A 143,782-nucleotide genomic window follows, 5' to 3' on the forward strand; every position below is an offset into this window, starting at 1 on the left:
GATCTTGAAATAACCGGACTGCCTGTCAGAGCAAAGTCCAACTCTCTTTAAGGGAAGGCAACAAAATGCAGATGCGCAACAAGGTAAGATTTACGCTGACCAGCATATCATTAAAAATGACCAAAGACGCCATGAAGCAAGAAATGGTGACCTATAACCAGAAGACAAATTAGTCCATAGCCACAGAGAATAAGAAACTACATTCTTAGGTGTATTCTTGTCTCTTATCCAAATGTTCCTTCTCATAATCAGCAACTGATTTTACCCCCGTGAGATCACTCCTGTTTATACACCATCTGATGTGCTTGACAGCTAATTAACTAAATATTTACAAAAAAGAAAACCTTCAGAGACCATCTGACAGCTTCTGCCACGGAAGAGCCAACGGCTGGGCTTGCTTGGATGACAGAAAGAAAAGCTGCACGTGAGAAAAATAAATACTAGACGAATTCCTTCCAGGGAGGGGAGGTGCCCAGCTCCGTTTCAGTTTCTCTGCGATTTGTAAAACTGTCTCCCATCCCCACTTCCCCATGCCCACGCCTAATGTAAGTCCACAGCAATGAGAAAGAGCCCACACGGCAACTATTGGCAGGCTCCCAGGAGGGGAAAGTGGGGACGTGCAAAAGGGAGACTATTTGGATGGCGCCTTGTTTTCTCTGTTACTTTCGGGGGAATTATGCCAAGGAAATTCGTGAGTGGCCCAACATTCAATAGCTACAATTTTCCAAAGAGCTGCCTCTCACAGGCTGCCGAAAGTGGCAGTCCCCAGTGTCTACAGAATACTGTGTGCCAAGTGCAGGTGGGAGAAGGGAAATTGCCATCTGGGCTTCAAGTGGTAGTTTAAGGAACTTAGATGTTGCTCTGTTTCGTACAAAATGTAATCCATTCCAATTTAAGCCTTTGTTTTAAATGTCACCCCCTGCTGCTCCCCTTCCGCCCCCAAGGCTCTAGATGTATAGATGTGTGAGTGAAAGCAAGTCTCTAACCCTAAGAAGGATGCTCACCGACTTAGAGGGCCATGCAACAGCTCCAAGCGTCCTTATGGTACACGTACCTCCAGGAGTTCAAGTGCCTTCTGCCAGGCCTCTTACTCAAGTCCTGTTGGTGGTAGCAGCATCCTGGCCACAAGGACCGTGCGCAGTTGGTGACAGAGAGACTTTGTAACCGTCTCACTAGGTTCTGAAAGCCCACCCCACCCCCCACCCCCGGAGCTGACAGCAAAGGGCTCATTAGAAAGGCCATTCAGGTTGTGTTCTAGATAAGGAGGGGCAGGGCCTGTGATTTAACTTTTCCCTACTAGGCATTATTTCCTGTGGGGTTTTTAAAGGGACGTCAGGGCCCCCTCGTTACTGCAAAGTGTTACTTGGTGTGTGTTTCGCTGTCGCTGCCACAGCTGTTTCCTCCTCTGAACTCTGCATGAGCCCGAGTTATTTGTTCCCGCCTGGCTCCAGCTTCTTTCCCGCATTCCAGTAAGATCGCCTCTAAATTTCCAACCATCCCCTGTGAACCCTAGATTCTCCATAGTTAGTCTGACACGCTCCCCAGTGTGTGTATTCCCTTGGCAACACACCCTGAAGATGCCGGGTCTCTGCTTGCACGTCTCCCAACGGGGAACTCACAGCCTCACTCAAAAGCCAATTTCTCTATTAAGAAAATTCTTAAAATTGTCCTGCCTGGTGTGGCTCAGTTGGAGCATCATTCCGTGAACTGAAGGGTCGGAAGGGTTGCGGGTTAGGTCCCTTGTTGGGACGCATATGAGAAGGCAACCAGTCGATGTTTCTTTCTCTTATTGCTGTCTCTCTGTCTTTCTCTCTCCTTCTCTCTCTCTCTGTCTTTCTCTCTCCTTCTCTCTCTCTCTCTCTCTCTCTCTCTCTCTCTCTCTCTCTCTCTCTCTCTCTGTCTCTCTCAAAGGTCCTTGTGGGAGGAGGATAAAATAAAATTTAAACAGGAAGTTCTTAAAATTGAACGTAAGTCTCCTACTTATTGGCTCTAGTTCTTCTTTCTACCACGTGAGAAACAAGTCTTGCAAAAAAAAAAAATTCCAAATGACGGCTCTGGGTCATACTCTGCTCCGACCCCTAAACCAATCCCTATACCCATCAACCCCCAGTGCCCTCCCCTCCAGCCGGTGACGCTGCAGTAGAATTCTGACCCTGTCGGGTTCTTTTTCTTTTCCTTTTTTTTTTTTTTTCCTGCTTATTTTGGTCTTTCCCTCCATTCTTTCCTCCTTCCGCTCCTTCCTTTCTTCCTTCCTTCTCTCCCTCTCTCCCTCCTTCCCTCCTTCCACTCTCTCCCACAATACCTTTGGAAGTACTAGAGTCAGATTTGCTCCTAACAGGAGTACGCCTTTGCTCCGTTAAAATAGAATCTTGGACCCTATTGACCTAAGAAATCATGGTGAACGTCTGCTCTGGGGTCTCACCTTTTCTCTAGCATCGCTGTCAACCAGGCCCAGGTCTCAGCTTTTCAGTTCACTCTACATCTTCAGAACACAAAACAGAGCTGAGAGTCAGGACAATGACTAACCCCATTAAGATGACAAACCTTTTGATCCCATGTACCAGCTGACAGAGGGAAAGGAGGGCTTTTGGCAAGTGCCCTAAGCTTCCCCGTGATCACTCCCTGAGAAGACAAGGCCTCTGGGTGCCACCGAGCTCAGTGATGCTCTCACCCACTAAGATGTTAGGCTTCTCTTTCCCTAAACACAGACGGAGATCCTGGAAACTCCCCACCTGCCTGCAGGGAGATATGTCATTCACTGTGATAGCCTTTCGTGAAAAACTAACCTCACAGTGGTAAAAATAATTTACAAATGGTATTGAATGTGTTTTATTATTGCTTGTGATTATTGATGGTGCATTAATCTACTTTCTTCTTATCTCTATGGGAAACAAACCACAGAGACTACATTTTCCCCCACAGATTACATCAGAGTAAGAGCAGATTTCTATGTGTATTTATTTATCTTTCTACACATATCTGGAGGACGTGGACTGCCACAATGCTACCTTTTCCAAAAGGACCTAATGGGGAGCCGTAACAGGATGAAACTGTGGCTCTGAGCCGTCAGATAGAAACGGCAGATGCCGCCCAGCTGCGTGCACCACTCAGGCCGTGGAATTCAAACCAGCGTGTGGCGGTGATTTGCATTCACCCTGCATCACTCAACAGAGAAAACACTGCTCCAATGAGGGGGGTAGTTCAGTCACACAAAGTTCCGCTCTACAGGTTCCAAGTGTCAGCTGGACAAAGGCAGTGCCATCGCTGGCTCGAGGGTGGAAGATGACCGAGGGAGGGGACCAGGCGCAAACGAAACTCATAAAAGAAACGCAAGGCTCGGACAGACCCCCGCCGAGGGAAAGGAGGCCGTGGGACGGGAGGCAGCGGGCCTGCTGTGACTCAGGGCTTGGACTCACTGGCCCTTGCTGAAGGCAGTGCCAGTCTGTTTGGCTGCAGGGGAGGCCACATGAAACTAAACCCCACTAGGAAAGAAAGGCATTCTTGGCTCAGATCAAGTGAAAAGCCAGAGGTCGGGCTGGGTTTGGGCAGAGCCAGTCCAGAGGCCCAGATGGTTGCATCCGTTCCATTCGGTCCATCTCGCAGCTCTGATTTCCTCTGTGTCAGCTCCTCCTACACGCAGATGTCCATAGTCTGCTGGTAACACGGCTGTCGTTACGCCAGGTCCAATTCCATCCTCACAGCAACCCCAGTGAAAAGAGGGCTTCTCTTCTTCATCGGTGCCCACAGATGTTCTGCCGTTGAGTCTCGGCAGCTCTGACTGATCTGCTCTGGACCAATCACTAAGGTCAGAGGGATGCGATATTCTGATTGGCCAGGCTGGATCACCTTCTTCACTTCTCACCCCTTAGATCAGAAAAAAAAATGAGTAGTTCCCCCTAAAAGTGGAATGCTATCAAGGGGAAAGGGTGCAAGACACAAAACAAAAGTAAGAGGCCACCTCAAGACCACACCTGATTGAAGGGATTGTGGCAGAGTTTGTGGATGGCAAGGGACTCCCAAACACAAGACCGAGTGTGGCTTCTGCCACATATTCTGGGGCTTCTGTAACTGACCAGGACTCTGCTCTTTCCTGCCATTATTTTGACCAGGACCATTGTTGAAGAACAAGGGCTCCTAACTGGGTCTTGTCCGAGGATAAAAGCACACGATTATCCAGGACAGTCAGAAATAAATCTGTCCTCATCAGCAGCCTGTCAGATATTTTGAGAACCGATAACATATAAAATACATAATCATTGCCTTTCTTTATTCTTCATAGCTTGTATGTTACCATGTTCCCTTTAGGGACTGTTAATATGAAATCATGTTATGATTCATGCCTAACGATGGAAGTTTCTAGTGGGAACTTGGGAAGTCATAGGCATTTCTTTATTATTTTCTGCTTTATTAGAATGGCCAAAGATCATCATTTCTACGTTTGTTAACTACGCTGATCCCTCTCCCAAGGGTTCTCTTACTCTTACTGTTAAACAGCTGGGAGAGAGTGTTCTGAAAGTCATTTAAGAGGCCACAGAACGGCAATATCTTCTCTCCAGAATCTGTCAGTCACACCTACTGACTCATAGTCCTTCCCTCTCTGAGCAGAAGCTCTTTTGAGACTAGTCCCCACCATATGGCGATTTCAACTGATAAAAGAATCTGGAGTGATGTTTTCAAAGCAAAGAGGTCTTGTGACTCTCAGGTGGCAGGTCAGTGTCAAGTGGAAGAGACCAGGCGTGGCGACTGGGCCTGTAGAGCCCTAGAGTCCTGGCTGCCACTGCGAAGGTGTCACTGTAACCGCCACACTCCGCTTCATGACTGCCCACTCCATGTCTAATCTCGCCATTCGCTCCACAGAAGCCCAATTACAGATGTGAAGGCATAAATGAGGAGGAGAGAGAACATAAATCTTTCTGGTCAGACTCCTAAGCTTTCATATTCATTGTCTCAAATGAGCCTGAAAAAACAAACAAATAAAAAACAGTATGTGTCACCCCAAAATACGACACCGAAGGCAGTTAAGAAAAAGTAGATTCCTCCCTCCCAAAAAGCTCTGCTGGCCCCCTACTTGCCTAAAAGCCGGGCATAAATTTACAAAGGTGCCCCTCCCCCTCTATCAGGAAGGACAGAAGTTGATCACTGGAGACAATTCTAGACCCTTATCAGTCTGGAGACAGTACCAGGGACATCTACACAGAACTTGACTAACTAGCCTTTACCCACCATCACGTTCCCCCAATTTGCACCCCTGGAAGCCTGAAATTGCTTTTGTTTTTCTTGTCATTTCTCTGCACATTTGTCGTTCTTGGTCGAAGATGCTACACGGGCCTGAACTCTAAGCCACCTCTCTGAGTTCCTCCCTTCTGGGTATTCCCGCGTGTTACATATGTGAGACATGTGGTGATAAACTTGGTTTTCTCTCGCTAATCTGTGTTTTGCTATAGAGCCCCAGCCGAGAACCTAGAAGGGCGAACATGAAGGTCTTTTTCATCCCGCACAAGCCTGGTAACCACCGTGTGAGTTAAGCAGGGCAGGTGTCATTGTCGTTGTATAGATGAGAAAACAAGGGTTGCTCAAGACTGTCTCGGATCCACCACCTCGCAGTGCTGATGAATCCATCCCAGAGGGCCTGAAGGGTGTGGAGGGCTGTCTGTGTAGCGCCATCTTCAACTCTAGGCCTGTTAGAAGCCAATGTCCCTTTCCCTCCCAAGCAACAGAAATGTAAGGCCGCCAAAGGCTACTTTACATGCAGCAGAGACTCAAGTTCAGGCAAGCGAAAGGCTTTGTTAAGATGTCAGCACTCTCCAGCACATTCTTTTCCGGAAGACAGATGAGCCAGCTTCTTTGTGTCACTATCTTCTCCACTTCTATTCTTCTTTCCAGTTAACTTGTCATGATAGTCACTTGCTCTTTGGGGTGGGTTTTATTTTTTTTACTGGCAGGCTGAGTGTTTCCGAGGAGGGAAGCTGTGTCTGTGACCTGCGCCAGGAGTTGCTGCATGAATACAACCCAGACCCTGCCCTAATTCTCCTCGACATGACTCGGATTTTGGCTGGTCTTCTGTGAACCCCAGCTCTTCCTCTAAAAAATGTTAAGACATGCCCTGGCGGGTGTGGCTCAGTGGCGTGAGCACTGGTCTGCAAACCAAAAAGTCGCTGGTTCAATTCCCAGTCAGGGCACATGACTGGATTGTGGGCCAAGTCCTGGTTGGGGGCACACAATAGACAACCAGTTGATGTATCTCTTGTGCATGGATGTTTCTTTCCCTCTCTTTCTCCCTCCCTTCTCCTATCTCTAAAAGTAAATAAATAAAATCTTAAAGAAAAACTGGACTTCATTGTTTAAAAAATGTTAAGACAACACATTGTCAGTCTAATTTGTTACTGTGGCTTTTGGCCGTTGTCAGTTAAAAGCGGAGAAGTGACCCATGTGAGAGACGCGTGTCTGTGGGATTTAGGACAAAACTTCGGAGGTCGTCTACGTCAAAGCTTCATGGTGAGTGATCACTCATAGTGCCGTTCTCCAGTATTAGTCAGCAAGAAATAGCAACCCTAAAAGGCCACGCATCTCTGGGACTTGTCGGGTGCCTTACTCATGCACTGATTTAATTCTCATAGTAACTAATCTCTCAGGTAAATACTGTTCTGATCATCACGTGTCAGATGAACAAACTGAGAGTCAGAGGAGGCAGGAAACGTGCCCAAAGCCACACGCTAGAGCCGGAATATAAACCTGTGGTACTGATCTGTGTTTAGTGAAGATCTGAGTGGTTCTAGAGCTGTTACTCTCACCTCTTCTGCTATATTTTTTCAACCAAAACACGGGACTAAGCTATACAGGGAGTAAGGGACAATATTCTGAAGAGCAAAAACGTCACCTGTTTGTACAACACCCACACCTGCCATCAAAGTCTGGGGGAAATGTGAAAATTACAGACTTAAGTAGGCAAGATACATCATGTTACATTATTTTCTTTAAATCAAATTCACTTTGACTGAGTCCCCGCCCCAATCCCAATGACCATGCAAGGAATTCAGGCTCAGTGAATTGGGGGCCTGTCCTTACCCATCATCATGGAAAGGCTCTGGGCTCTTATAAGAAGGGGACGTTTTGGGGGGCCATGGTTGCCCGAGATTGCCAGTCCACTCACAGCCCAAACCCACATGGCTCCTCAGCTACAGAGTCTGCTGCCTTCCTGCCCCTCTTATATCCATCAATCCTTGTTGAGGTTGGGGGCTCCAAGGTGGGAGGAGGGTCCGTCCTCTCCAGGCAAACCACACAACCAAACGTCCTCCCTCCAACGTGACGCAGCTGGACCTCCCCAACCCCACCCACCACCCCAGTTCTCCGTCCCCTCCCAGTGTGACCTCCGTGAGCGCAGGAATGTTGTCTGTCTTGTGCCCAGGTATCTGGTCAATGCCTAAGCCAGAGCGTGACACACAGACTTGCGCTCCTTCTGCCCCTCCCAGCCCCAGCAGGCCCTCCTGCCCGCCTCCCCTAACCCCATCCCAACAGTAACCTCAGGCCTGGGGAGAGGAAGAGCCCTGAGAACAGGACAGCAAAACTTCTCACTCTTTTCTATTTTCCATCAGCAGCGGAGACGGAACCTAAACCAACCTCTCAATGAACGATCCTGCCCTTCATGAACGGCCAGTGAGTGTTCGGTACGACATACCCATCTTTTAGCGGAAGGGGGAAGAAACACAAGAGTGAAGGTACTTGTAATGACTTCACAGGTCTTCCTTACCGAGATGACAAAGTGTGAGAGGGTCCTCTCTAGTCCCAGGATAATGAGATAGCATCACACACTGGAAGCGATCACTCACTCTCTGCATCGGCTTTCAACTGCAGGGGAGAGCGATGGAGCTCCGCGACTCACCGAACTCATTAGCGCGGCGCAGGCGGCCAGGCGGCGAGACCAGGGAGACGGGGAGAGATGCGCAGAGAGACAGGCACACCGAGAAGCAGAGCCACGCTGGCTGGGGACAGAAAGGAGCGCTGAAATCACAGACCCACGGCAATACACAGCAATGGCATTCTGAGGGACAGAGAGAAGGACCCGCTCTAAAGGACCTACGCATTAAACGTTCTTTCCATCATTCCCCAAACTTAACTGATTTCGCATTAAAGCAGTAGCTACACCACGTAGGCACCCAGGGGGGAATGATTTCATTTCATGGGCTGGGTTATTGCAAACCTGCTTCAAGGCTCAGCCACGGTGAGAAGTCACATACTGTGTCTGCGGTGCAATCCTCCGCCTGTCTCCTTCCCTAGCAGCTCCTCACCCACACCCGGTGTTTGGAATCTGCACCCTCGGGGCCCTCCGGGTTGGTTTAGAAGCTACCCTGGCCTCTCCTTCCCTGGCCTTTCCGGCAAAGGCCTCCGGGCCGGCAGGCGTGATTTAATCAGCGGCCCGCAGCTCTGCTGTGCAGGAGACCTCTTCGAAAGGCCTTTGTAAATTACATTGTAATAAACTCTATCACAGGAGAACAGGTTGGGGCACTTGCTTTATAAATTAGTTTGATGGTCAATACCTGAGGTTCAGAAAAGAAGGCTTTTGCTGAGTTGGTTGGGGTGCTTTGTTTAATGCAGCCAACGCCTGCCAGGGACCCGGGTTTGGGGGTTCTGTTGCTATTGGCGTCTCTGCCCACGTGAAATCACTGAGAACGCTCTGGGGTCCTTCCAGACCCAGCACTGCATCTCCTGTAAGAGGAGAAGGATGGTGGGCTTTCTATTCCTCAGGAAGATCCCCAGGGGGCCAGGAGGCCCCGACTATGACATGGGGCCAAGTCGGGAATTCTCTAGCCGGGAACCTGACCGTGGTGAGCCAGCCTTACAGGGAGAACGGTGAGGAAGAATGATGACCCCGAATACGAAGTCAGCAGCGCACCCACGGCCCCGGGTCCCCGCTGTGAATGAGAAGCAGGGCAGAAAGGGGAGAGAAGCACTCACTGGCTAGGGCTGCAGTAACGAGGTGCCACGGAGTTGGTGCACGAAACAACGGAAACACCTGTCTCACAGTTGGGGGGCTAGAAGTCCGAGACCGGGGTACGAGCAGGGGTGGTTCCTTCAGAGGGCTCCCCGGGGAGGGTCTGTTTCAGGCCTGCGTCCTCGCCGTCGATGGCCGTCTTCACGTGCTCTTCCCTCGGTGAATGCCCGTCTCCAAAGGGACCCCTCTCCTCAGCGACACCAGTCACACTGACTAGGGCCCCCCCTAATGACTTCACGTTCATTGGTTGCCTCCGTAAAGACCGTCTCCCAATAAGGTCACATTCTGAGCTACCCGGGGTCAGGACTTGAAAATATAAATTTGAAGCGGCACAGCTCGACCCGTAAGGATTTATGAACACTGTAACGGTGACGTGAAGGAGCCTAACAGGAAAATATGAGAGAGAAACGTGTGTGTGTGTAGAGAGGAGTGGAGGAACGTTGTGAGCGGGGGCTTGCGGAGGGGCATCTGATCTGGGACCTGAAGGGAGAGCCAGAGCCAGGCCGGACGCGCCGAGGCATCGCTGGCAGGCACACAGGGCGCGTGGGCTCAGGAGCAAGGATCTGCGGAGCTGGTGTGAGCAACAGAGAGGAGGCCCCACGTGCAAAGGGGGGCGGGGCCCGGAGGAGACCCGCAATGAGGCGGGGAGTCTAGTGGGCAGATCTCAGAAAAGGCAGAAGTAGAAAACAGGAGGGCACATCCTGTGTGATTGCATTTCTATGACATTTTAGAAAAGGTTAAACTTGAACACCAGATGAAAAGAGGGAATGGAAAGCGGAGGAGCCAAAGGAAACTTCTAGAACGAGGAACCAGTTCTGTATCCCGAGTGGCGGTGGCTGCCCCACTACATACAGTGATCAAAACTCAATGCGGGGGGCACTTGAAATGGTGACGTGCCTTCGATGTCAACAAGGGCTTAATGAAAAAGGGACCCACGCACGTACTTCGGGCTGCGTGGAACGTGGGTTAGGAAGCGGAGGTGGACGTGGTGATGGGAGGCACTGCGTTTGGGGTGCGACGAGGTGGCCATGGCACGGGTGGGAGGAGGGAGGTGTGTTTTGCAGGCAGGACCACGAAGACTGACTGAGGCACCAGACGGGGGGATCCTGGGGAGAGACGCCCTCGGGGGGACGCCTAGGGTTCTGGCCTCAGCAGGTGAGCCGAGCGTGGCCCCGCAGCGCACAACGTGCTGACTGTCGAATTTCAACCAAAAGGAAAACACTGTCATGTCTGAGACCGCTCCCTCCCCGGGCAGAGGGCCCCCAAGGAACAGCCTCCTCTCCATGCAGTCCCTCGGGGACGAAGGGGGCAGAGCATGGGCTCCCAGCCACAGGGGTCTGAGGATCTCCTGGGCGGGTGTTCACAGCCTCACGGCGCTCCCTTCCCAGAATGTAACTCAGGAGCTCTGGGCACAGGAGCCACTCATCAGAGGAACAAGAAAGCCACCCCGTGCCCATGGGAGGGGGAACCTGAGGGCTGGGAGAAAGGGAAGAGCGGCCCATCCCACCATGACCCACAGTTGAACCTGGCATTAGACACAGGCTCCGTCTTCACTTGAAGCTCCAGGACCGGGGGAGCTTTGAGCCCGGATGCCTCTCTGCACGAGTCTCAACACCTGGGTCACTTCCCCGTGGCAAGGGCCCAGGTCGCCTACTGAGGACACACAGGCTCCCGGTGGGGGGGCTCCGGGGTCCTTCAGGAGGTGGGCTCTGACCCACGGGGGCCACCGAGTGGGGCCCCGAGTTTGAGGCTGCAGCACAGCCTGCCTCCCCTCCCCGGGCCTCGGCTACGAGACCCACGCACGACCCAACGACTCTGGCTTCCCTGGACGGCCAACACCACATCCTCCAGGCGGGGGGCTTTATTAAGTTTCACAACCATGAAAACACAGGGAGGTGGCGTTCACAGCAAACACTCCAGACAGAAGAACCGACCCAGCCGCCCCCACCCCCTGCAGCCCCCCTCCACGTGTCTCCCAGAGATGGTTCCTGCATCCTTCCTCTGAGAGTTCAAGGAAGTGGGAAGTGGACATTTAGAGGCAACATGGAAGCAGAAGGGGAACCGTGAGAAACAGCACGTGGGAAACACATTACAGAAAACCCCTTCGACTGTGAGATGCTGTCGGGGCGGAAGCGCGTGTCCCGGGCTCAACGTCCATCCTCCGGGGGGGGCCAGTCATACGGGGCCCTCGCTGATGCCCTCCAGAGGCAGGGTGGGCGCGGCGTCGGCGGGGGAGCTCTCCTCTTTCTTCAGCGAGGTGGCCACGCGGAGACTGACGTAGGGTTTGTGACAAGCTGTGTTGGCCAGGGGCGGGTAGTGCTGTCTGTAGCAAATGTAGGCAAAAATGAGGCCGATGACTCCGCCCACCAAAGAATCTAGGCAAGAAAGAGCAAACACGGGAGAAATGCGTTAGGAGTCATTCCAAGGTGGCCAGGAAGCACTTCTCCCATCTGCTCCAGCGACCGGCTTGCTTGCTGGGCCCCTGGCAGATGGAAGGAAAGAGAACCCACGCCGGAGGGACAAAGCGTGCTGGCCTCTGCAAACTCTTCTAGAACTTAAGCATCCCTCTGAAACGTGCCCTGGATCCCTTCTTCTCTCTGTCTCTTTACTGAGCACCTGGGCTCAGGTTTGCATTCCTGGTTGTTAAAAGCACGTCTACATTTTGGAAAAGGCGTCCAGCCACCTCTGTGGGATCTAACCCCCTTGGAGGGCCCTGACTTCTTTTTCTTTAGCAAGTTCCTGCGGGAGTCCTGCAATGTGGCTGCCGCGCCACGGAGATGCAGCGGGCACGCCGGGCTCCGCCAGGGGAAGGTGATTTCCCAGGGAAGGCATGAACCCTGGGAGCCACCAAGTGAATGAAACATTTTATGATACACCAGGACTGGCAAGCCCAACGGACCACGGGTGGGAGAGGCCTGGTCCCCCCAACGAGCTGCAGATCTCAGGCCGGAGGCTGCAAGGGGGACAGACGAGGCAGGAGGGGCCTGTGCAGGTGGAATAGGCCCCCCCACATGGCACAGCCCCTCGCAGGGAGGGCATTCAGCTGGCGTCTGATAGAGACCGCGCAGGCGCGGCACACGCAACAATCCTCAGTGTGCGTGTGTGCGTTCATGTGTGCCCACGTGCCCACACTTCTATGTCTATGGATTATTCTTGCCCAAAAGATCTGGACATGATGGAATTCTTCCCCTAAAGAAACTCTGAACTCTTTTGGGAAGGTCACCGTCATGCTGAATTGTCTTTCTCCATGTGGGGGTTTCCGGTTCCACATTTATCATGTTAGATCACACACACTCATAGACAGGAAGCCCCTGCCCCATGTTACAGAAGACACTCAGGCTCGGAGAGGCCAGCGGAGCTCTGCACAGACATGCCCCTCGTCAACGACCATGGACTTGAACTCTGGTGCCCTGGTTCTGCACCTGAGCTGCTCAGTGGGGCTGGGCTTGATTCCCGCCTGGCAGCTTCATCCCAGGCTTTGTGTGTCCAGCTTTCAGAAGGTAGCGGGCCGTGGCTAAGTCCGTCCACCTGGGTTCCCTTAACGCATCCATGCTCAGGGCGTTAAGTCTCCAAACACTTCCCCGTAAGCAACACACCGTACTGACCTCGGTTTAAGTCACAGGCTGATTCTCCTGGGTCTCCTGCAGGGGATTTGGTGGTGGGGGTGTCAAGGAAGTGCATCTTTCAAGAAAACAAACTGTTTAATGCTTAGATATTTGCACCTCACTTCTCATTCTTGTTTGTTTTGTTTTTTTAATTTTTGAGTCTGTTATAGGCAGCCTGGCTCCACCTAGCTATATCGGGTTAATTTTTGAGGAAAGGGACAATATTTTGGTATTTTATCATCTTCTGAAGGACTGCTCTACTGTCAGCATTTTTACTAGGCTAACAGTAAAAAAAAGTTAGAAAGTTCTGTAACGAAGAGCTTTACTCCCTTTTAAATAAATTAAGTAATTTACTGCGTACAATGTTACTTACATACAGTGGCAAAACAGGTAAAGAACACAGGCATTTCTGTGATGGCGGCATGAAGGCCCACTGTGTGCCCAGTCGCTGCTCTGGCAGGAGGAAGGTGGACACAGCAGCTCAGGATGGTTTTTTTTCCAAAGTGCAAATAAACGAGGTCATCCTCCTGACCAAAATCCTTCCCGCCGCTCTCAGGGAGCTGACCAAGCCCCCGGGGCCTTCCGGGCCGTACACCTGATGCTGCCGACCCTCCCGGCCATTGGCACCCTCTCCCCGTCCTAGGGCCACTGTCTTCCCTTCCGCTTCTCAAATGTGCCTGTGTTCCCCCTCTCCCTCCTCTTCCTCCTAGCGCCGTTTCAATCCTGGGGATCCCTTCCTTTCCCTCGCTCCCCTATTCCATTTCCACCATCTTTCCGAGCCCCACTCAGCATCGCCGTGCGGCAAGGCCGTCCCTGGGCTCCAGACTAGACCGAGTCTCCCATCATTGTCCCCTTCACCCCCACATGCAGGCAGAACGGAAAATAACGACACACTGTGATTGTTCAGTGTTTAACGCTGGACTCTAAGCCCCACGAGTGCAGGGCTGTGTCCGTCCTGTTGGCGGGGGATACCCGGACCTCTGGGACCACGCGGTGTTCATGCAGAACGAGCTCGGCCGAGGGACGTGGATGCATGAGTGTGTGCACAGTAACCGGCAGCTGACGCGTGTGTGTCCTCGCATGGGCCCCTCCCGCCTGCCTCGGCCGCCGTTTCCCCATCAGTAACGTGAGCGCATCAGGCAGCTGCGTGGACAGTGAGAGGTCTCCCCGTGCGCATTGCAGGGACATGATCCCCAGGGTCAGCCTCCTGAGACCCAGCGTTCACATTATTTGGAAGCTCAGCCAAGGGCATATCCTTTGTTGGGAGCAAACCTCACTCAGAAACTGACGTCGTTCTAACTGGCCAAAGGAGCGGACTGAATAACTGCGGCTCCTTTCCTCTCTACAGCGGCTCGAACACAGCAAGACTGTGTGGCCTCCGTCTGGAAGAAAGGGAGGAAGACATACCGGCGCCTGCTTGGCCTGAAGGGAAGACCACCTGAGAGACAACAGTGAAACCCCAAAGCGCACCTCGGCTCCCAGCACAGGCACCTGAGGCTGCAGGGAAGGGAGCCATTTTCCTCTACCCTTCCAGGTTCTTTCAATGGGTCTAATGATTAAGTCAACATGATAGATTCATAAGAGAAAATGACCAAACTTCATTACACATACAGGAAACCGACATCCATGAGTTAGAGACTCCACATACATGACAGGTTCAGACACAGGAAGGTAAAATGATGTATATATGACACCCTGAGTTAAGGAGGAGGGAAGGCACCCTGGACTTCCCAGTGGAGGAGGGCAATTCACAGATGATGAAGAGCGGACAATCAGTAATTAGGTGTTTACCCTGCCTTATAGATAAGAGACAAGTTAATGAGGCCGTTCTTCTAAAGACTGTGCCACAGAGAAGGTCACAAAATAAAACCTGAAAATATAGACTCTGCAGTGCCCACCCATCCCAGTTCTTCTTATTCTGTTCCTTTCCTAAACCACAGGGAGCTTTCTAGCCTTTCCCCATCCTTCGCCTCACATAGCCACTCACCAGTCTGGAGTTCTGATCTCCTTAGAACGGCCAAACTTCACGGCACTTTAAATAAACCTCTAATGAACTTACAAAACAGTTGTCACCCAGGCAATGGAAAAACAGTAGGTACCGTGCATTCCTGAGCAGGGTCACAAGGCGTAACTAATGTGATCGAACCAAGTTCCACACACGGAGATGCTCTGCGGGTAGCCTGTGGCCAGCAGCCTGGGATGTACACCACAGCTTCCATCTAGCTGACAGTCTCAGAGCTGCACTGTGGTTCTGTTTTTCCTCCACCCACGGGGAACAGCCCCGTGGGGTGTTAAGTTTGTTAACATTTGAAATGACCCACAGCATCCCCATTTGCGCCACTGACTACTGAACAGAGCAAGCAGCGAAAACGACAAATAATGCCATTCGACTTCTTACTTTCTGTGGCATGGCATTTCACCAGGTGCATCACTGACCAAGACATCAGATCATCGCCAAGGACACGCGCCCCAGCATTACTGAGGAGGCAGCAGGCAAGGGAGTTCTATCCCAGTGGGTGTGGTTTTCCCGTTTGATGGCATGAGTGAAACGTGGTGACTCGGGTCCCGCCAGTTTTCAGAAGCAGCCAGGGCAATGGACGGTCTAGCTGAGCTGCCCTCTCAGCAAAGTCACTCGGGGCTTTGTTGATTGCAAAGGCGGTAACCAAGATCCAAATAACCACTTCATCATGGGGGAGATGGCCCTTGAGGGCCTTAAGGGGGCCATTGCTACTGACGAACCCACACTCACAGCCTGCACACGCCAGCCCTACAGGGGGAGCAGGCGTGACCAGGGCACTTGAGACGTGGGGGCAGGGAGCACCCCCCGCCTTCCAGGCAGAGGGAGGAGGAGGGCTGGCAAACCTGAGAAACTGAAGGAAGGCCCATCTCTCACCGGAGGAGTGGTGTCTACAGTTGTGTCGGACATAAGCTGACCAGGCTCCTGGTGTGGGTCAGAGAAGGTCTTCCATGTCCCAGCAGGGCTCTGTTGAACCTCAGCATGACCCATGGGCTCTCTGGGCTACCGTCTGTGTATCTTTTTTAACCCCACGCCTGCCACTCAGTGCTGACCCGCCTCACCCTGCCCCCTCCACTGCCTCGCTCATCTTTGTTTCTCTGGGGCCCAGCAGCTGTTATTCAGTAAACGTCGGGTCACCGAGATGCACCGAACAACATTTACCAGATGCCCTAAAGAATCACCACCAGCAGCCACGAAAGGCAGCATCTCGTGTGATCCCAGGTACGTGCAATGCCCAGAACAGGTGAATCCAGAGAGAAAGAAAGTAGACCAGTCATTGCCCGACGCTGGGGAAGGAAGAGTATGAGTTTCTTTTGGGGGTGATAAAAATGTTCTGGAATTAGACAGGGGTCATGTTTGTACAACTCTGAATATACTAAAGACACCACTGAAGGGTACACTTTAAAAGGGAGGATTTCTTAGCTATCTATGATATCTCAATAAAACTATTAAGAGGGGTTGGAAGAATCAATACCAGTTGGGTTTCAATGGTGGTACAGAAGCCTAGACTTTGAATCAGGCAACCTGGATTTGAATTTTTACCTGTCAAATGGGCCTGACCCCACACCCTTATCATGAGGTTAAAGGACACGAAAGGCTCTTGCGGTGTCTGGCATACAGAGGTGCTGGCTGCGCTCATCTGTTCTGGCGCAAGCAAACAGACATGTTTCTGAAGATGTGCTGTCAAGTTCCAGGAGGAACACATCCTTCCCTGTCACCATGGCAACATCCAACATCACTGAGCTGGCTGACTAGGGACTTTGTACAATTTGGGTTCCATGACCCAAGATACCAGGGTAAAAACAACTCTGGCAAATTCGACAACCTCATGTGATGGTTGATGTTCTTTTTATTCCATTCCTAGTAAACCTTCCCGTTTCTGTGACTCTGAGTTTCTTTAAAAGAACTTACATGGCACAGGGCAGACACGATCCACCTGGCAAACTGTAAGCTGGAAGGCAGCTAACCACGTCTGTCTTCAATACCGTGCCTCCAACAGAAAGCATGCCTAGCACACGGGCACAGGAAGATGGATGGATGGATGGATGCATGCATGAATCAATGAATGTTTAAAGTATAATTCTGGTTCATTTCAGAAGGGGAAGAACTTGCAGAGAATAAGGTTAATTTTTGTAGAACCGTTATACTGTAAAGAAAAATCAATACCAGTAAAAAAGGAACATGATTCATGCATTCATTCAACACACATTTATTAGGCACTGCTGTGAGTTGAATTGTGTCCCGCCCCCCCCACCAAAGGTATGTTGACATGCTCACCCCCAGTAGCTCAGAATGTGACCTTACTTCGTCTTGGAGTCTGTACAGAGGTCATCAGGGTAAAATGAGATCATCAGGGTGGGCTGTGACCTGCCTTGACTCGTGTCCTTGTAAAAAGGGGACATTTGGATACAGGAACAGACACACACACAGAGAAGATGGCGCAAAAACACGAGGTAAACGCTGTGTGAAGATGGAGGCGGGGGTTGGAGCTATGCTGCCAGAAGCCAAGGGACCTTTGGGGCCACTGGGAGCTGGAAGAGGCCCCCAGAACCATGAGGCAATTTCTACGGCTCTGAGCCACTCCGTTTGTGGAACTTGGTCACAGCAGTCCTAGGAATGGGAGTCACAGGGGGCCTTGGCAGAGGAGTGGCACACACTGGCTCACGATTTACAGGCTCACTCTCGCTGCAGTGTGAGAGGCAGAGGGGGAAGGAGGGCGGCGGGCAGGGAGGTCTCTATCGCAATAGTGCAGGCAAGAAATAATGGTGGTCTGGGCCGGAGAGGGAAGAGGAAGTTGGATTCTGGGAGTACTTCAAACGCAGAGCCAGTAAGAGAAACCAGAGAAAATCCTGGACGCCGTGGGGAGGATGACCTGGGCTAAAACGAAGCAAGGCCGTCGGTGGGACTCAGGAGCGGCCAGATAAGACACAGAGGAAGCAGCCTGAGATGCCGGCTGTTTACTGGAGATGAATACGCAGTCGAGAAACTAGATACACTTCGCAAGAGCATTATGTAAGAGGTGCTTCCGATTAGGCACAGTTGCTCAAATTGAAAGCAAAATGGAGTCATAAAAGGCTCCTGATGTCGACTAAAGGCTACAGGCAGAGAGCCTCAGGGTTTGCTGCTGCCTGCAGGATCCCACGTGCATTCCCATCGTGATGGATGGCCCCTGCCCGCGGTCACTGGGCCGCTCAGGCCACCGAAGAAAAGCAACCACGTATTTATCTCAGTCGCCAGCCGGCCTCAAAGGCCCAGCCACATGGCTGTCAAAGGCCTCAGTGGCTGTCCCCTCTCCACACTGGAAGCCTGGAGGCCTCCTTGATGACTCTCCTAATGACTGTGTTGAATGAATATGATTTCCCACACCTTGAACATGGCTGCTTCTTAACATATAACAAGGGGAGGAGAGATAAGAGTGTAGAGATTGTGCAGTTCATGGGTTTTCAACCTCAGGGGCAGACATTTGGGCCTGAATAAGGGGGAGGTGCCACCTTGTACACTAGGGGATGTCTCGCAGCACCCCTGGCCTCTACCCATGAGATACGTAGTGACCTCCACTCCCAACTGTGAAAACCAAAACGATGTCTCCGGACATTGCTAAGTGTCCCCTGGGAGGTACAGTCCCCCCACCCCAGTTGACCACTGGTAGAGGCAGTGACAGGTGGCCTCTTAAAAGGGGAATTCAGGTAAAACGGCTCAGCAGCTGATGCAGCTACATGTTATCTGGAACGTAATCCAAGTCATTGATAAAAGCAGATGTCTTCTCAGCGCCCCGACCACGCATCCGCCTGGCCGGACCATGCAGCAGCCTCTCCCCGCTGCACCCTCCGCCCCTCCGCTCCCCAGGAAAGTGGAAGGCAGAGACTGCAGGGTGGAGTGAGGCCAGGGAGAGAGCAGGGGACGCTGGGAGGGGCAGGGAGAAGCAGGAGGTCCCAGAGAGGCTGGGGAGAAGGTGCCCCCAGCTAGGAGTCCCCCTCACCTGGCCTCAGCTGCTGTCTCACCACCCCTAGAGCAAACACTTAGGAAGGGGTGAGAGGAAGGCGGTCCTGCAGGCACTGGGGCCACGGAGACAGGACAAGGGAGGAGGGGAGCAGTGCCCGGGGGCAGAGCAGGAAGGAAGGGAAGGTGCAGGCCACAGACTCATCGTGGAAGGCACTCGTCCTGGGGAGCCGGATCTGGGCACATTACATTCAGTTCGTTTGCTTCAAGTCGACCCAGTGAAGCTCCTCACCAGTGCCTGGAGACCGCACCGGAAATAACATAATGTAGACTCCTGGCTCAGGGTCACCTGAGCACCGTGATCTGAGGATTGCCCTTTAGGAAAGACAGCCTAAACCCCGTGCTCCTGGAAGCCACATGTCCTGCGGACGCCACCTGTGTCTCTGCTTCCCGTCTGCTGTGGCAGCCGCGACAGCTGATCTGCAGAGGGACATGGCTCGGCTTGGTTTTATTCCAAGAGCAAGCCCCTCCCTCGTTTGGTTATTTCTGACTGATGACGTATCGTAAGCTGCCCCCACCTTGCAGCGGCTGCTAAGAAACATCACTGGCATTGATCCCTGGGCTGAACATCTCCTTCGGAAACACATCCATGGTGAGAAACATGTCCTTGTGGGATGGGTCTGAGATGTGAAAGGAGCCGTAAAACCATCCGGCACCGAGTCAGAGGACTGCGGCGAGTGGTCCAGCAGGGAGGTCACATTGCGGCCCAAGGCCAAGGGCCCGCCATCCCAGCAGGACTTGAGCAGCCTCTTGGGCATAAAGGAGGAAAAACTGCAATTGTGTCCCCGGCAGGGGCGGCGTTAAGGCCAGACCTCACTTCAACAGGCACATTTTCATTAAAATGACGTCCCCTCTGTCACTCCAGCCTGCTCTGGTTTCTGACAACGGGCGCCGACTTCTCCCCAGAGAGGTGCCTTTCCGCACCCACCCCTGCAGGAGCCCATCAGGTACTCACCTTGCCAGTGATGCTTGTAGTCGCACATGCGGGACAGGGCGATCATCATGGCGCAGTACAGGGGCAAGATGGCGGCGCAGAGCCTCCAGCTCTTCCCCCGCCCGCTCTCAGTAAAGCAGTGCAGCTTGCCAGCCAAGTAGAACGTCGTGAAGCCGAGGCCGGAGAAGGCAACTGCCAAAGGGAAACAGCAGGTGTTACTCTGGCCAGTTGGCACGTGGCAGGGGCGCAGAGCATCCTGAGCACCCTGTGTCCCATCACGCACACCCCGGGGCACAGGGCCACGTTGGCACCAGACACCAGCTAGGCAATCTGTCTGTGCTTTTGCTAGAACTTTCAACCAGGAGGATGACCTTCCAGGTTCGCATGTGATCAAAATCTATCCTATTCCATCCATCCATCCATCCATCATTCATTCATTCATTCATCCAACGATAAAATAATGGGTATCTGCCATGTGCTAGACAGGCACTATCTTATTTCAGGTGTGGGCAATAAAATGATACACCAGATGCTGTGTCTAGTCTCAAGGGGTTCACAGTCACGGTCAGGTTGAAGGACAAGGCCATGCTAATAGATGATTTTAATATAACGTGTTGAGTTCTATAAGGAAAGAAGGATACACAGAACAAAAGACTGGGACAACTCAGATGTGAGGGGCAAGGGAAAGAAAGGGATTTTGGGCTTGGTAGCATTCACTCAGATGGGGCCAGCACATGCTGCGGAGGGGCGGGACTGACGGGGAAGTCAGTCATGTCAAATTCCTTGTTTTCCCCCTTAGAATTTACGGTTATTGATTTTCACTATTCAACGATAACTTTCAGCTGTGCTAAATCCATTGTCAAAAGTATGGAGTTGGGTGTAGCATAGATAAACCCCAAGCTTTTCATCCAGGCAGGACTGAAACCGAGTGGGGACTCAGTGAGATTTCAGGCGGGTCTTCCGTGGGCTCGGAACAACGGTCCTCAGCCCTGGCGACACAGGGAGTCGTTTTTAAAACATGGAAGCTTTAAAAAATGCCTCTAGCTGGGCCCCATTGCTAGACATTCTGTCTGTCCTGGTCTGCGGGTCTGGAGTGGCCCCGGTGTGTGTGCACCTGTGTGTACATGTCTGCATGGGTGTGTATGAACTCCAACGGCATCCAGGATTGAGCTTAGATACTTTTATTGAAGGCAGGAGCTCCTGCCTTCTCTGGACACCGGCCAATCAAAACTTTCCTCTTGATTAGAAAAAAACTGCCGAGGGGCGCAGCTCCGAGGTAAACAGCTCACAAAGTGACTTGGTAAAATGCAACTAAAAAGGGAGTCCCTCGGTACGAACGCAAGCTTATAACAAAGAAGGGCTTTTTCAGCAATCAAATTAAGGCAACCGAGGGGTGTTTTTTCTTTTTAAAACCATATTAAACCAGATTTATTGCAAGAATAAAAATAAAGCACTTAAATATTTCTAAATAATAATGAGCGCTCGAATAAACAGCAAAGCAGTGCCAGCGCAGATTGAATATTCTGGTTAAAGTGAGCGTATGCATTGCGCAGGCCTGCTGCGGATCACTGGCCATGATGAAGGGTACGAAATGATATCTCCAAAGTGGCCCCATCGGGCCAGCATCCTAGCCAGCACAGCGGGGTCTTAATCTCCAGCCCTCACCCACTTTCCTGTGTCCCTTCCGTTCACGGACACTCTCCCTTGAAGCGTCAGAGTTGGGGGGCTGGGGGGGCTGGACAGTTGGCTCTGGTGGGTCCTAGCCTCATCCCGAGCTCTTATGGGACGAGGAATGGACTTCACACAACTCAGGCAGCTTAGCAAGTCTATCCACCTAACTATACAAATGGGGGGGCCAGGAAAAAACTGCCCTGGGCCTCGACAGGGTGGCAGATGAGACTCCCCACGATTTCAGAGGGGAAGCAGCCCTGGAGGCTGCCAAACTGGCATCTCTTGGGAAAAGAAACAGAAAAAAAAAAAAAATCGGTGAGTGACGGGTGGATGTGGAGGGGAAATGTGTGTGTGTCCCTGTAATAACGACGCTTCCGAGACTTTCAGAGGCTGAGTCCCTCCGCCAGCACCGCCCGAGGCTCCAGGCACACTCAGGAGAGGGACCAGAACAGGCTGTGGACAACCTCGAAGGCCGAGCCCTGGGGCAGGCGGCTTGAGGCCTGACCCTCGATCACCTCCCTGTGCACCAGGGGCTGGAACGGACCCAGCTCTGGCAGCAGAGGGTGCGGCTCATTGTCTGCAGAGCAGGCAACACGTGTTCCCTCGCACGTGGTGGGGCCCATACCGCATCCCTCCCGAGCGCTGCAGCATCTGCTTGTGCAAAAAGGAGGCGGGATTCAAAGGCATTTGCAAAGGCCAAGTTCAACAGCCTAGACTCTGCGGGCTTCCGCCAGCAGCTGGTCTTCAACACATTCCAGTGGGCCTTTGGCAGTACTTTTAAAGCAGAACTACGGGCCCCTTTTTTTCTAGGCGACATGACAGGTCCCACTTTAGTGATCAACATGCTTGTCACTTTCTCATTGGCTTTATATAGTTACTGAACCTTTGGCAAAGGCCCTCTAAGGCACTTCTTCCTGACCCAGGAGGCAGGCTGGGGAACAGGGGAGCTTGGCATTCCTGCTTTTCCAAATACTGCCCGAAAGAGAATCAGGCTCGGCCAAACCACACCGAATGCAGAGGATCCCAGCATTCTGTCACGTCCTCCCGGAGACGGGGGCGGGGCGCTGAGACCAAGCATGATCTCCCGCGAGCCTCCCAGCTCTAAGGTCCGGGACCCATCAAGGCTCAGACTCAGAGTCAACGGGGAGAAAAAGAAACAGGAAGGTGTTTTGTTGTTGCCGTTTGTTTTAAAGAAACGTTTTCCTACTCTAGCCAAACAACACTGTGTTCTCTTCTCAAAGAAACATACACTTGAGACGCTGAGGGGCTGTAAAACCTGCTGTGCTGGTGGGAACAAGGGAGACGGTCAGGTCACCCGAGCGCCTGGCTCTCCCTGCGCAGCCCCTGCCTGCAGCGGAATCAGAACAGAACTCTGCACTCGCGGGCGTCGGCGGGCGCTGAGCACCTTCGGAGATGAGGATTATAATAAAGGGTGAATGAGTTCACGTCTCGGTTACATTATTAATGACAAAAATATAATCAGAACCCTCCCCAGCCGGGGTGAGAGGGTGCAGACCGTCTCCCCGTCCCGGGGTTCAGAACTTGCTGATTTGCGCTCCGAAGTTCGTGACACACAGACACGGAAACAGCCACCCCCACACCCCCACAGCGATCCTGCTTTCAGCCGGGAGCAGGTTTTCTTGGCTGGAAGCAGCTGATTGTAAATATTTATGTGTTGATCTGGCTGTGAAAAGCAAAGATGCTCTCGGAGCCTCTCAACTGCAAGCAAACGAAGCGGGCGGTTTCCCCACTCTGTTTCTGCCACCGTCAGCGATCACTGGGCTGTTGTCTAGGAGGGCAGAGAGGCAAAGCCTCGCACGACAAGTCGCGGGCCCAGGGAGGGATGCAGGCGCCCTGTGGCCAGGGCTGTTGGCTGACCTGGTCACCCTGAGGGGGCAGCACTGATTCTTCTCTCAGGCTCCACAGATGAATGGCCAAAGGTCTCCAACGCTCCCCTCACAGAAAAGGTCTATTGACTGAGCCAGCTTAGAGGTGACAATGTGGTTTGCCTTTCTCCCCATTTGACTTTTAATTTTATTGATTTATTGATTGATCTTTAAAGAGAGTGGAAAGGAAAGGGATAGAGGGAGGGAGAGAGAGAGAGAGACATCGATTTGTTGGTCCACTTATTCACGCATTCATTGGCTGATTCCTGTATGTGTCCTGACTGGGAATCAAACCCACAACCTTGGCTATAGGTACAAGGCTCTAACCGACTGAGCAACCCAACCAGGGCCCCCATTTGACTTTAAACCAAGCGGAAGACGTTTGCATCCCAAGGAATGCAAGAAAAAAAAGCTTTAAAAACAAATGAGATAATAATCAGGGGACAGACACTACTTTGGTGTTGCATTTTTCATTTTCGCTAATTATAATAAATTTCCCCAGACAAACAGATCGTTCCTGGCACTGAAGATGGAATCAGGCCCCGATAAGATCGTCTGCTACGACCCCGGAGTTGTGAGACGAACTGAGACCCCGCTGCCGGTCAGAGGCGGAGTGAGGGACGGGCGCGTGCCCCTGCGGCACAGCTGAGTCCCCTGGGTGCGTGTCCTGACCCCACCATTCCTCTCCGTGTCACCCAGGGCAAGGTGCTTAACTTCGGAAGCCCGGGCTTGCTGTCTGTAAAACCGACGCACGCTGCTGCCCAACACAGTGACTGGGAGAACCAGTGACCGAGTCCACGATACACCAGACAACATGCTTGGCACACGTTAGGCCCGCAGCGACAGTCCCTTTCCCCGGCCCCCTGCTTCCTCCACGGATGCTCTTGCTCAGCCCCCGCCGCCCTCCCCAGGGAACCGGAGGACGTGCAGGGGACACGCAGCAGGTGCACACGCAGAGATAAAGGCCGGAGCTCCGGGGCGCCAGGACGGCTCCGTGACCACGAAGGAGTCTGTGCCTGTCGCCGTGATATGGCCGCCTTCTGGAGCAGTGACGGGCACATCGCCGGCGCTCGGTGCGCACAAGCAGATGAATGGACCAAGGAATCAAAGGAACAGCGGGATCACAGGCAACCTGGACCGGAGGATGGGCGCTCTCGGTGCTCGGAGGAGACAGGGTGAGCAGCGTCCCCTTCCGCCTCGGTAATTTTCAGTCTTCCTGCCTCCGTTCCAACGTCCCTTCCTCAGGGGCCCCCCCGGCCCCCGTGGCCGGCGGCACAGGCCCTCCCCGCACTCTGTCCCCGTCCCCCACAGCACCGAGCGCTCCGCCTTCTAGTTGCGTGGTCGCTGCGCAGCCGCCTCCGTCCTCCAGGAGTCAGGGCTGTGTCCCCTGGGCCTGCGCTCAGCAGGTGCTCGGAAAATGTACACGGCCAAGGAGGACACATTCGGCCGGTGGCCTGATCATCAGGGAGGGTTTCCCAAAGGAAGAAAGCGGGGTGAGCCCGATGGAGGAGCGGGAGAGTCGGGTGTGAAAGGAAGGACACAGGCGGGGACGGGCGTGTGGGAGGGAGGTGAGCGGGAGCCCACCCTCAGTTCTTGCAGACCATGTCCTGCCATCCTACCCTCCAGGCATGTGCAGAGTCTCTCTCTCTCCCTCTCTCTCTCTCTCTGAATCTCTCTCCATAACTCCTTCTCCCCTGCCCCCTCGCTTACTCACGCAGGCACACGCGCACGCGCACACACACACACACACACACACACACGTCCCTGGATTTCCTCCAAGGATGACCGGGAATCCTCCTGGACACTTCAGAACAGGAGTCCCTCCACTCTCTAGGGACTGGCAGTCACAGCCAGGCACCTGGGCTAGACTCCAGGGAACAGCGTGAGATTCCCAGATAAGGGGAAGCAATGAGACATCCCAAGGGCCTGAAGGACGGACCGGCAGAGTGACACTCAATGAACCAGAAGAGAAGGGAAGGGGCAGCCGGGCCGAGGTGAGCGGGTGCCGGGCGTGCTCCGCCAGGAGGGGGACCACTGGAAGGTCGGGTGCGGAAGCTTTCGTAACCTGGCCTCACGTCACTCCCAGAACAACACAGGGACACAGGCATTAGGCCCGTGTTAGGGATGAGAAATAGAGGCTCCAATAGGTCAAGTTATGTACTGAAGGTCAGTGCAGCCCTTAAAAACTGAATTATTTCTAAATAGAGCAAAAAACAAGTCACAGATTACCTTGGCCAAAGTGCAGTTACAGCACCGCCCATCGTCTGCCTGTTCTTACAGCCCTGCAGGTGTGTGCCCGTTAGAGGCACCACTGAATCCCAGGACCCAGCACACTGCCATGCAAGGGGCGCCACCAAACATGGGGACTGAATAAATACAATTATCAGTGGACTCCACTCCTGCGACAGGCCAAGGTCCTTGGGCACAGGGAGACACATTCGGCCATGGAAGGTCATGCCCGCCGTCCCCCGTTTTAGACGGGGTGATACTTAAGCGACCCGCGGCAGGTGTGGTTTCCATCTCACGATGAAAAGGACGGCACCAACCCAACGACCTCAGAATTAGACTGAAAGGAGAAGTCAGAGGCAGGAAATGCGAGCAGGAAAAAAACAGACTATAAACTCCTTATGGAATGCCCGTTAGCATCTTCAAAGAGGATTTTGTTCTGAAAAAAAAAACAAAAGCAAAAACAAAAGCAAAAATGCCACCAGCCTACTCGGGCACAATGCACAGAAGGTGCTGAGGAAGCATGAGGGACAGGGGAGAGCGTGGCTGTCGGGGAACAAGGTGGCAGCCCTGTCCACCCCTGCGGCACCGATCCTGGGAGCGGGCAAGGCACCCCAGAGGCGGAGTAACGATGTCTTTTTAAAATAATTTATTTATTTGTTTGTTTGTTTTTAGAGAGAGGGAAAGGAGAAAGAGAGGGAGAGAAACATCACTGTGTGGTTGCCTCTCACTCACGCCCCCAACTGGGGACCTGACATGCAACCGAGTCATGTGCCCTGACTGGGAATCGAACCGGCGACACTTGGCTCGCAGGCCGACGCTCAATCCACTGACCGCAGCAGCCAGGGCTGGGAGTAAGGATTTTTAAATGACAGAAGCCGCTCTGTCCCCCGCCCCATCTGCCCCACACTGCTCCGTGAAAAATCCTTACTAGGAGTTGTCAGTGTTTCTCCTCGCCCTAGAGAGAGCGACCACTGTCACCAAGAACGGGAAGCAGTCTAACCTCCAGGGCCGCCTTCGCTCTTTCCTGCCTTGATGATAGGCCACGATGAGCTGCAACGTAAATACAAGACCAAGCCTTCGAAGGGGAGAGGCTGCTTTGTTCCACGGTTCCATTAGGGCAGCCGATAAAAGCCAGAGCGAGATGAAATAACGAGAACATTTTTAGGAAAAATAATTGCATTTTACATCCACAGGCCTTAGCCGATCAGAAGGTGGATGGCAGGATGCGAACGGCGAAGCACACATCTGAGGAACAACTAAAAAGACAGGAGCTGTTTATTGGCCCCGTGTGCTCATCGGATTAGCCTGTCCTTGGGGTGCAGGGACCCCAGAAACCCCGAAGCCTTCATGACTGCTGCTGCCCAGCAAGCTCCTAAGGAAGAGGCCCCGACTTCGCCTGCCTTCTGTGGGACATTATTTCACCACCTGCGCTTTGATCTGCTAGGGCAAAGCCACCCCTCCCGCCCGCCCCTAGCAGCCTGGACCCGGGACTTCAGCTCGCGCAGGAAGGGAGGGTGTGATGTAACAGAAAACAGACTGGTCCCTGCCCCCAGCTCCTTATGATTTCCTAAATGAGGTGCACCTTTTATTCTAACAAGGTGGCTACAGGTGGGCTCCGGCACGGGCGCTGAATGCAGGCCAGGCGCCGGGAGACCAAGTCATGATTAGGGGCTTCTGGGATGCTCAGCTCTGTCCCCATTCTCCAGACAGGGGAGAGGGGACAGCAGCTGAAAACATCCTCCCAACTGATGCCCAGGGGAGAAAGCCTCCATAAAAACCCCAGCAGCACGCGCGTTAGAGGCTTCTATCGTGGCAAGCGCATCGGCACGCTGGGAGGAGGGTGCTGCGCCCCTGCTCCCCACGAACAGAGCGCCTCACTGGGGCCCCTCCCAGACACGGCTGTACGCATCTCCTTGTCTGGCCGTTCACTGGTATCCTTCGTCACATCCCCGAACCAAGAGGTAAATGTAAGTGTCCTCCTGAGTCCTGCGGGCCGCTCTAGCACATGAATCAAACCCCAGGAGAGAGTGATGGGACCCCCAGATTTACAGCTGATCGGTCAGAAGCGCCAGTGACGACGTGGACTTGGGACTGAGCGCTGAAGTGTGGGGGCCCGTCTGGTGGGACTGAGACCGTAGCCTGTGGGGCTGGACACCCGTGCCAGGCAGGGAGGGTCAGCGCCGGGTTAAACTGGGGGGCGGCCGGCTGGTGTCGCGGAGAATTGCTTGGCGTGGGAACACCCCACCCCTGGTGTCCGAAGTGTGAGTGAGCGCAGTGTGAGAGAAAGGGAGAAACCCTGGAAGACAGGCTGGGCTTTCCACGCGGATCATAAGCAGGCCGGCTATCAATGAGACCCGCCACCCCTGAGGTGTCTGGCTCACGTGCTGACCAGCGGGCGTGATGGCTGCTGACCACATGGCCCAGCCCCTCCTCCCAGTACTGCGCACGCGGGACAGGCGAACCCACGCTGCCTCCACACCTGAGCTAGGTGAGGCCAGTCATTGGTGTGGGTACTGAAAAACCCACACAAAACCAACGGTGAAGGGCAGGAAACTGCAGTTCAAATCAATGATTTGGAAACATAAGGAAGAAAAACACAGCCAACCAGTGCAGAACGAGGAAGCAAGAATTGAAAAAAATGAGGAAAACTTCCCAAATTTTGTGAAGGAGATGGACATACAGGTCCGGGAAGCATGGAGGGTCTCGGGCGAGCTGGACCCAGAGGGGACCACACCAGGACGCATCATGATTGAGATGCCAAAGGTGAGAGAGAAAGACAGAGTCCTGGGGGCAGCAAGAGAGAGGCGGAGAGTTGCCCACAGGGGGGTGCCTATAGGACTATCAGCTGACTTCTCAGAGAGCACTTTGCAGGCAAGAAGGGACTGGCAAGCAGTATTCAATGTGATGAAAGGCAACCTGCAACCAGGATTCCTCTACCCAGCAAAGCTATCATTTGGACTGGAAGGGCAGATGAAGTGCTTCCCAGACAAGGTAAAGCTAAAGGAGTTTATCATCACCAAGCCATTATTATATGAAATGTCAAAGGGACTTACTTAAGAAAAAGAAGATCAAAACTATGAACACTAAAATGACAACAAACTCACAACTATCAACAACTGAATCTAAGAAATAAAACAAAATCCAACTAAGCAAACCAGAACAGGAACAGAATCATAGGTGTGGGGATCATTTGGAAGGTTATCAGCTGGGAGAGGGAAGGGGGAGAAATGGGGAAATGGTGCAGGGACTAAGAAGCATAATTGGTTGGTACAAAACAAACAGGGGGAAGTTAAGAATAATATAGGAAAGGGTGAAGCCAAAGAACTTACATGCACGACCGATGGACATGAAAACTAAGGGGGGTGGGATTGGTGGAGGGAAGGGGGGTACTGGATAGAGGGGAGCAAAGGGAAGAACAAAATTGGGACTGCTGTAACAATATGATCAATGAAATATACTTAAAAAAAAAAAAAAAAAAACACTACAGTACCCTGATCGGTGTGGCTCAGTGGGTTGGGCATCATGCCGCAAAGCGAAAGGTCACAGGTTGCAGGTTTGGTCCCCAGTCAAGGCACATAGGAGAGGCAACTGATGGATGTTTCTCTCTCTCGCATCAATATTTCTCTCCTTCTCCTTCTCCCTCCTTTTCCCTCTCTCTAAAAATAAATAAAATCTTTAAAAACTGGCAGCACCCCTAGTTTCAGGACTGAAGCCCCAAGTGTCTGGGCAGCTCATGAGATAGCTTCCCAACCAAGCTGTCCCCAGTTCCCGGGTCCCCTGACAACACACTCCCAACACCAAAGACCATCCCTGCTCGCCTCTCACTCACAGCCCCAAGGTGACCAACCACAGCCAGGACAAGAGCCTCCCTTGTTTGACCCGTGCCAAGTCTCCCTGTGACACACACCTTCCAAATTCAATAAAATATTTGTCGTACATATAAGAGTTGTGGACTTTCTTTTAGGCAGGAGGGCCATTTAAATTTGGGAAAGCAAACATGGCATTTTCATCTCCTGTGACCTCGGCAGACACTGGTAATTGATCAAGGGATCTTTTATCAAGAAAGTCAAGTCTTGGGCTCAGAATCTTCCTCAAGACAGTGTCTAAGTAGTGACTTGCCCCCCACACCTGCTGGCCTCTTTTAAACCTTCACATCTGACAGAGCACAAAACCGGACTAACTCTCCCGGGCGTTGGAAGATATGGGCTCCAGGTCAGGGGCTGCCCCTGCCAGCGGTCTCACCTATTTGCCAGCTGGGGACGATACCTGCCTCATCCAACTCTCACAGAACATGCTATTCATAAAAACATTTTGTAAACAAATATCTGACATACAAATGAAAGGTGCTGGTGAAGCTGAGGAAACGGGTAACTAGAAACACTGAATGCTGAGGCTGGTCTTGAACCGAGATCTATCTGCTTCGAAGCCCAAGTTGAGTCCTCTTCTCCAGCACAGAGACACCTGCCCGTTACCCAACCCGGGATTTTATATCCAGCAGCGCAGCCGGCTATGTGTCCCAACTGAAATAACGCTGGGTGAAATGCAGAAACAAGCAAACAGTCGTGAACAAGTCACTGAGTCAACACAAAGAGAAGAATTCCTGAAGGCGAAGTCTCCCAAAACGAGGGGCAAGCAGGGTCTTGGGTGCCGGGAAACTGCAAAGCCAGGTGGTGCCCTGCGTGCATCTGCGGAAACCTGCTGACCTTGAACTTCCGCGTTGATGTCTCCATGGGGCACAGAGGCGAAGGGACTAAGTCTCAGGTGTGTCCAAGGTGGAGAACGCGACGGGAGACACTGGACAAACCTTAGATTCTACAGGCTGAACAACAGTAAGTAGGAGCCCGGACTGGCGTGACTCGGTTGGAGCACTGTCCCGTAAACCGACAGACTGCGGGTTCGGTCCCCGGTCAGGGCGCGTATGAAAGGCAATCTATCGATGTTTCTCTCTCACATCCATGTTTCTCTCCCTCTCTCTCTCCTTCCCTTTCCCTCTCTCTAAAAATAAATAAGTAAATAATCTGTATTTTAAAGAGTAAGTAGGAAAGAAAGCCTGATCTTTTGAAGGAAACAGCAAGGGACCTTGCCTGTCTCCATTTCTGAGCTGTGTAACTACAAAGCAGCTCTCATAGGCTTTTGCTGTCCAATTCATGCTTTTCCTGTGGTCCCCAAAAACCTTAAGAAGAGAGTTAATTTGGGGGTGGCCCTAGAGTAGGCAGTGCTCCCCAGATAACTGGCAGAACCCTCATTAGAGGAATTAAACTTCAACCCAGACATCAAAATATTCCCTGAAATAAAGTTCTAGGAAAAAGCAAAACACCCAGAGTAAGAAAAGTCTAACACAAAAGCCTTCAGGGCACACATAGGAAAATCTGATTTATAACCCCTGTAGATATTATAAGGCACAGTATATAAAATTATTACTTGCAATAGGTTTAAGGAAACCATAGGGAAGCATAAAAAGGAAGATAAAGAACAAGCATTATTAAAAAATAATGAAGCATATTTTTTAAAAGACCAAAGTAGAATTTCTATAAATAAAAATAGAGTAATTGAACTCAGAAACTCAATTGATAGATTAAGTAGTATGTGAGGCGAAACTCAATCGAGAATTAGGGTTGCAACATGACAGATCAATAAAGCAGAGAGACAGACAGAGATAAATAGGTAGATATGAAAATGTTGAAGGAGAGGTTAAGTGATGGAGATAATACGGTGAGAAGGTCTAGCAAATGTCTAACTGGAGTTTTAAATTAGAGGAGAAAATAATAGAAAAAATGGGGAAGAAGCAATATTCAAAGAGATAACGGCTGAGGATTTCTCAGAATCTTGAAGCACACTAACCTGAGACTCAGAATGCTCAATAAATCTCATAAAATATATGTAACAGGGAATCCACACTCAGACACATAACAGTAAAACTTTATGGCACAAGTCCCGGCTGCTGTGGCTCAGGGGACTGAGAGCCAGCCTGCAAACCAAAGAGTCGCTGGTTCGATTCCCAGTCAGGTCACGTGCCTGGGCTGCGGGCCAGGCTCCCAGTGAGGGGCGTGCGAGAGGCAACCATACACTGATGTTTCTCTCCCTCTTTCTCCCTCCCTTCCCCTCTCTCTAAAAATAAATAAGTAAAATCTTTTAAAAAACATTAAAAAAAAACCAAAAACTTCATGACACAGAAGAAAAGGCAAGATGCTAGCAGCGGCCAGAAAGGCAGAACAGCATACCAAAGAAGGAGCAGCAATAAGACTTCCAACTGACTTACAAACCACCCAAAACCAGATGCTAAAAAATAGCAATATAATAGCTTCAGAGTTCAGAGAGACAGTAACTGTCAAATTAGAATTCCAAATTCAATAAAGCTGTCTTCCAAGACTGAGGTCAGCTGAAGAGCATTTAGAAAAATCTAAAACATAAAGCAATGGCCACAAATGTATACTCAGGCAGAAGGCGGAGAGGCTGCAGCAGAAAAGGGCATATAAGCCGAGGTCCGGGCATGTGCTGATGGTTTTACTGGGGAGGAAGCAGACGAATCAGGCTAAAATTAAAACACTACACAAAAGTAAACTTACCAGGTAAATTTTTACCAGAGCTAGCGTATTTGATGGCTTTTTACTGCTCAGAACAAAAAAGATATTAACTTTAAGTCCAACAATTTTAAAATGTACACACACCCAATCCAGCAGAATATATACTTGGGTGTTAATGCAGCAGGAATATAAAATTCTTTTTAAAAAGTTTACTTCTCTGTATATCTTAACTTTTGACAGTATGCATATACTGCTTCTGTCATAATGAAACAATTATTAAAATAAATAAATGAATACATAAATGAAACAATGAATACACACATGGTGGGAGGCAAAAATAAATAAAGATAATAAAAAAGACACACACAGAGGGGAAGGAATGCTTTCTGCACATACAACCAGCAAAGACCTAATAGCCAGAATTTTCCTTAAAACCCTGTAAGTCAATGAAATAAAAGCAGACAATCTAATTGAAAAATAGGCAAAGATAGGAACAGTGATGTTCTATAAAGAGGAAATCTAAATTCCATTAAATTTATGAGAAGATGGCCCTGCTCATTAGTCATCAGGAAGATACGCATCACAGCCGCCAGGAGCCACCGACATGCCTCCAAGTCCAACGAAAACTAAATTGCTGAGAGGCCAAGAGATGGCGAGGCCGTGGGCAATGGGAACCCTCATGACTTGCTGGTGACGCTGTCAAAACGCTCAGCATTATTTCTTAAAGATGAAGATGAGCAAATGCCCCAGAAATCTTACCGCCAGGAACACATCTGAGAATTATTTTTACAACGTTGATAATTGGCGCAAACTGGACATGACCCAAGGATCTATAAAACACTATTAGGATGTTTTTTTAAATGGGTTGTATAGTCATCCCTTAGAAAACCACACAGGAATGAAAATTAGTAAACTCCTGCTACATAAAAAATAAAAAATCAATAAAAAATCTCAAAAACAATGGTGAACAAAAATAGAAAATTATAAAAATACATTCTGCATGACTCCACTTACGTAAAGTTCCAAAAGAGACAAAAGTAAGCAATATATTGTTTAGGAACGTGTGTATGTGTGTGTGTGTGTGTGTAAGACTACCTAGAAAAACAAAGAAATTATTTTTAAAATTTTAAGATAATGGCCACTGTAGGAGACAGAACCATAAGACAGCAGGAGGGTTACACTGGATTTCCAAGAGTGTAGTTAAATTCTATTTCTCAATCCAAGTGGTAGGTACATGAGGGTGTTTTCTAGTGTTATTATTTAACATTTATTGTTGTTATCTAAAAGTAATAATATTACATAAACCATACAATGTTTTATGTATGATTCTGTACATACATTTTTACTCTTAGCTCATTATCCCTATAAAGCAACAGCAAGGTACTTAACACACTGCGTACGGGTGGCGAGAATTCTCGTCATTTCTAAAGGCATTTAAATACCCCGGTACGCAGCGTGTTAAGAAAATTACATGGTCCAGGAGCAAATGTAGAATTGCAGCCAATCATCAAACTGTCTGCTCTATAACAGGGACTATTCATTCGGTGATCAAGCAATTCAGATCACTTAAAAAAGGAACAAGTTCAAGTCCCCCAACCCTGTTCTCCTTTCGCTGCAAAAGCTTCACACGAAAAGCTCTGTGATCACAGGGCCGTACACGCCAAGGCTAAGTGCACCAGCTCAGGCCACAGACCGGTGCACACAAAGCGCTGCATTTGGTTTTAGGATGTCCTAAGTATCATGATCATGGAGCCTTTAAATAGCATTTTTCATGACGACAGTGATTTGTTTAACCAGAAAAACAGAAGCGATGCTCCTTGAGAAAAAAACAACAAAGGCAGGCTACGGAACATCACCTCATTATTCAAGTGCAATGAACTCCAACTAATACTTAATTACAAGAGGCATTTGGAGGCTCCGAGTAGCAGGAAACGTGGCATTCTCCCAAGGCACTTGATTGATTTCTCAGACTACAAAATTCAAGCCGCTGAGAATTCTGAAAACATTGATTTAGCAAGAGAGAGATGAGGGAGCTCTCAAAGCCTGGAATGGGAATAAATACCAAATAAACGAACCTGGCCTGGTTGCTGTTACGGATCTTAGACACCAGGACGTATTTCAAGCTTCATTGCTCTTTCAGTTTTCTGATGTAGCCATTCCTTCAGGGTGAAAAGACAGACCTCATTCCTCTTTCTCCTAGTCGCTGCAACACAGGCCCACGCCTCCATGCCACGGTTTAGGGTATTCTGCACGGTTTGTTCCGGCTTAGACGTAGGCTAAGCCAGGACCTGGATGATTTATTTCCTTTGAAAATTATTAGCAATGAAACAGGCCCCACAAACATGAACATAAACACCCCTGTTACAAAGTTTTCAACCATCAAGTGGACGTTTCTTCACACCATCTTGATCCAAACAGAAGATAGATATTTATGCAAAGTAGCAAGTAGGTGCCTGTGCTGAAGTCCTAGCTTCCCTACTGACAAGCTGTGACCGTGGGCAAGACACTGAACCCTGCAGGTCTCACCTGCAAAATGGGATTAGTAAGAATATCTCCTCATAGCGGTTTCCTGAGGATTAAGTAAGACAATGCATGTAGACTATTTGGTGCCTGCCCAGAATATAGTAGATGCTCAATAAACGTTAGCTATATATGGTCAGTACAAAGCCTCTGTGCTTGATTCAATATACTCCACAGGAGACTGAACCTTCCATGTCCCTTCTATTACAAACGGTGGGCTAAAATTATATACTCATGTCCACAGCACGTAACATCCTGCTCGTGGGATCTGAATACACTCTGCATCCACAAACAGATGCTTGCCAGAAATAGTTTATCCGTTCCACTCCCACTGATTTCCAGCAGGAGGAAGACAATAGTTACTCTCCAGGGCACTAAGAGTCCATCCCCGTGTGATCAAAAACTACCTCCAGGAATTTTTGCAAATGTGAGGATCGCAGGAAAGGTGCCAGAAGCCTCATGCCAGGGAAATACCTTGAATTGTTAAAACGAAAAGAAAAAGGCTTAAAGAAAAAAATCAAAACTCTGGAAATTCAAGACTGAAACAGATAACATTAGTTTCTGGCAATATTCACAGAACGGGATGTCTGATCTGGTAGCACTCACGTTGTCCTGAGGCAGGGAGGTGACAGAGGGTGAGTCATGCCAGCCACTCGTCTGCAGAAGCAATTGATCCGGGGCATAATCACGCCTACAGTCAGAGCCAGTTACTCTCCGAGAAAAATCCCTCCTCTACTGTCTTGACTTCCTGACTAGACCAGAATTCCTTGAGGACAGAGGCTGTCATATTCACCTGAGTAACCTCAACACTTAATTCAGTGCCTGGAACCCAGGAGGCAATCGATAAAATCTGTTGGCTGAATAAATGAGATGTCAGATAACCTGCTCACGGTCACTGCTAGAAGTGGGAGATGCATTCATTCATTCATTCATTCATTCAAGTAAGCTGGCACAAAGCGAGTAGGACTTCCCCAGTCCCATAGCCTCTCTGCCTTGCACAAGGGCACTCCCGGGGGGTCTTAGTTTTAGGAGGGCATTTGCCGAAGCCACGCCTGAGAACTTGACCTGACTGAGGAAGAGAAGGCTGGCTGTTCTGGAGCTCTGGTAGCTGACTGAATAACTAAACTAAAAAAAGCGCCCAATGCCAAGCTGACCAGCAGCTCCTGGCGTTACGTCTGCCCACAATCTTCCTGGGTGACTGGGGTGAAAGAGGCTGAAAATGAGGAACCAAATAAAGTCCTTGGGATGCTGACAAAAAGCCCAAGTTCTTTCTAACTAAGCAGTTTCTCATGCCCTGGGCGCCATGCAAGGAAAACGCCAAACGTGCTTCTAGCCCGTTGGGGCCAGCCCACCATTTGGAAGCTTCTCCATCATTCAGGTGCAAGGAAAATATATTTCAATCTATCTACGGGAGTAAAAGTTCGTCCATGGAGCCAGGCTTTCTCTTTCCTTCCCTAGAGGCAAAAACAAGGCTTTGCTCTTTGGGATCTGCTTGTCCTGGTGTTTGGGGTTTGCTTCTCCCTTATTTGTGTATTCTCCTATCCCTTCCAGCCCCACTTCCCAAATTCTAGGTTCACTTTAACTTACAGCTTCTGGGAGATGATCAGCGTTCCCAAAACTCCCTACAGGTAGGTTCAGGGCCAAGCAAGGCCCAGAGTGGGCAGGCAGAGCCAGCTGCCATGGATCCAGGGGTGGGTAGGTGCTGGGGACTCCCAGGGGAATGGCCAAGTCTGGGGCGAAACTCGGGCCACAGCACTGGGCCTCTGAGACCATCTCGTCACCTCTGCGTGAGTCTCCGGAAGTCTCAGACAACCGCAGGTCCCAGGTTCATAAAATCCCGGTCCCTCTCAGGGACGGGCAATCTCAACGGACAGCGGAAGTTACTTAAAGTGGATCCACTCAAAACAGAGAGCAACATTGCCTATCAAATAGTGATAATACGTTCTCATTGAGATTCCAGCTGAAAACTTAAACTTATGAAAATAAATTCCCTTTATCTTATATTTAGCACAATATGGCTTGTAACTGCAACTGAGCTGATTTTTAGAATAAAGAATCAATCAAGTGTGATTGTCTTGGACATCATTTTGAGACGTGTGCTGCAGCACACCCCCGCCCCTCAACACGGCCACGAGGACCTTTCTGTTTCACGGAAATATCAGTAGCATTCTCCAGTTTTCCTTGATTACATCTCCTAGTCCTTTGGTATTCAGGTCAGTCTGTCCCGAAGCAACTCTGCTGGCCTCGACCTGGGATGCGCTCCTTTTCCGTGGTTAGCTGGTCCGTCAGGTCTGCAGCATCGCCTCCAGTGACGTCATGAAATCCTGCTTCGTCCTCAAAACGTGCGGTCCATCACCAACTTGCAATGTGCTGGCTCTGTCCTGTGACATCGCAGCGAGAGCTGAGCAAGGATGACAGACGCCCGCCCAGGCCTGCGATGGAGGCCTGAGGGCAGGTTAATTTCAGAGGTGATCGGTTCAATGACTATATATTGATCTGAGCTTCCTTGGGCCGTCTCCTAACTGCAGAGAAACACATAACAATAACTCAGGTGTGAAGAACCCCAACGTCCACACCCCGCTCCGATGCAGCAGAACTCTGCCTGCTGGGTATCAGTCAGCAGGACAAGGTCAGTGGTGACGTCCCTGCTCTCTGCGTGGCCGCTTTCAGAGCCTCTTCCTGCACCGATTCCATCAGCTCCGGTCCTTGTCACCCAGGCAGCAACTTGAAGAGATGGGGAGACCAGCACAGCTGATATGCCTTTCCGATCACTGAGCAAACCTACAATTGGGGTGACGTGAGGCTCAGGGGTTCTGCCAGGCCAAAGGAGGCGGGGTCAGTCAATTCCATTTTTTGTTGTTGTTTCTTTGTTTGCTTTTTAGTGAAAAAGCAGCTGCAGTAGCAGCCGCTTGTCAATTCACTCAAAATGGTCCGTCTGGCCCACCAGCCAGATTGCTTTCCTGGGAATTTAGCGCAGAAGTGGGTGCACTGGGAGCCCAAGAAACGATAAGGTTCTAGACACTTCCTAAAACACTCGTAGATGGCCCACGACGACAGAAGGAGACGGAAGATGTCAAAGCCCCGCAGTCCAATCAGGTTCCAGTCCCCTACCCGGAGGAGAGGCCGTGATGGATTGCTCTGACTCTGGCTTCCGCACTCCCTCCACTACATAAAGAAGCTGCGATTCAGTGAAAGAGCCCTGGCTCTAGGCAGCAAAACACTGAGCTAAGCGGTGGTTTCTGGATTAGTATTTGAATTGGTGGGCATCAGCCACTCTACTGAGGGCCTGAATGGAGCTCAGAGGCGGAGGAAGGGAGAATCGGCCCTCCCTCTGCCTGAGAGCTTGAGCTGCAATGCTGGCCTTCTGCCCTCGGACCAGGACTCGGCCATCAGCACTCCTGGTTCTCAGGCCTTTGAGCCTGGACTGGGATTTATTTATACCAGCAGCTCCCCCAGGTCCGCAGTCTGCAGCCAGCAGATCATGCAACTTCTCGGGCACCATAATCGGGTGAATTATTTATTACAGTTCCGCCTAATAAATCTCATTATACGTACACCATTGGTCCCATTTCTCAGGAGAACCCTGACTTCTGCAGAGAGAAAACGCAGACTGGCTCAAGCATGGCTTGGGGAAATGCGCAGGTTAGAATTCCCAGTGAATTATTAAAGACATTGCTAAGTTACTGTGAGCGATGCAGATTCCTACACGCTCCAGCCTATGCCGCAGAGGAGCCTTTGGAGCTTCTGGTGCCATCCCAGGTGACAGAATTGAAGAGGAAGACAGCACAGCGTGCATCTAGGGGTCAGGGAAGGTGACCCAGGTCAGCGTTTCATTCCCAGGAAGGACTGAAATGAAAAGATGGAGGGACAGGCCACCCTGCGTCGCACCGACCTCTGCGCTGCTCTGCCTCTTCCAGGGCAGCGTGAGGGGCCAAGACACCATCCCAGGGACACAGGTCCAGCTTGTTCCCCTTGGGAACTGGCAGCTGTGAGGGAGCCGGGCTACCGCAGCGGGGTCCATCCGCAGGCAAAGACAGTGCTCCCTGGAAAGGAAGGGTCTAAAGGGTGTTGGTGCTAAAGGTTGACTCTAGTACGCAGTGACATTACTCATGCAGCTGTGGCAGGCAGGTCTCAGGTACTAGAGGGTCCCGTGGGCCCCCCTTACCCACCTTGGTGGCCCAGCCCAGCCACCCACGCTGCGCAGTGTCCCGCGATGGCTGCAAGCTGTCAACACAACAGCGTCCCTAATGCCCGTCCACCTCGCACACGGTCGCTATGACTGATGCTCCTCGGAGCAGCCTCTCCGAAGAAAAAGCGCACAGACTGCCTCTGGGAGAAGGGACACTCCACCCACGGGAGTGTCACCAGCACAGGGAGGGGTCTTGGAAGCCTTTGGAAAACGAGGTCAGTGTCATCCGGCAGCCAGGCGCGGGACTGCTGCACATGCCGAGGAAGAGAAGGCAGGGTCACCGACGGTCACCTGGCAGTGGTGGCTGCGGCGGTGGCCACCGCAGGGGAAGCTGGGAGCGGCTCACGTCTCAGCAGCCAAGGGCGAGCCCTGGCTGGACGCGGGAAAGGAGCTGAGCGCACTTCACCGGGTCGCTTTTCCCACGGTTTCCCCGGTTCCCTGTCTCGGGTCAAAGCACTCCCACAGCACCCTCTTTTCTGGGGCCGGTGGCCAGCACCTCTGTGATGGCTTCACGCTGCCACGCCCGTGCTATTCAAATCCCGTCTCTCATACACAGACGGAAGGGAGCCCCGTACATGGCGGTCCCCAGGCGCCTCCGTCCCAGCTGTACCCAGAGGTCCCCTTTGTGTCTCTAGCAATCACCTGCATAAAGTATGTTACCCGCTTAGAGACCCGACTGTTAATTCTGCTCTTCGGCTCTCACCGCCATCCCGTGGGCAATCGCTGGAGGAGAGAGCGGGAAATGACTTCCAGCCCAAGGTCAGGCTGGGGCTCCGGCAGTTTGTGTCTGGACCCACGCTGGCCGACACAGTGGCTGACCTCACTCGGGGACCTTCGCCAACGTTCTTGGCCTCCCCGCGTCTAAGCCGGAGGCTGGCAGGCAAGAGCGCCATGCTGAGCTCTTGAACGTGGCCAAGCCCAGAGGCCGAGTCAAGAGAGGGCTCGGTGACGCATACGCTGGCATTCGGAACGATCTAAATGGCACGCCGTGATTCTTAAATGGACAGCAAGCTGTGCCTAGAAAATACATATCTTCAGTTCTTTTACTTTTCCTTTGGGAAAAAAGAAACTGGAAGACACTATCTAGATCTGCTCTTAGAATCAAATTACTACTGTGAAAAGCAACACAACACAGAAGGAACATGTTGACTGACTACGCCACGCAGCCCTCACGGCAAAGCACACGCCAGGAAGGAAACGACGAGGATGGAACAGTCAGACGCATCCCTTTCCTTAGGGAACGAAACTTGAGAGGCACATCTGCAGCCTGCTCTCCTGCTGAGTTAGAAACAAACACAGCCAGATAGACGCCCACCTCTTCCAGCAGACACCTGTCCATCAAACAGAGGCCTGTCTCACAGGTTTCCGCCCTTGCTCTCTGTCTGCCCCAGGGGACAGCGCCCAGGCTTTTCCGATCAGAGTTCACGGTGGAATGGCACTAAATTACCTCATTTAATTTCCCACGCTGCCGTCACTTGGAAGATGGGGGTCAGTTAGCACTCCTGTTTCCAGATGAGAAAATTGAGGTACAAAGTCAGGACGCGCCTTGCCTGAGATCGCATCATTACTAAGTAACCGAGCCAGGCCAAACTCAGGTCTGCCTGTGTCTGAAAAGAATTCTCCTTTCACAGGCCCCGGCTGCTGTGGCTTAGTGGATTGAGCGTCGGCCTGCAAACCAAGTGTCGCTGGTTCGATTCCCAGTCAGGGCACATGACTCGGTTGCACGTCAGGTCCCCAGTTGGGGGCGTGAGTGAGAGGCAACCACACGGTGATGTTTCTCTCCCTCTCTTTCTCCTTTCCCCTCTCTCTACAAATAAATAAACAAACAAACAAATAAATAAATTAGAAAAAAAAATTCTCCTTTCACTATCGTATCAGTATAGGTAGGTTCTTGGACGAAAACTAATTTTAATTATATAGGGCAATCTAATGATTATAAAAGCAAATATATCCTATTTAGTCCCCTGCTAGGTCTTCGAGTGGCATTCTTGGGACATCCAACAATTTGCAGGCATGACTATATGGAGAAAGGAGAAATAAATGAGCGCTCATGGCCGTCAGGCCGGAACTCCACAAGCCATGGAAGGGCCTGCGTGCCCCGGCCCTCCGCTCCCCACCCACCACGGCGGAGGGGCAGGTGCGCCCGGGGCTCTTCCGGTCAGAAACGCTCTCGCCCCCTCTGCCCGGTCTTGGCTCCATTTCCTTCAGAATTAATTGTCCCAGATGCCTCCGATTATGCACGAGACACCACTTAATTATTACATATTATACATGTTTGCTGCAGTCCATGTCAAAATTGTAACTAAACGGCCATTGGAGTAATTATTTGTTCCTGTCCACTGCTGTCCCTCAGAGCTGCCAAGAGCACCCGCTGCCCAAGGGCGGCCCGCCGACGAGGAAGGCTGCCCTCCGTACCCCGTGCCCCGTACCTGGGCTGCAGGGCTGGGGGAGGGGAGCCCGTTCCCACGGGGCCTAAGCGCTGCACCAGCTCGCGGTGGCCCTGCCCTGCAAACGCTGCCAGGACAGGCCACGCCCGTGTCACTCGCCCGTCTGCTCCTGCACCACGCCCAGAGAACCGTGGTGAATAAATGACCGAATCGCTAAAGAAACGAGCAAATGAATGCTTCTTAAAGCCCCCACGGAGGACCGGGAATCCCACCCACGACGCCGTGCAAAGCAAAGGCCGACTGTGAAACACGAGGCAACAGCTCGCTGGTCTCAGCTCTCAGCCGTCCCAGCAGCTGAAGCCTCGTCACAGCCGCAGACGACCCCTCGGGTCCCAGGACGGGGCCGCGGAGACACGGACTCTCTCCAGAGGCAGCTAGTGCCGGCCCGCTTCTCTTCTCTTCCGGAGAGAATATTTGTGAAAGAAAATAAATGGAATCTGGTTTTATTTGTCAGGTGTGGTAAATAATACTCAAGTCAATATAAGTGACCATTTGACCAAAAGGACGTATTAGCAAAGGACAAAAAGTAGGAGCCATATTTTTTCCAAGGTTACTAATCACCGTGGGATCTGAGAGACTTGGCTGGAGCCAAACCCCACCGAGCGTCTAGTTGGTACATGAACTATAAAGAAAGCAGGGGCTTTCCTTTCCTTTGACTGCCTGCCTCCCTCTCTCCCTCCCTCCTCCCCTCTCTCCCTCTCTCCTTCCTTCTCCCTCCTTCCTTTCCTTCCTTCCTTTCTCCCTTCTTTTCTTTTGGATGAAAAAGTGTACAGTTTCTCATGACCCAGAAAACTGAAGAAGATAATCCTATGAGACCCACCTGTGGCCTGAAACTGAATTCGTTTATTGGTAGAAATAAGCATAAAGAGGCCCCCACAGAACTTTTCACTTCTCAAAATGTCTACTTATTTTTTTAAAAGATTCAAAGAACGTTACAGCTCTGGAATCAAGAAGCTAGTCTGTCTCTCTTCCTTCAAGTCCCCAGTCCCCATGTCCCACCCAGGCTTCCAGGAAGGACGGACCCTAACTCACAGTGTCACCTTGGTCTTTCTGGTCATCGGCAGGATTCCCCAGCTCTGCCAGAGGAGGTGGAGAGGGAACCCAGCACGCACGAAGCACCTACTATGTGCCTGGCACACTGCAAGGGGCTTTGCACCTTGGATCCCTTTCAATTCTCAATCTCTGTCAAACAGCATCTTTGCTTTGGTAGGTATTGTTAAAACCTCTTATAAAGCTGAAGAAACCGAGGCTCGAAGAGACCACAGAATTCTATAACTCAAAGTGAGTCATGAAGCTCTATCCCATCCATATCCCTTCGTCTTCTAAAAGGCGAAGAGAAGACTGAGCGAGCAAGAGTCTGCCATTAGATGACCCTGCTGATCAGCAGGAGAGCTGACCACCCTGTCCTGACAGCTCAGGTCTCTCTCTTACTCTAAGCCCAGGAAGATGGTCTGAGACACCAGCATCAATGGTGAATTTGAGGTCCTGATCACACAGGGACGGCATAACTGTAGCTTTAGTTACGTCTTTACTCAATGATGCTCAGGAATCAATGAGTGCAATCAATATTTGGGGAAGGGCGCTGAGAATGAGTCATGCACTGCGCTGGGCACGCGGAACACGCTGTCCTAGGACAGTCAAGGTTCCTGTCGTCACGGAGCAGAGGGCTCAAGGCAGAAGCAGACGGAAAACCAGCCAGCATGTAAAGATGATCACAGACTCAACTGAGAGCCACGGCGAGAATCACACAGGAGGAAAATGCAGGCCATTCACGACGGCTTCTTTAAGGAGGCCCTATTGAGGCTGAAACTCAGGGAATGAGCAGGATGAGCCACCGCCATGTGCTAGTTTGGGTTCCCTCAGGATGAGACCCTGACATGGATTCAAGTGCAAGTCATCGATCAGGACAATGATCCCAGGAAAGACCAGCAGGTCTGAGATGCAGATGACATCAGCAAGTTACCACTGTGGGCAGCAGGAGCTCGATCCCGCTGGGGAGCTTCAGGAGACAGGATGAAATACATAGCTCAGATTTGCCCCACCTAAGGGACAAGGGAGCTGGGCACTTATACACCAACCCCTCCCGCCCTTAACTATTGGCTGCGGCTGCAGTAGGGGACAGGGTAAGGGTTCATTCATGACACAGTAACTGCTGAGGGAACATGGACGGGGTTCTGCCAGGATGTGAGAAGTATGGGAGAAGGGCAAGTTCAAAGGCCAGGGAAGAGAAAGAAAAGAATAAGACTATCTCATCTTGTGAGAGCTGTCAAGAGTTGGCTCTGAAATCAAGAGCTGGGGTTCTGGCTTCAGCCTGCGAGCCAAGTGTCGCTGGTTCGATTCCCAGTCAGGGCACATGACTAGGCTGCACGTCAGGTCCCCAGTTGGGGGCGGAAGTGAGCGGCAACCACACTGATGTTTCTCTCCCTGTCTTTAAAAATAAACAAACAAACAAATACGTTTTTTAAAAAAGAGTTGGGGTTCTAGAGTCACATGATCTGGGAATAAATGCCAGCTCTGCGACATGCTGGCTGTGTGACATTGGGGCAAATTATTAATCTCCCTAAGCCTCAGTTTCCTCATGTGGATGAGAGGACTAGTAACAGTACTGACCCCATAGGTGTGTGGAGGGTTAAGTAGGATAAATCCTTTAAAGCCATTAACACAGACCTTGACTCATTTTCAGTGTTAGCCATTGGCATGATAGTCAAAAAGACAGGGTGCCTGGAATGCTGGAAGCAAGGGGGTGGGGGGCAGGGACAGGAGGCTGACGAGGCGGCAGGGGTCAGAGCAGGCGAGGCTTGAAGACTGTGCTGAAGAGACTGGACTGGCTCTCCTTTAGGTGTGCTGAAAGCCACGGCAGACTTGTGAGCTGTGGAGGGAGCTGACAGCATCCTTCTAGAACGTCAGACTCTTCAGAAGCTGGAAGAGCTCTCTCTGCTTCTGCATCCCCAGCGCCAGATCCACTGCTGGCGTAAGAGGAAGGTGCTATTTAGCACTAATTGGCAGACTCCAGAAGCTGATGGGAGGAAAGAAGCATCGGTCTGAACCGTCCAAAGACCACACAGACTTGGCTGTGGACGATCTGTTTCATTCTCCTTCAGCAGGTTTCACTTCCTAATTAAGTTGGCTCCAGCTAACGTTAAAATGACTTTGCATTTTCCAAGCAGAGGCCAAGAGAGGCAGGAGAGGGGGGCCCTCACCCACTGGGAGGCATCAGGAAGCAGGCCTGGGATGAAACGGTCGCTGTGGAGACCCCAATGGGAATAACTTGTGTATGCTCGTGGGTTCTGTCCCGAAGGGGAAAGAGAAACCACACTGGCTCTCAGACGTGCACACCAGAGAAAACTCAGCAAACACAGAGGAAGGGCCTCGTGGTCCTGAACCCAAAGGGCCACGTTTCTATGGCAGCACCCAGCTTGAGGACGGGCGCCTGCCTCAGGACCCGGACGACTGCCGCAGAGAAGGGTCTCGGGAAAACACTGTTGGCTCGTGAGTGATAGATGGATTGATTTTTCTACTTCCTTCCACCCATAAATCAATCCATTCATCTCCGTATCCCAGAAGATGTCTATTACAGAGGACATGTGGTCATCTGAATTTTTATTTTTAGAACACACGTAATACCTTGAATGATCTTTGGGCTGCAATTGGAAGGCTGAGTTAAAAGTCAATTTGCAACAACATGGATGGAACTAGAGAGAATTATGCTTAGCGAAAGAAGCCAGGCGACGAAAGAAAAATACCTTATGCTGTCACAGGAGACTAATGAGCAACACAAACAAATGAGCAAACTGAACAAGAAACAGAGTAACAGTTATCAGGCGGGAGGGGGGAGGGAGGGAGGGAGGTAAGTAGGGGAAGGGTTTAGCCAAGGAACTAATATAAATGACCCACGAACATGGACAACAGGGTTGGGATGGACCGTGGGAGAAGGGGTGGGCTGGGTGAGGGGTAGCAATGAGGGAAAAAGTGGGACAATTGTAACAGAAAAACAATAAAAATAAAAAAAGAAACTAAAGAAAAAAAATCAATGGTTTGAAACAGCAGTAAAAGGAACCCACAAAAATAGCTCTCTCTCTAACATCTCCTTTACTGCTCAAGTACATTCTACCACCAAGGAGCAAGAATAAGATCTGTTATGAAAATGTTTCACAGTTGTTCAGCTCATGGACTTTGCATCCACAAGAAGTCATTACGTGAAATAGGAACAGATGAAGTGATGAGCAGAAAGTGTTTCATAATGACAGAAGGGCCAAAATATCAAGAATACCTAACAATTATAAGCATGCATGAGCCGATAAACAGTTTCTTCTAATGTTAGACACATGCCTAATGTTTCAGCCAGCGATGACACTCACAGATATTCAGCCCAGGTAAGGGACAACAGAGTCCTCACAAAGAACTGAACACAAATATTCACAGCGGCTTTACTAACAATTGAAAAAACTGGGAACATTCCAGATGTTTCTCAAAAGGAGAAGAGATAAGCAATTTGTGGAATATTTATTACCATGAAATACACTTCAGCAATAAAGAGAAATCACTGATACACGTGGTCTGTCCGGAAAAAGTCCAGCCATTATTAATATAATAACGGTTTGCGGGACATCGATACAACCTGGCAGCCAAGGTGAGGGGACTGGAGTGCGCATGTATGAACAGTGATGACATCACTGTACTGGTCAGTGGGGGCAGTAGATGCCGTTGAGTGAGCATGTGCACTGTGTGGCCGTCGCATTCAAAATGAGTGAACCATTAGAGCAATGAATCTGCATCATATTTTGCATTAAGCTTGAACTTTGCTCTGCGGAAACTATTCAGATGACTCAGAGGCCGCCGCTGTGGGCACCTGGTGACGGGCAGCTTCATCACGACAACACGCCCACTCACGCATCACATCTCGTGCAGCTTTTGGCGAAACATCCAATCACCCAGGTGACTCAGCCCCCCTACAGCCCAGATTTGGTGCCCTGCGACTTCTGGCTTCTCCCAAAACTAAATCACCTTTGAAAGGGAAGAGATATCAGATCATCGATGAGATTCAGGAAAATATGATGGGGCAGCTGATGGTGACTGGGAGAACTGTGTGAAGTCCCAAGGTGCCTGCTTGGAAGGGGACTGAGGCATCACTGTCCTGTGTATCGTGTTTCTTGTATCTTCTTCAATAAATATCTTGATTTTTCATATTACATGGATGGATAGTTTGCGGACAAACCTTGTTTACTTGTAACAACAGAAAACTTTTAAGACTGCTAAACTGAATAGAAGCTGCTAGACACACACACACACACACACACACACACACACACACACACACACACCCCACTGTAAATCTAAAGTTAAAGGAAAAAAACCCTGTACAGTGGCTGTCTTAAGGGGATGAAGACAGACTGGAAATAGCCATTAAGGGACTTTCTGGGGCTACACTGGGGTAAGAATAGGGGTTACATGGTGTTCTCTGTGTGTCAGGACTAAGTGATTTACGCAGTTTGTCGTACATCTTACCTTAAAGTGTTAAAATAATTTTTTAAAAACTCACCATCGTTATTGAATGTTGGTAGGAAATGAAGAAAACTAGGGAGCCAGAGCGGCAGCTGTTGTATCTGGAGCATGTATATTTGTTAGATTTCTGTCTAAATTTTTTATAATAAAAAGTTCAGAAAGATAGAAATAAAAAGGTACTAGACTTTAATTATAACCTTTAATCCCAGCCTGATTTTTCTCCCCACAGAAATCAAATAGCCAAGTCTTTGAGGAAGAGTATTTTGATTAATTAAACAGAATTCATTTCTAAAAATATTCTGTTTATTCAGACCAGGAACTTGGAGAGTTGGATGAATTTAATACATAAGTGATCGATTTCTCCCATATATTTCTCAATCCATAGTTAGAACCTACTTAGATTTGTTCAGAAAAAGTGAACTCCCAGATATTATGTTTGAAAAGACCCTTCGGTGTATGCACTCCATTTGTAAGGACTCTGTCATCAAAGAGACACCAAGGAAGGACAAGAACCTTCTAACAGATGGTACCTCTGCAACGAAGGTATTTCTGATTTTAAAATCATAGCAAAGCCCTGGCTGCTGTGACTCAGTGGATTGAGCATCGGCCTGTGATTCAAGTGTCGCAGGTTCGATCCCCAGTCAGGGCACATGACTCGGTTGCACGTCAGGTCCCCAGTTGGGGGCGCGAGTGAGAGGTGACCACACAGTGATGTTTCTCTCCCTCTCTTTCTCCTTTCCCCTCTACATAAATAAATAAATAAATAAATAAATAAATAAATAGTTTTTAAAAAAATCACAGCAAAGGCAGGAACAACGGGATAATGGCTACGTCTCTGTGTCAGCTTGGCTAGGCCATGGTGCTCAGCTCTTCGGTCAGAACCAGTCTAGACGTTGCTGCAAAGGGGCATTTCAGACAGGATGAGGATTTACTCTCAGTTGGCTTTAAGTAAAGGAACTCGCCCTGCATACAGTGGGCGGGCCTCGTCCAATCAGCAGAATGCCTTAAGAGCAAAGACGGAGCTTTCCCAAATAAAGAATCCCACCTCCAGACTGCATGCAACCCAGAAAGCCTGCTTGAGTTCCCAGCCTGCTGGCCTGCGCCGAAGACTTCGGACTTAGGACCGCAACATCAACCCCTAATCTGAGTTTCCTGCCTTACTGGCCTGACCCTACAGATGTCCGATTTGCCAGACCCCATAATCATGGGATGCAATGCTTTAAAATAACTCTCCCTTCCATCCCCACCCCCCCCCTCTACACACACATCCTATCGGCTCTGTCCCTCTGGAGAACTCTGACTTTGCCAACAGGAAGATACATTCTCTCTCAAATGGAAGAACCTTAACTCCAAATCGCAACACAGGAAGACGATAAGCAAATGGCAGAGCGACACTGACTCACAGAGACAGGGAAGGAGCGTGTGCCGTGTCTGCAAAGCATGGTGCTGGGGGGCGGGGTGGGGACCACCCTCCTCCAGGTGGGACCCTGCACAGCTTTGAACGGGAGGCACCAGGTACTGCAGGGGACAGGAAACAGGGAGGTGGGTGCAAAGCCCCTGTAAAGGTCAGTTCTGCTCTCCAGGTCACCACCCCAACCAGCAAATAGGAACCCAGGCCTCCCTACCTCTTGAAGAACACAGGAGGTTTAACACGAGGCCCTGGACCTGGGAAAAGCGGGCCAGCAGGGAACAGGGCTGCAAAACCGAAAGCAGGGGGAGTTAGGGACAGTCTGCAAAGTGATCCGTGCGCACCCACGCCCCTCCTGCAAGGCTCCCAGAATGCCAGGCTCACGGACACCGGCGGGAGCCTGGGGGGCTCCTCCTGTGGAATCTAATAGCCTCAAGGTAAGGGGCAGATGCTGAGGCTCAGAGCCAGCCCGTGAGAGCCGGGGTAACCCCACGCATCCCACAGTGAAGCCCAATGAGTGAGCGCTGCCCAGTCAGCTGCAGCGGTTCCACCTTAAATAAGAACGGACAGCGGCGGGTCCCCAGGTAAGCAATGAAAGGCAGACGCAAATAAACAGAAGGTGGGGGGCTGAGGGAGCCTGCAAACAAAGAGAGGAAAGAGACAGTGCACCCATGAAAACAAGAACAGCGTGATTTTTTAAAAATCAGAGTTCAGGAAAGAGCTGTTGGAAATTAAAAATATAAAAATCAGTCGGTGTCCTCAGTGGGTTGCAGCAGCATCTGGTACACTGAAAAGTCGCAGGTTTGATTCCCGATCAGGGCACACGCCTAGGTTGTGGGTTCGATCCCCGGACGGGGCGTGTACAGGAGGCAACCGATCAATATTTCTCTCTCACATTGAGGGTTTTTCTCTCTCTCTAAAAATGTGTGTGTGTGTGTGTGTGTGTGTGTGTGTGTGTGTGTGTGTAAATCATAATAAAATTTAAGGGAAGGGTTGGTAAATAAAATTTTTTCAGTGTCCTGGAGAGATGAAAAACAAACAAACAAATGAAGTAGACAATGGGAAATAAAAAGATACGATCCATCCAGGAGATTCAACGTCTATCTAACACAGGATCCAGAGAAAAGAAACAGAATACAGGGGGAAGGAACACAAAGCTCCACATTTAAAGGGCCCACTGGGCGGCCAGAACAACACAGGCAAAGAACCCCAGAAAAAGGCCCAGCACTGGGGAACGTCAGAGGACCAGAGGTAGAGAAAGGATCCTAGGAGGCCCCACAGAGAGGAGGAGGACAGCACAAAGGAAAGGCGTCCCAGCAGGCTTCTCGCAAATGCTCGGAAAACTAGAATCCTGCTCAGACACGATTTGCAACCTAGAAATCTATACCCAGCTAAAGAATGAAGACGCTTCAGACGTAAACATCTCAAAACATACAGCTCAATGTGCTCTCCTGGGAAATAACGGAAGAAAGGGTTTGTCTTCCTGGAGGCTGTCCCCTGCCCCCTCACTGGAAGTCTCAGCTCCCCAACCCCAGAGCACAGTTAAAGCGCCTGGTATCTGTCCTTTCCCTAAAGAAGACGAGGACCATGCCTGACTCACCCCAAGTGATAGCCAGTGTGCACAAAACAGTAAGTACTCGAGTTTATCACTTAAAATAGCGGTTCTCAACCCTTGGGGCGCGACCCCTTTGGGGGTCGAACGACCCTTTCACAGGGGTCGCCTAAGACCATCGGAAAACACATATATAATTACATACTGTTATTGTGATTCATCACTATGCTTTAGTTATGTTCAGTTTGTAACAATGAAAATCCATCCTACATAGCAGATATTTACATGACGATTCATAACAGTAGCCAAATGACAGTTATGAAGTAGCAACGCAAATAATGTTATGGTTGGGGGTCGCCACAGCATGAGGAGCTGTGTTAAAGGGTCGCGGCATTAGGGAGGTTGGGAACCACTGCCTTAAAAGATATATCCCACAAGGACTGATTATCCTACAAATGTCCAATCTTTATACTGCAATGGAGTTGTTTTAAAAGGAAACAGCTACATGCACAACTTAAGTGCATTGGTCTTGCTTTAGACCTGCTTTTTGTTTATCACAGCAGTTTTAGGGGACATCTCCGGACCCCAGACTACACGACCCCTCACCCCGCCTGCGGCTGCCGTGTGTCAGGCTGAAGCCACGCCCTGTTTTGATCAGCCCTTCACACCCCACAGGGGCCAGAAGGCCAGCCCGCTGACAAGGCTCACAAAAAACATCCCGCCCTGTGCTCTCCCCGTATAAAAGCAGCCCCTTCTCTCCTGGAAAGGCGGAGCCCTGACCACCCCGCTTCCTGATTTTCCCAAGACACGCGCTGCGTCTCAATGGTCCTCGGAGCGACTCTGTTCTTACATCAGTTCACAGCAGAACGAAGGAGGTACAGGGCTGGCCCACACACCTGCTGCTCCCACACCTGCCTCCCGCTGTCAACACCCCCACCCCCGTTTGCTACAACTGACAGACCCACTCTGACACATCATGGTCACCCAGAGTCCGTAGTTTAACTTAGGGTTCACTCGTGGTGGTGTATGCGATCTACGGGGTTCGACAAACATACAGAGACATGTGTCCATCATTATAGGACCACAGAGAGTATCTTCACTTCCCTAAACCTCTGTGCTCCATCTATTCACCACCCCCCAACTCCAACCCCCAAAGTAATGCTTTTTAATACTATGTGTTTGGAACACGGGCCACCCGCTTTCCGTTCTGCGGGCCATGTCTCTTTCGCTACTCAACTCTGTTCTTATCAAGCGAGCACCTCCATCGGCCACATGTAAACAGATGGGCGTCTCTCGGCTCCAATAAAACTTTATTTATAAAAACAAGCAGCCAGCGAGTCTGGCCCACGTGCTGCTGCTTGCCAACCCGTGGGCAACAGGGCCATTCCCACCATTTTTACAGGAAAGAAATTCCTTAAGAGCCCAACTGGCATTGATAATTCATGATTTTCTATCTTCCGTTCTCAAATCTATCCTTTTTTTGGAAGGGGAACATGCAAATGCTGAAATTATGCAATGAAAGATAAATCCCTTTTCACAGCTACACGACATTTCCCCACTTTAAATCCCAAGCGTCCCAAAAACTGTCTGAAGGAAATCCCTCGTGCTCTGAAACTGTGGTCTCTGCTTCTGCAGTCAAGGGTGACGCAGGCCACCTGACCGAGCCAGTCCCATGAGACGGCCACCACGGGGACAGCTGTTCGTGGATAGTTGGCCAAGCGTCCAGGGGAGCGCAGTTGAACTGCTTATGATAGATTAAGAACTAGATCTCTTGTTTCAAAAACAAATCACTGTTCGATCTTAAGGTCAAAGGAAACCAGCTGCTCTCCCGCGTGCTGTGTGGACATCAGGGACCCTCCAGGCCCCAGTTCGCTGTAAGCAGAGCAAAAGCAAGCCTGTGTGTGCCCAGCACGGGGAGTCTGTCTCCCGAGACCCCTCGTCCAGAACGGCTGTGGCCACTCACTCAGATACAGCCTGCAAAACCGATTTACCGGAGGGAGAAAGAGTGTGTATATCAGAGTGAGAGTCCACAGAGGTCACCCCCCTGAGGCCCACTGCCTCCTCGGAGGGAGAGTCACACCAGCCACCAGGCTTCCTGTTAACGCTCTGTTAGAATCCAGAAAACATTTCCTGCAAGGCAATCACTGACCTGTCATAAAAAAATAAAAATAAAAAAAAACAGAGCAGAAGAAAATACCACCATCAAAGCCTAGAGAAGAGACAGGATATGGTGTTTGCCAAGCAGTAACAATCTGTAATATTTTAAGTAGCATCTTAAGCAAAAGATAGTAGTAGCCTCTGTCAAAAAGCTTGTCTAGCATGGACGGGACACTGGCCATGCATTGACAAGGCAGCTGGCGGGCAGCCCTAACAGGAAAAGCTTTTGGTATGCAAGGAGGCTGTGCATGGAAAATTAATATTGGGGGGGGGGGCTGCCCCTCTAATCTCTGCAGTCCAGCAGCCTTCCAGCTTGAGCTGTCCACGGGAGAGCTATCTCCTTCCCAAGTTCAAATGCAGCAGCGGCACGAAACTGTGCCGCAGTACTCGGTCGACCACTCGAAAGCCAGGCTAAGGTTTTCCCAGAGGGTTGCACTTCATGCTGCTCTGAGTGTTGGAAGCCTCTGAAAGCTCAGCACCAAGTCTTTAGGAGGCCAGCACGCGCCCTAAAACAACAGAGGCCTTGAGCGACCCCCCCCAAGGACAGAGATGGAGAGCCGGTGTGAACCGGACCAAGTGAGCTCCATTCCCAGGCCCTCTAGCCGACGCCAGCGCTGGAAGCCCTGAGGATAAGGACGTGGCCATGTCTCAGTGCAGCGGGCACTGCTCCCGCTGGCTGCCTCTCGGCCCTCAACAGTCTCCCACAAACTAGAGGAGAAAAGGAGTTCTTTACTGAAATGAACATGGACTGTAAATACTTCATCGTACTTCATCACCAAATGCCCAAGATACTGTCACATTAGAGGCTGGCGTGAGGATCCACTAAGTGTCCTTGGACACGTTACTGAGTCTGTCTGAGCCTCACTGTCCCTGTGTATAAAATGGGGACACCCCGACCTGGCAGGGCTGCTGTGTAGGTTAAGGGCCATCCCCACTCAGAGCACCTGGCACCTGGATATTGTTGACAGGCTCTGGCTTCCAAAGGCCCTGAGCAAAATGCCCAACAACCACTGGGCAGGGAAGGGCTTCTAGCTTCTATTCCTTGATTGAGCCACTAGCAGGGTTTGTCTTAGGTACTTAGGAAAAAAAAAACACACACACACACACAGAGAAGGGATTAAGGTAACACACTTGCCAAGGGTAAACATGACCAGTCTTAGGGAATCAAGGTTTCGGATCATGACATTAGCCTGACCTTTCCCACAGTCCCCTGTGGGGGTAGTTCTCCCCCCATCACCCCAGAGTCACCAACACACACATACAGTCTGCCGCAGCCTGTGAACTCCCCGGCACACACGATGCAGCTTATTTACTCTGGTGTCCCCAGCGCCCAGCACCGAAGTCCTTTAATAAGCATTGATGGAATGCCTGAGCCAGGATACGCTGGAAACCTCAGCCCTGGTAATAAACAGGAACATGGATAACTACCGTTTATTGAAAACGCCCTGCTAAGTACTTCACATGCGATGAGCAGATTAAATAAGATAATGCACTATAACATTTAGGTGCAGCACCTATCCAGAAATGTCGGCGGTCCTCGTGACTTATTCTAATGCTCAGCCCGCCAGTACTGGGTGCATGGCCATTCCCATCTTCCCCAGCAGGACCTGAGTCACAGAGAGAAGAGTCAGGGCGCTAACACCTGGCAGAGCCAGGAATCGCCACACATCAAAGACCGTGTTCTCTCTGTGACACCACGCTGCGCCTCATCCATGTTATTTAGCCTTGGCCTGAAGGCTGGTCCCCGCCTCAATATCTGTAATCAGATTATACTTACTGTGCGTAGGTATGTATGTATGCATTTATATGCCATCTATTGGCACACGCAGACACACACACACACACACACACACAGAGCACCTTCACTGAAGGAATAAACTACAGTGAACACTGAGCTAACAGGCAGAAGGTCCCAGCAAGCATGGTTAATTTCCAGGCAAGGTCAAGTTCCTGAATCATATGGACACAGGGTGATGTGTCACCTGTTACACCCTCCTGAGCTCGCCAAGCCAGCACACCCAATGCTTTGTACACACCAGCGCCTCATTCAGACTTGTCCCTTCCAGCTGAAGATCCTGTTTGTACGCCGGTGACCCTACAGTGGGGAAAGGCGAGCTGTGCCCGGCACTCCTGGCCGACATCTGTCCCTCGCCCTGAGCCCCCGAGGAAGCAGGCCAGGGGACCGCAGCTCCCAGCAGGGCACTTACAGGAGGAGTGGATGCTGGGGAAGCTTTTGCGGCCCTCAGACACCAGGTCGGGGTCGCCCGTGCAGTGCATTTCCGAGTTCATCACTCCATCTGGAAAGCAGCGGTAAAAGAAATCGGGGCGAGGTCTACAAAAGACACCATGACATTTTCAATATAAAACGCTGCCGTCACAAACGAGCCCCGCGCCGACCCCCACCGCTCCCTGTCGTCCCCAGCTCCTTCTGCCACCGGCCCCTGAGCGCCCCACCGCACCGAGAGTCCCGGGGAAAGCTTAGCCTCCTGGCACTCCTGCTCTGCCACTGACTCGTTTTCTGACCTGGGGAAGGTCGTGTCTGCACACCGGTAAAAGGGGAAGGTCGATGCCTACCCAAAGGTGAGGGCCTGAGGGTTAACGACCTACAGCAGAACCTGAGCTCAGCTGGCGAGGTCGCAGGTAGCGCCTGCCTCTGCCTCGGGCCCTGCTGGGCAGAGGCTGCTTCCAGGATCCGAGACTCCAGGCTGCTCTGCCCCTTTATCTTGGATTCGGACGGCCAGGTGGCCACCCAGTGATCTGGGAGAGACCTGACGGGGGGTGGGGGTGGGGTCACGCCTCCAGCCACAGTCATGGCTACACTGAGTACTTGCTGGGGACCGGACACAGCTAAGCACGGCACACGTGCTCTGAGGCAGACCCCGGGACGTGTTTCCTTTTACACGTACAAAAATGAAGGCTACAGAAGCTTACACCGCTGTCCAAGGTCACACACAACCTGTAAGTGGTAAAGAGCAGCTCTGGACACCCATGGCTGGATTCCTGCACCTCCATACCTCACCCTGCTTTTCTGCCTCATTCAGGTGAGGACTTTCACATCGGTGTGTGATGGCCGATGGCCGATCACGCCTCATCAGTTCAACTCCTTTTTGCTGAAGGCCCGGCCCCGTTAAGGCGCAGCCACTGCTGCAGATGTAGGGCCCCTTTTCTGCACAAATATTGGGTCACAGTTCCCACATGCTGGCTCTCTAGTCCCCTCAGCTCTGGGATCTAGGCCTAATAATAATCTGTCGATAACGTATCAATAATCAATTTCAGTAATCTATCCAAGATGCAAGGGTAAGTTATTCACCTACTGAACCAAAACCTCAGCGCAGACAAGGCCTGAGAATCAGCATTTTATCGGGGCCCCCAGCAGCTCTAAGCATGGACTGCGGGAGAACTCCGCAGCACCAGGTCATGAACTGCCCGATCTGTGTCCTTCTTCCGCCCCCTTGGTCCTGAGAGGGGAGGCAACCTGCCCAAGGCCAGCACCTGGCCAGGGCCCGAGTCAGGTCTCAAGGTCAGGTCTTTGTTCTCCTCTGCAGAGGGCAGCTCACTCCCAGAGCAGTCGGGGGAGAAGGCAAGATAAACGGAGAACAGAACTCACTTCCCAGGAGGGTAAGAGAAATGTGCCAAAGCCGACACTCAAATGCCAATCCATGCTTCTTATCCTGAAAAGGATAAGCAACCTTATTTAACGTGGGGGTGGGGGCAACACTGACAAGTGAGTGGGCATCTGATGAGGGAGGCCCTGGGTCACAGGATGGATGGGAAAGGCCAGCAGCTGGGCTTGACCCGCAAGGAAGTATAGTCAGTGAATCCTTCTCTACTCTTCATCTCCTGCTTTCTGAAACAGTGACTTCAAAATTCTAAGAGGAAATAAAAAGATCTGTGCTGAGGACAAAAGCCCCAGAAGGACAACAATCTAAGGAAACATCAGAAGCACTTCAAACTGTCCCATGCAGTGTCCTGCGGCCGAGGTTTCTACACAGGGGACCTTGTGCGTCTAAGTCAGCGATGGTTTCCTTTTGGAACTTACCTTCCCACTATTAACTTAATCGTGTTGGTGCAGACTCCATTCAAAGCCAGAGCCAAGGACACCGCTACAAAACAAAACCAACAGACAGAAAAGTAACCAGCTGGCTCACGCAGCAAAATCATCACCCGCTTCATCATACTACTATTTAATTTATGACCGTAGAACCAGGAGCCAATACTTTTAAACACTGAAGGAAGTCTGGGTGGCCATAGAGTCAACTATAAGTAGGGAGGGACTTTGGAGAGTGACTCATTAAATTCCAAGTCCCTCTGACATGAAATGTCTCTCTCTTCCTTGACTGAAATTTTCAACATTGGAGAGGAGGCCACCCACCATCATGCTCTGGCCCTATAGGAGCTGATTTAACACGGCTGCATGTGGGATGTCTTTTGCTGGGAGCAAGAAACACGGACTTTCTAACTGTCGTCCGACAACCTTCTTAGAGCTCAGAGCTGCTGCTGGAACCCTTCTGCAAACTGGGACGTGCTCATTTGGCGATTATCTCTGCTGACCCATCACCTGCCAACGGCAGGTCGCCGTTCCTGAGAAGGTGCGGAGCCCCTGGACCTTGCTGGGTTTTGAGAAGATCGGCCCCAGTGGCGCTTTTTGCCACATAAAAACCACGGGAACTTCCAGAACACAGTACTTTAAAATATACAGCCTGGGGCTTTCTGCAAGCACCTCGGAAGGACTTTGATGGATGGAATACCGATCATTGTAAAGGTGCGAGTGGCGTGTGTCACTGAGCTGCCACTGCACCGAAAGCAAGTCAGCACGATGGAAGGTCAGATGCCGGGCACACGCCGTTGAGAACCTGTAGGTGCCCGCTCCATCGCTGTGCTGACAAAGCTGGGAGCTGCCACTCCCCTTTGGCGAATACTAATGATTCGATACCAGCTGCGATTTATGCAGGGAAATAGCAGCGTCGGGGACATTTGGGGGGAAAGAGCTGCCTAGAGCAATTCACGGTCATTGAGGGAGATGGCTGTGTCATTCTGCAAGTGGGAAGCGCTGTGGAGTGACCAGCACGGTCACCAGGGGCACCGGCCACAGACACGGGGAGAAAACCTACCTGCTTTCTCAAAACAGATTTTTATTCAGTCTCTTGGGGTGACATTGGGTAATAAAATCACATACGTTTCAGGTGTATGATTTTATAATACATCACCGGTATATCATACTGTGTGTGCACCGCCAAGAGTCAAGGCTCCTTCTGTCACCGTGTAAGGCTCCTTTACCCCCCTTACCCTCTGGTGATCACCACACTGTTGTCTGTGTCTAGGATTTTTATTATGTTTTTTGCTTAATCCTTTCACCCAGTTCACCCAGGCCCCCAGCCTTTATGCCTTCCCCTCTGACAGCTGTCAGCCTGTTCCCTGTATCTACGAGTCTGTTCCTATTTTGTTGGTTTGTTTTGTCCATTACATTCCACATACAAGTGACGTCACATAATATCTGTCTTTCTCTGGCTGGCTTATTTCACGTGGCCTAACACCCTCTAGGTCCATCCATGCTGTTGCAAAAGGTAAGACTTCCTTCTTTTTTCTGGCTGAGTAGTAGATCCCCTCACCCCTGTTCAAATGGCTACCATCAATAAATCTACAAATCACACCTGTTGGAATGGCTACCACCGATAAATCTACGAACAACAGGGGCTGGTGAGGATGTGGAGAAACGGGAACCTTCATGCACTGTTGGTGGGAATGCAGACTAGTGCAGCGAGTGTGGGAAACAGGATGGAGCTTCCTCAAAAATATTTTAAAACTATGACCCAGTGATCCCACTTCTGGGATTATTTCCTAAGGATCCCAAAACACTGATTGAAAAGAACACATGCACCCCTCTGCTCACAGCAGCGTTATCTGCCATCGCCAGGATCTATCTGGAAGCAGCCCAGGTGCCCCTCAGCAGGTGAGTGAATAAGAAAAGCAGTGGTGCGTTTACACAATGGAAAACCAACCTGCTTTTAACAGGTCGTGGGAAGCAGGGAGAACGGGAGGGACCGTTCAGATTTGTCAAGAGGAAACATATCACCAAGTATGCGATGGGGAACACTGCCCTATCTCTGCATGGTGGCGAAGGGAGACGGGCCACCGGGGCGCTGTGAGTCAGCAGCCTGGCACCACCATGTAAGCCCCAGGCACACCCCTGGGCGTAAACATCAAAACCAAGAGTGTGGGACTCGGAGAAAGCCTCTGATTACACTCTGCACGCGCTGACCCCTCCTTCCTAAAATGCTGGCCTCCCGTCTCTCTCACAGACTCGGAGCCCCGCTGAGAGGCCTCCTTCGCAGAGGAGAGGGTGGATTCCCTGGGCTGCCTTCGCTGCTGTGTCCTCCCGGAGCCATGACAATGAGCAGGCTGTGAGTCAGCCCAGACACGACTGGGGTCTTCCCCATGAGGGCCGGCCCAGCGGGCTCACTGCTGTTTCCCAGCGGGATCACACTTCTTATGCTGGTCCTACCGTGGCCTTTAGCAGAGGAAAGGTCTCCGGGAACCACCATCACTAGCTGATCTTCCAGTGCCCTTGGGAGCTCCAGCACCGCTCCATCATCGGGGACACCACATCCACCGCCCCCTCTGCACGAGCTGGGCCCCTTGAGGCACCACGGAGCCCTTTGAGAAGATCCCAGTAGCTCGGCTAGAAAACGTGGGCACGTGACATACCCACCAACAGCTGGCAGCTTCGCTCTCTGATCCAAAAGGAGACAGAGAGGAGTGGGGGTCTGGAGTGACAATACTGAGAGTGGTCGGCATTCTGGAAGTAAACTGAACCAATTACTATTTCCATCTGAAGAGCACAGCTCCCGAGGCATCAGTATGGGGCCGCTCACGGATGCCGGAGAGGAGGCTGGGCGGAGTTCAGATGCATGAAAGGCTGGCCAAGCAGGACATGAACGACCCCAATCAGGGGGTGCTTGCTGACTGATCATGACCCCGTGGGTCTGGTTCATAAGCGCTGTGTTTACCGCATCCCAGAGCGCTGCGGCTTGAGGGAGGCTGGAAAGACAAACCAGACTGTGTCTGGTAATAAAATTCAGAGCCGTGTGTCGAGTGAGCTGGCCTGCAAGTGGCCTATGCTGAGGACACTATTGCTTAATAAGCATGCCAGTGGCCCAGAGGACTTCAGTCGCGACTTTGGCTGCTGCTGGGATTCAGCACCTTCCTTCCACAGCAGGGTTCTCTGTTACACAGACCTGGCTGTTCCCCGCCTGCCTCCCGTAGAGCCTGATGGTTGCACGGGCCGAGCCCCGCTTCTCCTGCCCAACAGCAGGTGCACAGAGGTGCCCGCTGTGGACACGCCGCTAAGGGGTGCTCGGGGTGTCCAGGTCTGCAGAGATGCCTGGGCCGAGAAGGGGCTGAGCGCTAAGTCCCCCTGGCTGAGAAAGCCCTGACTTCCAGGTAACAGGGGAAAAGCTTTAGCTCGTTTTCTGTCCTTGCATTTTATTTTATTTGTGTGCGTGTGTCCTTGCTTCTTAAAGATCATCGCTCTACCCCCTATTTCTAAGGCTTCCTAAACGAAGGGATTTTTGTTTAATGGGCACAATGGGAGGCTCTTGGTCATTTCTGCGGGACAGGCTCTCGCTCATCTAGGCAAACGGAACATCCAGAAGCTCCACCTTCTCTGTGCGTGTGCAGGAGGCAGGGTATGCGGTGCCCTTGGGAGATGTTACCCAAGGGAGATTTCGTTGAGAATGAACAAGTCGAGAGAAAGCAGTGGTGAGCCACTTACAGCTGTAACAGCAGCCAGACTTCAAAGGCCGGCGGTCAGTTACCAGGCCACCTGAGAGTGCTCCCCACAGGACATTCGGGGACCACGGTGCTCTCTGCCCAAACACGGCCCGAGCTGCCGCAGCCATGTGGGGGGGATGGGGGGGCGCTGATGCCCCTGTTGGAAAAACTGGCCTTTCTGCCACCGGCTGAGGAGACTGGGACCGTGAGGTCACCGGACCCTGAGATCACAGATGGGCAGCATGGGGCACTCTCCTGGCCTGAGGGAGGCCACTTACAGGCTGGCCGGAGACTCGTGGCTTCTGGGTCGGGGCTTGAGACATGAGTGGAGGCAGAGTCTCTGCGTGGAAAGGCTGACCCATGGGCTGCCGTGGGACTTGGAGGGGTGGGCGATGGAGCTGAATAGGCATGTGTGCAGGGGCAGGAGTGCCCACCACGGCCAAGCCTCATGCCAACCAGAGGTGCAGGCAGCAGAAAGGATGTCAGACAGGAGAAAGGGGCAGAAAGTGTGCTCACGGGGAAGACACATCACAAAGAGCAGCGGCCGTGAGCTGAGGGGGAGTCTCCACCCTCACTGCGCGGCTCCCTCACTCCCGTCCCCACGAGGCTCCTCTGTCCCTCTCCCCCTGTTCTTGGATGTCTCTGAGGTGGCTTGTATAGCCCTGTATCTGAGCGCATCTGAGAGGGATTCTGTTCTTCACCACTAGACAGAGCCTAACCGGCGTCTGGTTGTATAAGGAATGGTTCCTGTCCTGCCTCAGAGCAGAAAGCCCCTAACGCTCTGTGTACGTGGCCTTCACCCTCAACCTCACACCCTTTCCAAGAAAAACAGGGCCATACTTGGCTACATTTTCATTTCCTCAAAGCCCAATAATTCACAAATGTATCCTTTAGTGAGGAATCGCCTGTTTTCAGATTTACTACCTGACTGAACGTTGAGTCCATATAACATACCAACGGCAAAATCTGTGTGAGCATTTGGGTACCTTTTATGTGTGATGTCAAAAAACAAACACAATTCAGTTTTCCTAATAATCAGAAAGCTGAAACCCTGGCCAGGGGAAGTTTATTTGGGTTGCTAAGTAAGCCAACTAGTTTTGGTCTTCTCTTAAAATGGTCATTTACTCAGCGTTTGGTTAATGCACAGATCAGAAACCGATCCGAAGCCCACAAATGTCACACAGGGGTCACACGTAGCTATGGCTCAGCCTGGGGAGAATTTATAACAACGCCGTTATAATGGCAAAGCCTGTAGCTTTCCTGCCACAGTCGCAACCGCCTAACGGCCAAGATGTCCCTACGCTGAAGATGAGTTTATGGAGCTGGTTTCTCATTTCTGCTTTACGTCCCACCTGCTTCTACCCATCTCTGCCTCCAGCCGATGGCAATCGGTCGGGGGCTGTGTGGCGGCTGGTTTCTCCCCTGCCTACGCAGTGGGCGCACGGATGTGAGACAGGACCGTCCGTGGTGACAGCGTTTCAGGTTTGCTTTCCCGTCCGGCCAAGAGCTACCCAGCGTCTGTGCCCAAGCAGCACAGATCCCCGCCAGGGGCGCGGACACCGACATTCAGCACCAAGGACAGCGACCGCAGCAGCTGCAGAAGTTGCCACTTCTGACCTGTGCCTGGGAGCTCCCGCGGGCTGTGGAGCATCTCGTCTTGTTGCTCCCAAGCTTAATTTGACTGAGAGAAACATCAGCTGGGTGCAGCTGAGATTTTTTAAACCGAGTGATCTCTATGTCAGTCCATCCCCGTCCCCTAAGACAGGAACTGTGGATACTCTACCTAAGAAGGCTTCCTTGATTTCCGTCTTGTCTGTCCGCCGGATAATTTTCACCACACAAATAACAGCCAGGGGCGTGAGGAAAGAAATCGCCTGGAAGAAATAACACATAATCCCTGATGAGGACGGCGGCTGGCCATCGGAGAGCTGATTGATCATTAGTTCCCGTTAGCTTCATTTAAACTCACTAGTCGAATGCTCTTACTGAGCACTCGCGACCTCAAACAAAGAAGGAGGATTTATTTCTATACTTAGAGATGCCACGGACTTGAAAAATTGGAGGTCTGATTGCAGGTTTTAATTGATTTGCAATTCCTGGGAGCCATGTTTAAAGTGGTGGCCGCTGAAACAGAAAAGAATAGTCTATCGTCGTGATGACTCATTTTTGCCAGGAAGCCCCGTCACGTCCTTCCTGGCAGAAGGGTGGAAGAGCCCCTGGCCCAGCCCCCACCCCCAGCTCTGGGGCGACACAGGAGCATGTGGGACATGCTTCCAGTCAATCAATCAGCTCATTCCCTCTTGGTGCTCCTTTGCTGAATATTCATTTCTTCGGCAAAGCAGAGAGCAGTCTGTTTGCATGAGGTTTCTCTTCCGCCTTTCCTCCACCCCCTTTGCTTCCCAGACCCAAAGCACACAGAAGCGCAAAGACTGCTTAATGAACCGAGCAGGTAGGATTCAGATGCAAGCAAGCCACGCATCACAGAGCCAGCCACGAGGCAGGACCCACGCTCAGGTCCCATCAGGTACTGGGCTCTCACGCCTCGTCATGGCTCCGTGACCCTCTCTGCCAGGCTGGGAACGCAGTGTGCCTGAGGACACACACCTGGTGAGGAGAAGGCAGGCATTGGAGACCAGGTCTTCTGCCTCCCGTACCTGGTCGTTATTCAGCATCCTATAATTAGGAAGCTGTCTGTGACATTCCAACAACCAAGAAAAAGACATTTATGTGCCTTCCTTAGGATAATAACATCTCAGGATAACAGCGCTATCAGGAGGAGCTGAAGAGCTCACAAACCCACCGCTGGCCCCACAGCCGGGAGTGGGAGGGCTGGAGACGTGATTAACTATCGATCCCTACCACTCACACTTCCAGAGGTCTCCGCCTGTGTCCGCATGCAGCGTCCCTTTGGGGAGAGGGGCCTCCTCGTGGGACTGAAGCACAGCTACAGCTGCTTTTGTGAGAACAGAACTCGTCCATCTGAACACACGCTCCATAGTTACTACAGCCAGACCACCAGAGCTCCCAGCATCTTGGGGACCCCACTCTGGGACTAGTCTTCGGGGACAGTTCATGAGACACGAGAAGCCCTCTCTTCATCCCCTGGTTTCTTTCTGACCACAGTGATCATAAAGAGCTTGATGAGCTTCCCTCTCAGCTGTGGCCCTGAGAGACCTGGTTGTTTAACCATCAAACAAGAAAGTCTTGTCCCACGGAGCGTCCTCGGAAGGAGGCGGCGGGGGGCTAAGAGCAGCTGCAGGAACAGAGACTCTGAGCAAAGGCAACAAGCAGAGGACGTGCCCAGCGGTGACTGGACAGGAAACGCCCACTCACTCAGAGATCCCGTAAGTCTGGCCACGGCTCCACACGCGCCCGCATGGCCCTCGCGCCTGGACAAACAGCGGGGCTGTGACCATGCCGATTCCCCCAGGTGTGCCTTCGGGACGTGTCTGAAAACCTGCGTCTCAAAGAGCAGTGACTCCGGTGACTGAGAACACCTGCCTCCGGGTCTTGACTCGCACCACATTCAAGGCCGAAGTGACGTTTAAACAGGGATGACGGAAGCCCATGCTTACTTAATTCCAAAGGCACGGTCAAGGTCAAGGACATCCTGAGCCCCGTGTTTCCTCTCACTGGAGGCACCGCAGGATGGGCCACCGCTGGGGAACAGAGACGGCGACTCGATGGTGGTAACCAGCACCGCGCCGGCCCCACCGACAATCAAGCCTCACAGACGAGAACACAGAACTACAGGACACCCTACGGGTTGGATGGAAATAAACCCCCAGGAAAGACACGAGTTGGGAAGACCTTCCCAAAGAGGCTCCCAAATCTGAGTGGGAGCGCGCCAACCAAATAAGAGCTGAGGGCACCCGCCAGGAGCCCCCCTGCTCAAGGCCTCGGAGTGGGAGCCGGAAACGGCACGTGGGCTGCCCGGTGGCTCCGGGCTCGTGGCTTAATGGCCCCGGGGGCTCAGCACCCTGCCTGCCTCGCTCCCCTGCTCCCAACTGGGCCCCCCCACTCCCCCAATCAGACTGCACTTAACTTAACCGCTGCTGGAGCCAGTGCCGCACACCCTGGACAGCCAGACCCCCGCTTTGTGAGCTTCGCTGCCAAGGGGACGCAGCCGTCAGACACAGGGCCACGGCACCCAGCACGTGTGACCGAACGTGTGACCGCACGCGGCCTTTCCCTCCTCCGCTCCTCCGAACGGCACCGGGGTCTGGTCTCAGTTCCTCTTCCCGGAAACACATCTGCCTTCCCCCGGGGCAGCGCTGTCCTCGGGTCAGGACAGGTAAGGGGCATATCCACATTTATCGTCTGCCCCCTTTCTTACAACTACTTTTTCAACTTAAAGTTGGAATTCGTTAGGAAAACAACTTCTTCCTGGGCCCAAAGCAGCCCGGCCCCGAGTAAGAGAGGAATCAAGAGCGAATGAGCACCCCGCTTGCACTCAGCAAACCAGACTGAATTAAACCCCGTGCAGCACCCCACTTCCACCGCTGCAACCAAGGCCTTCAGAAAGGCTGGGGGGGGGGGGGCAGAGGGAGATGGGCACCGAGACGCGGGGTGGGGGCGGCTGCTTCTGCCTCCGAACAGAGGTGACCTTGGAGGACGGACACAGGCCGGCAACATTTGCCTGCTGCTTGCCTTCTCAGGTGAATGTTTCCGTGGCTGTAAAATGAAAGTTCGGAAGTCCTGGGAGCGAGCGCAGAGTAAAGAGACGGTGAACAACTAGAGCTTCTGAAATGGGACCTGAGAGGGACCAGAACAAGGGACTGCGGCCAGTCACTGCTGCGGGGCGCAGGGGACGTGCTGAACGCCCTCTGCCTGACCACTCCCCATGGGCGGCGAGTCCCGCGCCGCTAAGTGCACACACTCACGTCAGGTAAAGGCTCCCGCGCCCTCAGACCTCGCTAAGGGCCACGGTCTCGTCTAGCACTTCAGGCTGCCTGACTCCTTCAATCCTCACAGCAACTCCATGAAGCAGGCTCCTTACTTCATGGATAGGAAACGAAGGCACAGAGAGGTCAAGCCACCTGCTGAAAGTCACACAGCTAATAAGTGCTCACCCTGGGATCTGCACCCCGACAGAATCGAGCTCGGCGCTTCTAATCATAGTGTTACCCACGTTCTCACTGCAGAAAGTTAGAAGCATTAATAAAACACGGTGCCTGCCTTTTCTCCGGGGTGGGGGAGGAAGTACGGGTGCTCCTCTCCCACACGGGACACCTCCCAGAACAGTGAGTGGCAGCGGTCACGGATTAAGAACCTACTATGTGTTAGGGGCTTTCCTCACACTTGTCTAAGCTTCTCACTACTCTGCAAACATCACTGAACGGAAACATTTCCCTCCTTGTACAGATAACGAGACCAGAGCTCCGAGAGCTCAGTGGACGGACAAGGACAGGCAGCTACAGGGATCAGGATGCCCCCCACGTGGGCCGCCACGCTGCCGGGGTTGGAGACCTGAACTGCAGAGATCACCTTAGCCCAACAGCCCACCTTACAGATGGGGAAACTGAGGCTGAGGTCAATCTTTTAGTAAAGAACACTTAATAAATTACTAGTTAATGGTCCTACAAAGCACCCACATGCCAAGATAATACATATAAATCATCAAGCAGGATCTGGTACATGGCTGGTTTTATACGAGGCTATTCCCCAGGCTGGGAGCAGAGCCCTACAGAGAAAAGTGTGGGGGGCAAATTCCAATTAAGGAGAGCGGGGTTCAAGCCCCACGTCTGACATGGATCCACTCTGTGACCTTGAGCGAGTCACTTAATGTCTTCACCTTTGAGTCTCAGTTTGCTCATCTATACAATGGGTATAATAATATCTACAGAAAATGTTTTTGCTAGCATTTACATGCACTACCAGTTATGGGATGTTTCTTCTGTGCCACACACAGAGAATTGTTGTAAGTCTTGAGTAGATTTTTTCCTAAAGCCACAGAGAGAAAGTGGGGAACCCCTATCATTCTTCGATTTCATACTTGAGTCTTGCTGTTCTTCAAGGGCTTTCCTGTGGTTTGATGCTCTCAACAATGGGGGGCGGGGATATTGTTAAAGACCCTTTTACAGATAAGGAAACCGAGGCACCAAGAAGATAGGTGATCTTCCCGATGCGGAGCTAGTCAGCGGCAAAGATGGGAGTCAACCAGAGGCAGTTCATGCTGGAGCCCACGCCCACGGCCCGCCCACGTAGTCCAGCAGAGAGTCAGCACCCAGTCCATACTGGTTGTGGGCCACCTTGTCATTCTTCCCAGGAAGACTGCCAGCAAATGTCCCAAGCCAGTAAAGGGGTCCTAGGGTCCTGTGACCAGGCATGTGCGAAGAAAGTGTTCTAAGCTCCAGTCCCCCTGTGGCCTTGAGTCTGAGGAGAGGGGCCACCTTTAAGTGCAGGAAGGACGTCCGGGACAGGCAGAGGCCAAACCACTCGGGAACTTGTCTTCGTCCAATGTTTCCAGCAAGGGCCCTGCCTTGTGCATCCCCCAAGGAAACCCACAGAAGAAGGGCTGTCACTGCCCCCCGAAAGTGGGCCCCACCGACCCCCGTATGCTGACACAGGGCAGTGGGCTGCCAGGAGTCTTCTGGGAACCAGTGAAGCATGAAGCAGCCTGTCTGACGGGGGAGGGGCAGGAGTCGGCCAGACGACTTGAACAACCAAAGGGGTCAAAGCAGAATAGCCTGATATTAGGGTGTCAGGTGGAAACGAGCTTCCCACTGGGGTTCCTCCGCACCAGACAGAACGAGGGGCCCCATGGGCCCTAATTTCTGGCATGTGACAGAAAGCTGTGCTGCAAAGTGCTCAGAAGGACAGCCCAGGACATGCAGACACCTGGGAAAGGCCCTGCTGCGGGTAAACAGGTGCCACCGTCACAGAGAAAAGAGCTGTCTGAGACTCTTCAGAGTCTAAAAATTAAACTGTCACGGGCCGGCTTTGTCTCGTTCCCTTCCCTCCTCCCTCACAATGACTTTATTTCTGTCTTCCTCAGAAGCATCCTATTCCAGAAGAGGAAACTCTGTTATCAAAGCAACACAATCATCAATAACACTCTACAAAAACAAGTCTCCTGGATGAGTCATGGCCCAAGCCAGGGGAGACAAGGGCAAAGGTCTCGGGCAGACGTTTTCAAGCCAAGGAAAGGAACTGGGGACACCCGTCCTTCCTCCATTTCATACTTGAGCCTCGCCTGCTCTCCTGTGTGTGACCCTCTCCTCACCACCTCTGGTGCCACCTGAGCCCCCGAAGAGACGTCCCAGCTGCATGGCTCCAGCAGGGTCCGCGCTGTGGCAGCCGGCGTCCTGACCCCGGTCCAGCCACTGACAAGTGTACAACCTCGGACACGTTGCTCAGTCTCACCACAGGTCCACTGTCTCCACTGAAATTGTGGGGTAACAAAGGTATGACCTCAAGGACCCTGAGAAAGATGATCTGAGATGCTCTTTAAAGCGACAGGCACCGTCCCTGTCCTCAAGAGATGCTGGCTGTTGTTGTGATGATGATGGTGATGATGAAACTCCCTAAAAGGTTGCCTGAGCCTCTCCTCCGGCCCTTTTCCAGGTTCTTCTTTGCTTTCAAGGAGGCTGCAGGGTCCCCAAGGGGAGACCCCACGTCTGGCTTCACTTCCCATCACTTGTCGCTCCGATGGCTTCCCTACCCAGAGCAGGCTCCGGAAGCGTTCCCTGAATGTCCAAAGATGCAGAGTGCACTAAAACAACCCCCAAAATACCAGCCGAGTCCTCCTTCACTGAAAAGTAGGTTTTCTAAGCTGCTCCCATAAGCCCCACGAGCTCAGGAAGGAGCCACAAACTCTTTAGAATAAGAGAGCAGCCGACGGCTTGGGAACGTCCCAGAAATGTTAAGTCAGACTCGTCGTCGTCGGCAGCCGTCCGTCTCGAGAGACGATGGCGTAGCTTCCTGAGAGTCTATCTGCACCGCCGAGAATGGCTGTGCAGTCCGATTCGGGAGTGACAATCCCTGCCGCACTTGGTACAGGTGAAGGCAGATGGCCGTTGTTGCTGCTGTTGACGCTGCTTCCGCCTCGATCTTTTCTGGACCGCCTCCTCGTTGCGCGCAGCCTCTGCCCCTGACGTACCTTGCCTGACCGCGAGCCTCCAGGCTAGGCGGTCGTCTGCTTGAACTTCCCATGTGTTGAGATTGATGGAGCATTGTGTCATGTCCTTTTTGCAGATGTCTTTGAACCGCAGTTTTGGGCGCCCTGTCATCCTCTTGCCTTCTGCTAGCTCGCCGTAGAGGAGGTCTTTGGGGATACGGCCTGCATCCATTCTTTTGACATGGCCGAGCCACCTGAGGCGTCTCTCGCTAAGAACTGCATGCAAACTGCTCATATTGGCTCGCTTCAGCACCTCGGTGTTGGGGACCTTATCCTGCCAGGCGACATGCAGGACGCGTCGCAGGCACCTCATGTGGAAGCTGTTGAGTTTCCTTTCGTGCCTTGCGTAGGTGGTCCACGTCTCGCTGCCATAGAGGAGAGTGCTGAGTACGCAGGCTTGGTAGATGCGCAGTCTGGTTTTCTCAGTGAGGCTGGAATTGTTCCACGCTCGCCGGTTCAGTCTGGCCATAACTGTGGCTGCCCTGGCGATTCTCCGGTTGACCTCCAAGTCGACTGACAGAGAGCTCGAGATGGTGGACCCGAGGTAAGTGAAGTCGTTGACAACCTCCAGGGTGTATCCGTCGATGGTGATGCATGGGGGAGTCCCCGTGCCTTGAGCCATAACATTCGTCTTCGTCAGGCTGATGGCTAGTCCGAACTCCTTGCATGCGTGGGAAAGGCAAGTGACTAGCTGCTGGAGTCCCTCTTCGGAGTGTGATGTCAAAGCTGCGTCGTCGGCGAAGAGCATCTCACGGATGAGCACCTCTTTGACTTTGGTCTTGGCTCGTAGACGGGCCAGGTTGTAGAGCTTGCCATCGGATCTGGTGTGAATGAAGACACCCTCGCTGCAGTCCTTAAAGGCGTATTGGAGGAGCATGGAGAAGAAGATTCCGAACAGCGTAGGCGCGAGGACGCAGCCCTGCTTTACTCCGCTGCTGACTGGGAAGGCCTCAGAGGTTGCGCCGTTGTAGGACACCGTGCTGTGCATGTTGTCGTGAAAGGACATGACCACAGCAAGCAGATGTGGTGGACAGCCAATCTTCCGTAGCAAGCTGAAGAGTCCGCTTCGACTGACCAGATCAAACGCCTTCGTAAGGTCGATAAAGGCGAGGTAGAGTGGTTTATGCTGCTCGTGACACTTCTCCTGCAGCTGGCGTAGGGAGAAGATCATGTCCACTGTTGAGCGGCCAGCTCTGAAGCCACACTGGGACTCTGGGTAGACGCGGGAAGCAAGGGTCTGCAGGCGGGCAAGAGCGACCCGGGCGAATACTTTGCCGACGACGCTGAGGAGAGAGATGCCCCGGTAGTTGTTGCAGTCGCTGCGGTCTCCTTTGTTCTTGTACATGGTGATAATGTTGGCGTCTCTCATATCCTGGGGGATGTAACCCTCCTTCCAGCAGCGACAGAGTAGATGGTGGAGCGGCTGTAGCAGGACTGGTTTCCCGCTCTTTAGGATTTCTGGAGGGATTCCGTCGCTTCCTGGTGCTTTCCCGCAAGCAAGGCGGTCGATGGCTTTGCCGAGCTCTGCCGCAGTAGGTGGGGTGTCTAGCTCCTCCATGACTGGTAGGTCTGGGATGGCGTTAAGAGCAGTGTCTGTTACGGTGTTCTTCGTTGCGTACAGCTCGAGGTAGTGCTCGGTCCACCGCCGCATTTGCTGTTCCTGGTCAGTGATGACCTCACCTGTCTTGGACTTAAGGGGGGCGATCTTGGAGGGGATTGGGCCTGTTGCCTTCTTGATACCCTCATACATTCCTCGTGCGTTGCCTATATCGGCGGCTTCCTGGATGCTTCTGCACAGGTTTAGCCAATAGGTGTTGGCACAGTGGCGGGCGGTCTTCTGGACTTTGTTCCTGGCAGCCCGTAGAGCTTGAAGTGTACTGGGAGTGGGCGTGACCTTGTAAGCCAGTAGGGCCTTCCTCTTAGCCTCGATCACGGGTTCCATTTCTTCCCAGTGAGCCTCGTACCAGTCAGCGTTCTTCCGCTCTTTCTTCCCGTAAACAATAATGGCGGAGTTGTATATGGCGTCGCGGAGACGTGGCCAATTGGATTCGATAATGTCATCTGGCGCCACTCCCTCGCCGAGTGCATCTTCCATCTTGTTGATGAATTGCTGGGTCTTAACTGGGTTGCTGGCACAACTGGTGTTGATGCGTGGGCGACCCTTCATCTTGGAGTGGTGCAACCTCTTCGGCATTATGCGCACCTTGCTTACCACGAGGGCATGGTCCGTGTCGCAGTCTGCACTGTGGTAGCTGCGGGTGAGGAGGGTGCTGCCAATATCTGTTCTTCTGGTGATGACGAGGTCAAGCTGGTGCCAGTGGCGGGAGCGGGGGTGCCTCCATGACACCTGGTGGATCTCTTTGCACTTGAAGAATGTGTTTGTCACGCACAGGCCGTGGTGACACAAAAGCTCAAGCAGTCGCTGACCATTCTCATTGATCTTTCCTCTCCCAAAGTTTCCAAGGCAGGTGGGCCAGGCCATGTGGTCGGCTCCTACTCTTGCGTTGAAGTCTCCAAGGAGATAGAGAGCGTTACTTCTGGGGATCTTGGATAATGCTTCGTCCAGTGCATGGTAGAACTGTTCTTTCTCTTCGGTGGTGGCGCAGAGGGTTGGGGCATACGCGCTAAGAATGCTGACTGGGCCGAAAGTTGTTGACAATCGGAGGGTAAGTAATCTCTCTGTGCCTCCTGTGGGTGGCTCTATGGAGTTAACAAGCGTGTTCTTCACAGCGAACCCAACACCGTGCTGTCTTGGTTGGTCCGGAGACTTCCCTTGCCAGTAGAAGGTGTAGTTGGTTTCTCTGATAGTTCCGTTGTCGGCCAACCGGGTCTCCTGTAGAGCCGCAATGTCGATGTTTAGTCGTGCCAGTTCCCTATCGATGACAGCGGTTTTCCTGGCACCCTTGATCCACGGAAGGTCTGCAGTAAGTCCGGGGCACATGGTCCTGATGTTCCAGCTAGCGAGGCGAAGAGCCGGAGGCTTCTTTCTTGTTGTTTGCTTGGAATTAACTGGTGCGGGTGTTTTGTGGCCCACTTTTCGAGAGGCGCCTCTCTGATCCCCACGCACCCAGTGGGGCAGGCGAGCCATGGCGAGACGGTAGCTGTCCAGTGAGGTGCGATGACCTCTCCCACCGTCAGAGGAGACCCCTGGCGCTCGTTTCCTTCGCCAATCGGATGAGCTTATAACCGGTATCTGTCTCCTCCCGTGTTGAGTCGACATCTTGCGATGACGCTGGAGTGTCCTCTCAAGTGAAACTGAAGCTACAGAGCCTGGGCAGGGTGATATGGAGGGTCTGCTGTTGCCCATGCAGCAGACCCCCCCTCTCTTCGCAGCTGAAGGGTCCAAGGGAAAGACAAAGTCAATACAGCTTGGCTTCAGGTGCGCCGCAGGAGTTGCCGGTGTTGACTACAATGTCAAACCGCCTTAGGGACTCCGGCTCCGGATTTTCTGTCGGGGTTTACTCCCTTAGCCTTTCCCCTGAAGAGGTATGCCGCAAGGCAGCGGAGGTTTTTTGGAGTCAGAGTTTTCCTTCTCTGATTTTAGAGATGTCCTTCCTCTTTCCTCCTTTACAGTCTTGAGGGCAGCATTTACAGGCTAAAATAGAAAACTGGCAGTGTAACCTTCTAAGCAGATACTTCTAAGTCAGACTCAGGCCGTGTGAAAAGAATGCTCAGCCTATCTCTCTGGTCAACAGGAAGCCAGAGTCATCAAGGGAAGCAAACTCAAGGAATCCAAGGTCCAGCCACAACCAACTTTCTTCTTGACGGACACGGTCACCTTAGCGGATGGTACCAAAGACAGAAAATACGAGCTGGGGGCTTCCTGGTGATGGTGTTGCCATTTGCTCTGCACTTAACTGAACCCCCTAGCCATTATCTGGTAACATTTTTTGTGACATTTGACCTAGTGGCTCCTCTAAAACACACACACACACACACACACAGATAACACATGCCAGAAACACTGATTTTCCAGAATGAAACATCAAGATTAATAGCAGCCGCCTTTAAGAATATTTTTGTTAGAAGTTTGTCTTTAGATTAAAACATTCCAACTGAAAGTACAAGAGACCCCCGGATTGTTTTATCATTCATTATTGATTCAAATAATGAAATTTGAGCTTTCTAGGGAAATCAAACTATTTTTAAAAAACAGTAAAAATATATGGTCTATTACATTTTTTCCATGAACACCTGAGGTTTTGAAAAATCCAACGCAAATGATGCCTTACAGTAAACTCTTCATAAAACCCAGGAAAACGAATCTAACGTAGGTGGTGACAGAATCTTTTTCATCTTTGTGTTACAGGTATGGTAAGTGTATCTCCCGCTTTCCTTGTGTTATGACAGAATCCCACTAACTCCTGTGACTAAAGGAATGACATTCATCCACTACTCTGAAGGCAACCAGAGGCTGAGCTTTGTTCCTTACACGTTAGTGGGTATGAATCAGTGTCCGTGGCGGACCCCCTCTGTCCTACGGAGAACCGCGGCGCTGAATAGCTCCTTGGCGGCCTCTCCCCGACACTGCCGACATGCAAATGTGCTCCATCCTCTGCGCAGCTGCGCCCAGAACACTGGCCACGTTCGCATCTAGACTTCAAACCAGGCCACTGTTCACGGAAGCCTAGGACACGACCACAAATGTCTCATGTGACCCCCTATGAACATTCATCTCCAAAGTGCGTTTCACGGCACATGAAATGTAAAATCTTTGAAGAACACGGTTGGGGGTACATGATGAAGAGAAGCCCCCCCCATTAAAACCGTGGGGGAAGCCAGTTATAGACCCACACTGGTTCCTTTATTTCCAGGATTTGTAGAAGATCTGAGTTAGAGCCCACACGGAAAACATCTTGTTTCAATACTCACGTGAGAGGTACTCACAACCACTCAACTTTTTCAATTTCCCTGAGATTTACGAAAGTCCGGTTTATTTTCCAACAGAAAAGCTGGGATGATTCAACACACAATTAAAATGATACTTGAGTGCTCATATAGTGTTCTGGACCTTTGGGGGTGTCTGTAGACACAGAGATCTTCCCAGTTATTGCTAATTAACCAGAGCTCCTCCTCCATACAAGCGGAGGGGTTTCTTTCAAAATGCAAAAATATTTCTTGTGTGCTCCATGAACACTTTGGAACACGCACTTCAGTTTCCAGAGGCATGAAACGCAAAGGCTGGCTCCGCGCATGGATTATAACTGGCCCTTTCTTTCTTGCGGGTACTGTGACTGGGGCCACTTACTTGAATTTACCGCGGGAATCAGCCAGGCCACGTATTCACGAAGATTTTCGTGAGGAGGACTTTTATTTCCAACAAGGTGGAGCACCTCCACATTACTATCGTCACGGAAGAGCCTGTCTTAACAAGAACCTGCCAAACAGGTAGACCGGGCATAGCGGTCCTGTAGAGCCCCCTGCGCGTCCACCAGACCTCACACCACGAGACCTTTTCCTTTGGGGACTTCTCAAGAATGACATTTGTGCTAGAAAACCTGAAACCATTGATGAATGACGACGAGCCATTGAAAGAGAACGTGCCCAAACACCAAATGACATGATCTTTGATACTTGTGATTCCATTGCCTCGTGCTGCCAGCGATGTCTAGACCAGAATGGTCATCAGTTGGAAAACAGCTGCTCAGTATAAAGAAGTACATTCATGTCGTTTACTGTGAACATTGAAAGGGAACAGTATGCTAATAAATACAGACTTTGTAATCATTAAAATTGTGGATACATTGTTTTACGACACCCCCTTATGTCCTCTGCTACAGAAGGGCCTGGTGGCAACTGCCCAGGACTCATGACCGTCAGCAGGGAGTCCTGAGTGCAGCTCCCAACCTGCAAGGCGGCCCGTGGCGGAGAGCCGGGCTCAGAGCTGGCGGCCTGGGTGTGTCCCGGGCTCTGCCGCTCCCCAGCTCCGTGGCTTCGGGCCCGTTCCTTACCTCTCCGAATGCAGTTCCGCGCGCCGTCGTCAGAAGGGGTCAAATAGAGCAGAAAGGAAAACGCAGCTGCTCTGCGCTCGGGAGGCCGGCGAGCGGTCCCCGAAACCGTGGTACTTACGAACATGAGGCGGGTGGGCAGGCTGTCCGACCGCACCAGGGGGTTCTTGTACAACCAGATCTCCTCCGGCTGGATGACTCTCTGGAACGGATCCAAAAACTCTGTGAAACTGAAGCAAAATGGAAAGAGACACATGAGGCCTGAGCACTGGGCGGTCACGCTTAGTTCCTGGGAAGGCCGTCCCCGCCCAGCCCAGGGGGAGGGCCCCCCTCTGGGGAACAGGAGGGGGTGACAGCTGCCTGCTGGTGGGTCTCAGCCAGGTCCAACTGGGAGCTGGCACAATCTTCTGCCGCCACCTGCCAGCGAGGACCCGCTCTGGGCATGTGGGACGAGCCGGGAAGGCCACACACAGAGCGCCTCAGGACTTGGGGCTCCAAAGCGGCCTGGGGGCTGAAGTCAGGACGGTGGCCCAGACGGGTGCCAGGCGAGGCCCCAGCAGGCCTCTGGGAACAAAAGGGACTTGTGTTGGGGCAGAGGTGAGCGAGCAGCGGGCACCACCGGGAAGGACGTGGCGGGGTTCTCCCCTCCATGTTACCCTGAGGGCGCCCTGCCACCCTCTAGGCCACCAGCAGGGGCAGAGTGACAAAAAAGCGTCCAGAAAAGACAGGTTAGGAAAGGAGACTCAGAAGAGAGAAAGAAGGAAGGAGGGAAGGAGGGAAGGAGGGAAGGAGAGAGGGAGGGAGGGAGGGAGGGAGGAAGCATTCTGGGGCTGCTGTCAAGAAACCCAACAGCTTTGCCCTGACCAGTATGGCTCAGCTGGTTGGGCATCGTCCCTCAAAGTTTAAGGTCACAGGTTCAATTCCCGGTAAGGGCACGTGCCTGGGTTGCAGGTTTGGTTCTGGATCAGGGCACGTGCGGGAGGCAACTGATCGATGTTTCTCTCTCACATGGATGTTTCTCTCCCTCTCTCTCTCCCTCCCTCCCTCTCTCTCTAAAAATATATATTTTTTAAAAACCAAACAGCTTTAAGCATCCATCTCGTCATCTCTTCACACATGGCTGGCTGCCTTTGCCAGCTCTCGGCCCGCAGGCCCCCGCCCCGCGCTACGTCCCGTTCGGTACCAGGTGACTGAGGCTCAGAATGGGTGTCCCGAGAGAAGCAGGCACAAGCTGAATGGCCTTCTGACCAAGCTGCAGACGTCTTCTGGGGTCACTGGGTCACACACAAGTCCTCGTAAAGTAAGCCCAGCCTCAAGAGGCCAGAATGGATTCCACCCCTCGGCAGGGATGTGACAAAGTGCCATCAAAGAAACGCGGGGAAGATGACAGAGATGGCAGTGGCCACCTTTCAAATACAGCCTGCCACCTGCGGGCTCCCACAGTCCCATAACACCCGCTTCAGAGGCCCCCAGAACGTGGGTTCCCATTTCCCCGCCACCCCGCTGGCCACAGCACCCAGGACCGGGCCCTCCGCGGAGCACCGCCCGTCCTCACCGTCCTGGTCTCCCAGGTGCTACCGTCCTCACGGTCCCTCACCCCACCCCATGCAGCTGCAGCGAGGACACGTCTCTCAAGCAAATTATATCCCCTGGGAACAGCAATACCAAGAAAGACAGATGCCCCCTCTCCAGCCACACTTCAGCCACCGGCCTCTGACCCAGAGAATCCAGAGGGCAGGGCAGCTACTCAGAGGACGTGGGCCTCAAAGAGCAAATGGGGCAGAAGTGGGGGAAAGGAAAGCTCTGGAGACACTAAAGGGTGTTCCCAAGGGAGGCCTGGCCGCATCCCTCCGCGAGCCCTTTGTACGTGGTTTGGAAACCAAGAAATGGAAACCCTCCTGCTCCCCAGGGCTCACCACGCACTGAGGACGCCCCAGCAGGGTTAGAGCGATGCTTCCCAAGCATCATCGTGCCCAGGAACCACGTGGGCGTCGTGTGCCTACAGGCAGAGCCGGTCCAGGGAGGAGCCTGGGGGCTGGCGTCTCCCCTGAGCTCCCCGGTGCTGCTGCTGCTGCTGCTGCTGACCCGGGAATCAAACCTGGAGTCCCAGGGGGCCAGGTCATCGGCACCCCCTGGGAGGGCGCTCGTTACAAACGCAGAATCTTGGATCAGCCCAGATCTGCTGACTCAGAGTCTTCCTGTTTAACAAGCTCCCCAGGGGCTTGGAGAACAGAACACTCCAGAAATCCGCTGTTTCCCGACCGTGGTCCTTTAGGAACTGAGTTGTGCCATTTCGCCTTATCCTCCCCCCACCTGGGCTGCGCGCTGTCTTCAGACTTTGTAAACCAATCGTTTTATTCTACGAGAGACTTCATGTCGCTGCTTAATTACAGAATCAGCATTCCCTCCAGAAACAGCTGGTAAACGTCAAAATAAATACAACGAAAACCAAAGAGCGCTGCTACATTCTACCCTGACGCTGTGGCCTCTGACAGGGAGCTGTGAGGACGGAGGGAGAAGTGGGTGGGGGAGCCTTAGGCGGGTCACCTCGTGACGTCCCTAAAATCATCTCCACCACCACTTACGTTAGGGAAGGAGACAGAAAACAAGATGAAAAACAAAAATGACAACTCAAAAGCACAGCGATACTGCCCTGGCCGGGCGGCTTGGTGGTTGGAGCGTCGTCCCATGCACCTAAAGGCTGCAGGTGCAACCCCTGGGCAGGGCACTTACCCAGGTTGTGGGTTCAATCCCCAGTCGGGCTGTGTACAAGAGGCAACCAGATTTCCTCCCTCCCATCGATGTTCCTCTGTCCCCCACCTCCAACTCCCTTCTCTTTAAAATCAATAAACATATCCAAGGGTGAGGTTTCTTTTTTTTTTTTTTAAAGCACAGCAATCTGGGGCCATTGGTGTAGAACAAAACTGTCCCTCCCATCTTAGTAAGTCCCAGTAGAACAGCTGACATCCCTGAGTTTTTAAGAAAAGGCGGAAGGACGTGTAACAAGTCTATGACCACTGGGAGGTGCAGAAGGCCATTTAGCTTACTTCTGTTTCCAATACACGCAGTGCAGGTAAGAACATCTTCATGCCCAAAGCGGGTGTGACAGATTCACCAACACAAGCTTTTCGTTCTCTGGGGAGGAGCGTAAAACCAGTCCTGGCCGTGAGTGCTGGCTTCTCCCCATCTCCGCAAAGACGCGTGAGGAAACGGAGAGCCGGCGTGATGACCTACGTAACTCAGGGCTCTTGGGGCTCCAGTGACATGGGCCGCTGCCCTCGGTTGTCCCTTCCGGGTCAGGTGTGCTGAAGAGTGGTGACGCCTCCTAAGCCTTCATCAGGCTCGATGACCGAACTAAACAGAAAGGGAGGCGCTCCGTGAGGAGGAGGCAGAGGACTCTGACAGGGGCCCCATCGTACACCACGTGCGAAAAACCCATTAAGGACCTGCATGTAATACCTGAAACCAAAAACTAAACAGAAGAAAACAGGTGCGGGCCAGCCGGGCCTCAGTCCTGGCCAGGCTCGGCAGATGGGACGCCGATGGCAAGGGGAACAAAAACCCCACTGAGCAAAGGGGACCACGTCAAACTAAAAAGCTCCTGCACAGCAAAGGAATCCATCCACGGGATGAAAAGGGAGAAGATGCTTGCGAAGTGATATCTCCAATAAGGGGTTCATATCCAAAATACAATAGATAAGGAACTCACACAACGTAACAACAGAAAAAAAATCTGATTATAAAATAGGCAGAAGATCTAAATAGACATTTTTCCAAGGAATAAATACGGGAGGCCAATAGGCACATGAAAAGATGTTACATATCCCTAATTATTAGGGGAATGCAAACCAAAGTGACAATGGGATAACGTCTCACACCTGTCAGAATGGCTGCAGCGGTCCCTCTCTGTATCGCGGTTCACTTATCGCGGCCTCACTGTGTCGCGGGATTTTTAAATATTATATTTAGTTATTTACCACGGATTTTTTGCTATATCACGGGGTTTTGCGGTACTGTATACGTATGTTGTTAAAGTGACGTAGGTTTAAGGGTATAGAATATGTTTAAGAACGTAAGTAGTGTCTATAAAAGTGTGGAAAAGGTTAATAAGGGACTGGGAACGGTTTATAAGTGAGTGGGAAGGGTTTATAAAGCCTTAAAATATACATAAATACTAAAATAAATGTAAGGTTCCTACTTCGGGATTTTCACCTATCGCGGGGGGTCTAGAACGTAATACCCGTGATAAGTGAGGGAACGCCGTATTACCAAAAAGACAAGAACCAGGTGTTGGAGAGGATGTGGGGCTCCTCAAACCCTGCTGGTGGGATGGTACATTGGTGCGGCCACTTTGGAAAACAGCATGGAGGTTCCATAACGTAGATAAAATGGAACGCCACTCAGCCATAAAAAAGATGAAATATTACCATTTGCAACAACATGGATGGACCTTGAGGGTCGTATGCTAAGTGAAATATGTCAGATGAAAAAAGACAAAAACATATGATTTCACTCACGGACTAAAGAACAAAACAGAAACAAGCAAAGGAAACCAAGTGGAAACAGTCACAGACACAGACCACAGATCAGTGGTCATCAGCGGGGAAGGGGCGGGGAGAGCGTGAGCCGGGCCACGGGGGCCACTGCGTGGCGAGGGACGGAGGCTGGGCTTCGGCGGTGAGCGCGCTACGGTGCACAGATACCGAATGACAAATGTCGTTCACCCGAAACGTATAGAATGCTGTTAACTAACGTCGCCTCAACTCAAAAAATCAAAAAAGAAACTGAACGCGTCGGAAGGTATCATTTATAAACCGTCGCAAAGGAAAAAAGCTGCCTAATGAGACTGTATCGGGTGAGAGCGACGTTTTCTCCAGCGCTGTCAATAAACGTGACTCAGCGGCTGGTGCCGGTCTGGCCTCAAAACAACTGACTCCCTTGGCACACAAGTGTTACTTAGAGTCCGTTCTTGTCAACCAAAGTAGGAACAGTGCTACTTGTTTTCCCAAGATCCTCATGATAGAGTTCGAAGGACTTGGAAAACATGCCTGTGAAATTTCAAAGACGTTATTCTAACTTTGTGCTGAGCAATTCCCTCTTTAATGCATACACAGTTCCTGCCCAGTACAGACGTTTAAATCCTCCTTAGGGTGCGGATCTACGCCTCTCGCTCGCTCCCTTCCCTCTCCCCTTCCCCCCACCTCTCTGTCTCTCTCTGTCTCTCCCTCTCCTAAGGGCTAGTCCTGTTTCCACAGCCCAGCCGGATGGAAGCAGCCTCGTATACATATTTGCTTCTATAGGAAGGAGCACAGTAGGGGTCAGAGAGAGGACCATCATCTTTGCCTATTATTTATTCATTCAATATTTCCCGAGTGCCTGCAATGTGCCGGGCGCCGTCCCATGAACCCTGGGGAATAAAAGACGCACGGCCCCAACTCTTGTGAAGACTATAACCACGGGTCTTTAGTTACGATGCCAGAATGCTGTCCACACAGATCACCACCCACTCTGCTTTGAGGAGACAGCGGGTTTGGGGTGCCTCAGCAGCTGGAGCCACGGGACGGCACAGGCTGCCACCTGTGAGGACTCTGGCCCAGGAGGGATATGCCCGGGTGTGCATCTATCACTGTCCACATGTGGCAACATATTTAGCCCGAAGCTGGAAACGCAGACAAACAGCCCATCTTGACGTCACACTGGCAGGAACAGTAAGTTCCTGAACAAGGAGCAGTGATGCCTCTGTCCCCCGTGCCTCTACTACCTCCAAGTCACTGTCCCAAGGCCCCAGGATCTCCTGGTCGTCTTCTAAAAGACCCCACAGAGTTATCTGTGGCTTTTAACTCATGTACCTTGAAAACATGCTTTTTTCAAAACAGGTTAACACTTCGGCCACACACTGGACACAGGGTTTTCTACCTCCTGTTCCCCCACCATAAATAACACAAGACAAGGTGACAGCTGTTCTCTGCAAACGCAGATATAAATGATGCTGACACAGTGACCGGGTCTGGCCAGGCATCCCCACCCCCTTTGTGCCCCACCTGGGGCAGTGAGTGAGGTTTCCGGCTGGGAATGGGATGGAACAGGAGAAGGTTAACAACCACCACCCACCCCTGGCCATTCTATGAGCAAACAACGGCCCAGAAAGTCCCTTTTAAATCTTGCCATCCGAAGGAGGTAAACACGAGATGTGTGCTGAAGGAGCTTTCCAGGAGAGAGCCAAAGTAAGCGTGCTGCCTAATGGCACTCCTGACTCTCCCTCCCCAGCGGGCCTCTCCGGCGCAGGAGGGAAAACACTTACCAACGGGCCTCGCGCGCTGTCAGCAGAACAGACAGCGGCTCCCCTTGGCGGGTCGGATTCTCCATTAGTGCTGGGGGAGGGGCGAGAGGAGGCTGTTGACGATTATCTCTGTGAGCCACTAAATCAGCACCTGCCTCCCGACAGGCCTCGCCCCGAGTCAGGGTGGGTGGCCACCCAAAGACAAGGGGAACAACTATAATAATAGAAACTAGGCATCACGTCTGGAGCCGTCTGGTGCCAAGTCCTTGACTCGGTTCTTCCCAGCATTACTCCTTTTAATCCTCATACGATCCCTACGAGGCAGAAGGTATTGTTATTCCCACCTCAGAGATGAGGACACCCAGGCTACAAGACACAAGGTAGCTTGTCTAAGTCCTCGCGGCTCTGTGTGCAACAGAATGTCCCCGGTTCCGTGTCTTCCTCGGCACATACTGTGGAATTCTAAGGAGGTCAAGGGACATGCACACACACACATACACATACATACTGGTGTAATGGCATCTGCCTCATCTCCAATAAGCGATAAAATTGCCCACGATTAGAAATATACCCTTACTCTTGGGAAATGGAACACACTGATCCAATTCTCAGTGTCAAGACCGAGACCAGATTCTTGCTGACAGCGGTGTGACGTCTGCTGTGGGAAGGAGGAAAGGAAAGTACACACAGAGAAGGGGGTGGAAAGGAAAGGAAGGCCCAGAACTTGCTCCCACCGACTCCCACGGCCCGGCCACTCGGGGAGGCAGGTCCCTGCAGCAGTTGACTTGAAGCGACCCGCCCCATACCTGCCCTGGGGACAACTGCACCCGGGAAGGAGACCGGCCTCAGCCAGACAAGGACCAGCCGCTGGAGTTGCCACCCTGCTCTTGGGGCTGCACCCTCTTCTCTGCAGCCAGTCTCGCAATGAATGAAAAGACGGAGCTTCAGCAAGTGTACGGCCCAGGCCAGGCAGATCGGCCAGGAGTCGGGCCCCCCTCTCACCCCGAAGCCCGCGCCCTTTCCCCTCACTCGTCATGTGTGGCCTTGGGCAGGGCGCGTCAGCTCCTGGGCCTTGGTTTCCTCGCCGATGCAGCGATGCTGATAACGGCACCGGAGGCGCAACATCACATCCTGCCTTGACATCTGAAACCACATCCCCTCCCCACTCTGCTCCCTCCGTAAGCTCCCAGGTAGGGTCAGGCCCCTGCCAATCACATCCTCCTGCGGGAACCTGGGGGCACCCCACTCTCTCGCTGCTGCAAAGCCTGCCTCCCACAGCCCCTGGCAGCTCCTGTGCGGCCCCCCGTGGCCCTGCGTGGCATGGAGTCCTCCTCCCCTGGGACGCTGACACAAGTGACGGATGAAATGCCGTCCATCTCCTCTGTCCAGTGTTGGGCATCATGTATGGCCACCCCCTGAGCCCCAGGGCAGGAACCCCGCCCTCGCCAAGGGGGTGTAGAGCAGGCAGTGGAAGCACGTACCCCAGAACTGTGCCCTCCTAAACATGACAGGGCAGGATGAAGTCAGCGGGGGACAGCAGTAGAAATGTCTGGACCAAGCCGAGCGATGCCAACCTCTCCAGCTCCCAGGAAGGGAGAGAGAGAGGACCGGGCACAGGCTGCACGGACGGGTCAAAGCCACCGACGTGAAGACGCTGCTTGCTCACCCCGGCTCTGCTTCGGCTTCCAGCCAACGGCACTAACCTGCGTGCCTGCCCTACCTGCACTCACTGACACGGGGACCACAGACGCAATCCCCCCAAACGTGTACACTCGGAACCTAAGCAGCCTCTGGACCCGACCTGCAGCTTACAGGAAACACGCGGGCAGAGGACCAGGTCAAACACCCCCAAGGAAACCGACAGACCCAGGAATAAAGCTGGAGGGGTGGGGCCAGATCACAAACCTGAAAAAGCCAAACCACCACATGCAGCAAACATGCTTCGACGGGGTCCTGGTTCAAAACAACGTTTTTAAGCTGTAAAAAAGAAACTTTGAGGGTGGCTGGAGAAAGTTGGGGACCAGAATGAAAAGATTTCAGGTGGTATGAAGAAAATATTACTATTCTCCTTCGGCGTGGTAATGACGCGTCTACAGAGAAGGACGCCCTGCGTTTAGGAGAAGTAATTGAAACATCCAAGGGGAGGAGGGTAGGATCCCAGCAAGTTACTTCCGAACAGTTAAGAAAAGGCACATACAAACACATCAATACACACATAAAGCAAACAGGGGAGCATGTTAACGACTGCTTGATCTAGGTGGAGTATATGGGCACAGTTTCACCCTTTCAACTTTTCCATCTGAAATTTTCCGGGATAAACGCTGTCCCGGGCCAGTCCAGGAGCGGGACTCTGAACCAAGGGAGACGCGCACGAGGCCGTGTGGCCGTGACCGCACCATCTTCGCATCCAGGGCTGCGGAGCTGAAAGGCCTACGCACTGCCTTGGCCACCCGCTAGCTGTGTGGCGTTAGGAGAGTTCCATGTCCTCTCTGAGCCCCGGCTGTCTCCTCTGGGAAGGAGGCGATCCACGACCTCTCCGCAGGGCCGGGGTGGGGAACACATGGGGAGCACTCAGCATGGACTTGGCAGGGGCTGGCTGGGCTGCTCCAGAGATGTCTCCCCCCCCCACCACGGGGTCATCTCCAGCAGCAAAAGCACACGGCACCCCTTCTGCATGTTAGGAAAGGGAGGGCACTTTCTAACACGCCCGCGACGGGCACGGGCGTACGCGGAAGCCTGCGCTGCAGAAGCGCAGTGCTCAGAAACCATGTGCGTCACCCCAGAAGCCCAGACATTTATAGTGACTATTTCCAAACACTTCCGCAGAGGGGCCTTCCCTTTGGAAGCAAACAGCAGCAGCCTGAACACGTCTCCATCGCTTGCGCTCCAACAGAAAATTCTGGTCTACGCGAACCCAGGCTGCAAAGGCTGACGCCTTGGGCCAGGTCAGGGCCTCAGGACCGGGGCGCGCTGCTGAACTCCCTCCCTGTCTGGAAAATGGGCAAAAGTCTGCTGGGGGGCAATGAGGTTTGGGATCACCCTCCTGGCCCACAAGAGGCACCCAGCAACGGGCAGGGCCCTCATCATCACTGAAAAATTCCATATTAAAAAAAAAAAAATCTTAAAAAACTGCGTACAAAGTATCTGGATTCTGATTTTAAAAAAGTGTTCATTACATTGGGTGTTACAAGTGGTATTATGGTTTGGTGGGTGGGGATGAGTGGGGAACTGATTTTTTTATTTTTAGTTCTCATTGGTTAAAGTTACTTTTTGAAGTATTTACATATAGAACGGATGCCATGTCTGAGATTGCTTTAAAATACGCGCCACCAAAAAGGGGTGACGAAGAGCCGATGAAATGAAAGTACTGATAACTGGTACCCGGTCTTGGAAAATTTCTACACCAAAAAGGTTTTGGTTTTTTATTTTAATGATTTTACTCATTGGCCATAACAAAGCTATAACATTGTTTTATCAGCCAAAGCAACTGATATTCTTGGAAAGTACTATTCGCTTTGACTGGATTTCAATCAAGTGTGACAATGGGAAAAGAATTTTTAAAAAATCAGGAAGAAGAAGGGGAGGTAGGGACAAAATCAGAAACAGAAGAGGAGAAATGTAAGAGGTCAGGTCATTCACAAAAGGAGTTGCCTTCAAACACCTGCACACCTGGGCACACCTGCAAACCTTAGGTTCGAGGGGCCCCAGAGCCTCCCTGGTTCAGATGCTGTCCAGAAGGACAGCTGGGAAAGCAGGTGCCTAAAAACAGGAGTGAGGGAGCCGTGGAGTGGCAGGTGCCTAGGGGCAGAGCCAGAGCCTTGCACTCAGGGAAACCTGGGGGATCTGTCTCCTACCAGCTGCCGGGGCTTCCTGGAGCCCAGACCCCGCCCCAGCACAAGTGGGGCCCCCCTCCCAGCAGGGCCAGCGGCATGAGCCCTCCAGACTGGACAGCCTCTGGGCCAGACACATTTCCCAATGGGAGGTGATGTTGGCGCAGGGCCCACTGGGTTGTACGTGAACCACAGGCGAGCAAAAGCCACTCCAAAGGAAACACTAGCAAAAACACGGAGGAGGGACAAAAGTTCTGATTTCTTTGCTAACAGAACCTCTGTTGACAATTAACCATAGTCCGAAATGCCCAGCGAATCACTCATTGCTGGATTACTGAGGAGCCTAGGAATTTCGTCGGCAGCCGTCCGTCTCGAGAGACGATGGTGTAGCTTCTTCAGAGTCTATCTGCACCGCCAAGAATGGCTGTGCAGTCCGACTCGGGAGTGACATGGTATCTGTCTCCTCCCGTGTTGAATCGACATCTTGCGATGACGCTGAAGCTACAGAGCCTGGGCAGGGTAATATGGAGGGTCTGCTGTTGCCCATGCAGCAGACCCCCCCTCTCTTCGCAGCTGAAGGGTCCAAGGGAAAGACGGAGTCGATACAGCTTGGCTTCAGGTGCGCCGCAGGAGTTGCCGGTGTTGACTACAACGTCAAACCGCCTTAGGGACTCCGGCTCCGGATTTTCTGTCGGGGTTTACTCCCTTAGCCTTTCCCCTGAAGAGGTATGCCGCAAGGCAGCGGAGGTTTTTTGGAGTCAGAGTTTTCCTTCTCTGATGTACCCTGACTGGAAGATCGAACCAGCGACACTTAGCTCGCAGGCCGACGCTCAATCCACTGAGCTAAACCAGCCAGGGCAAAGCCTAGGAATTTAGCCATGGCTTAAACCAATGGGCTGTTCTACGTGCCCACACCTGCAAGATCCCAGGACACAGCACGGAGCAGAGATCCGGGCAGAAGAGAATGCCACTCAGCACAGGGTCAACCCAGTGAGGGTAGAATTTAATCTGAAGGGATTTCTAAGCTGTAATTTTAATTAAAACATACCAGCCAGGGTGCACGTGTTCCTACCCAGGGACCTGAGAAGTGTCTTTGAGATGTTCTCCTTGTAACCTCACCGAACTCCCCCGGCGTCCATCAGCCATGGCAGGGCAGCATCAGGCCTTCGTTACCGAGTCCTCGGCAGGAATCAGCAAAGTCCTGGCCTTGACAAAGGCCCTGGCCATTCTCCCTAGGACCTAGTTTTCCCCTGTGGAGGGATAAAGCCATGTTCCCCCAGGATGGTCTTCAGTTGGGCTAGTGGGCGGGAAGAGATGGACGGGTGAGATGCAATGGCCACAAACCCAACAGCTGAGGGCCAGGGACAGCTGTGATCAGGCGAGAGGCTGACGGCAGCGTGCAGGCCAGGGCTAAGGACACGTGGAAGCAATACAGCTTCCTGCAGCACTCCAGCCTGCTCAGCAGCTGAGGTCTGGACAAGGCGGAAGTTTCCTCTCTATCCCGAGGAATGGCCTGAAGCTATGGCTTTTAAGCAGATACAGAACTTCCATTTTACCCCAAAAGGTGTTTGCTTGGCTGTGAGCATCACTAAGTGTTTCTGTGGCCAGCTGCCCTGCAAAGGCTGATCTCCTCAAAGCAAAGTCAAATTGAGACACAGGCCTTGTGGACCTGGACTTGACCTTGGACAGCTGGAGACATCCCCATGCTGGTATCTGTGGCCCCGACAATGGCCAGGTACGGAGTAAAGGACCAAGCCACGTCTGCTCGTTGGCATGACTGGGCTCTATGGTTGGGACTGAGCTGCTCACTCTAAATCTTCCTAAGAAGAGGACTGAGAATAACCATGTCACTGTCACTACTGCAAAGACACGGTGGCACGGGGCAGAATGTAAGGGCCCCAGCAGGACATCGGCTCACCAGAAATTCTTGCCTGCTTTTGACCATACCTGTATCCACAGGGCTCAGAACAGGGCCTAGCATGTAGCAGGTGCTCAATAAGTATTTGTTGCTTCAAAACTAAACAGATAAATCTACAGCAGCTGTTTCGGTAAAGATCCAATCTGCTGCCTCATGGAATCCCAAGTCGGAGGCAGGCAGCTGGCCACGCTTGCACGGACTGGACACAGCCTGCTGCTACCCGGCTTTGGACAGCGCCGTGTTTTTTTTAAATATGCAACTCATAGCCAATATTTAAAAACCAGAAGCTCTTACAGCAAAATCAAAATTCCTGGCTTCCATTGAAGTATTTGGTCTGGCAACCTTGGGTCCGCATCCCTCCCGGGCAACAGACAGTCCAAGGAGCCAAGAAGCAGCTGCTCACTTTGGATAGGGAAAAGTCCTGCCCAGGGTCCTGCCCACCCATCTGTGTTTGTGACCCCCTCCCCTCAACTCTGAAATAAGATACGTGTGCTCCCACCTGGTGTTGGGGGTTGGGGCATTTAACAGTCCCCGGGATCTGCTGGCCCATTCTATGAAGACGGCTTCCCCTGTGAGCAGATGCCTCTTTCTCTTCTCAGGGCGCCTGGCTTCACTGGGTACTTATCTGTCCAGTGGTCACTTAAGGCGAATTGATCCATTGCAGTCATGTGCTCAACTGTCCCCCATGACGGAGCGACCCCAATGCACTACGGAGAACGGGGTTTGATCCACCACAGCCTGCCCGAATGTGGTCTCCAGACACATCCAGAGGGAAGGAGGAGGAGAGAGAGGGAAGGAGGAAGAGAGAGAAGGAACAGAGGATCAGCTGATCACCTCCCGAGTCCTTCCTACCTGCCAGGAGTCTGCAAGACACGTCTCACACCTAACCTCAATCATTCCTCACAACAAAAGGTAGGCACTGTTACCCCCATTTTCCAGAGAGAGAAACCGAGACTTTTTAACCCAGCCCAGGACATTCAACCAGACAAGCAGCAAAACGAGCCCCCAAATTCGGGTGTTCTAACCGTCATCCTGGGCCGTTTCCACTGCCTTCACTTGTGGAAATGCGGGCACGAGCCCATTCGGTGGGAGTGGGCACATGGCAGCTGCTGCCAACAACTCGACCCAGTGGCGGGGGCAGAGGGGGCACCGGGGTCTGCCCAGGCAGTGCGGGGACACAGGCTGGCACTAGTCAGCAGCATGCTGGACTAGGAATCAAAAGAGCTGACTGACCGTGACTCCACCACAGATGGCTTTGTAACTGTAGGAAACTCACTCCCTCGGTCCTTCGATGTTAGCCCCACGTGGCCGTCTTGGGAACCACCCCTTCTGCGGCAGGCCCACACCTGCTCCCCAGGGCACTCCAGCCCCTGGCTTCTGGTCTTTCCGAACGGACACCCGCGTCGGAGCTCTCCCACCTGCTCCTGGACCGCGTCTCCAGTTGCTTCTGGGCTGAGAGCTCAGGGTTTCCTTTTGTCATCAGAAGCAAATCAAGCCCCAAGTGGGCAACAGCCACAAACACTGTGAGCCAGAACACTATGTTCTGGTGTCAGCTTAGCTGCTAAATCAACTTGAGTAGTTCATTTAATCTCTCTATTTTCCTCATTAAGAAACTGGACTGCATGACGTCAGAGTTTTCTGTCTAAACGCTGTGAATCTCCCCTCCAAACAACGAAGACTCTAACAGATAAGAAATACCTTCCACACTCCAGGCACAGAATTATATACTTTACACAGATTATTTTATTTGGGCTTTATACCACACTCTAAAAAATAATTTTTGCCTAGTAAGAAACTGAGTTTAGAAAACGCAGGTCAAAACTACAATGAGATATCACCTCATACCTGTTAGAATGACCATCACGAAAAAGACCCGAGTTAAGCCCTGGTCAGGTAGCTCAGGGGGTTACAGCATTGTCCAATACACCAGGGTTGTGGGTTTGATCCCTGGTCAGGGCATGTACAAGAATCAACCAATGATGCATCAATAAGTGGAACAGCAAATCTATGTTTCTCTCTCCTTCTCTCTCTCCCCTCCCCCCCAAAAAAAATTAATAATTTTTTTTTAGAGTTAAGTATCGGGTGAGGATGTGGGGAAAGGGAACCTAGTGCAGTCTTAGAATGTGAAATGGTATAGCCAATATGGGAAACAATATGGAAGTTCCTCATAAAATTAAAAATAGGACTATCATATGATCCAGCCATTCCCCTTCTGGATTTCAAAAAAACAGGATCTCAAAAAACATCTTCACTCCCATGTTTAGCGCAGCCATTATTTACAATAGCCAAGATATGGAAACAACCCAAGTATCCATCAATGAATGAAGGGATAAAGAACATGTGATACACACACACGCACACACCCCAGGAAATTATTCAACCATGAGAAAGAAGGACATCCGGCCGTTTGTGAGAACATTACACTCAGTGAAATAAATCGGACACAGAAAGGCAAATACTGCATAATCTCACTTATGTGTGGGCTGTAAGAAAGCCAAACTCATAGAAACAAAGACTAGAATGGAGGTTACCAGGGGCGGGGGGCGGGGGCTGGAGAAATGAGGAAACAATGGTCGGGGGGGCGTACCCCGGCTCTACGATGAATAAACTGTAGGACCCCATCTACAGCATCGTGATCATAGTTAATAACAGTGTGTTACCTACTTGACATTTTCTAAGTAGATCTTAAGTATTCTCTCTACAAAACAGAAATACTGATTCTGCGATGGGATGCCAGTGTGAGCGGATGCTACAGTGGAAATCATTTCTCCATAATAAGTACATCAAATCAACACGTTGTACAGCTGAAACTGATACAATGTCCTGTGTCAATTATGTCTCAATAAAGCTGAAAAAGAAAGGAGAAAAAAACAACTGAGTTTGAAGGTCACGTGACCCTGGCCAAAGGAGGCAAACAGTTTGCTGCTAAACAAATTGGCTATGGCTCCTCTGCCTACATGATTTCCCGAAGCCCTGTCACTTGCTGCCTTATAAACGGTCCCACGCATCTTCAGATGCTCAGCACCCCATGCACCTGGCAATATTCCCAATCAGAAGGATCTTGTAATATAGCAGAGGTGTGTCTGGGCCACGAGGCACCCAATCAGAACAAGACCTCCCCACCTATACCCCTCATCGCTTTGTTTAAAAGCATAACAATAAAACTCCCACTCTCTCTGAAATATAAAAAATCAGAAGTAGAAGAGTTATTCTCGCCGTTCTTCACCTATGGGCAGTCTTGTTAGACTTGGGAGAGAGACCTCCCCAGAATCTGCTGTTGGTATTGGAAGGCAGCCTTAACTGGCATTTGAGATTTCACACAGCACTGCAAATCTGCATCATCAAGTTTGGGAAAGAGTGTCACCCAGCTGACTGATCCACCGTTATCTCCCCGTTATCCTCCCTGGCACAAACGGAGACACGCAGGACGAGGCAGCAGACCCCTTCGGAATCCTAGAGTGAGTGAGGGGCTCGGCTCTGTCCAAGGGGTCTGGGCCCCTCAGGAGATGTCCCAGGCAGGCTGACCTCAAAAGGAGAGGCAAATGCCCCACGAGCCCCCACTGCAGAGCTAGCAAGCTCCCTGTACCGTATGCTCACTTGGAAACTCGCAATTACCAGCCGCCAAGAGTGGACTTGCGCGTGTCTGGCCAAGGATGGACACCGCTCCACACCGGGCACGCTCCAAAGCATCGTCGATGCCTGTTACTGACTCTGACACCTGAACTCCCATTCTCTTCCCTGTAGTAACAGTGGTTTGAAACAATATTATTTGCACCATCTGGCACTCACACGCCATGCACTGCTCTGGGCCCTCTGCGTGCCCTGTCTGTCTTCCCACCTCACAATCCCTATGGAGCATCACTAGCATCACCCCCCATTGTACAGACGGTCAAACTGAGGTTCTCGGAGGCCACCCAGTACTAGTGCAGCCGGGCCTCAGAGCCCGTGGTCACAGTCACTAGGTGCTCCTGACTCATCAAGGGCAGGTGCAGAGAGGGGGGCCCATGGGCACAGCACGGGATCAGCTGATCTTCTTAAGAAGCATTTGGAGCCCCGACTAAGGTGGCTCCGTTGTCTGGGCACCGTTCCACAAAGCAAAAAGCTGCCGGTTCCATTCCCGGTCGGCGAGCACGCCTGGGTTTTGGGTTCAGTCCCCAGTTGGGGCGCATGTGAGAGGCAACTGATAGATGCTTCTCTCTCACATCAGTGTCTCTCTCCCTCTCTTTCTCCTTCCCTTCCCCTCTCTCTAAAAATAAATAAACAGTCTTTTTTTTATTTTTGAAGAAGCATTTGGAAAGAAACCAGAAAACTTCAAAGAAACTGACAGAAAGCCACCGGAGCCCTCACGGCTGGAACTGTGCAGGGCCCCCCCGTTTTGAAGCTGTTGGGAGCATCAGTGGGGCATGAGAGGTCCACGCGTGGGGGCCCCATCTTAACTGGGCCCCCAAGTGCCTCGGGCACTGGCATCTCTAAACCCCAGTATCTCTATTGGTAAAATGCGCGTGGGGGCCTGTAAGCGGCACCATTTGGTCGCCTGTGGGCGTGGCGAGCTTCCGAGGGAGAACAGAACAGAGCGGAGCGGAGCGAGAAGGCCCCGTGGCGCCGGCTCTCAGCCCCCGCGGCGCAGCACGCTCAGCGCAGGGACTTTTACCGCGGTCACTGTTCTCGCCTGGCAGACCGATTAAATCAGGACCTCTGGGCCCCCCCACCGGGGTTGGGGGCCACCACTGCTCCAGAGCCACCTTCCAAACGGACAGGCAGGAGGCCACTGGGGAGGTCCACGGGACTTATCTCTTGATTCTTCCCTTTTCTTTCTTTCTCTTTTATTTGCCTTTTCTCTTTGAAGTCTGTCTTTACCTGTTTCCCTGCTGAACCAATCAACAATGGTCACTTTAAAAGCGTAACAAGGAAGACATATGTGCATGTATGGAGTCCCGCCCATGAAGACTCCCCTTCGGAAAGGGACCCTGTTAGTTGTGAGCTAAGCCAGAGGGAAGCGCTCTGTCCGTGCCGCCTGTCCTGGGCTGAGAGTGGCCTGGGCAGGCAGCATGTCCCTGAGCCTTGGAGGCCAGTCCCCCAGGGCAACGTCAAGACTAGGGTCCGGGTTTGGGGAAGAGACACAGGGCACCACTCCAGCCCTGACTGGGAGGCAGTAACTGCCCAGCGGGTGCAGAGCTGAGTAAACATCCCTGGCTCAGAGGCTGAGCCAGGCCCTGGGACCCAGAGCGAATAAGGCGCCACCTCTACCTCCGGGAGCTCACGGTCTAGGGGGAGGTCATGAGTCTGATGTGGATCTCACTGGGCTGAGATCAAAGTGCCAGCATGGCTGCATTCCCTTCCAGAAGCCCAGGGAGACTGCTTCTCTGCCTCTCTGGCTTCCAGAGGCCACCCTCATTCCTTGGCTTGTGGCCCCTGCACCTTCAAAGTCACAGCAGATTGAGTCCCGTTCGCGCTGCATCTCTCTGACCCTTTCTTCTGCCTCTTCTTCCACTTTAAGGATTCATGTGGTTAGACTGATCCCAGCAAGAAGATCCAGGATAACCTCCCCATCGCCAGGCCAGCTGGTTAGCAACCTTAACTGCACCTGCAAGCTGAATCCCTTTGCCACGTAAAGTAACACATTAACAGGTGCCAGGGCTTAGGATGTGGACATCCCTGGGGGACACTATTCTGCCAAGAGGTTGGCTGCGATGACACACAGGTACATGAGAGGAAAATCCTGTGCACTCCCATTTCTGTAATTTACATTACATGCAAATATGCATAGGAAAAAAATAGACAAGAAAATCCCCAAAATGTTAGCAACAGTTATAGCTGTTCAGTCACGATTCTGTCACACTTTTTAATACCATGTGGCACTTCTTATCATGCATACGTTTGCTTATTACTGGCAAGGTATTTGCCCACCAGGCTGGCAGCTGCCTGAGGGCCCAGCCCTCACCTGTCTCCCCCTCCCCCACCCACCTCAGGGCCCGGGAGTGACCACAGAGGACACTGACAGAGGACTCGCCGTGTGCCCAGCACACCCTGGTGCTTTGCAGGCACGGACTCACCCAGTGCTCGCGAGCCCCGCAGAGGACGGTGTTGTCACGGCATTATGAGCCCCACGGTGCACGTGGGCAGACTCCTGCAGGCCACCTCTCACCGCCACCCTCGGGGCCCTCAGAGGGGTCCCCTGGCACCGCCGCCCACCTCTGCTAATGGAGGCCAGGGCCGACTCCATGTCCCGTCCTCAAACACGGATGTCTACTTTATTCCAGTTCCGACCGGGATGAAGATTCCTCCCGGAGAACACACGGACAAGGATGACACCGTGGCGGGAAGTGCCCCCCGGGGAGGGGCGGGGGTGGGATCTGCTCCTGGGCAGTGCCGGGGGACACCTGCCGGGCGTGAGCTCCCGGGGCTGGGGGCAGGGGTGCAGGGAACCAGAAGAGGGGTGCAGGGCAGAGAGGGAGAGTGGGGGTCTCCCCCAGCCCAGCACGGCGAGGGAACCCTGTGAGTCTGGGCAGAATCCTGGCTCTGGCCCTTGGAGCCGTGGTCCTGGACATGTGTTCCCTGCCTGCCCTGACTCCCGGGCAGAGCCCACGGTCTCGGAACAGGGATGCCGAGAGGAGAGGACAGGCACACGGCAGCTGGGCCCAGGGCCCGGGAGCTGCTGCCCAGCTGATCTACGTAGCGCCTGCCTCGCTCTGTCTCCCATCCGGTCCGGCCACAGCGGCCTCCCCTTGAACCTGCCGAGCTTGCCCCCACGGCAGGAGTCTTATCCACGCTGCTCCTTCTCTCTGGAATGTTCCTCCCCAGACACCGGCACGGCTCCCGCCTCCCTCCCTTCAGGTCCCTGCTCTTGGACATTCCTCACAGAGCGGCGACACCCCACCCCAAACACGCCCTCCCTCTCCACCTCGCACGGCTCTCCCGGCTGCTCGTCAGCCCCCAACAGACTGGATTTTTGCTTGTGTGCGTGTTTTCAGCCTTTGTCCCCAAGGCAGAAGGCAAACCCCATGAGGGCCAAGGTTGGCTGTTGTGTCCGGTGCTCCGTCCTCAGGGTCTGGAGCTCTGTCTGGTGTCTAACAGGCGCTCAGGAGAAGTTACGGAGGAAGGAGTGAATCCTCTCTGTAATTTCAGAGAGAAAAAACTCACAGCCTCCCTGACAGGCCCTCTGGCAAATGATCTCTAATCATATTTCTGGTTACAGAGGAGAGTTACAGAAAGGGAATGATACCTTCAGGCGACACACACACCAGACAACGGGAAGGCCAAGTGCAGGCAGGATGACAAAGGGCCCCGCAGAGGCCCGGGGAGTTTGAGGATTTGCTTCTCTCCGTTCCCTCTGCTCCGACACCCGACTTGTAGGGAAGCTCCGTGTCCGAGCCCCACTCCCTGTGTGGGAATTCTCAGTCTCTCTGGTCCTCGTGGGCATGCTCAGCTTAGCTGGACAACAGATTTCGCACGGGCTCAGCAGGAGCTGAGAACCTGAAAGCCGGTGAGGACACCGGCCACCTTTTCTCAGGGGCACCCCTGAGTCAAGCGCTTTTCAGAACAAGAGGAGGCTAATTCTACGTTTCACAGCCGAGGTTCAGAGACAGTAAGTGCTTGATTGGATGGTGGTCCCACCGCCAGGAAGTGGCAGCGGAGACGCGAACCCAGGGCTGCCCGACTTCTGGTCCGTGAGGTCCTACATCCCCTCCCCCACCCCCACCCCCATCTGGAGGTCCGTGGAAGACCAATATCTGTGTGTCAACAACGCGGACGTGCTCAGCCACTTGCTGTCCCGGACGGGAGGTCTCCACCACCACAGCGGGTCACACACTGAGGCAGAGAAAGGCCAGATGCCAACCCAAGGACACCAGAGGAGGGGGCAGAAGGGACTCACGAGGCAGGCACCAAGTCCACAGCCAATAAATACCTACACGCAGCAGGTCCCGGAGCAGGTGCTGCAAAACCCCAGGACCAAGGCCACAGCGGCGGAGGCCCTCCGCCTGGGGACAAACTTCAGGCATCAGCTACTTGCTAGCTGGGTCTGGCTAACAGGGTCTCAGTGTCCTCATCTGCAGAACGGGGATGAGAGGGGCACCAAACCCTGAGGGAGGCCTGGGGACTCAGTGACACAACGCGCCCGAGGCCGAGCGAGGGCCGGGAAGGGCGAGCTGCCGATGCTGCGGTGGTTGTGACATTGTAGCTTTCCGCTCTTCCCTTTCTGACTGAAAAGCCCTCCCCGCGATTCAGCAGGGAGGCTCATGGGAGCTTCCCGCCAAGCCAGCAGCCTGTATGCGGTCAGACAGCTCAGTGACGCTAAAGCTCTTCTGTTCAAGGAGCAGTGACCCCGTCCCCTGCCACGTCCGGAGCTGCTCTGGAACCCCCAGCGCGGTCCCCAGCTCTCTGTCTGGGAAGCCCGCACCTGAGCATGGCCAGGCTACAATTCCGTCACCTGTTCCCCACAGGACAGGGTCTGCAAACCCGTCACTGCCTGGTGGCGATGCGGGGTACAAGATCCAAAGATGTGGGGTCCAGAACCCCACTCCATACTTTGAGAACGGAGAAGCCACCAACCAGGGTGTCACTGAGCATCTGCTGTGTGCTGGTCACGGTGTCACTGGTCAGGGCAGAGTCTCTAACAAGGCAGACGCAATTCCTGATGTCCAGGATTCCGGCGTTCAAAGCAGGAGACAATCAGGTAAGGGCCACCTCGTTTGGTGAGCACCGTAATGGTGGAGAAGGGTCCCAGCTGAGCGCTGACGGGAGCAAAACTGACTCAATCTCGCCGACTCAGAGAAAGCCCCCCGGAAAAAGAGCGAGCCCCGCCAGGGCCTGAGCACCAGCAGGAGAGAGATGAGGGTGTGGGCGAGAGGGACAGTCGGGGGAAGGGCTTCAGGAAGGATGGGCTGCGAGACAGTTTACCATCCTTTAGATCTGGAGCTCCCACTGCAGTGAATAATATATAAGACACAGTTAATTTTTAAAATCACTACCTAGGAAACCCGCAGGCCTTGCTGTGCACCAAGAGCCCCCCAGCCAGGCCTCCCCGCCGCTGGCCATGGCCGCTGGCACTGCAGGGGTGCGCGGCAGGACCCCCCCATGTCATCCTGTTAGGGTTACCTTGTTACTTGCAGGCCCATCGTTCCTGCCAAGGTTTTGAGGCATCTTAATTCTATTATGCTACATACCAGCCTTCTATGCTGGTTTTGTATCATTCGCAAATTGGATAAGCCTGCTTTCTATGCCTTTATCCAAGTTGCTGATAAAACCCTCAGACAGAGGAGGTCAGATTCAAGGTCCCGAGGCCTGGCCCCAGACAGCACGCCTCCCCCAGCTGTGCCCCAGGGGCACAGCCAAGGCCAGCACTCTCGGGGTGCTCTGTGCTCAGCCTCCAACCACTGCATTAGCCACACGGCACTCTTCCCTGGTACCCAAGGGGGACACAGACTGAGTAACAAGAAATGTAACATCTCACTAATCTAGAACTTGGGGATGAACGCACACCACCCCTCTGGCACATCCCGCCAGCAATCAGAACCATCTCTGGGCATGCAGGACACTCAAGCGCTTAGAACAGGACAGCTATACAGACCCTCAAGATAAACCTGCTAACTCTTATTTTACACACAATAGTGTATACAAGGTGACATCTTCCTTCCAAGGCCTCGGCAGGTTAGCAGCTCTAAATCAGAGTGGGGATGCATATGGCTGTAGCCTTTCGAGAAGACAGAAAAACTTTAAGCTGCAAGACACAAATCACAATAATTAAACTCCATTAGTGCATGGGAAGGGGGCCTCACACCCCAGTGCACCAAAAGGACTCCCAGGACCACCTGAGGACCCAGCACTAGGTTAAATTATGTTTGGCATCCTTTAAATAAAGATAACGCTATTTTTAAATGCAGGAGAATATGCGTGTCCTCAACAGTGTAATATTTATTCACTCAGCAACCCTGTTCTGCACCCTGGGAGGCCAGGTGTCGTATAAACAGTGCAAAGGCCCCGAGGGCAGCAGTGACCCCAACAAGCAAGGTCCCTGCACTCCCAGGGCTTCCAACCTGCTGAGCAGGTTGCCAATAAACAGAAGTGCTAATAAGTAACGGACGGCATCATTTCCAATTAAAATGAGTGCTATCGAAACAATAAAATAAGGAACTGCAGTAATGCAATGGGGGGGGGGGCACGGGAAGCTGAACAGAATGTTCTGTGAAGGTTGCCTGAGCCAGAGACATGGGGCGTGAATGGCGTGGAGAACCAGTGAGATCGCACGCTGCACGCGGCGGGGAATGTGCGTTGGTACAGCCTTTCTCGGGGCAATTTGGTGAAAGTAGAGGGAAAAAGATGCTTTGTCACAGAAATTCCTCATCCAAGTATTAGGCCTAAGAGTATAATCAGAGATGCGCGTACCAGTGCATAAGTCAGGATGCTTGACACAGTGTCGCCTGCACCAACCAAAAGCCAGAGACAGCCTCCTTATGTCCCACACCCGTGGGCTGGTTGTATGAAAGTATCTGCCTTCATTTCCTGGCCTGCGGTGCCGCTACAGGGAAGGAAAACAGAATTTCCCTCTGCCCTTCTGAGCGCTCAGCGGGGCCCGCGATCACAGGAGACAGATTAACAGGAGAACAAAGTGTATTAACCGGTATACGTACCTCCTGTGTACATGGAAGACACGCAAGAGGAAATGAAGAACTCACAGTGGTGGCTTAGAACTCCAGCTTATGCAGCGCCCCCAATAAAGAACAATAATTTGTGAATAATAACAGGGCCCGTGGAAGGAGCTGGGGGTGTCCTAGAGCTGCAAACTTGGGAGGAAACTAACAATACAGAAGGCTAGTCGTCACGTTTGGCACGTAGATTCCTCCAAGCTGACGGGATGCAACGGTGTCCGTGTCGCACCGCTGCCCTTGCTCACAGACAGGGGAGGAGGGTCACTCCTGAAACTACATGACGTGGTTTTAGACAACGAGTGAGAAGGCAGGGGGCCTTTTCTGCAACTGCCTCCTCTCAGTTCCCCTCAACTCAAAATAGTCTTTTATGCCCAAGTGGCATATCTGGGGGGAGCATGTTCTGTTGCCCTACACCACTTAAAAAAATCAAGTTGGGGAAAACGTTTTTGGCATATAAAGGTGGTGAGGGTGCAATCCCAAGTGAAAAAAGGCAGCCTGCAACATTTTATCTCAGATGAGGCACACTTTGTGTGCAGGGAAAGTGTTATGCATTATGGGGGGTGGGGAGGGTTCACCCAAAAGAATACAAACTGAAATGTTAACTGTGGTTTTCTCTGGTTTATCGGATCCTAAGTAATTCCATTTTTTTTCAATGTTCCTCTTTGTATTGCATAAGTTTCCCGCACTGAGCCTATATATTTTTCATGATTTAAAAAGATCACTTATTTAAAAGAAAAGAAAAGAATTCTAGCAAATATAACTTCTGTCCTTGCAGAAGAGGAAATGCAGCCACAGGAAACAGCTCACACCCTGGGAAGACATGCAAGTAACGGGGCATGGGGCCTGCGCCTGGGGACGTGGCCCTGACTCCCCACTAATGACCCCACCTGAGAAGGCTGTGGACAGTCAGCTGAGGGCAGGGGATCTAAGGGGGACGGAGACCTTGCAAACTATGGGGTCTGTCTGGACATTTAACCAAACACACATGGCCATGCGCCCCCGCGGTCACCTTCACCACCTCCCTGCTACGTCCCACCCTGCACGGGACAGGCATAGCCCACGGTGGGCAGCCCAGGGGTCTCCCTTCCCTTACCAGGGAGCTGACAGCGTGGCAAACCCAAGGCTATCTCAACATAGCACCCGGCATTGTCTTCATTGCATTTCTCGTGGGGGATGAAAGTTCTCTTCCTTGGGGGACCCTCGCCTTCCTGCAACTTCTCCTCCGAGCTCCTCTGTACGTCTTGCAAGCCTTGAGCCCTGTCTTCCTGCACGCGGGCCCAGGCGACCCCAGCTGGAACAGCTCCTTCCTCCAACAGGCAGAGGTGTGCTCCGAGGTCACCGCGCTGCAGCTCCCTCCTTCACTCTGCGTTTCCCGGGCACGTACTGTGTGCCAGGAACATACGGGGGATGGAAGGGAGAGCGGGGAACGCAGAAGTCAAGGGCTCTCCTCTCTAGCAGCACATAGTGACGTGGGGCAAATGCTTTCATGACCCCAGGCCGCAAGAGAACCTACACTGGGACCTATCTGCACCTGACATTGATCTGTCCTTAGACTTGGCTCCGTGCACCGCGAAATCGAACCCAGCTCCGGCCAGAGCAAGGCCTGCTTTCTGACTTCCCATGGAGGCTCATGGTTTCCAGCACACCCAGCAGAACATCCCAGCGTGGTTTTCAAAACCCCTCAGAAACCAACAAAGAAACTGACACTAAGAACACTCCTTTCGGGAACACAGCCTTCACAGAGTTCTTTTCTATTCTCCTTCTTTTTCAAGCCTGAAATAATTGAATTGCACCCAAAACGTATTTGACATACCTTTAGATGCTCTGAGAACAAAAACAAAAACCTCCAGCAAGAACTCTAAGTGCTGACGCGGCAGCGGGGAGACTTCTGAGAACAGTTTCCCTGGATTCACTCAGAGCAGACGGCCCACACCCTAGAGAGGGAAACGCAGCCGGGATCCACACCTCTGGCATCACGGACACAGACCATTAGCTGAGCCTCTTGCGAGGCTCCTGAGGCTCTTCCTGCTCGCTGCTCCGAGGCCGGCCCCGGTTCCCCACCACACCTGCTGTCAGCAGAGAGCGGCGCCCCTTGTTCTGGAAAGAAACAGTGAGGACCATGGCCTAAAACAGATCATTCTCCTAAACAAGTGGCTCTTGCGGACAAGACAAGGTCAGGGGACAGGGGACCATTGGGAGACGGGGAGAGAAGACAACCTTCTGCTCTGAAGGCAGGACGAAGAGAAGGCCAGGGGGATTTTCAGAGAAGCAGCCACGAAGGTGATGACAATAGCTCACGCCTGTGGCACGCCCGCTGCCTGCCCACGTTTACCCCCAACCGGTCCCCGGAGGCACTGCTCTTATCCCCACGTGCGGCCTCATAAACGGAGGAACCCACGCAGAGGCGGAGGCAGAGTTTGATGCCGGGCAGTCTGTTCAGATCCTGGGATCCTCAGCACTAGCCGCGACCACATATGACTGTAAGTTTGTTATGACCAAGATCCATGCCAAGCGCGGTGGGCAGGAGGCTCAGGGCAAAGCTGTCCCCCCACGCCCGCAGCTGCAACAACGGCACAATGGGAGCAAAGCAACACCAAAGCCAGGCAGGACTCCAGTGCTACCTCCACCACCTCCTGGCACACGACCGGGGACAGACCACTCCCTTCCCTCCCTGCCTCTGGGTTCCCCCACCCGCGACGTGAGGCAGGAACATCACCGTGGGGCCGCGAGGATCCGACGAGCTAACTGCCCACGAAGCACCAGAGCGTCACCTGGCACAGAGCAAGCACTCAGAGAGAGAAGCTGCCTTTATTCCTGGAGCAGGGCAGGCCCAGGCGCTGCAGCGCCAATGGCAAGGTCTACAGAGAGGAGGCTCCCGCAGAGCCCAGGCGAGGCTGCTCCCACGCTGGGCACGGCCGTTCTTCCACGTCAGCCCCAGCCCTACCACGCCCCCCTAACTCCTGGCAACTCCCCACGCCACCACGACTGGCCTGGCTGCGTCGCGAGCTCCAAGGACCCTGCTGTCTGCCAGCGACACGGCCTCGGCGAGGGAGGCAGGCACGTGGCATCGCTCACCTCTGTGTCCCCACGGCCCGGCACAGCAGCCGGCGTGAGGGCACACGGTCGGTGCACAGCTGAGGCTGAGGAGCAAAGGAACAGGCAGGAAGCTGGAACGACCTTAAGTGAGGTACGTGGACTCTGCCCCCCACTTCTGCTCCCAGGACAGGGGCACTGAACCCAAGAGCCACAGGTACGCAGCCCAAAACGCAAGTATTCCCAGTGTGGCTGTGGTGCCCTCCGGCTGTTAAAGCTGGTCCAGACGGGAGAAACGTGTCCCTGAACTTGAGGTCTCCTCCCCTTTCCTGGTACCTAACGTCCGCAGGACACGTCACAGCACGGAGGTCGTGTGGAGGCGAGCACACTACCCCGCGGGGCGGCGCGTTCGTCACCTTGTGCTCGCTGGGCAGGCAGAGGTCCCCCAGGAGTGTGATGAGCAGCACATGGGCAGGGACAGTCAGGACTTCCTTCTGCCAGCTTTACTGGGATGTAGCTGACACCGCACATGATTGTGGAGCACAGCTGTCGGTCTGACACACTCACACGTTGCAAAATGGCTCCGACCCAGCACTGGCAACGCCTCTGTCACGTCACACAGCCGCCATTTTCTTGTGATAAGAACACTGAAGCTGGCTTTCTTAGCAGCTGCCAAATACCTTACGCAGCACTGTTCGTTCCAGTCACCACGCTGCCCATCAGGTGTCCGGAGCTTACCCAAAACCGGAAGGGGTGGGGGACATGGGGTGATGTTGGCCGAAGAACTTCCTTTGGAGAAAGCGTTTGTTTTGCTAGAAGGCAGCCATCCTGACTAGCTGCCTCACAGGGGCCATCGAGATTCAAACGATCCCAGCAGGCCAGGGAGAGGACCAGCCCGATGTGCGGGACCCGTGCCCTATTAGGAGCAGAAGTCACGCTACGGCAGCCCAGGGGGCCGAGAGTCAAGGGACCGGGGTTCTAGGCTCAGCCCGGCCACCGAACAATGAGGAGGATCCAAGTAAGGTCCTCTGTTTATAAAAATGAAGTAAAAGAGGAAAGTGAAAGGGGGGTGCCTAGAGACTCACCCCGATCATACGTGGGGGATAATGCAATTCTTTCGATGATGCCTCTGGTAAGACGTGAACGTGCCGCTTGCTCTGCGTGTGTCGATCCCTGTCAGGTCCAGATTTCACTGACACTGTCAGGGCCACTTAATTATCAGGAAGCCTCACTGCCCGTCCCCTCCCTGATGTAAAACGTACCCACACATGTAAACATAAAACACACAATTTAAAATTCCCGCTGAAAGCACTTTCATCTCGCTCACTAACGGGGTGACACGGGGCACGCTTGTTGCCCTCTCTCAGCCTCGGGGTTCTCACCCAAAAATGTGAATTATAAATTTCCTAACCCGAGAGTCTTTGGAAGATTTGAGGAATTCATTGTCTTAGAGCAATATTACTTATTAGTGTTATTATCATCATTGTCAACATCACCATCATGACAATCCTCCTCCTCCTCCTCCCCATCATCATCATCGCCATCTGTGGAGCCAAACAACCCCAGTTTTCCACTTTGAGCAAACAGTAAGTCTTTTACATCAAAAAAAAAAAAAAAGGCAAAGCATCTCTGTTTCATGTGGCTTTTTGTAAGTAAAGTGCTCATAATTTGAAAGTTCAATTTAATATGTTGTCATTACATGACTGAAGATCCTTCCATTGGTCCGCAAGACTGAATTAAAGCACAATGCATCCAGGAACCAAGTATTTCCATCTTAAAAAAGGATAAAGGTGGGGCTGCTATGTGCCTCCATCAACAGTATTATATACTGTATTCTATCCCATCAGCATTATATTCCGAGATGACATGTTCATACAAGACATCACGGAAAAGCACATGCTAGGGGGTAGAGTCTGAAGTAGGAATTTCTCGCCGTAGGGCCAAAACTTAGGAGTAAAAAACACAACCCAGGACTAAAGGAAACACCCTCGGATCAAAGCGAAAAACAAAACAGACATGTGCAAACCTAGCCCGGAACCAAGGTTCCGGGGATTAAGGTGACCCGTGCAAGGTTCTGCATGCAAGAACACAACTCAACCCTCGTCAGAGGACCATCACTATCCAGAATCTATACAACATACGACGCACAATGCCCAATGCACAATAAAACATTACTATACACGCAAGGGATGGGAGCCATACTCAACAGAAAGAAAAAAAAAAAAAACAGAATCATTGATTACCTAGCGCTGGAATTAGCAGAAAAGGACTTTCTGCTAATAAAGAAAAGCGGAATATGAACAAGTACTTGATTATTCTAAGATAGAAAAAAGAGGAACAAAAAACATCAGGTGGGACAAACAGAAAACAACAAGGTGGTGGACCTGTCAGCTTTAAAACTAAAACAGCCAGTTATTTTACCAGCAAGAATGAGTTTACTTGGGAATAGCAGAGGAGATACAATTCGCGGCACGCAAACCATGGCAGACCACAGGGAAGTGCGAGGCACAAAGGCGGACAGGATTGATTTTTAGACAGAAAGGAGGAAGCCGGGAAGGGCAGCTGCGCCCAAAACCCCTTTGGAGGGGAGTGACAGCCCAGAGTCTCAGTGGCTTCTCCTCTGCTGAGGGTGGCCGCTTCTCATTGGCTGGGCTGTTGCTGGGCAAGGAAAAAATCTTCCTTCCTGCTGCTGGGGTTGGAAAGTAAGCTTCTTCTTGCCCAAATTTTAAAGTAAGCTTCCATGAGTGGTACCTGCATGAGAAACCCCCTTTCGGAGCTTCCCAACTCCACTTTGAATGAGGTTTTCCTTGATCCTTTTCTCGGTCTTGAACTCAACCGTATCAATAATTGATGAACTGTAAATGACTGACCCACTCCAATTAAATGGCAGAGATTGGCCAGACCAGCTAAGATTAAAAGGTAAAACCAAATGCTACTTATAAGAGACATCAATTAAACATGAAAATAAAGTTGAAAGTAAAAAGATGGAAAAATATATTCTGTGCAAACATTAATCTCAGGAAAGATAATATAGCTATGTATTAATATTAAAGTAGAATTCAAGATAAGGAATATCTTGAACACAAAGAATGAAACCTTCATAATGATAAAAGTTTCATCAGAAGGAGACAAAATCTGAGAACATTAACTGGAAACATAGACACAGGACTTTTTGACTTCCAAATCATCACTAAATGAAATAAATTTCATTTGCAAAAACAATTTTTTTTAACTATTCGGTTAAACCAAGAAGAAAAAAATACTAAAATGAAGCACCACCAAAAGAAAACAGAGTAAGTTGGCAGAAATGAGACAACATCTTAATTATTTCCCGAAAAAGTGAATGCTTTAATTACCCTAGCTTGGCAGAGGTCGCATATCTTCACATTAAAAATTACAAATTAAAATCTTTAAATAGTGAGAATATAGAAGATTTGACTAGCACAGCAGCTGACTTGATTCAGTATATTTAGAGTTTTGAAGTCTCCAAACTACTCATTATGTTCAAACTACATAAATTTACAAAAAAAATGACGCTGTGGCCATACAGAACACCATAAGTAATAAAACACGGAAATCACACAAGCCGTCGTCTCTGACCTCAGTACAATGAAGCCACGTCAGCTCTGTCGTTATCCCCATATTTAAGAAAGAGGGCTGATGCACGGAGATAACGCAGCCTGCCCAAGTTCCCAGAGCCGGTCAACAGCAGATCAGCATCTTGAAGCCAGACATCGGCTCTGGGGCCTGCGGCTGTCCCCACTGTGCCATGCTCCTCCCCAGGGACAAGGGGCCCCCCCTTCCCTTCAGAGATCTAAATATACTCGAAACTCTAATAATTCAAATGTTATCCTGAACTGTGAGTTTGCTCCACGTATCCATGCCCCTGGTAAAATTCAACCCTTTGTACCCGAGATGGGACATGATTGACAGATCTCAGGGGGAGGGGGGGGCACCTGAAGAGATTAGCCAAAGAACATGTACGCATACATGCATAGCCCATGGACACAGACAACCGCGTGGTAAAGGCCGGGGGGGAGGGGCACAGGGGAGAACTGTAAGAGTGTCAACAATAAAAAATACATCGATCGTTCCAGAGTATTTTAAACAATGTTATACTGAGTTACCACCGAGCAAACAGACAGTCGGAACAAAATTCGCTTGCCATGCCATGGATGTATGAAAGCTTGTATCTGATAAAGATGTTACAGAGAAAACAATGTCTCTTTTAATAATGGACAACCCATATGCAGAAAAAAAAAGTAAATCCCCTACTTCACTCCATAAATTTTAAAAATTCTTATAACTAAAGAATTAAAATTAAAGAACAACAGTATAAAACACTAGACAATACAGAAAATCTTTCTATTTTAGATGAGAAAGGACTTTCCAAATGAACAGAAATTCTGAAACCACAAAGGAAAAGACCAATAGATTTAACTACATAAAATTAAAACATGCACAATGATAGGAATTGCGAAGAAATGTAAGTCAGCCATAGACAGGGAGAAAATATTTGAAAAGTAGAAGATTCCTATCTTTAAAGCAGAAAGCACTCTAAATCTGAAGATCCAATAGAAGCATGAATAAAAGGGAATATTTCACTTAAAAATACAAATTGCCAATATACGAGTGAAAGGATGCGCATGTTATAGCATCCCTCCCATGGTGTAAATATAAAATAAACATTAATGATGCCCAGCATGGGCGGGGATGTCCAAAAATAAAGACACCTTCGCGCCATGGGTGGAGTGAGAGCATAGGCCTTTGGGCGGACAATTTGGCAGTGAGCACAAGAATATAAAATACACGTGGCCTTTGACCAAATTTCATTTGCAAAAACTTATCCCACCAATACTTTAACATATGCACTACAATGTATGCAAAACTGCAATATTGTTCATTATAGCAAAAAAGGGAAATACCCTACAATTCCACGAATAAGTTAATACAGTGGAACACCACGCAGCCAGTAAAAAAGATCAGGTAGATTAATACAGATAGAAAATATCTCCAAGACCAATGGGGTTTAAAAGTGTTAAACCACAAATAAACTGTGCTTCCAGTTTCTTTTCTATCGTATAGAAATGTGTGTTGGAAGTTGAACTTTAGCAAGTGACCAGAACAGAACTGGCAGAGAGAGGGACAGGAGTTCAGAGAGCCTTACTTACTGTATTGTTCTAATTTTTACAACTATTTTATAATCTTAACAAAAATTTAAGGGAGGGATTACACATTCATTCCCATTACATTCACTTTTGTGTAAACCTTTCTAATATCTGCTCAAATCAGACATATTTCAGGTAGCTGTCTGAGATATATTGTTGTATAGTGCAAATATTACAAAATTCCATTGGCTTGAAAATCCACCATTAAGATTTTTGGGGGTACCTTCATTGACATTTTTGTTACAGAAACAGACCCTCATTCACTGGATTATTTACCTCACCAGCTCAAAGCAGCATTATGTCCACGTCTGTAACTTGCTCCTTATCCTTTAACAGTGACAGAGAGCTTCGCAGCTCATCTGCATAATTAACTTCCATGGCTGCATATTCTTCTCATCGCAGCGCACAGAAGCTTGGGCTAACTCACAGTCAGTGTTATTCTGGTGTCCTCAGGTGCGCACCTGCGCTGCTATGGAAATCACAGATTTAAAGCGTATAGTTATGCATAGTTTTGCTAGTTCCCTGTTCTCCTGAACCGCCCATTTTTCTACTGAAGAGCCCTTCTCTGGTCTGATTGACCGGTAAGGGCTCTCCGTATACGAGGGGCGTTAACTCGTAACTCTGTAAACCAGGACAACGGTACCCCCTCCTGGGGGCTGGGAAGATCCAATCATCTACGGTGCATCCTTTCCTTCCTCCGCCTCCCTCCCTCCCACCCCCCAAGGTGGAGATGCAGGTGAGTTAAAAGATACCCACACGTAAAAACGCATGGGCCCTTTCTCTTCCCCGTGGCAACGTGGAAATTCTTCAGGCTGCCTGCCCCAAACTTCCTAACTCCTAGTTCCAGGCTCAGCTCTCCCGCAGTACTGAGAGCTGCCCTCTGCTCGTTACATTGTGGTACCAGGAGTCCTTTAAGTGACCTGTATCTGTGCCTTCTCACAGGGGGGAGGGCAGACGGGGGGAGGCGACCGGCTTTAACACCTGCCACGGGCCAGCTGCGTACTGGGCACCTGTGACACACGACACCACTTCATCTGTACGGCCTCCCTGGATGTGATACGTGACCCAGACCAGGAAGCTTGTATAAACAATGAGGTTATGAGGCACGGTTTTATAATCGGCGGTCAGGACTTCACTCCAAAGCCCTGGAGCGGACTGCCCTCTTGCCAAGTAGGGACCCCACTCCACGTGCCACGCACCAGGGCCACCACGTGCTGTATACGAAGTAGCTGATCGAGATGAGAGCAGCGTGCAGGCCAGATCTCCCTTTTTGAATTAGCCTGGACAGCGAGAAGCCAAATTTTTCTTTAAAAAACCTGAGATAAATAAGCCAGCATTTCCACTCCTACGTATACACCCAACAGAAATTCCAAATATTGTACATTCACCAAGAAACAACGGTAGCATTTTGCTTAGTAGCCAAAAACAATAAATAACACCGTTACCCATAAAGAGTAAAATGAGTAAATAAACAGACGTACAGGCATGCGATGGAAATTAACAAACTACAACTACACACAACGTGGGTGAATCACAGAACACGCCCGGCCAAAAAAGAATGTCACACCAAACACTCCACATTGTCTGAGTCCACTTTCGCAGATTTCAAAAACGGCGTTAGAATTTGGGGTGGGGGGGACTCCCTGGGGTGGAGGACGGGGCTCGGTGGGTGAGGGGTACTCTGGGCAGCCACGCAATTATGAATCGTGGACTTTTCTGTGCATCTGTTACTTTTAGGTTGAACTAAATGAAATTCCCCTTTTCTTTTAGGTCAAAACTGTCAAAGACCAGCAATTTCATGTGGTTTAAATTGATATTTCAAGAAAAACCCATTTTTAAAACCTGCTGGTGAAGGAGAAAGAAACATCTAGCACTGATCGGCAGACCGTACTTTTCTGAAAATGCCCCAAATGCTCCTGCAGCTTCTGCCCCTCTTCCCTGCCCCTTTCTCCTTGGTGGAGACAGGACAGCAACCAGGCCCTCCCCTCGGCGGGACAATTTTTCACTGTCACATATTGAAAGACAGTGATGAAGCCAGTCCTGGTTTCCACAGTCCCCGCTCCTCTCTGCTGCCTGCTCATTCCGGGCATCACTCCTCCCCTCCCCCCCCCCCCAGCCCCTAACACCTCTGTGCCTTTAGGTGAATGATGAGGACACACTGCCAGCCAAGGTCCTGCCTGAATTCCCCTCCTCGCTGAGAACCAATTCATCCGCTGGACACCTAGATTATATTTCTTAAAGGAGCGATATTACTAAGATGATTTTCATATTAAAAAAAAAACTATCATAAAAAATAGAGGTGCAGAGATTTTATGAGCCTTGGGTGAGTCATAAAAGGCATACTCTTTATAAGTAATTGAGATAACGTTACTCACAAGGTATGAAGCCAATGATTCCCTTTCATAGTGTAAGAAGCATTGTATCTCCCTGTGGAAAACCCTAATCATGTCGCAGAATTCGGGGCACAGCCGACTCATTTTACAGTGGCAAATAATATTTCAAACAGAGGGGTGGTCCGTGTCTGAGATGACAGGGAGGGGGAAGCACTCGGCCCACCCGGCCCAGCACTCATCAGCTGGGGGTGCAGAGGTGCTGATGGGAAGAACTCGCGCCCCGGGCACCTCACAGCGCTCTGTATGGGGACACGGCCTGTCCTTCTGCACCATCGAAGGCGCTTATGCTAACAACTAACTCTCCGGCTTCGATGTCCTGGAATCACTGTTGTAAATGGCCAGCAATTTAAGTCATTATCGAGACAGTGCAGGGCTGAGACCACCCCTAAATCAGATGTCAAGCCACCCACGCTGCTACCTGGGGGCTTGGCCCACTGAACGGCCTCGTGGCAAGTGACATACCTTACTTTGGGGGCTAAGAGCCATCAGTTAAAATATATTTAAAGGGGTTTATTATGTGATAGAAATCCTGTAGTAAATCATCTGTAATAAGAACGTCACTAGCGATCTATGGCGTTTCCCTTTACTACACATTATGAATTCATCTTAATAAAATGGTAACAGTAAAACAATAATAACGTTACAATTTGTTGAGCACAGAGTGAGCTGAATGCGCTCTAATCCTTGCAAGCCTGGCCTACATGAGCATGGTTACTAGTCCCACTGAACAAACGAGGGAACCAAGACCGAGGCTGGATAAACGCTTTCCGAAAGGCTCACACGGCTAATGAGAGGCCAAACCAGGCCCCAAGCCCCAGCAGCAAAGGCCACGGTTGTGACCACGATGTGCACTGCCATCCTGAGAGACAATACGTGTCCGTGACAGGGACTCCCGAGAGTGGGGAGAAGGCATCTTCTTGTCACGTGTACCACACAGGCACACCTGATCTAAGAAAAGCCAATGAAGTAAGAATTATGCCCATTTCCCACGTGGGAAAACTGAGGCTGAGATTTTAGACAACTTGCTCATTGGTGACACAGACCTGCCCAGCTCTCAAGCCCATGGCCATTCATTACCCCGCTCTGCCCCACACAAGTCTTCACTTCCAGGGAGGGAGCGAAGTCACTGCAGGTGTGTTGGTCACATAGAATAGACTCATGCCCCACAGCTAACCAACGCCAAACCGCAGCTAACATAGGTTTCTTCTTCTCCCGCCGAGTCCGCTTCCAATAGCGTGATGCTCCAGGGCAGCTGTCCTGCAGCTTGTCATCTCAACACACAGCCTCACGCTTGCCACCCATGGAGGACAGTGACAGGCCACCAAGGGGATTTATGCTGCCTCAGCCTGGAGGTGGCCCCTGTCATTCCACCCATGTTCCGCGTGGCCCCACCTAAAAGCAGGGGTTTGGGGCGGGTGGTCTCCTGTGTGGCCAGAAAGGAGAGAAGATCCAGAGGAGACCCTTGGCCACAAGAAGATACAGATTGCACATCAGGGGCTCCCAAACGTGGTGCACGGAGGGCCACCGGTCAAAAATGTAGATTCCTGGGACGCCGGTCATATGCGGTTCAGGTCAGTGAGAGCTAGAAGCCTTGCTCTGGGCGGATGCAGAACACTCAGGGGCCTGTAAAGATGATCATCGGGGACGCAGCGTGAAGCCTGAGGCCCCGACCACAAGGCCCGGACCGCGCTCGTGCCAAGGCCTGGCCGGGAATGCGAGGAAGGCCAGGGGGTCCCGGTGCAGACCTGGCCGCCGCTGCCCAACGGCAGATCGTCCGGAGCCCAACAGCAAGGCAGCCGCCCAAATGCACCCTGAGCAGAACAAAGCTCAGCTCCCAGAGGGGCCCCGGGGGGTGCGATGTCACTCACAAAAGCAAAGGGGGCCTACGTGCCCAAGGGAGTCTGAGCGCGTGCTTTTGTTTCCAACCGCCCAGGGCTCCCCAGTCAGTGCACCAGGGAGTGCACCCACACTTCCCAGCAGAGCACAGAGACCATCACATTCGGGCTCATTTCCTGCCACTCCTACCATCCCCCGCCCCCACCCCCAAACGCACACTGTGCTGAGGCCACACCTCATGACCCAATCCCTACCCAAAATGTGCATCCAGGCCTCCAGGTCTTTGCTGCGTCTGAAGAACTGCTCTTGGGCCAGGCCCTCTATACCTGTCACTCGATGCTGAAGACTCAGGTGAGATGCCAGCTCTGGGCAGCCTTCCTGGGCAGGCACCTGCCTCTGCCTTCTCATCCCTAATTAATCTCTCCTTCTCAGTGAACTGAGCACTTGGCTCCAACTGCCCGAATCGCCCCTGCCTGGAGTCCCGGACGGGACTCTCAGGGGCAATAACGAAAGATCTGTGAGTTACTGTCAGCGTTCCAAAAACCCACCTGACAGCCAGTGCCCCTAAGCAAGTCACCTGGACCAGCCAGAGCACCAAGCTTCCCCATGTCTATCTGGAATGACACCAACCAAAGTTTACTAATAAAAGGGAAAGAAAATAAGCATTACGAGGGCAGGCATCGAGGCAGTGCCAAATAAGCAGCTGTCAACTGAGTAAATGATAAGAGAGAAATGTGTGGAGGCAAAACTTTCAAAGCTCGCAACTGCACTGGGGAGAATCACAAACAGTGACCTGCCGGGTGCTTGCGCTACAAGCCTGGGAGCATCAGCCCCAGCACCCGCCCAGGCCTCCTACCCAGGAAGCACTCCGAAAAGGACGTGGCATTGATCGGAGGCGAGACAAACATCATTACCGGAACCACCAGGCATCCTGAGCAGACCCACAGCCCCTGGAGGGGCATCCCAGAGAGGAGCCACCAGCAGCCGCGGGGGGGCAGAGAGAGGACAAAGGAGGGACTGAGGGACAGAGGGAGGGACTGAGGACCTCCTGCTCACAAGTGAAGCAGGCAGATCACCTTCCCCGAGTCAGATCGTCATCTTTCCAGGATCCTTTCTGCAGCGCTGATGAATGAAGGGTTTTCCCAATTAACTGATCCTGGAGGGCGACGGCCAATGGCCGTGAGAGAAGGGGACCCGCCAACAACCACACAACACAACCGTTTATGTTCTTACCAGCAATTTGCTTACCACAGCTTGCCCCTCTGGGAGCCAAAGACCTAAGACGCCTCAGAATCTGTAACATGTCCAAATCCCATCTCTTTGAGGGGAACCACAACTGCCACCCCCCGACACACACACACACACACAGTTGAGGTGTCATCCTAAGAGGGTGATTTTAGAACTAGAGGGACATCTAGTTCCCCCACTGGGCTTGCTCAGCAAGGTCCAGTGCTGGCTTGAGCGTCTGCAGAAATGCTCACAGAATCTCCCCTGGAACGCTGGAAGGCCACTGCCTGGAGGAAGCCACTGAGTTCCTGCGCTCCGCTCTGCCCGGGGTCCACACGTGAGAGCGAACCAAGGTGCCTCCGGACCCACAAGCTTCACAGTGACAGATGCAGCCTCAACACTACACACTGTACTTTGGTTTTTCCTAAACACTGCATTCCTCGAACCAATTCACTTCCGGTTCAGTGAAACTTCCTGTGCCGGCTCTGATGCACGCTGCTCGTTCCTATTTTTCTTCCCAGGGATTTGAGGTTCCTAGGCAGGACTGCAGGACTGTCCAAAGGCCTGGGCACCTCCTGAGCCATCTGTGGGGCTGCCTGGAGGGCACCTCCCTAGGCTCCTGAATCACCCAAGTCTGGTCTACGAACCGAGAACTGGTTCCGTAAGGGACCCGGGGAAGCTTTCATCCCTACTAGCTGTGGGTCCCCAACGCACTTCATTAGCGCTAACTTGGAAGCTACAGGAGCACGTGGTGAGAGTCCTGCCCTCACGCAGAACAAATACAGTCAGAGAACAGGTGCATCCACAGATAACGTTTCAGCAAAGATATCCCACCCCACCCCACCCCCACCCCGCCCCACAATGAGACCATTCTCTTATCCTGGGAGATACACAGGATAGAAATACCAAGCAGAGCCGGATGAATTAGATCAGCCGGACTGGACCCAGCAGTGGAGAAATTGGATTCCACTTTCCAGACCTACCCAGGTGAGGCTCTGCGGCTGAGACCACCATCTTCATGAGCAGAGGGGAGTACGAGTCACTGAGCCCTGCCATCAGACAAACACTGGCAAAAGGAAGAATAAAACTTCCCCCCCCCAAAAAAAGTCAGCCTCTGTCACCTCACCAGGAGCCTATCTGAGCAGGTAAAGGGAGAGTCGTCCGTATCTGTGCACTCTGAGCCTGTCCTTCTGGAAATCATCATCTGCCGGATCATAATAGGTCTGCACTTTCAAGATCGCCACACGGGGAGTCCCCAGCGCCGTACCAAAGCTGGTCTTTGCAGGTGAAGGAGCTGCGAGTTGACACAGTGCTAATATTTCCAATTTGATATGAAACCAGAGAATTGGCCAAAAATGCCATCAGTGCCCAAGTGTTTCCCTTTGGGTAAGAGCAGAACCCCCATTAAGTAATTAGCAACAGGAAAAGTTTGGAGAAAGAATATAAACTGGCTGTCTGGTGTTTATATAACACCCGAGGAGGACGCAAGGAGCACATGAACAATAATTATCAAATTTTCAAACCCACTACACAGACCGTTATAGATTTGTAAACGTCTCATAAATGTTTGAGGAAATTCAAAGGAACATCGGAAAACAATACAAATATGATTGGACCCTTTCTTAATCTGAGAATTCCAGGCAGCAATCAAACCAGGCAGGCTCGGAGCTCACCCTCCTTCGGCATCCCTCACGGGCGCCCCAAAATGTTAAATTCTGCGAGCCTTGAACACCTGATCCTTTCCATCACATTATAATGTAATGAGGCTCGGCCTATCTGTCCTTTGGAAACCACCCCCATCAGCTCACACGGCAATCACTAGTCTTAACGTCTATTCCAACGGGAGAAAAACGAGAGTGAGAAGAGGGAAAAGTGCTTTCCGTGTTCCCAAACACACCCAGACCCACTGAGGTTCTCCTGGGTCCGTGTTCCCACAGAACAACACTAGTGTTGGGGGAAGCGGACAGCGGGCACGCCTGCATCCGGGGGAGCTCACGGCTCTTTCTGACCGTGTGCCTAAACGCTGGGGGAATCTCACCCCTGGTAAAGGAACACCTGCAAGGAAGGGCATTTCCTTCCATGTGCGCGTCCGCCCGGGCCTGCCCAGAACAGAAGTCCTCTCACCCCCTGCCCCCTGCCATCAGGGACTCTGGGTTCCAGGCAGAGATCCAAGGAGGGGCCTCTCATTTGGGATGGCTCCGTGGGCTTCTCAGAAAAACAAACAAGCAAAAACAACCTGGCAAATCCAGAAAGTTCGAGCAACTTTAACGTTTACAATGTATCAGAAAACAGCCATGGGCAGAGGGAAGAGAGCCTGACCCCCGTGCTGGGCGGAGGGCCGCTGCGAGCGCCTGGGTGACAGGAGATCCAGGGACTGTGGGGTGCGTCTGAGCTGGTGTCCTGGGCTTGGGTCAGGCAGGCGGAGACGCGACAGCTCGCTGCTGCTGGGGCTCAGGGAGGCGGCCGGGAGCGAGCCCAGGGGCACCCACATGTCCGAGAGAGCCCGTGCCAAAGCTCACCCTCCTCTCTCCACGGATCTCATTTCAGGTACCGGATGTTCCGATGTTCGGAGCCACGGGGGACATTTCGCCGTCGCCTCAGAAGGGCCCCCGCCCCGGCCCGCACCCTAAGCGGACAAGGACTCGGCACAGAGCTCCGGGCGTAGGGAGCCCACGCCCCGGGCTGCGGGCCCCCGACTTTCCGCGCCTCCTTAGCAACAGTTCTCCAGCCAGACAAGTACCGCAAACACCTCCCGGGAGAAGGTGCACCAGGACCCAGGGCGTTGAAGCCCGGGGCACGGAAGGACACCGAGCCTGGCCCTGGGGACGGCGGGGGGCAATGCGAGACGAGCCAGGCGCTAAGAATGCCCACGCAGGGCTCGGAAACTAACATGGTAGAAACTTCCCGACGGCGCGAGAAGGGTGCGCGTTTGCCTCCAGGGGAGAGCCCTGAATCCCGGGCAAGTGCAGAGCCAGCGAAGGGCGCAGGCGAAGGGACCCGAGCGGCGGCCGGATCCGCTCCCCCGCCTGGCGGCGGTGGCGGGAGCAGGTCTCAGACACGCGCACGCAGCTCCCTCCGCGCGGAGGTTCGCTGGAAGGAGACCAGGAGGGTCTCCTCCGGTCCCCCAGGGCAATTCCCGGGCACCGAGCGGAGCTGGTACCTGGAATCCGGGCCCCCGCAGGACCCGTTGGCGCCAACAAAGTTGGGGCGCAGAGATGCTCGGTGCGTGGGTCCCCGCGTCCGTGCTCCCCTGCCCGCGGCGCGCCACTACTTACACGAACACCCCGAAGAGCAGGGCTCGGACCCCTATCTCGATGGCCAGCTCGCGCATGGTGCAGCCGGAGCGGATCCCGCGTAGGCGGCGGCGGCTGCTGCTCTCCGCGGCTCTCGCGGCTCGGCCGATGCCGGCTCGCCAGACCCGGGGCTGCAAGGGAGGCGCGCTCCAGGCCGCGGGCGGGGGCGGGAGGCGGGCACCGGGCGGGGGCGGGCGCCGGCGGGGAGGGCTCAACCCCAGCCTCCCGCCTCGGGCCCCCAGGCTCGGGGACGCCTAGGGAGCTTGCCCGACGCTCCGGGTCCCGGGTCCCGCGTCCCCGCGCCCCCGCGCCGAGCGATCGGCACCCCTGGAACTCCCGACTCCCGCGCGCCGAGCGCAGCCTCCGCGGCCGGGTTGGGGAAGCCCCGCCGCCGCCCCTGCGCGCTCTCCCACTCCTCGCCAGTGGGCGGCCCCTGGGCAGCGCGCTCGCTGGGGCTTTGCCTGCGGTCCCTCGGCTTCGCTCCCTGGCACCCGCTCGCACGTGGGCATGTAGTATAGGACGCTTTAGGGGTTCTCTGGGACTCAAGGCAACCCTGGCACCCGCTCTTCATGCTGAGCAGAGCTCCTCCCTTCCGTTTTCTGTCCTCCCTGCCCTTCCAACCTAAATTTTCCCCACTAGGAAGTTTCCCCGAGACACTCACGGGATTCGTTTGGCCCTCGAGAAGAGCCAACCAGGCGAGCCCTGGCCCAGACTGAAGGCAAAGGGGAGCCCGGCTGCTCGCCACGCCGCAGCGCCTGGTGGCCCCTGGGGATGGGGCAGAATAGCCTGTGGCCTCTCTCACAGAATCGTTTATCATTAAGGCAGGTCCCTCTTAAGGACAGACAAGCTTTGCTCCCCGTGAAAGGAACTGAAGATGGCACAACCGGCATCACAAATGCCACAAAGCAGGCGGCCATCCCATGGGTTTGGAGGTGGCTGGTTCTAGCTGCTGTCCAGCTGTGACATGTGCCAAATCACAGAACCTTCCAGAAGCGCCATGTTGCTGCCCCAGCTGATAAATGCATTGACAGAGGAGTGAAGCAGTAAAGACAGGTGTAGGGGACCTCCCAGGGAGACCTTTAAGTCTCAACGGAAAACCGGAAGGCTGTGAGGCAGACGGACCGAAGGCCGCTCAGGGGGTTCCCATGGGAACTGGGTTTCAAGAATGCTTATTATGCCTTAGAGCTTGCTCTGCTTTTCTTCTCTCTGAGCTACCTGTAAACAATCTGTAGCAAAGAGTGTATGAAGCCTTGCACCTAATGCCAGCGCAGCGACAAGATGTTTAATAGACCGGGACGCAGACTGGTCCCCGTGTTCTCTATACTGATATCAGTAATCAGTAACTGTCAGCTGTAACCCAAGCGCCTGAAAGCTTATTGATGATTTATGACTCTTGACCTTGTATCTCCCATGCACACCTTTCTCAATAAAAGGCACAGGGAACAGGAACTCTGGGCTCTTCTCCACTAGAGAGATGAGCCGCCTCCCATCTCTCCAGACAAAATACGGTGTCCTGGATAGATTGGTTCTGCCACGGTCCTGAAACCTCTGCGGGACAGGGAGTTTCCGACCGAGCCGGGGCGTTGGAGGAGAGACAGCCTTAGGTTCAGTAAAGGGACCCAGTCACAGCACGACAGCACCCAGGTGCCCAGCCCGGCAGTCCCTGCTGGGCCTTCGCGACTCCCATGGACTGTGATGTGTTCTCTAGTGAAGGAAGCAGGGCTCAGAGGTTCTAGAAGCCTCGGAGACACTCTCTCGGAAGAGACCTAGGAAACATGTCTGCCCCTGGCCTGGACAGAATGAGCACCGTACCTGGCAAGTGTGAGACTGACCTTTGAAAAACCACTTCAGAAGGTGGACACCCAGCTACGTGGCGCCGTCCCCAGTGCCTTCGCAGCTGCACACACCCTCCAAGGGCCACATTGTGAAAAGCTCTCACGGTTCACGTGGAGCTTATGGCCTGTCACAGAAGTCACTTTCATCCCTGCATCGTCATGGCCCTGCTGCTGGAGTTTTTAAAATCCCCAAACAGTATTGTCCGGGAAGGATGACACCACATTGCCCAGACTTCTGCTATTTTCAAAGGCCAAAGCCACCTTTGGAGAAGACAACCTTGGAACAATTTCTTATAACCTCATTTCCAGAGGTTACCCTTTGTGTCTCATTGGCACCTACCTAGCTGCTGTTGTGGGCTGGCGACAGGAAGTCGGAATGGTAGCTCTTACCTACCAAGACCCACATGCTTTCCAGGGTTACCTGCTATGAACTTGCTGAGATGCCTAAACCACCAGCAATGCGAGAGGAATTTCAGAAGAGGTCATCATTCAACCTGGTGCATGAGTATCTCCCATGACGGTCTCAATAAATATCTGTCCTGTTGAACGCCTCCAGGGACACATCTCACTGCTCACTCCGTTTCTGAAGAGATCGGCTGTTGTTGCTAGAGCAGGAACACACTTGCCTGTAGCCTACACCCCCGGGTCCAGATTGAATAAGTTGAATGTCTGTTCTTCGACATTATAGCCCTTTCATTATTCTACAGCTGAAAAGATGGGGAGATGGTGATGAGGATGGAGCTGAAGATAGAGGGAGAGGGGGAGAAAAGAGGAAATGGAGATGGAAATTGAGGGTCAGATGGAGGGAGAGGTGGAGATGGGAGATGGGACCATTGTAGCTGGAGTTTACGGATGCCATTATGCTGATTGAGTGAGTCTTGATCACAGACCCTCCTTCAAACCAAGAGGATTGAGAATAAAAAGAGGGTAAAGTCTTACGCTAAAATCAGGTACTATTACCAAAAGAAAGATGAGTGGGTATCGGGGAAGACAAATTTCACATGCCCACCACACTCATAGGTTTCCCTAGAAGGTCATGGCCATTAGGACAGGACCTATTTTTACAATCGCTACTGTGTCCCATAGAAAAATACCTGGCACAGAGCAGGTACTCAGTAAATATTACTATTTGTCATATGAACAAATAAATGGATGAACTTCAAGCATTGGGAAAATCTGGTAGATATGGTATCACATGATTTTGTCTTGTTCATCTCTTCCTCTGTCCAAACCAGAATTTCACAGAAAAGTTGGGCCTTAACATCTAGCAGCTGTGTCTGTCCCCGTTAAAACACCTGTCTGGAAGTCCATTTGCCACCTGACTTTAAAACAGACAACACATGTTATTTTCTACGGCGGTGCAGGCGACATTGATGAGTTTCTCAAGTGTGAATAGAGGGAGAGAGAGAGATTGTATCTTGGAGCCCAACTTCTGAAAAACATCTTTCCATTCTTTATTTTCCCTCGAGGAGATTAAGAAGGGCCTACTGCGGGGTACAGTGTGTTCGGAGTGATAAATGGATACACGCCCAGGCACGGTGGCCCCAAACACCACTGCCAGTGACCAGCAGGCCTCTGGATTTCCAATAGACAGGCCTCCGGACTTCGAAACCTATTAACTGATCAGTGTACAGTCTTGTGAGACATGCATTGTAAAATTGCCTCCCTCCTGGGAATCAAGTTTGCCTTCTCTGACTTTCTATTAGCCTGCTTCTCCAACTATGACTCCCAAAGTTCGGGAGTTTTCCAACCATGGAGAATGTATAATGCCAGGATTTTAGGGAGTGTGTAAAACCCCCAAAATTGTTTGTAAAGTTTCGGGTACTTTTCTGATATGAGGGTACATAATATTTATCTGACTCTCAGAAAGCTGGCATCACACAAAATTAAGCTCGTGTGGATGAAAACAGAGATAAAATTCAGAGGAATCAGACCCCACTGACATTGGATGAGGCGAGCCGTGCCTGAAGCTGCTGTATAGCACTAGGACCTCCCAGCTATACAAACCACTGCAGTCCTGGCTGTGGTGACGTCAGTTTGGGATTTTCTTCCTTCTCTGAGACCTGATTGGGCCACTGAAATCTATTAGATCAATTACAGAGTGTTTGCCAAGTATCTCCCACGTGCCAAGCACCGTTGAGGGGCATGTGGGAGACCCAGGAAGTATAGATGCTGCCGGAGTTTAGTTAGAAAAGCAAGAAGCTCATGACTAAGGGCTACATTACATGGTACCGACACTGGCAGAAGAGTTGAGCAAGGCTCTTCTATCCATCCTTCAGCTGTCGAATAGTATTCCACTCCACAGTGCCTCACTCTTTCCTCGGCCTCCGGTGATCATATGTGTGACCAGGAATTGTCAGGGAAGGACAAGAGGACAGAGTGATGTCACCAGGACAAAGCCAGCAGGTTCCCATTTTACCTGAAGCTCCTCTCCTTAGTTAATTCCCTGGTCTGTTTTGTAACTTTCCAAGACACAAGATGCTCTGACACTTGAGTAGTAAGTGACAGTCGCCCCATGTTCCCCTTGTCCATGCAAAGGGTGCTAATGAGAATGGGTGCCATATCACCCTCTTCCCGGCCTTTGTTCACGTAGTAAAGTAACAGCCCTCCCTCCCTTTCAAGTTCATGATCATCAGATCTAAACACCAACAACATCCTTAATCTACGCAGGGAAAAGGCAAAATGGAGATGCCAACAGCCCAGGAGATTTTCTTCGCTTCTGTCCTGGAGCTGACGCAGAGGATTAATAATAGGCCAAGGTCCAGTGGGCCCCCGGGTAGGGCAGCCATCACTAAGAGCCATCTCCAAAGCAGGGGCTGCTGAGAGCGGTGGGCAGGTGAGTGGATCAGCCACTGGTCAGTAACCAGAAACACCCCAAAAGGAATAGACCTATACAAGCAACGAGCGCGCTGTTTTAATTGCAGACACGTGAAGTTCCAAAGGATTATTGGCAAAGATGAAAATTAGCGGGAGTGGGACAGGCGCGGGAGACAGACGCTCTATATTCTACACCCCAATCGGCTCGTTGTAAAAATAAAGAACGTGGTTGTACATGGTTCGTCACCAGTTTTTATCAGCATTATACAGACAAAAAGACACCCTATTTTGAGAAGAGAAGGCTCTCACTTTCAGCCTTTCCTCATCTGTGCTGTTAGGGACAGTGAATAAATTTGTGGAGTGACAGAGGAAGACCATGTGCTCTGCACTGATGTCCATCGGGGTGTGGTCTCGATGGGGCCTCTGGAGTCGGGCAGACCTAGGTTTGAACCCGCACTCTGCCCCTCCTTCTCTGTGTGACCTTGGGCCGGTGACCTAACCTCCCTGTGCTTCGGTCTCTATAAAATGGTGATGGTAGTGCCCTGGGGAGCACTGGGGTCACCCAGTGAGACGGGGCACTGAAGCGCTGATCGCCGGGCACGGCACACGGCCTGGGCCTGGGAGGCGGGCAGCAGGTACTGAGGACGAGGGAGGGCGGCTGGCATTTCTGCAGGCCGGGTGCCGGCACATGGTGGGTTCACATCTGGCTCTGCTCCGGGGGCTGCAGTTTTAACATATATTTCAACCATTTCAAAATCTGTAAAAACTCAACAAAACAAAACAAACCCAGGAGCACGCGCCTGCCGAGCCGCACACGAAGCCTTGGCGCTTCGAAGACGGCCAGTGCGCGAACCGGTGCAGCCACGGAAGCCCGTTTTTGTGGGTCGTGATCGTGGGCGCTGCCCTCTGCGCTGGTTATTTTAAAAATTCCAGCCTCTGCCATTTCTGTGCACCAGATGCACAGACGAGGGCACCGCTGGCTGCCCCATGTGTGCGCATGTCCCTTGGCGACAGTCAGCTGTGCCCGGGCAGGGGAGCGCTCAGGCAGCGGCAGCGCACAGACCGTGCTGTGTCCCACGGAGAGGGCCGCGCGTGCTGCGGGCAGGCTTTGCTTTTCTCAGAAAATCCTGCTGCTTCCTGCTTGCGTACGGTTTCTGGGATGGAAGCCGTGTTGGTTTATAACCTGAGGAGCTTTCTGGATGGAATTTTGGAACGGGGGCCCCCAAATGGGTGGCAAGAAAGGAGGGATACAAGAAAGAGACAGGGTCACTCCGGTCGGCAGGTGACAGGTTTATACGCAAAGGAAGTTACAGAGGAGGCTTGTCCTGGGCCCTGCAAGACAGGTCGGTCTCCGCCCCTGCCCCCTCCCCACCAGAATCTTAGAAGTTTCTTTAGAGGCCTCAGTGGGGTTTAGTCACACGTACTGCCCAGGTGGTCTCAACAGGACCTGACTCTCAAGGCCGCATCCCTGATGGGCAGAGTGGACATTTTAAGGACAGGGGAGGAGGAGGAGCCTCCCACTGCTCAGGTCCAGCTTGTGGGTCACCCGGCTGTCGCGTCCTCTCGATGACCTTTCCCAACAAATGGTTATTAGAGCTTGTTAATGATTTGGTTCTGAAAACAATTGCCACCCATCTCTCATGCTTCTGGAAGCTTAACTGAAGACTGATAGCAAAGGGAAGTCATAAAGCTCATGTATTTGTCGCTGTGTTCCTGCGTCTGAAAAAAGACTTTCTTTCCCGTGTAATGCAAGCAACATACAGAAGTAAGTGGGGGGGAAACAAGGCAGCACCTAGCAGTTGTAACCGTGCTCAGATTGGGGTCCTCTAGAGGCCACTCCTAAGACAGGGACTGAGTGCTTGTAGCTTCTTTAGGAAGTGACCCCAGGGAGTCCTGCAGGACAGGGAGGAAGTGGGACAGGGAAGGGAGGAAAGCCAACGCAAGGCCATCATCGACCGACCGGCGACCACTGTGGGCAGTCCCACCAGGCAACCCCAGAGGGAGCGTCTCAGAGCCACCCCTGTCCCCTACCCAGAAGCCAGGGTCTTGTCCGCCACCTACTGTCAGTCAGTAGCGGAGAGGCACCCCTGGGGAGCTCAGCACATAACGGGCGCTGCTGCCTTCCCCGGGCTACGGCCAAGCAGAGGACGACCAGAGAAAGCCCCCAGCAAAGAGCTGCACGTGTTTGCAGCGGGAGGCGGGGACACTGTGCGCAAGAGCTGGTGCATGCCCAGGGTACGGGCGAGGTAGTAACAGTGGCTGGGACTCTCCTGTTCCCCACCGATTTCAGTGACAGCCCGCAGACCAGTGGGCCAGGCACCGTGCCTACATCAACTCCCGTGAGCCTCACACCCACCTCGGGATAGCGGTACTATTCCAACCCCCATTAGACAGATGAGGAAAGGAGGCTCAGAGAGACGAAATGACCAGCCCGTAGTGGCCTCTAATAAACTACACATTCGGCACTCGAACCTGGAGCTATCTGACTTCAAAACCTCTGCCCTTCATCACTCCACCAAATTTCAGCCTCAGTCTTTACAGTAATGTTAACTAAGTGGGTAACATTATTTCTTACCCCATAGCAGATTAGAAACAGAACACGCCAGACAGACACGTGTCCGCTATGTGTCAGCACCCAGAGATAACAGAAGCTCCCCCCGAAGTACCACTGAGTCTAATGACGGATACCCAGCACAGGTGGCCACGTAGAGGTGAAATCTCCCTCTTCTAAATGAAACATAAAGATGCCACGTGAATTCTGACGGACTTCCAACGGGAATCGTGAGCCACGGCCAGGTTTGCGCCTCAGAAAGGTCTACGATGTGGCTTATCCGTGCCCAGCAGAGCCCGTAAATGAGGGGTTACGTTCCTTGTTCCAGATGCACTAAGCCAGCCGGGGGGTGCAGAACCGACGGAGAGCAATGGCTGGAAGGCCCAGGGAATCATTTCACAGAAGGAAGGCGCTGAGGCCTCTCGGTGGATTAGCAAACCCACTCTACGGAAGGACGGGCCGGCACCAGCAGGAAAAAGCAAAAGGAATGAGCGCTCTGGTCTGCCCACCCACCGCCGCTCCAGGGGGGACAACAGCTCTGAAAGACCACCCCTCAGAGGAAGGAGACTGGGGACCACTGCCTGAGTCACAGCCCCGTAGGAGGCACACCGCATCATTTCCTGTTCCCGCAGATCAGGTGGCATTGGGGAGGGGAACCCCCACAGGCCGCTCAGGGACAAGTGCCGCCTCTCCAGAGCGGGTCCTGGCTACCTAGCGACTCCAGCCACCGCCACATAGGCCGTCAGACCGTGAGCAGGCAGCGCGTGCCCCTCGCTGGCACATCAAACAGAATTCGCCAGAAACCCCCCTCGGCCCCCCTATGATGCAGCTCATTCTGCCGGTGCGCGCCGTAACCACAGCCAAGGCAGCGCACGGACAGGAGGGCAAAACTGAAGTTACAGTGTCGTCTCCGTCCCCAACATCATTCGCGTCTGTGGTTGCAAACCCTCTGATGGAATTTTTAGGACTCGTTCAATTAAAAATAACCGCTCTGCCTGCAGGATTTGCTGTCTCCTGGGCAGAGAAATGTGAGAGCTTCTAAACTGATGGGCTCGCTGAGAAAATTCAGCCTTCAGGGAAATCGGGCAGCGCTTGGCCAGGGATTCTGGGAGCACGGCCATGCGCTCAGCCGTCGCCTGCTGAGTGACACTCAGACACGTCCCGTGGCAGCCCCAGAATACCAGACCAGACTTGGCAGAGGGCGGTTGCTTTTTACGGTTAAAACCCCCGGCTGGAGGGTTTGCACAGCAGCGTTTATAGCAGCATTATTTACAACCGCCAAATGGTGGCTACAGCCCGTGGGCTGCTCCCACCATTTGGCTGTTGACAGATGAGTGGATACCCAATGTACTTACAACAGAATGTTATTCATTCTTCCAAAGAAACAAACACTGATTTCTGCTACCACAACAATGTGAATGGATCTTAAAGACATTATGTTCAGCAAAAAGCCGACATAAAAGAACAAGGACTATATGATTCCAATCATACGAGCTACCTTGAGTAGTCAGATTTGTAAAGACAGAGTAGAAAGGTGGGTGCCAGGGACTGGGGGGCCGGGGAGAAGGGAAGTTAGTGTTTCATGGGACAGAGCTGCAGTTTTGCGAGATGAACATGCTCTGAAGATGGATGGTGGGAATGGTTGCACAGCAGTGTGAGTGTACTTAACACCACAGAGTCGTACGCGTCAGAATGGCTTAAAGAGTCTGTTTTATTGGTGTTTATATTCTACCATAATAAAAAAGAAATCCCCTCCCACGCAGCAATATTTTTGCCGATACATCTCCTAGGGCAAGGGAAGTAAAGGAAAGACTAGACCAATGGGACTACATCAAACTAAGGAGTTTCTGCTCAGCAAAAGAAAACATCAGCAAGATGAAAAGGGAACCAACCGTATGGGAAAACATATAAGTCAATGATACCTCAGACAAGGGACTGATCTCCAAAATATATAAAGAGCTTATATGACTCAACATCAAGAAGACAGACAACCCAATTAAAAAGTGGGCAAAGGACCTGAACAGACACTTCTCCAAGGAGGACACACAGAGGGCCCATAGGCATATGAAAGAATGTTCAACATCACTAGCCATCAGCGAGATGCAAATCAAAACCACAATGAGATACCACCTCACACCTGTCAGAACGGCCATCATCAACAAATCAGCAAACAAGTGCTGGCGAGGCTGTGGAGAAAAGGGAACCCTGGTGCACTGTTGGTGGGAATGCAGACTGGTGCAGCCACTGTGGAAAACAGTTCAGAATTTACTCAAAAAACTAAAAATGGAACTGCCTTTTGAACCAGCGATTCCACTGCTGGGATTATACCCAAAGAATTCCTGAAACCCCAATTCAGAAGAACCTATGAACCCCTATGTTCATAGCAGCGCTGTTTACAGTAGCCAAGTGCTGGAAACAGCCTAAGTGCCCGTCTGTAGATGAGTGGGTCACAAAACTGTGGTACATTCACACAAGGGAATACTATGCAGCAGAGAGAAAGAAGGAACTGCTGCCATTTGCAACGACATGGATGGAACTGGAGAGTGTTATCCTTAGTAAAATAAGCCAGGCAGGAACCTAATGAACAAAACAAACAAGAAAATGGAACCAGAGGCATGGAAACAAGGGACAGACTGACAGCAACCAGAGGGACAGGGGGCAGGGGGAGAAGGGGGAAAAGAAGGGGAAGGGTCTAGTCAAGGAACTAGTATAAACGACCCAAGAACATGGACAACTGAATGGGGACTGACTGTGGGGGAGGGAGGAGGGGGGCGGGGCAGGGGAGAGCAACGAGGAATATGGGACAACTGTCATAGAACAACAATTTAAAATATGAAAAAACATCTTAATATTTGCTATATCTTAAAAAACAAAAAGAAACCCCACCTCTGGAAGAATTTCCCTCCTTGGTGCCTTTACAGCAATCAAACAGCCAAACACAGCAGTGATTCACGGCATCCCTCAGAGCTCATACTGATAACTCTCGAATTCTCATTTGCATCCTCATATGCATTTTCGCCTCCTCTTTTCTGGGGCTGACCGAGGTAGGTGCTCTTCCCCGGCAGCCCGCTTTCTCTAAGTTGGAAGCGCGCCTGGGTGGCAGAAGTTGGGGAGGAAGACACGAAAACAAAAACTGGGTTCTAATATCCTAAATGCTAGGCTCCTAGTTCAGAAATTTGCCACAGAAACTCACGGTGGTTTGAACTTTTTAATATAGAATAATCAAAGATCTATTTTTTTTAGCTCCACTTTTAGGCAGACATAACTTTCTGCTAATGGTCAAAGAGCCATTTATATAATGTTTCATATAGATGAGGAGTAAAAAGGTCAAGTGGAAAAAGCACCGTAATGTTTCTGAAGCTCGCTATCCGTTATGCAGCCATTCTTCATTTTAATATCATCGCTAATATCTATCTGGCAGCATTTTTGTTTTCTTCCTTCCAAAAGGGACTTTTTTGCCAGCAAAGAAGTGCACAGAAGATTCTAAACCAATAAAAACAAAAGGACACACACCCCCCCTTAAAAACGAGACAGAAGCAGGATTTCTGAAAGAGTGTTCCATGACCTCTATATCCAAACCACTGACGCACCCGTTACAGATGCAGATGCCTGCTGGACTGGAATGCCCGGGAATGCTCTCCCTGGACCGGCTTTTCATTGACCGAAGCCCTTTATTGATTAACTAAGGGGAGGCCCCACGGAGGGAGAGACTACCAAGTGTGTCTTCAGGCAGCGGGGGTGCAGAGGACTGGGAGTGAGGAGCAGACGCGCGGGTCCAGGCCCCACTCCCTCCCCAGGGCCCAATTCCTCGTGCCTCCTGGCCCAGTGTCCCCACTCCCAATATCCTAGACACTCCCACCGGTTGGCTTTGGGGGGCACTGTGGACCCCTCAGACCTTTAGGTAAGGGTGGCAGAAAAGCAGTGGCCAGCCTGGTGCAAGAGCCTCAACGGCCCACTCGCAGCTTCCCTGACTGGTCACGCCGCTGCAGGGGACAGAGAGCCAAGTCTCGAGCCACCTGTGCTGTGCCCACCTGGGATCCGCCGAGTCTTGCGCGGGCCGAGAAGGGAGGGACTGCCGCAGATTTCCAGTGTCCCCTCTCTGCCTTGTAAGTGCTTTGAGACAATATTTCTCGTACTTCTGTGCATTCTTTACTCGTTTATTTATTGATTAAGTATCACATAGCACTTCCTATGTCCAAGACAGTCTTCTATGTGCTTTATAAACAGGAATGCATTTCATCATTTTAACAACATTGAAACTATTTTTAGCAGCTTTAAAACTGAGGCAATGGGAGCGCAGAGAGGGTCAGACTTGGCCCGCAGTCACACAGCAGGTAAACGGCAGAGCCGAGTCAAGCCAGCCTGGTCTGTCTTTATCATTCGTGTCAAGCTGTTTAAATGGGGTACATATGTGTTAGTGGCAAAATTAAGCTCTTCAAGAAAAACTGACACACTAGCCATCAGAGAGATGCAGATTAAAACTACAATGAGCCCTGGCTGCCATGGCTCAGTGGATTGAGCGCCGGCTTGGGAGCCAAGTGTCGCTGGTTCGATTCCCAGTCAGGGCACACGACTACGTTGCACGTCAGGTCCCCAGTTGGGGGCGCGAGTGAGAGGCAACCACACAGCGATGTTTCTCTCCCTCTCATTCTCCTTTCCCCTCTCTCTAAAAATAAATAAATAAATAAACAAATTAGTTAATTAAAAACTACAAGGAGATATCACCTCACTCCTGTCAGAATGGCCGTCAGAAATAAATCAACAAACAACAAATGCTGGCAAGGGCAGCTCATCTTCTCACAGTTCCCTGAGGACGAATGACATGTGCTGTTGATCCACTGAGAAGACCTTATCTTTCTTTGTGCCGAAGGACAGCTCAGCCCTAGCCACGTGATCAGGACGTTTCTACAAGCTGGGTCTAAGTCGACAGAGTCTTCCGAGCTGAGTATTGCCAACCGATGCACGACGGCAGCTCGGGTTGGTCTGGGCAGTGGTTCGCATCCTGTGGTCGACAGGGCAGCGGGACGGTGCCCCCTGAGAACTGGTTAGAAGGTCAGTCTCTCTGGCCCACCCTAGATCTGCGGAATCAAAAACTGGGCACAGGGTCCAGCAGCCTGTTTTAACTAGCCCTCCAAATCGGACAAAACTGGTCTAGAAAAAAGTAACCGAACAGAGTATGTACTGGAGTAAAAATCTGATGTCATTTCCTAGCCGTGAATTAGTTTCTAAGAGCTTACCTGGGACCGAATCCTGGCTTTACAATTTACTACCTGTGTGGCCTTAGGCAAGTCATTTAACCTCTCTAAATCCCCTTCTCTTTATCTGCAAAATGGGAATAATAAGGCCTGGTAGGGAATTACGTGGATTAAATGAGAAAAATGCTGACAGTGCATAGAATGGGACACATGACCAAGATCTACTTCTGCTGGATTAATTGCTGTTACTGTCTTTTGGGAGCAATAGCACTTGGTAAAAGGGAAGGGGTGCGTGTAAGTGATGGGTGGGGATGCTAAGAGAGGAAGAGGTACCCCAGTCCCGCAGGTCGGAGAGTATGCAGGCAAAGGCTGCAGACAGAATCCAGCCTGTCCAAGGGCATGCCTGCCCACCCGAACTCTTCCTCCCACTGGCTAAGTATTAGCCCAGAGCATCAACACTCTGGGCTTTGAAGATCCCTAGAATGTAGAGATGATCCTTTCAATAGACACGCCCAGCTCGATTCTCCCCAGCCAAGGAAACACCTGAAGAGAACAAGCGGGAAGGGCCATGGGGTAGCAGGGAGAATGGGTCAGACGGGGACAGGCCCCTCCCCAGACCCCTCACCTGGGCCACTATGGTCTGCCTTTAAAATGTGCCACTCTCCTGTCCCTGGAGACAGCCTTTCCCTCATATCCTCCCACTTGGGCTGGAATTTTCCAACCCAAACCATCTTAAACCAAAAGAGATAGAAGGGGAAAAAAAAAAAAAGAGCATGAAACAATCAGAGGAACAAACACAAACCCCAGGATACCAGTGCGGCTCACTGAGGACTGGGGCTCGATCCTACAATACCAGCCCAATAAATACTGCTCACTGGTTTCCCCATCGATCTGTAATCACAGGGCCACCCAAAGGGAAATTCCAATAGCGAAGAGAGCCCACGTTGACGGCAGGCTCTCTTTCCAGACCCACTTCTCTTCAGTTTTCTTCCCCTTGCTGCTTTGGGCTGAGTCAGCCAACAGCAAGGAAGGTCAGGACACTTGGCACAGAGGTGACTGGACCCTGTCTGAAGGATGCGAGAATCTGTCAGATGAAGAATAATAATAATCAGCCACAACTGGATATAGGGATCCCTCACTTATCGCGGGTATTACGTTCTAGACACCCCACGATAGGTGAAAATCCGCGAAGTAGGAACCTTACATTTATTCTAGTATTTACTGTGCAGGACCGCAAAATCCTGCGATAGAGTGAAAAATCCGCGATAAATAATTAACTATAATATTTTTAAAAATCCTGCGATACAGTGAGGCCGTGATAAGTGAACCGCGATATGGAGAGGGACCGCTGTGCCTCCTTTGTGCCGGGAACTGTGCTGACTACCTTGCACCCCTCCCCGCGGTTAATTCTCGGGGCCTATCGACACGGCGGGAAGAATAACCGCTATTGCTGTTATGCCGAGCTCTGTCCTAGGCGCTCCACGTGTCTTCACGACCTTGATTCTTCTTACAACAGTGTAAGCTGCATGTTATTATGCCCGTTGCTCAGATGAGGAATTTGAGATACAAAGAAGTGAAGAACTGGGTACAGAGCCACAGAAGTAAATAGCAGAGGCTGGAGTCGAACCCTGGGACTCTGATTTGAAAACCCGTTGTCCCAAGCCCTGTGTTTCTAGAGAGACGGGGGCGGGGAAGCCTGGAGCCGACTGCCATCCAGGGAGAGCCTGGGGGCGGGCGTTGGCTGGAAGGTTCCTTAGATGCTGGGGAAGGGTGTGGTTTTAGCTTTAGGAAGTGATTTGCATGAGACAAAGGAGGGCGGAGCCCGGGCAAGAAGCAAGTGCAAAAAAGAAAATGGAAAAAGAAGAGAAAAGAAAAGAAAAAAGAGAAGAAAAGACAAGAACAGACTCGGTCTCAGATGAGAAAAAGAAAGAACTAAGAAGCGAGGACAGTGTCTACATCAGGGCCTCGGTTGTATAGAACGGAAGCCAGAGTTAACTAACTTCACAAGCAATGCTTCGGATGGATTGTATAACATCCACAGAAAAGACAGAGAACCAGACTCAAAGAACGAAAATAAGTAAGAACGTGGAAGATCCAAGCAGCAAGAAACACTCTGTGGTGGCACGGAAAGAACAGTCTGGTTCGGCCACTGTCCCTGGACCTCACTGGTGCCCTGTCCCCAACTCAGGCACTGTCGGCTGTGAGTTACCGCTCAGCGTCCCATCGCTGGAGTGCCACAGCCTCAGGTGAAGGCATCAGACTGCCTGGGCTGGGGACATGCCCTCATTCAGCTTCTAGAATCTCTGACAGAATCCTCTCTGCCGAGGAGAGTCACACAGCACAGGATGCCCTCCCCAGGGCTCCCAAACCCACGACATCCCGGCAGCCCCTGTGCCAAGTCCACGGAGACCCTGAAGACCAGCAAGCCTGGACGCCAGAGGCTTAAAACAGCCAGCGAGGCGTTCAAGACAGAAGGAAACCCACACGCCTACTTCGTGAGCTAGCGCAGCATTGAAGACGTCTCCCCTCGAGCGAAGTCTTTCTCCTCGAGGTCAGCATCACCAGCCTTGTGAAGAGGCCCCCTCTGCTCAGGAGGGCTCTAACCTTGATGGCTCAATTCCATCCAGCTGACAGGTCCTTAGAATAAGCCACGGATGCGTGGTGCCCCACGGCAGGGCCGGATGCTCCTGGAGTTCGTGGGCTGGAAATCTCTCCCCCTGGTGTCAGCTCATCGCTCTCAGCACGACGGACGCTCAGAGGCACTGACGCAGGGCAGGGAGCTGGACTGGCGGGAGTTCAGGGCTGCCCGCTGCCCTCCTGGGCGAGGAGGCGTCGCCACGGCCACAGGATGTGTCACCCAACCGAGCTAAGGCTGGGCCTGCACCCAACGTTCCTGCCGGTGCTTGTGCCGCCCTGGAAATCCCTGCGTGAACTCTATCGCACAGCGATGCCCCCAAACCTCCGGCCACTGTGGAGGCCTCTTGACGCTTATTTCCAGCCCGACGCTGGGGGGCCGGACAGCGAATCGCTAAGCAGGGCTCCACGCGCACGCAGGGCGCCTGGGAACCTGGCCGGGGAAGCCAAGGGAACAGTTACCATTGCGAACGTGAACCCAACGGCTGATCGAGAGGACAACGAAAGGAAACTTCTACTGGGGACATTGAATTCCTAAGGAAAAACCTCCAGAAAATTATAAATGCAGTCATTTGATGGAATCATCAGCATTTGAAACACCTTTAAACATTTATACAGTTAAGATGCTAAAATTCATGTTTAGCTATTATAGAAGCGCTTATAACTGCCCGACAATCATGCATCAGGAAATAGCAATTCCAAACCTTACTGGATCGGGCCCCATTCAATGAAATGCAGTCCAAAGAGAACACGGAAGCTTTATTGGGGGACAAGTTTGTGAGCGGTGGGCCCTCTTGTGGCCACAAAGAGCAGTGCAGCCACGACCTGTACCCATCCAGCCCCCCACCCCCCCGACCCCCACCGACCCCCAACCACGCCCGCATCCCTCCATCCCGGAGGAGGTGCAGTTGGGGGCCAGAGTCTAATCGTGAGGCCTTGACTCCTTTCCCAGGACGGGTCCGCCGACGGGAAGGAACCTGCTGGGCAGCAAGCAAATGCTCTTCCCTTTCTAGGGCTGTCAAGGCGATGGGACAGAGCCAAACCTTCCCGCGCCTCCACCGTTCCCAGTAACAGCAGCGAGCCTTTGTGGAGCTGCAGCTGCATCGACGGGCAGGGCCACTGATCTGCAAGGAAAGCACCATCGTTGGAGCCGCGTCTCCGAGAGGCGATGTGACTGGCCCAAGGTCCTTCGCTCTGCCAAGCTGATTTTAAATGTCACCTCCTCCTGGTTTTAAATGTCGACTGATCTTAAATGTCTTTTCTGACCACTGTATGAAGTCACAGGACCACCAGCGAATGTCAGACTTTCTAACCTCCTTCCCTCCAGTTCTCAGCCTGGGGGCAAACGACCTTATCCACACGTCTGCTCTCCTCTCCCAGCTGGACAGGAAATGTGAGTGGGACCAGAGCTCTCTCGTTTACCCCGTGGGCGGGCCTCGGTGCTCACTGGGTTCGGGCCCATGAGTGATGGGATTCATGAGACCTGGCTGAACCTCAAGGACAGACCAGCTGACTCCAGGCTCCGTCGGTGCATGCTGGTTTGCTGCCACCTCTTGGACATCCCTTTGGGTCCGTCTTTAGACCCCTCCCACTTCCTGTGTGAAAGGTTCAGCTCTGCCTTCCGTCCCACGGATGCCTCCCTCCTCCTTTGTTCAACATCTCTCGGACTGGAGGCTCCGTTCTCCACCCAGTTGTACAAGCAAAGGACCGGACGCCAGCCTGACCCCTCTGCATCTGAATAGCTCCCTCATCTCCCACGGTCGCTAACGAGCGCCAAGTGCTGCTAATTTACTTCCCAGCGCTCCCCCGGGGACGCACCTGCTGCTCTCCATTCCGGCCACGGCCACACTGCCTTGCACAGGTTGTCATTGCAATACACTCGCATTCGGGCAGAAGCCGGCCAGCTGTCCTTCCCAGCTGCGGGCGGCTCCCGGGCTGCAGCCAAAGAGCGCTTCCAAAAACTCAGAGGCCCGCCAGGGCTGTCACTTAGAGCCCTCCAGGGGCCTCCTGGTGCTTTTAGGAGAAAGTCCAAAATGGCTAATAGGACCCTTTTAGAGGCCTGCCACTCCCCGCCACCCCCACCCAGATGTGCTTCAGAGAGCTCCTGAGAGCCAGCCACTACACTAGACCCTTTCAGGGACATTATCTCATTCATTCCTCAGGCCGCCTGGCTCGAAACCCACTGCTCCTTCTTTCTCAGCCTGCTGCTCCCTCTCCTATTACTGTCATTGACAATATTTGTGAAGCATCTACTGTATTCCGGACACCATGCAAGACAGACCCCAGGGTGCTCTCTCCACTGAGCAAGTCATGAAGCACCCTTGTTCGCACATGGCTAGCAAGGTGCTCTCTGGAGACCACCCGACTCCAGCACCTTCATTCCCCGGGATCTAGGACAGTGCCCAGCATATAGTAGATGCTCAGTAAATACTTGTTCAGTGAACATGTAAAACATAAGAAAATATGAGCTTTAATTATGTTCTTCCTTGTTTCTTTGGGCTCCTAGAAGTCTAGAATATATACATACATACACACACACACACACACTCACATATGTAATATTATCTTTCAAGGTAAAACACTTGCCCTATTGGCAAGTTCTATGATAATGCAGATAAAAGCTGTGGTGAAGATGTAAAGCCATTCATGAAGTTTGTCCCGAGGTTGCAATATGACAGGAGCTTCAGATGTGACCAGCACTGGGGTTGGAATGCACAGCTGAGCTCCTGCAAGGGCCCAGCAAGGCAGTGGCTGCAGGGAGGCAAAGGTAGCCCCTCACGGGAGGAAAGTTCCAGGCAGCAGCTCATCCAACTACAGAAGCTGTCAGTGTATATTTGTTGCCATGGCAACCTTGCTCTTTAAATTTGGAAAGTTCTAAGAACAAGATCACCCTGGTGTTAAAGATTTCATTAAAAAATAAAAATAAAACAGGCCAACTCAGCCCCGGAGGGGTGTGCTTTCTTTGGAGGCCTTCTCCCATGAAGCCAGGCACAGGATGAAAAGACCGAAGGCAGTCAGCAGGAACCAGAAAACAATGAACACCACTTTCATTTTCATCCCACTAATTCAGGATTTGTGAAAATCAAAAACCTTTGCTCTGGGGAGCTGTCGGTTCAAAACAAATACATATCAGAAATGTATAAATGAAGAAAAGAGCATGCTTTAATAAAGTGGGCTTCTCTTACACATCAGTACAGCTGGGATGTAGGTAGAGCCACGCTTGTCCCGTAAGAACGCCTAGAAAACAAGGCGGCTCTGCAGCTGGCATTGCCATGATGAGAACATCTCCCGACCAGTGCAGAAAGCTGGCGGTCTTGGCCTAGGATATTGCGCTACCAGTAACTGATTTTTCTCATTCAAGGGTGCTCATGGTAATAAATGAGACAGGCCACGCTGAAAACACCTTGGAAAAGCCGAAGGGCTGCACCAGTCCTAAGAGTTCTGTTTAGTGCCGTCTCATCAGGCTCTTACGTTTCTGTTCACCCGGATGCTACTCCTCTTTCCGCGCGTATTAGGTAGTGCTTTTCTGCTGCCTTCGCAGTCACATCAGACAGAGGTTAGACCAGTTCGTGCAGGACAGACTCTCGGCGTCGGGACACGTGTCACCGGGCAGAAACCCCGGGCCATCCTGGCACAATAAGCAAATCCCTGATCATTGAACTTTTAGCATTAGGTTTGCTTCCGGACAAATTACTTCACTATTGGAAATGTTGGGCAGTGTCGGGGGGCGGGGGGGGGATTACATGTCTCATTGAAAAATGTCGATTGTCACCTTTTGTGTGCACCTGCGCCACAGAAATTCCTTCTTCCAGTTAGGAAAGGAGTGAGGGAACATAGGAGCCAGGTGTCACCTGAGAGGCCTCCAAGTCCCTCCAGACTAAAAGGTCTACTCGTGTTCCACTCTCTAGCTGGTTAGGATCCAAGACCATGCTCACCTGCTTCTTCTCCAGAATGAATGAAATGAAGGGAAAGGAGAAAAGTGGGTGAATGGTACCTGAGAGCGGAAGAAAGCCTCTAACCCGTCCACGCCATCCCTTCCTTTCTTCGCTCTGTCATCCATTCACCACTCAGTCACTTGTTCCAGGAATATGTTGGTACTAACATGATGATACGTCCTATACTAGGTATTGCAATACCATGGCGAACAGGATCAGACCTGACCTCTCACCTCTGCTCTCCATTCTCCCATCACATGGGCTCTGTGTCTACACCCCATGTTCCTGCCCCAGGACATTGGCACTTGCTGTTTCTGCTGCCTAAAATGCTCTTTCCCCAACTCTTGTAGCACTTCTGCCTCCCCTATCCCTCTGCCCTATGTTTACAAGTCATCTTTACAGGGGGGTGTCTCCTGACCCCATGATCTAAGAGGAATCTCCCCTCCCCGCTCTGCTATGAAATTATTCTGATTTTTTGGACAGTTTTCTGTCTTCTTCCCTATTGGGTCCCAGCACCGGGCACACTGCCTGGCATATTATAAGATACAATAGATATAATTGGTTTAGCCAGTTGCCCTTTGGAGTGTTCTATGTGCATTCTCCCAATTAGTCATCCCTACAAGCCTATGAAGTGAGTACCAGTAGAGGCACAGAGAAGCTATGTAACTCCTTCACATAGTTAGTAAGAAACAAGGTTAGTTTTCAAACCCAGGAAGTTTGATTCCAGAGTCTGGGCTCCTGATGCCTAAACTAGATTTATCAGCCAGTGTAAAAGATGAACGAGTGAATGAATATAAGAATGAATGAACGAATGAGACATAAGAATGAGAGGTGAGTAGGGTGGAAGGCACCGATTAAACATAATTATTTAACCCTGCAAAAGTACAAAAAACCGCAGTCTACAAGGAGAGTGTCTGATAGCGATCAAACCTGGTTTAGAGCATCAGGAGACACCTGCCTGAGGAAGAGACAGTGTGGAGTGTGGGTGGCAGTTAGTGGGAGCAGAGGGTCATTCCTCAGGCAGTCTGGCGGTGACACTGGAAAGAGAGAAGGCAGGCTGAATGCAAGGATCAGACCTCAGGTGCAGCAGAAAACATCTCTGTGATGACGTGGAGAAACAGGCAAGGTACATACCAAGGTAGAAGCAGAACCTGGGAAGTTTTGGAAGGCAATTTACAGAATCATTCTGTCTCTACACAACTCACAGCATTTGAAACATACCTTCTTTTCAGCCCAGCAATTTCACTTTTGACTATGTGAATGTGAAAGGTAGCTATTGAAATGGCCCAAAATCAAGCAATACACAACAAATATCTATCAATAGGGAAACGGAGCAAATGCCTTTTAATACCATCAGAATGTATGAAATACTCTGGAACATCTTAAAAATGATTTTAATCAAAGTGCAGGGGCATGCAAAGATCTACAAGGGTTAGGGCCAAGTGAAAAAAGTCAAGTTAACTCTTCCTATGACCAGAATGATCCTGTCGATGTTTTTTTAAAAAGAAAAGACACCAAAGCAAGGCTTGTGTGCACACACATGCACACACTCAGGTATCAATGCATGTTTTGAAATGCTGGGGATGGTCTGAAAGCACATTCAGCAAATTCTTATTTGTGATCTCCTGGGAGAAAGAAGAGGAGAAAGAAGATTCTGACTTCTTTTAAAAATCTGAAATGTTTAAGTTTTTATAATGAACATGTAGTCAACTACCACTGTGCTTTTTAAAAAAATCAAAAACCTCACATTGAAATAAAAAGGTTCAAGAGCACTAAGCTGTCATGCTATACACAGATGTCCCTGGGAGCACCGCATAGGGGTCAGCAAGAGGCCCCAGCTAGGGTCAAACCCCAGGAGCCACACGGCTCGATCTGAGCCCTCGCCCTAAAATTTCTAGCTCACACTCGTTCACTTCTTCATTCACTCGGGTCTGTGGTTCTCAGATTCTGAGTCCAGGATTATTCCTGACTTGGCATTTGAGCCGCATCCAAGGTCTAGGCTGCCTGCCTGCGCTCCCTCCATGGCTCTGGGTCTGCTTTGGACCAATCAATGCAGTTTTTAATTTTCCTCCCCTGCAGGCTTTCTTTCCCTCATCAGGATGGAAGGTTAATGTCCTCCTCAAACCCTTAGTCTCCCAGCTGAAGAGAAAAGAAACTCAGCACATCTACAGACGCGATAAGGGCCGTTCTCAGCCCTGCTTGGTGACAAGGTTAAGATTAAGCTCTCTGTTGGAATTTCCCCCTTCTCTGCTGTGCATGCAGAATTGTCCATGCAGTTTTCTTTTTCCTTCCAGGATTCTGAAATGCATTATGTAGCTCAACATATGGGAAGGTGGAATCATTTTTGGTTGGTTGAGTTTTCAGTTGCATTAATAAAACTAATGTCTTAATTAAGTTGGGTGCTTGGGCAAAGCCATGACTTATGTCTCGGATTCATCCCTCCCTTGGAGTCCCAATTTATGCCCTCCCTACCTGTGCCAGCAGCATTTGTGACCGGTGACCGGTGCTCTTTGCCCAGCCCACATGCTCAGCAAGGACAGAGAGCCCAGAAGGCGGGAGCGGGGAGCGAAGCAGTTCCAATTTTAGTCCTACAAGGTCCTGAAGTCCCTAAGAAGAGCCATCCTCTGGATTAAGGCCAATAAGACAGACTTACATCTTTGAGCTTCTAGTCCAGTTTAGAAGACAGGCACATAATCTCAATACCACCTGCTGAGTGATAAAAACAGTCACATGTATAGGGACCTATGAGTACAAAAATTCGAGGTCCTTGGCTCAGGCAGGAGATTCCGGGAAGGCTTCCTGGAGGAGGTGAGTGAGGAAGAGTATCTTGGCAGAGAAATATGAGGAAGCAAAGGAAAATGCATGGAGATTTGAAATGAGCCGATTGGCATTGCCCACACATTAGTGATGACCGATGTGGCCAGGGAAGGAGATGGCACAGCAGGGGCAGGCGGGGCCTGGACAACGGAGAGCCAGAATGACAACTCACACCACTCCCATGGCATCGGAACCTGCCACCTGGCAGTTCCGCACTGGCCCTCCAAAGCCCTGCGTCCTTGTGTGAAGTTCAGTTTGTATTCAAATGATTGGGGGAAGATGAGTCATATCTGTTAAACGTTGGTGAAGATCCTCATTTCAACCCATGATGACTTTCTTTGCTAAAATAAAATGGGCCACTTTTAGGAAGTCCTAGATAAGGAGTGCCAGGACGGTGACTCTTCAGGGAGCACCCCCCAACTCCCCACATATCAATCCAGCATCCATGTAACAAGGCAAACACGGAGCCTGGCCTATGGATGCGCCAGTCCCAGGAGATGCTCTGAAGGGTTCTCTCCATTCCGTGGAGGCTCCTGTTTGGAAAGTATACACACAAAGGTCATGGCCTCTCTGCCACCAAGGGATCCTGGATCCGCTGGGAGGACACGCGAGTAGTCTGGCCGCGGGCCCTGCAGCAAGCTGGCGCGGGGCTGATTGTCCAAATACGACATGGCTGGATCTGCATACTGGGTGACTCGGAGCTCCCCAAGAAGCAAACAGACACTGTAAATAACACTGACTAGTGTGTTTTTTGAATCAAAAAAGAATTTAAATAAGCCCATCATCCTATTGCCCATAAATTTACCCTTGTGGCTCAACTGACTTTTACTTTAGTTTTGAAATGAATCCAGGTTTGTCAAAGTCAAATTTACACGCAGGAGAATTTTTACCCTTTGGGGACGTGCAGGTCAGCGAGTTTGGGCAAGGCCACAGAGCCATCCCAGTGGCTGAGATACAGAATATTGTCATCACCCAAGAAGTTCCCACGTGCCTTTCTGTAGGTCAGCTCCTTCCTCCCCTCCCCGGCGCTGGTGACCACAGACTTGTCTCCTACCTCTACAGCTTTGCTCCAGTTCTTAAGAAGTAATAAAAGAGTCAAGTAAGAAATTTCAAATATTACATATAAAGGGTAATTTTAAGAAAAAAAATTTATTTGTGTGGAAGTGCCCAGCTTCTGCCTCTCACAACCAGGGGCACTGGCTCGCCCGTGCGGCCCCTCTGCTCTCTGCTGACTGGCAGGCCTCCCACTGGCTTCTGATGATGGGGCGAGGACCCCATGTTCTCCACTTGCTTCCCCCGTAGAAGGAGTGATATGATTTTTCTCCACAAAAATGCCATAGCAAATTTTTTAAAATGCCAATAAGATAATGTCACTCTCTTGCTTAAAATCCTCCAGGGGCACCTCCCATCACATCTTGAATAAAATCAAAAGGCCCACACACCCTCCTCAGTACAGCCTCTGCCCTCCGTCCCCCGTCCCCTGGCCCCTGTGCTCCTTGAAGGGGTCAGCAAGTCCCATCCCCCAAAACGCCCCTTTGGAGAAGGATAATCTTTGAGCAGGAGGATTCGAACACCTGTAAATGCAGGAAGCGTTCTCTCACCTGCCCCTTACTTTGCCCACAAACGGCATAAACTCCCCTCTGTGAAGTCACCCCTCCTGTCGCCCATGAATCTACACAAACACATCTGATGAAAAGCGCCCTCTTGTCCCAGCAGCTCCCCTCACGGGGTCCCCAGCCACTTCCTCACACCTGATCACCCCTTGAAACCAACGCCCGGTCCTTTGTTAAAACAAGATATAAGCCCCACCCCAGTCTCAATGCTTCTTTGAGTTTCATTTACTGTATTTTCCATAAACTTCTTTGCACGTAAATTAGCGACAACGTTTGTATTTCTTTTTCCCTGTTAATGTCTTTCCTCAGTTAAATTCAGCGGCCCCAGGCACTATGGGTGGGAGAGGAAACCGCCCCCCACCCTGCCCCAGCCCTGGGCTCTTCTGGACTCCTTCCTGCAAGTCCTTCCCTCTTGGGAAATGGCCCCCACCCCCCATCTCCACCCGCCTCATCTCCTGGTGTCAGCAGAAAAACACTGATCTGTCAGGACACAATTTGTTCCCTCAGCGCTTCTCAAGATGTGCTTTGTGTCCAGTTCTTGTCCCGAAGAATGCAGCCCCCAAAGGGCAGAGACCGAGCCTGGCAGGCTGACCCCCTCCTCACCCAGCACAGCACCATGTACACAGCAGGCGCTCAGACACACCTGTAGATGAATGCACACACGGCCCTCAGCAGGTGATTCCGGGCCAGGAAGGACCCCACCCACTCCTCAGAATCGCTTTGAATGGCCCTTACAGGTCCCCACTGAAGGGCCCCTGTTTCCAGGACCCAACTTACAGCTTTGTAGACTCAACACATCTTCACCAGTCCATCCTTAGATGTTTCTCCTGGGAAACGGGGGGGGGGGCTGCTCCCCCCTCCCTCGGCACACCCCCAGGCCCAGGGACGGCGACAGACCTCCATGACAATGTTCACAGCCTCAGAAGGACAGGGTAAGACATTTTAGGGAATCTGAACATTGCCACCTGACCACCCTCCCTCCTGGACCTTTCCAGAGGACTCAGAAACAAATATTACAACATTTTAAAGAGGTTTGGCATTTGTGGCCACAGGAGAACACATAAAGTGAATTAATTATTTAGCTCTTTTCTGTAGAGCAGCCCAGAAATACCTTTGGGGCATGTGAGTTTCATTCTGCTAAAGGATTAACAGTCTGCCTAATTTCGCCCTTTCCTATTTTCCTCATGTTTTCGTCCCCTCTCTGTTTACTCCATTTAAGTCTACAACAGCATAAAAGATGAAAGAATACATTCAATTGTCTTCAGATGCTCATTTCCCCAAGCCCGCGGTGGCCGTTCAAGGCGACTTCTCCTTTCATGAGGGAGCGGCTGTGTCCATCTCTGACTCGGGAAGGAAGCTGTTGGGGGTGCAGGTCACAGCCTCGCTCATCTCTGTGCTCATTTAATCAGGCGCAGTTCACACTGCAAACCTGCACAGCCGACAAGGAACGAGCGCGGGGCGCGCACACGCATCTGCTCCCCTCCGAGAGGCAGAGCGTGGCAATCCCAGGTGATGGGAACGGGTCGTCGCCAGACACTCCATGTGCACAGAGGCTCAGAGGACACAGACGCGACGGGACAGAAAGAAGTCCACGGCGGGGGTCGAGAAGGGCCCGCGCATTGCGGGTGGTGGAGAGCCAGGGGCGGCAAGAGGGACAGAACGGGGGGCGGGGGTGTTTTCCCTCCACCGGCTAAGGCTCAGTGCCCACGAATTTAACTGACAAAAGACAGATGAACAGGAAAAAAGGAGTACAAATTTTATTGCTCATTTATGTGCAAAGAATGTAACAGGAAAAAAATGAACCTAAAAGAAGCCTGTAGACTATGCACAAATTACTATTATCATGAGGGCTGATCTCCAGCAAAGGGACAGTGAATGGCCACCTCCAGGGGAGCCGTCATCATGCCACCCCAAGATGGTAGGACCCGAATGGCTTCCTGTCCCCAGGAGGCCCAGTGAGGGGGTAACGTTTAAGCAGAGACCTCACTGAGGCCAAGGGGTCGGCCCGGGGCAGCGGAAGTGAAGGACGGGGCAGGAAACTATCCAAGGATCTGAGGCAGCGGAGTCGCACGATTTGATCCCTTCGCTCCAAAGACGAAGCTCCCTCGGGCTGCGCTGCGCTGCGCAGACGACACGGGCGACGGCGGGGACAGAGAAGGACGCGGGAGGCTGTCACGGTGTCCCGGGCGCGACGTGAGCCTGGTGGCGGAGGTGGTGATCGCCCAGTGGGTTTGGGGGTACAGTGTGAGGACTGGGAAGACCATGAGCAAAGATTGGGGTGCCGTTTCCTCGGGAGGTGGGTCCCTGGAGGTGTCGTGAGGGCGCAGGGAAGGGCACAAAGTCAAGAGCAGGGGTGGCACCTGCGCAGGACGAGGGCACCGCCCACTGGGACTCTAAGAAGCAGGACCACTCCGCGGAGGTCGGGGACGCGGGGGAATTTATCCGCCATCGCCGCCCCCTGTTGACTGAGGGGTGCTCGGCCCTTCCGGGTCGCCCCCACACCGTGGCCGGAGGACAGCTTGGGCGGAGAAACAGGAGGCTGTGGGCATGGAAGCGAGCTGCCCCGGTGGCCTGCAGGCTGGGCCGGGGGGCTGGGGCGGGCCCCCACGGCTCCTGGCGCTCTCAGACCTCCGCGTCCTCCAGGATTTGAAATGCGCCAGGTGGCCAGGCGGAGCGGCTGCTAAGGACGTGCACAGGGCAGGTGTCGGACACTTGAGGAAAGAGAAGGCGTGAACCAGTCGTCGGGAGGCGTGGGAAGGTGACTGAGCAGAACACGGCACGGGCTGGAGCAGTGCCACGTGCGCGCGCTGGCCGCCTTCGGGGACACGGCTGCCCGCAGACACTGGGTCTGGTTGGGGGGGCCCGGAGAGAGGCGGGTGTGTGGGAAGAGCTGGGGAGAGAGGCCAGGCAGTGAGGGGCTGGGCGAGGGATCAGAGAAACCCAGGTTTCGTGGGGCCTCAAAGGTGAACCCCTGTGGGTCCCTTCTTTAAGAAAACGCTTACAAAATCACAAACATAGAATGAAACACAAAAATGAATATTTTTTAGAATGAGAAAATAAATCATAATCAAATTTAAAACTCAATAGATATCGCAAAATCCAGAAAAAAAAATAACATAATTGTTTTATGAATTAGCTGCCCAGCACAACTTTGTATTACTTTCTTTCCTGTTTTTTCTTTTACTTTTTGCCTATTCATGTGACAATAATTTTGTGTTACTTTCTACACAGAGAATAGAAAGAGAGTTCAATCTTTTCCTGAACAAGGTTGATTAATATTTGTCTTTTCTTATCGATGGTTGGGGCAAATAAAACATGCTCCTTCAGCCAGATCCACTTCACTGTTTGTGATACTGACTCAGGCTGTGTGCCACAAATACAGAATCTTCGATAAATTCTATGATGCCCATCAAAAAATGCATAGCATATTTATTGTTGTAAATGTTGCATCATTGAGGATCCGCCCACCCATCCATCCGCTCACCCACAAATCTACCCCCCGCCTGTGCATCTAGCTATGTGCCCTTCTGCCTGTCTTCCCGACCGCTTGTCCGTCTGTCCATCTACCTACCGCCCACCCATCTACCCATTCATGTAAACCCTGATTCAGCACCTGAAAAATTTAAGTAAGACATGAGGCTTGCTGTTTCATTTAGACAACTGAAGCCTTTTCAAACCTTTTCATTTCTGGTTGCATTTCCCCCGTGTCTCTTTATAAGGATGCATTTTACGCATGGAAGTCCCTTGTTTCATTTATAAGTTCGTCCTCAAGACCACAATTCAAGCCACTTTTCCTCTCCACAGAGACCCCTTCTCCACGCTGTTGGCATCGCTGGTGCCTGACTAGGTAACCTGTCTAATCACAAAAAGCTTCCGTCTAACACTGGCCGTGTCAGACAAGGACACATCGCATCTTGGTGTCATTTCCTCGAACTTCATCAGGGTTATAATTCCACCGACGGTAGGAACGTCTGCCCGGGGAGAGATGTGCAAGCCCATCCAGGCCAGAAGCGAACAGAAGAAAACACGTCGAGGACGTGGAGTAAAGGGCCGGCGAGTATGCGCCGGGCCTGTGCTGTGTCTACAATCGTGCCTGGAGAAAGGACGCTAATGGCTGACATTTATGCAGCTCTTGCTAAGCGCTGGGTTCTCGGCGTGCATTATTTTATTTAACTGCCACTGCCCAAAAAGATAAATGTGGCTGCCACCCCATTTTGTAGGTAGGGAAACTGAGGCATGGCTCCATGTTGCAGCCGCTCACAGGCAGTGGAGCCTGCATCCGGGCAGCCTGACTCCAGACCCCTGTTCTCAGCCCTCCGTGTGGGAGTGTAACACAGAGGTTCGGGGCTTCCTCGGTGGCCGGGTGGACAGTGTAAACAGCAAGGTCTGCGAGTCAGTGGCTCCAGGTGTTAGTCGCCTTCCTGCCATTACCTCATCGTGTGACTTTGGATCGCTTTACCCTCTGGCCCTCGTAAAAGAAGGCTGGACTGGATACTTCCCCACGTCTGTTCCAGCCCCAATGCCTGGAATATCTACAATACTGCGTTGCTGTCTGCAGAATTCATTTACAGCACTAACCGCAAGTTGCTGCAAAGTTATCCAAGCAACCAGAGTTAAGCAGAACAAGGATGGAAGGTAGAAATACCACCACACCAAACACGGAACACAGTCTGGGCTGCTGGGCGCCTAGTGAGGGTGCCAGAGAAGAGCCCAGCGGTCGCCAACTGCGGCCCCACAGCCCCTTAGGGCCGTTGTGCAGGGGGCTTGCAGACAGCACCCTCTCTAAGTAACAGCGTCTGAAGAGGCAGATAACTGGTACCCAGCAAAGACAAGACCACGGTGCCACTCACCGGCCACTGCATTCAAGAAACGCATGCTCTGCACTTACTCTGTGGCCAACAGGGGACCGGGTGCTGGAGATGCCACATGACTGAAGCAAGGGACAGGAGAGAGACAACCTGACACCCCGGTTTCGGGGGCGATGGCGCGCCCTATACTGGCAGTGCGCACAAAGGGTCCTGCGGGTCCCACACAAGGAGCCCACGATCCACGCTCTCCGCCATCCCACTGGCTTCCTTTGGCTCCTCAAATCTGCCAGACTCCTTCCCTCTGCTTCCCCGAGTTCTGGAAGTCTCTTCCCCCCCACCCACCCAGGGTTGGCTGGCTTCTTCTCCTCCTCCCGGGGTCAGGTTACAAACCGCCCCTTGAAAGAGGCCCCCTCACCCTCCTTTCCTGCGGGTTCCCCTGTTCTTCTCCATCTTAGCCTCCGGTTATCTTTATATAACCCACCCCTGCGTATATCCCTGTGTTTATTATTTACTTGTTTTTTGTCTTTCGCCCTCCCTGGGTAGGCTCTCTCTACCATGGTGTCCCCAGAGCCTGTTACATCATTTCAGACGTCTTATGAATGAATAGGTGTCTGGGAAGGGCAGGGAATGCGCCCCAGGGAAGGTGTCTGAAGGAAGAGCAGGGTTTCCCACGTGTGTCAAGTGCAGACAGGGCTGTTCAGGAGACCAGCATGTGCAAAGGCACGGGGGTAAGATCGAGGACTGATCCCAAGAAACTGCCTGATGGGGAACACGGGACTTGGTCCCCATCTCGATGCCCGTGGGTCTAAACATTTGAAGTGTCTGCTCTTCAATCTTTGTCCTTTGGGAAAATGCTGAGTCAGTGAGCCAGCAAAACTAGTTGGTCTAAAATAAAACCAGGCTCATAAAAACAAGGAGATGATGCAGATTCCAATTTGTCAGATGCATACAGCGTGAGAAAAGCTCATGGTGGATGAAATCGAACATGAAAGTAAATCATGATTTGTCTCCAGATTATTACACTAAAAAGGGGATATGCTGTAATCTATCTTGGTCTAATTCCTAAAGGGACTGGATGACAGTCATTACCATGTTAGTCTAATTTATACTTGCTAAGTGCCTCCTTCCCGTCTCATCCTGACTTCATTCATGAGGATGGGATGATGGGATTCAGAGGCTGCACACGGGGCTTCTTCCTCAGAGTGTCAGGGCATCACAGAAATTTCGTTGGTGTCATCCTGCAGTCTCCACTCAAGAGCAGAGGCCCGCCCTGCTGCCTCTGGGCCACATATTTGCATCATTCTGAGAGACAGGCTTCCAGTTTTGAGAGAGGAGATCAACCCATGCTACGTGACAAGCAAGGATCCATGTTCCGTTCTGATTACCCCACACATGCTCATCCCAGGGCTGAGGTTATGGTGCACACCAGTCAAGTATCCCAACTCATTCAAATAATTCAGGGTAGAGATGTGCATAATAAAATTATCCAAAGGAACTTATATGCACGACCCATGGACATGAACTAAGGGGGGTGGGATTGCTGGGGGAAAGGGGGTACTGGGTGGAAGGGAGCAAAGGGGGGAAAATTGGGACTATTGTAATGACATAATCAATAAAATATACTTTAAAAAATTAAAAAATAAAATAAAATAAAATTATCCAGCCTCCTACTGGAACACATTTAGGTTGCATATGAATCAGGGTTCGCCTGAGAAATAGAACTGATAGGAAATAATATATAGATCAGATATAGATACAGATAGATATAGATATAGACATAGACATAGCTATATAGATATAGACAGACACAGACATAGGAATGGAAACAGAGAGATTCTTACAAGGGCGTGGCTTACGTGGTCATGGAGACTGAGAAGCCCCCCAACCTGCAAGCGGGAGGCCAGGAAAGCCGGCGGGGTGTCCCCAATGAGGTCTGCAGGCCTGAGGGCCAGGAGCACCAGTGTCTGCAGCAGAACCCGCACGCCATCCCTGCGCCTCTGTGTCCCATCCGGCCCTCCCCAGCCCAGGGGGGACCCTCCTGCTTCCGGCGGTGGGTGGCGGGGGGATCTTGACTCAGCCTACCGAGGCAGATGCTAATAATCTCTTCTGGAAACACCTTCACAGACACGCCCAGAAGGAACACGTTCTGAGCTACCAGGTAAACAAGCTGTTTCCGGTTGTTTTACTTTTTATCTGTATTTTTTGTTCTCATTACAGGCAGTGCTACAAGGAACATCCTTGCATATCTAAATGAGCACATGCAAATGTCGGCAGGCCTCACCACCGGTAAGACCCCACCGTGTAGGAGCCTCTATGTGTATTAAACACTCTGACAGACACTCCGATTGTCCTCTTTAGCAGCTGCAAATATTTCTCCTCCCACCCACCCTCTGACACGGACTGCCACACACCACCTCCCGCCTCACCCCCACAACTATATTCAACTTTGACAATTGGGTGGGTGAACAAGGGCATCCCTTTCTGGCT

The 143,782-nt window shown here is 51.8% G+C and overlaps 1 protein-coding gene across 2 annotated transcripts; it reads right to left on the bottom strand.

The window, feature by feature from the left end:
• Positions 1–10,952: 10,952 nt before the first annotated feature.
• On the bottom strand, positions 10,953–113,175 carry PLPP4 (phospholipid phosphatase 4). Of its 2 annotated transcripts, XM_090279585.1 has the most exons (7): positions 113,073–113,175; positions 73,588–73,696; positions 61,183–61,273; positions 55,669–55,732; positions 53,837–53,961; positions 19,566–19,736; positions 10,953–11,364 (listed from the first exon to the last, which is right to left on the bottom strand). In XM_090279585.1, the coding sequence occupies exons 1-7, from the start codon at positions 113,126–113,128 to the stop codon at positions 11,165–11,167; spliced, it is 816 nt and encodes a 271-aa protein (XP_090135711.1). In that variant the 5' UTR covers positions 113,129–113,175; the 3' UTR covers positions 10,953–11,164. The 2 variants fall into 2 exon arrangements, with proteins under 2 accessions (XP_090135711.1, XP_090135712.1); XM_090279586.1 differs by lacking the exons at positions 53,837–53,961; positions 55,669–55,732; positions 61,183–61,273 and having other exon boundaries at positions 11,300–11,364.
• Between the last annotated feature and the right edge of the window lie 30,607 nt (positions 113,176–143,782).

The sequence above is a fragment of the Furipterus horrens genome, unplaced genomic scaffold (assembly GCF_987537825.1).
Source record: "Furipterus horrens unplaced genomic scaffold, mFurHor1.1.pri manual_scaffold_5, whole genome shotgun sequence".
NCBI classification, from domain to species: Eukaryota; Metazoa; Chordata; class Mammalia; order Chiroptera; family Furipteridae; genus Furipterus; species Furipterus horrens.

Coding starts and splice junctions, on each gene's coding strand:
- PLPP4 (XM_090279585.1), bottom strand. CDS start 113,128: ATGCGCGAGCTGGCCATCGAGATAGGGGTCCGAGCCCTGCTCTTCGGG. Junction 53,962..55,668: donor ATTAAGTTAATAGTGGGAAG/GTAAGTTCCAAA, acceptor TGTCTTTTGTAG/ACCTCGCCCCGATTTCTTTT. Junction 19,737..53,836: donor CCCCAGCATCCACTCCTCCT/GTAAGTGCCCTG, acceptor TCCCTTTGGCAG/TTGCCTTCTCCGGCCTCGGC.